The 144,179-nt window shown below is 42.0% G+C and overlaps 3 protein-coding genes and 2 long non-coding RNA genes across 10 annotated transcripts; 2 read left to right on the forward strand and 3 right to left on the reverse strand.

Moving 5' to 3' along the window:
* The first annotated feature begins 28,118 nt into the window (after positions 1-28,118).
* Positions 28,119-75,030, forward strand: LOC306668360 (TRPM8 channel-associated factor 1). Of its 4 annotated transcripts, none has more exons than XM_079151637.1 (9): positions 28,119-28,262; positions 54,805-55,438; positions 65,983-66,977; positions 67,246-67,343; positions 68,418-68,631; positions 68,928-69,167; positions 69,974-70,311; positions 71,645-71,895; positions 74,651-75,030. In XM_079151637.1, the coding sequence occupies exons 2-9, from the start codon at positions 54,819-54,821 to the stop codon at positions 74,658-74,660; spliced, it is 2,766 nt and encodes a 921-aa protein (XP_079007763.1). In that variant the 5' UTR covers positions 28,119-28,262; positions 54,805-54,818; the 3' UTR covers positions 74,661-75,030. The 4 variants fall into 4 exon arrangements, with proteins under 4 accessions (XP_079007763.1, XP_079007765.1, XP_079007762.1 ...); XM_079151639.1 differs by lacking the exon at positions 28,119-28,262 and adding an exon at positions 48,567-48,728 and having other exon boundaries at positions 71,645-71,921; XM_079151636.1 differs by lacking the exon at positions 28,119-28,262 and adding an exon at positions 48,568-48,728.
* Positions 61,718-65,963, reverse strand: LOC306668364. The gene is made up of 2 exons (XR_013765855.1): positions 64,011-65,963; positions 61,718-63,911 (listed from the first exon to the last, which is right to left on the reverse strand). It is a non-coding gene; the product is annotated as an uncharacterized lncRNA (long non-coding RNA).
* Positions 75,031-75,070: 40 nt separating the features above from the next.
* On the reverse strand, positions 75,071-78,293 carry LOC306668363. Its single transcript, XR_013765854.1, has 2 exons — positions 75,990-78,293; positions 75,071-75,950 (listed from the first exon to the last, which is right to left on the reverse strand). It is a non-coding gene; the product is annotated as an uncharacterized lncRNA (long non-coding RNA).
* Positions 78,294-89,748: 11,455 nt separating this feature from the next.
* On the reverse strand, positions 89,749-91,450 carry LOC306668362 (uncharacterized protein; the record flags this gene model as incomplete). Its single annotated transcript, XM_079151643.1, has 2 exons — positions 89,749-91,076; positions 91,219-91,450. The coding sequence occupies 2 exons, from the start codon at positions 91,448-91,450 to the stop codon at positions 90,370-90,372; spliced, it is 939 nt and encodes a 312-aa protein (XP_079007769.1). The 3' UTR covers positions 89,749-90,369.
* TCAF2 (TRPM8 channel associated factor 2) lies at positions 91,298-115,177 on the forward strand. Of its 3 annotated transcripts, none has more exons than XM_079151640.1 (8): positions 91,298-91,726; positions 93,379-94,015; positions 104,288-105,279; positions 105,532-105,629; positions 106,619-106,832; positions 107,167-107,406; positions 108,218-108,555; positions 111,029-115,177. In XM_079151640.1, exons 2-8 carry the CDS (start codon positions 93,393-93,395, stop codon positions 111,281-111,283), a joined length of 2,760 nt encoding a protein of 919 aa, XP_079007766.1. In that variant the 5' UTR covers positions 91,298-91,726; positions 93,379-93,392; the 3' UTR covers positions 111,284-115,177. The 3 variants fall into 3 exon arrangements, with proteins under 3 accessions (XP_079007766.1, XP_079007767.1, XP_079007768.1); XM_079151641.1 differs by having other exon boundaries at positions 93,382-94,015; XM_079151642.1 differs by lacking the exons at positions 91,298-91,726; positions 93,379-94,015 and adding exons at positions 94,023-95,208; positions 95,321-95,483.
* The last annotated feature ends 29,002 nt before the right edge of the window (positions 115,178-144,179 follow it).

The following is a 144,179-nucleotide window of genomic DNA, read 5'->3' on the forward strand; positions in this document are numbered from 1 at the left end:
AGTTCTCCTAACTGAAGACTAGCCTACCGCCCTGCCCAAATGCAAATTGAAACTAGTGGAATTGCCCACCAGGGACATCCTGTCACAGCCCGTGACCCGTCAGTAGTCCCACCTGATAATATAACAAGGGCAACATCCCAAATAACTAGAGAACCCACAATAAGTTATTCCTACACAGGATCATCACAAGTTGGTCCGTTCAGTATCACAGTTTACTGTTTACTGTTTAGTTTCGTATCACAGACTAAACTAAATAATGAGGGTCCACTCCTGCCAAAGAACATTGGTAAAGCCCAGAGAGGTGACGACCCCTCAAATTCACAGATATTAATGAAAGGATAAAAGAATTACAAATCATCAAGGAATTGTGGAACATCCAAAATAAACTATTAAAATTCTAATAATAGGCCCTAAGGAAATAAAGATCTATAAAAGAGTTCACAAAAAGTTCAGCATAATCCTCTTAAAGAAGGCAGTGATTTCAATCCCAGTATTTGCCCCATGTCCTCCCCTCCACTCCCCTCCCTCTCTTCCTTCCTCTCTCTCCCCTTAGGTTCCACAGATGAAAGAAAACATCTGACCCTTGACTTTCTGAGTCTGGCCTATTTAACCTAACATGATGTTTTTAAGTACCATCCATGTATCAGTAAATGCCTTTGTTTTATTATTTTATTCTTCCTTATGACTGAGTGAAACACTCTCTCTCTCTCTCTTTCTATATATATATATATATATAAATCACAGTTTCTTTATTCATTCATTTGTTGACAGGCACCTAGACTGGTTCCTTAACTTGGCTATTGTGGATTGCACTGCTATGAACATTGATATTCATGTATCACTAAAGTATGCTGATTTTAGTTTTTTTGGATAAATACTGAGGAGTGGGAGAATTGGCTCACATGGTGGTTCCATTCCTAGCCCTTGGAGAAATTCCATACTGCTTCCTAAAGTGGTTGTACCAATTTGCAGTCCCACCGACAATACATGTACCTTTTTCTCCATATCTTTACCAGCAAGTACTCTTGTTAATATTTTTGATGATTGCCATTCTGACTAGAGCCAGATAAAATCTCAGTGTCATTTAGATTTTCATTTCCCTGATTGCTAAAGGTGTTGGACATTTTTAACATATATTTGTTGGTCATTTGTATTTTGTTTTTGAGAAATGTCTGTTTAGATCTTTAGTCACATACATATATATATATATATATACATACATACATACATAAAATTATACTGCACTAACTAAAATAATAATAGATTAGCTGAGTAGAACAATCATATCAATGGGAGGAAGGGATGAAAAATGAAGGTTCTGTTGCATTTCTATTTTCATTTGATCCTAGGAATTTTTCAATTTTCCATTATATGATCAACAGTGTGTTGTCCAGTCTCCAAGTGCTTGTATAATGTCTATAGCTTCTCTTGCTGTTGTAGTTTCAACCTTTTGTTATATGATAAGATAAAAGAAATTATTTCAATATTTTTGAATTTATTAAGAGGTACTTTATGGCCTAATATGTTATATGTTTTGAAAAAAAAATTCATGTGCAAATGGAAAGAATGTATTCTGCAGCTGTTGGATGAATTAATCTGTAGGTGTCTGTTAAGTACATTTGACATATATAGTATCTCAGCTCTGGTGTTTCTTTGTTGATTTTTTTTGTCTGAATGATCCACTGGTGAGAAAGGATATTGAAGTCACCCGCTATTATTGTTTCAGAGCTCATTTCTTTATGTCTAGTAGAGCTTGTGTAGTAAGATTGGGTACCCCTACGTTTGAGTGTGGTTTTAGTCAGCTTTTCAAAACTGTGACCAAAAGACCTGACAAGAACAATCAGAGGAGGAACAGTTTATCTGGGGGTTTGTGGTTTCAGAGTTCTCAGTCCATAGATGGCTGACTCCACTGATCTGGCCCTCGATGGAACAGAGCCATCTGACAGAAGAGTGTGGTGGAGAAGAGCAGCTCTGGAAATCATGCCAGGAAGCAGAGGGAGAGAAACTCCATATGCCAAGTACAAAGCAGACCCAGAAGGCCTGCCCCCAACAGCCCACTTCCTCCAGCCACACCCCATCTACCTACAGTTAACACCCAGTTAATCCCTATCAGGAGGCGAGTGCACTGATGAGCTTAAAGTTCTCATTACCCAATCATTGTACCCCTAAACTTTCTTGCATTGTCTCACACATGAACTTTTGGGGGATACCTCATATCTACATGGTAACATTATAAATTTATCATTGTTCTGTCTTCTTGGTGAATTGTTTCCAAAGATCTGTAGGTAGTGACCTTCTCTATCACTTCTAAATACTTGTGGCTTTCAGTCTATTTTGTGGATATAAGTGTAGTTACTCCCGATTGCTTCAGGGTTTTGTTCTCTTAGCATATCATTTGCCATCCTTTTGCTTTCAGTCTACGCACATCTTTGCAGGTAAGAAGTTTTTTTGCAGGCAGCATATTGCTGGATCTTGTTTTTTAAATCAATTTGCCAATATGCATTTTTAATTGGATGATTAAGACCATTTACTTTCAGGGTTATCCCTGAAAGGTACAGAATCTTTCTTGTCTTTTTCTTGATTTTCCCTCGGGTGGTTTTGAATATTCGTATCTTCCCGTCTTATTCATCTTGGATGGTTTATGGTTTAATACTGTTAATGTTTGATTCTTTACTATTTCTCACTTATATGTCACTTTTCTAGTGAGATTCATTCTTTCCCATGATCTTGTGATGGTGTTAATATTTTCCTCTTCTGACTGTAGGATTCCCTAAAGCATCTTCTGTAAAGTTTGTCTAGAGATAATGGGTTCCTTAAATTTTTGCTTATTTTAGAAGTTCTTTATTTCTTCTTGGATCCTGAAGGATACTATTGCTCAGTATAATAATCTGCTGGCAGTTATTTCCTTTTGGGACTTGAAATACATCATTCCATGCCTTCCTGGATTTTAGAGGTTTTACTGAGAAATCTGCTGTTGTTTCGATAAATTTGCTTTTAAATATTTCTTGATGCTTCTCTCTTGTAGCTTTTAATATTCTTTGTTTTATACTTTATGGAATTTTACTAGACATCATGGAGAAGTTCTTTTTTGGTTATGTCTATTTGAGGTTGTAAACGCCTCCTGTAACTGGATGTACATATCTTTCAAACCAAGATGTGGAAAATTTTCTGAAATTACTTCATGGAACAAATTTTCTATTCTTTAAGCCTATAATTCTTCTCCCTCCAGTATGTCAATTACTTGAATGTCTGATCTTTAGTGGTGTCCCAAAGATCTTGTATGTTCTCTTTTCTCTTGATTTTTTTTTCCTCCGTTGCTATCTGAATGCACCTTTTAGTAGAGTTGTCTTCAAGCTCTGATAGTCTTTTTCTGCTTAATCTAGTCTAGTCTGTTGTTGAGGTTTTCTACTGAGTTTTTATCTGACTTATTAAGATTTTGTTTCCAAGATTTTAATTTGTTCTTTTTCAAAATCTCTATCTCTCTTTCTCTCTCAGTGCTTTTTTAAAATATCCTACATTGTCTTAATTCATTAAGTTGTTGATTTGTATTATCTTAGATTTTATTGAGTTTTTTAGGCATTTTTTGAATTCTTTTTCCAGCATGTACACTTTGATATATTTGGCGTTTATTACTAGAAAGTTATGAACTTCGGGAGGTGTCCCATTGCCATATATTTTGTATTTCTTATGTGTATATGTTGAGATTTGCATGTTTGTTGTGATGGGTAGTTTTTCTACTTTTAGGTGAGAACCTTCTTAATAAGCACCCTTCTCTTTATGTGTGTCCTGGGAAATTAATTTATTGGGTAGTGCTGTTTAATTATAATTGCACTTTGTAGTATAGTGCCTTGTGACTTCTTTGGCTATAGTTTGTGAGTTTTGACACGATGTGTGCCATGCTGGAACATGGGGGATCTGCTTTCTTTGTAGGTCTCCAACAGGGGGTCCCTCTGGTATCCTAGGCAGGCGTGGTGTAGCAGTAGATTACGTGGAGTACAGCTTCTATGATTGCTCCTATGTTGGGAATGGAAGAACCCATGAGATGTTAGAGTCTCCTTGGGCTCTGCTGACACAGGCCCTCTTACTTGGAAGCAATGCTGCTACTGGTTGTTCTAATAGCACTAATGGGCCTGGATCATTTTCCTGCTTAGGCACTGGTACGGCTCCACTGACTTCATGGGGCCAGGATCTACATTCCCGGTCTGTGGTACTCACCTCCAGTCTTGTCAGCAGTGTGTGATCTGGTTGACCATGGGAACCACTGATGCTGAGGCCCTTCACAGATGTGGTGCCCACAACATTGCACTGTTTTTCTCTACTCTTGCTATAGGAGTCAGAGCTCAGGAGCAGGACACGGGTTTGGGATTTTTGTCTGTCCCTCCCTTATTCTTTAAGTTGAAATGTCTGCCCAGGGTGAGTGGCACCAGGTCACAGAAGGTGCAATGTACAATCCTCTCAGTCGGACTGGGAGTATAACTTAGAAACCAAGCACCCACCCACCATACTTGAAGTGCTGGACTCAATCCCCAGCATCACAAAGAAAAATGAGGAAAAAAAAGTAAGTGAAAACCAGACAAATACAACAACAGCAGTACTATCAACAAACCAAAAGACAGGAAATGAATAATATAGAATACAATAAAAAGTTAAAGAATAATAGAAAATTAAAGAAAAAAAAGCAGAAAAAAAGTTTCAAAAGGGAGAAGAGGAACAAAAGAAAAGAAAAAAGTTAGAGACAGAAAAAAAATTTGTATATTAAACATAAAAGAGAGACAAAAACAAGCACAGAACAGAAAAGAAAAACCTATTACAAAAACATAAAAATCCCCACTTGAATGAGAGAGAAAGAGTGGAAACTCGCAGCCTATGCTGATCAGAGCTTCTCTCCAGGCTTTCTTAGGTTGTGCATCCCCTGAACAGAGCAAAAGCTGGAGGTTATTCACCTCTGCCTCTATTGGTGGTGCTCTGCAGGTGACTAGCAGGAGTGACTGGTGACCGGAGTCCATCGGCACACCCCTCAGCTGCCTTGCACGCTGGAACAAGCTAAGGCAGAATGCAGAGATCCCCAGAAGCAAATTCTCTCCAGAGCTAGTTGGGTTGCACACTCCAAGAGCGGAGTAAATAAGATGCCAATGTTGCTGCATGTCAAGGAGCTAGCACAGAGCATGACACTCCCCAAAGCAGCTCTCCAGAGCTGTGCACTCAGATGGCGGAGGTAACACTAGCTTGATGTCATGTTCCCACACACCCCTGAGGATGGACAGAGGCTATGGAGTCCCAAAGATCTGTGCTGAGAGATGACTCTCTCTCCTTCTCCTCTACCACCACCAAGAGAGGACAACTGCTCCCTCTATCACGTTGGCATGCTATTGGTGCTGGGGCAGTCTGCTTTACTCCCTATTCCAATATCCAACACCTCTGGTTCCTCCAAGTCTCTGTCTGCTGTTAAACTCAAATGTTCTCCATGGTCCCCCACCTCAGTGAGCAGCTACGTACCAGTTTGAAGTCTATATATCATGGAGATGTAAGTGAGTGCATGCTACCTCTAATTTTCTTATCTTGAGAAGCAAACTAACCTCCCTTTTGCTGAAAGGACAAAAACAGGAAAACGTTGGCACACTAAGTATATTAAATGCATATTAAAGGATCTGAAGGGAGATGGAGGATGCAATACAATAATGGTAGGGACCTCAGTACCCCATGTTAAACCAGGGATAGATCATCCCAGACAGGATATAAGGAAGCATTGAACTTTACAATGCTTTAGTCCAGACCAAACAGGACATAGACAGAATATAGGACATAGACAGAACATTCCATCTAACAGCCCAGGGAATGCGTTCTTCTCAAGCACACACAACATTCTGTATTATAATATACAAGTCAGGAAATATGATAGGTAAAATGATGTGCAGTGATGATAATCATTGTTCAAAGTTTAAAAGGACTGCTCTCTCTATATGTGTCTGCTACCCAAACCTGATGAAATACATAAATAAAAGACAAAAAAATTTAAGTAGCAGATATAGTAACAGCAAAACTTGTCTTACGGTAAGAGGGGGAATCAGGAAATCTGATATGAATCCTGTTATTGTGAGTTACCAGATATGTGATTTGGGTTAGAGAGTTAATCTTTTATACACAAAATTAGATGATACTGCATAACTCGCTGGAATATTTAAGGCCAAATATAGATAACTTGGAAGGTACTGGAGCATTTGTAGCAGGACTGTAGTGGTGTTAGCTGTAACACACCCTCTGCCCTGGAGGGAGAGAAAGTACCAAGTATGCTTTCCCATTATATCACCCCCAAAGCCCAGACATGAAGAAGTGGCAGGAAAACCTTTAAGGATTGGAAGTCCACGGGAGCTTGTGCGAGCTGCAGCCCCTGGGAACGTTGGATCTTGTTGAGAATTTTGGTCTCTTCTATCTTTGGGGGCAGAGGGATGAAAGTGCTAACTTTATCTTGCATATTTTTATTTTTCTATCACTCTGTTTACTTATTCTTCTTGCTCTGTTTATTTTACTAAGACTGTAGATTTTACACAGAGTCTCATAAAAAAATAGAGTAGGAAAATGGTGGCTTCGACTTTCTAGCAGAAAATAATAAAAATCCAATCTGCTAACCTTCGTTGAATACACAGCTGATCTGCATCCAAAGCAAGCATTTCACTTTCCATTAATCTGGCAAACATCTATGAAGTGTCATCCTCGCTAGAAGCTGGAATTTCAATGTGAATATTGCACTTTTCTGTGCTTTAAAAACAAGTGAAGGAAAAGGAGCGGGAGAGATCATTATCACATCTGTAGATCCTTGGCTGCCTGAAGAAGCAAGACCATGACTCATTGTGTTCCTCTCGCATGCCCTGAATATTATTACTGCTTGTAGCCCTGTCTCATTAGAAACGGTTGACAGTGTCACATCTCCAAAACAGCACCAGGGGCAAAGCCCAACAGCTCTTGCTTTGAATCCACATCTCTTCTGCTTCCTGAGCTCTGGAGCAAGCTACCTAGTATCTGTGAGCTTCATATTCTTTCATCTGTAAAATACAAATAATATTGGCTGACTAAAGGGTTTGCTGGTGAAATCAAACGTATTGAAGATCTAAAGCTCCTACTTTAATAACTGATCCAGGCCAGTGCTGATCCTCTATAGTGATGGTACTTGGTTGACCTTTAATCTCATGTTCTTGATCACTTTCAGGATCTTATTTTTTCATTGATTGCCTCCTCTCTATCATTCTCTCTACTTCTGTTCCCTTATTATAAAAATAGAGAGAGATTTATTTTGGAGAGAGAAATCTTTCATATACTAATACCATTCTAATTCTCTCATTCTCTCACATCTGGAGGTCATGACTGATGTACACCTGCTGGGTTTATTTTCTCATAACATTCATCCTGACGGATGTGGAATCTGCTTTCCACCTTCTTTGACCTACAGAAATTGCAGTCATTGTTTTTTTCAAAGAAACAGACAGAAATTCATTTAGGAGAACAGCTATATATTCAAGAAAAAATGCAGGCCATTTCAAGAGTGCAAAGCTTTGTGGTAAAGCAAGGAGTACATCTTCAAGGGAGAAGTGGGCCATCTCTGGAAGGAGAGGCTGCTCAGAAACTAAGTGACTCTTAAGGGTTAGTGAAAATCCTGTCCAGACACTTTTATTCACTACCTTTATTATTTACCCATCTTTTTGCCAATTATCAATTCTATGATACTTTTCTAGCCTTTCTCCAAACCACTTTCTTCCATATTTATGAATAATTATCTCCTGTTCTATTATCATAAGCATGTTCTTAGGTTAGAACTTGCACTCTTCTTTTTATAATTTTCCCTGAAGGACTAACCTCTGAGAAGTATCACTCTACATGCTCATTCTCCATTCTGCATGCACCATCACCATTCTGCATGATTCCTCTATAAAGACGGAGATGCTTCCTCCTATGGCTTAGCAATGTCAGCACATTGACTCAACTCATCCCTCTACAACCTGTGTTCCCAACTGACTTCTGCATTTTTAGCAATGGAACTAAAATTTCCCCACCCTCCCAGGTGTCATGTTTAATTTTTCCTCTGTCACCCTCCACAGAATATGTCATCTTCCTTCGCACCTCTCCCTTGGCCTTCATCCGTGCTAGTGAGATTCCAGCGCGTGCCTCATCACCTCCTGACGGGATGAAGTGCAACAATCCCTGATGAATCTCACTGATTTGGCCTGAGCCCACTTCAAAATACCCTATGCTCTACCCTAGACTGATTATCCTAAAATACAATCATACCACTTTCATGGTCAAACTTACCTTGTGATGTCTAATTGCTGCAAAATTAAGTACGGCCTGAGCAGGGGTGTCCAAATTCCTGTTCAAAGGTCCTGTTAGGAATGTGGTTTGTCCTCTCAGGGCTTATTGCTGGAAGTTTGGTCATTAATATGGCAGTATTAAGTAATGGAACCTTAAAGACATGGGACCTAGTGAAAGGTCACGAGGTCATGGGGACACTGCACTCAGAAGTGACTAATGCTGTCTCACAGGGCCAGTCAACTCTCAAGAGAGTGGGTTGTCACAAAGTCAGGCCACACTCTCAGCACCTTCTGCATACAGCCAGTTCCCCTTCTTCTCATCCACCATGTTGTGATGCAGCCAGGGGGTCCTCCCCACGAGCCCCCAAAAAGGGGCCTCTCTTTCTCTCTCTCTCTCTCTCTCTCTCTCTCTCTCTCTCTCTCTCTCTCTCTCTCTTTTTTTCTCCCCTCTGAGGGACAGGGGATTTGAACCCAGGTCCTTGCACATGCTAGGCAAGCGCTCTCCAACACGAGCTATTTCTTCAGCTCTGGGGTCTCTCAATTTGGAACTTTTACTCACCCAAACTTTGAGCTAAATAAACCTCTTTAAACATAAAATGCCCAGTACTGTGTTAAAGCAACAGAAAACAGATTAATAAAAATCATCCTACCTTTTATTTTATTTTATTTTTATTTTTAATTATTTATTTTATATTTTACAAATTGTATTTTGATTCATTATGCACAAAATATACCATTTATCATGTGTGTGTTTCAGAGCAAAACATCTTATTGGAATGTACTGCTTATACTTAAATACCTTCTATCAGTATATCAGCTAATTATCTTAATCCATCAAAGAGTGCATTTATCATTGCTTTGATTTTTAAAATAACTTCAATTTTAGATCATAAATATTCCTGTTTTCAACTTTATCACGTCCACTTTCTAGACTCATGGTAAATAAAAATAGAGGCAGTATCTGCATTTGAAAAGGCAAATGAAGGAGGAAATGTGTTGCTCAGAGATTTTGAACACACTTGCCATAAATAACATCTCCACATTAGCTTGGACTCGGCCTTCAGATAAATAGAGCCAAGGTCATGGTCTGTCTTCAGGGTACAGAATGAAACAAATCCTTGACAAAGTGCTGCATAGCCAAAAAGTTGGTATCAAAAATCTAAAGCTCAGTGCTCTCATCTCTAATGGTTTCATGGGATCCAAAATTATCGACATCAGTGAAAGACAACATCAAAAGACAGACTTTTGAAGACATTTGTTACATTTTTCTCTGTACAAATGAGCTTTCAAAACCTATTAGCATAGAGCTGGGAACTCAGCTCATGTTCAAAAGCTGGTTTGGAACAACAAACACAGGTATGAGTCACTCTGGTTTAGACCTTCTGCCTGTTCAAGCCTGTCACTGTATTCTTTCCTCAGATCCATCATAACTCCACTGTTTTATCTTTTTACAGGTACCTACTGATTTTCTTCCTTTAATAGCTAATAAAACCTTCCGCATATTCTTTGGGTCATATTATCATTATGCTGACTATTTCAGTCAGTTTTTCATCATTGTCACCAAAATACTTGACAATAACAACTTACAGGAGAAAAGCATCATTTCTGACTCATGTGGACATGAGCCCGTGGTCAGCTGGCTCCAAGGTAGAAGCATCATGGTGGAAGGGCAAGGTGGAGGGAGACTATTCAGCTCACAGAGGCCAAGAAACAGAGAGGAAGCACATTGTGCAAGGAAAGGGCCACAACGGTGATGTGGTCCCCAAGGGCATGTCCCCAGTGCCTACTTCATTCACCATGCCCCATAGGTCCATAGAGTCTATCTCCTCCCACTGGTCCCTTCAAATTATTGACCCATCAGTGGATGAGGTGAGTCCTTATGATCCAATACTTCCCCAAAGCCCCACCTCTGGATACTGTTGCACTGGGGACCAAATCTTGGGCATATGAGCTTTTGGGGACATTCCAGATCCAAACCATGAACGCTGAACAAACTTCAAGCCACATTTACCAATGTATGCTGTGAGTTTTTTTTTTTGTCTGTTCAAAGAATGTGATCTGTTCAGAATACAAGACCAAAAAAATGACATAACTCCCTTTAGACCAGAGCATCAGGAAGCAAAGTCTTCCTCACACCTGAGTCTTATGAATTGAGTGCACAGAGGGCAATAATGTGACCATAGTAAATAGAACACAATATATGACATTACAAGAAAGAGACATTGAAATATTCCATTGCAAATTATTTCATTACAACTTTTAAAAATTTTTTTTAGTTGTTGATGAACCTTTATTTTAATTATTTATTTGTGGTGCTGACAATTGAACCCAGTGCCTCACACATACTAGGCAAGTGCTCTACCCTGAGCCACAACCCTGGCCCCTCCATTACAACTTAATAACAGAGCATTAATGCTTTTTAATGCTTGGAATTCTGATATTATTTATTTAGCCCTTTTATGTTGAGATTGTCTTCTTTGTTGATTTTTTCAGAGTAATCATTCCAGGTGGTATTTTTAAGATAAAAATTACCTGACCTTATCAGGACCCTTTATATGTGCTGATACAGAGCAGAATACTGAGACCTACAAATATAAGAGGGAGGGAGAAAGACACTGAGACTATAGGGACAGTGAGATCAGAGCAATGACAGCAAAGCCCAAGGCCCCATTGTTAAAATATCACTTTTGTCCCCCCCTGATTAAAAGCACCTGCATGTGCCTTCTCCCATGATCCAGTCATCCATAGCTACAGCCAACAGAGCCACAATGCCTTCTTTCTAGGACAAAAAAGTTTTCCCAACACAAAACTTTTCATACAGCTAATTTAAAAGTTCAATTTGATTCAGTTATGATTTTTAACTTTTTAAAAAAAAAAATCTATCCATTTAGGCTTGAATCTATTTGATCTTCCCTATGGGACTTATGAACATTGTCAGTTGAGACAAGTGGAAGTCCAAGTCATACATAAGGAAGCAGAGCCCAGGAAAGCAAATGTTTCTTTCATGCCAACCAAAACAACTGGAAAGAGAAGGGACAAATCCATGTCTGCTGTTGAAGTGTGTTGAAGCTTCAGTGCTCTCTCTGAGTAACCAGTAGAAGGGGCACGCAGGGACTTTTGAGCGTGCAGAACATGGGAACAGCTCTACCAAACAGCCTGGGCCACGGCTGTTCAGGGAGTGGCAGGCTCAACAGCAGACGTGCTGTTTTCAAGTGCGCCTAGAACATTCACCCAAACAGAATATATTCTACACCATAAAACAAATCTTGACAAGTTTAAAACATACAAAGTATGTTCTTTGACAATAAGAAAATTGAAGTACAAATTAGTAACAGAACGTTATACATAAAACATCCAAATGTTGGAAAAGTGAGTAACCTGCTTCTACATAATGCATAAGTCACAGAGGAAATTTGAAGAGACATTTAAAAATGTGCTGAATTGAGTGGAAAGGAAAATAAATATGTCTGCATTATGAGAAAACAGGAAAATGGTCCTTAGAGGGAAGTTCAGAGCACTATATTAGCCTATATTAGAAAAGAAGATAGGTTCCCAAATCAGTAATTTTTGCTTCTAACAGAGGTATAAGACAAAGAGCAAATTAAACCCAAACAAGCAGGAGGAAGGAAGAACAATTTAACCAAATACTTTCCCAACAGAAGAACAGGGAACATTTGCAAACTGGTTTTAGGAGGCACATATTACTCCGACATGAAAAGCTAAGATTACATTGTGAAAAGAAAAACTTTAAACCAAAATCCTGAGTGAACACAGATACAAAATTCTTAACAAAATCATTGAATTAAATTATGGGGTTATATTTAAAAAATGGAGTTTATCTGGGGAATGTGAAGCTAAATGAACATTTGAAGATTAATCAATTTAATTCACCATATAGACAGATTTTAAAAATCATGAGTGGCTCAATAGATGCATAGAAAGTACTTTATATTATTCAACATGCATTATAATAAATTTTGTCATTCGGTAATTTATCAGGGAGAACTTTGTCAACCTGACAGGTATCATCTGTAAGAGGGGTTTCAGCTATTATACCTACTGTTGAGTGCTTTTCCCTGACTAGGCCACATTTAGGTCAATGTGTTAGTCCAAACCTGCACAATTTAAGAAGGATGCTAACACTATTCAGACCCCATAGAAGATGGCCTGGATAGTAAGACATTTGGGAATCATATGAACGAGCAAAGGTAAAAAGAGCATTGTGTCTGATTATCTGAACCTCTGTGCAACTGTGACTTTGACAAAGTGTTACCCTTATGTATAGCCATGATTTCTGAACACTAAGCCTTCAGCAGTACTGATTCCGTCAAGCACAAAATCCTTCCCTTCTAAATCTCTTTAAGGGTGATAAGTCTACATGTAAACCAATGGAACAGAAAAGAGAGCCCAATAATATACCCAGGTATACACAGTCCATGGACCTTTGACAAAGACACCAAGAATATACAATGGAGAAAGGATAGTTCCCACAATAAATGATATTGAAAAAACTGGATCTCACATGCAACGAAAATGAAATTTGACACTTATCTTACACTGCACATTGAGAATCAGCATTATGTGCACATTATATATTCACCTTCAATGAGTCTTACTCAGCTTCATGTTCATGCAACAACACAAGTAAATCCGGAAGATGTTATGCTAAGAAAAGGAGGCCAGACCCAGAAAACACTGCACGACCTCTCCTACATGGGGCATCTTCAAAAACAGTCAGACTCATGGTAAAAGTGCAGAATGTTGATTACCAAGGGGGAGCTAGTGGTCACAAGGCACAGACTTTCAATTCTAAGATGAATAAATTCTGCAGACCTTTATAGCATGGTGACTCTAGTTAACAATAAGATATTGTGTACTTGAAATTTGCTAAGAGTGGATCTCAATTATTCTCATCACCAAATAAAAGGAAGCTAAGTGAGATAGTAGATATGTAAATTTGCCTGATTATGATAATTATTTCACAATGTGTACATATATCAAAACATCATAAGTCAAGTGTGGTGGCACACTCCTGTAATTCCAGCAGGCCTGGAGGCTGAGGTAGGAGGCTCGCTAGTTCAAAGCCAGCCTCAGCAACTTAGCAAGGCCCTAAGCAAATTAGCAAGACTCTGTCACAAAATGAAAAATAAAGGACTGGAGGTGTGGCTCAGTGGTGAAGTGCCACTGAATTCAACCCCTGATACCAAAAAAAAAAAAAAAAAAAAAAAAAAAAAAATTAAGTTTTACATCTCAACTATGTAGTATTTCATTTATTGGCAAAACTGCAAAATAGCTGGGAGAAAAAGAAGGGAGGGAGGGAGGGAAGAAGGAAGAAAGACTAGTCACTAGAGGGTCCTTGTTGAAATTGTGTGATGTACCTATGAAGATTCATTACTAGTCTGTCTCTTTTGTAAATTGAATTTTATAGTAGGAGTGTTCTTTGAAGTTTTATCAAGAGCTAATCATTTTAATGTAAAAAATGAGACAGTTTTACATATTTATATAATAATGACATTAAGTGGATTCCAAGGGCCAAAGTTGAGAAACTGCTGTAATCTGTGACTGACACATGGTTGGGTTTCTTCCAGAACCAGAAATACAGTTGCTAAAGGGTAAATTTGAGAAGAGCATTTTTCACTGTTACACATGTCTTTTCAAAATTCATTCCAATGAATCATATTATGATTAGAAATCTACTCAAGTTCTTACTTACCTTCATATGATAGAGAAAATAGATAAGTCTAGATATGTTTAATTTATAAACTCATGACTGCTCATAGATGTTCTAAGTAGACACTTTAATGTCAGTATTTCAATCCATAGCAACTAATATCATAAAAGCCCATGGAGAATAAAAGAAAGTCAAGTCAACCATTGAAGACCTAGTGTCCCCAAAGGGCTTGAATTATAGACAAACTTAAAAAATGTCTTTATTACTATTAAATAATAAGTCAGATCTTTATTCTCAAATATTTTTCAATATCCAACTTTTCAAAACAAGTTTCTTCTTACTGATTTTATGGGTTAGAATACGAACTTCACTTGCCTTAATCAATAACTCTGTCCATTCCTATAGGTCCAGAATGTCTTCCATAGACACCTACAAATTAGGAATGCCCAAGGTGGCCCACAAGAATTTAACTTATTGGCACTGACTGAGAAAATTCCATACTGACGAAAAATACAAAAGAAGAATCGAAATTTAACACATCGACTACCAGGCACGTTAGCATTCATTTCTACATGACTAATGCCAGCTCTCAACATTTCTACTTCCTTGGGATTCAGATTTTCAAAACCCTTTAGGCGAAGACCAAACAAACCAAGGAGCTGTTGGGGGCAAAGGGATCATGGGATGGTGGTGGGGGAAAGTCATGAACAGCGACCACATGACCAGCGGCAGAAATGAGGACAGCGCATCTTAAGGTGTTTTCCTCCTCCAGGTGTCATGCGTATATCTGTATTTTTGACTGATTTTTCTTTCATCTCCTTTCTCTTTTTTGTTTGGGTCTGCTTATGAGGGTGTGAGGTGTGAGGTCCAGATTCATCCGCGTGTTTCAGGACATCTAGGCAGGATGTTGACATTCCAGAGGAGGAATAGCATCCAGTCTTGGAGAAGTGATGGATGGGTCTCTGAGACGCTGAGAGAAAACAGCTAGTGTTACCCACTTGTTCGTTTTAGAGGAGAGATATTTAAACAGAAGTACTTAACCTGGCAAAAGGTAAATATGTAGATTTGGAGTACAAAAAGGGGTGAAATGAGATGCCATCTGGGATGATTTTCTTTTCTGCCCAGCTCCTGCACGTCCATTAATGTTTGAGGCATCTGTTCGTAGGAGATCCTGAAACGTTCTTAGTCCCCCTTGCCGCAGGGGCACAGGTTGGGGCCCCAGTCTCTGTCACTCAGGTGCTTTCCTGACAGAATTTGACGCGAAGGCTCATGAGGCAGATGGGGAGCGGGGCCCAGAATTCAGTTTGGCAGGGCTGCCACTAGGGGCAGTAGCAAGCTCAGTTTCCAGAATCGGCGTTTTAACTTCTAGGAAGATCTAGGGCACTCAGCACCACCATCTTGCACTACGCCATCTGGGCCCAGAGAGACTACATTGAGGTGTTCATGGCATCATTGTGCAGAATGAACATTTTTCAACACCTGTCAACTCCACGCCTGATTTTCAGATATCATGTGGGCTACTCAGAACCCCCCTGTGTAAATTAGCCAAAGTGTGCAACCGTTGCTTACAACTGTGAATACTGGATGGTAGTGATGATTCGTGGAAACTTGGAAAATAACAGGAGTGGTAGAATAAGCTTTTCCTCTTTTCCCTTTTGCGTTTAACTTCATAACAGAAGGAAGGAAAAATCATCTGATTTTTTTTTTTTTTCCATTGAAAAGCTTAGACAGAGCTATACCAACAAGGAGAATACTGTCAAAGATTGATTGCAGAAATTAACCCTTGAAATTTCCAGGCATCAGTCTCAGCTCCTCTGCAGCTGTGTACTGGTTTGCACCAGATTTGCCCTGCAAAAGAATGACTCATTACAGATAAACAAGGCAAGGACTTCCAGGCTGTCAGCAATTGCCTCTCTGGACAGTTTTCAAAACCAGCCCTCTGTCTTTGTCAATCAATTTTCCTACTCTAAGCACTCGGTACTAATTTAAAATGATGTATTCAGGGTGCTTTCCTAGCTACCTTCATTCTCTGGGAACATCCTGGATACATCCCCCCCACCCACCTCAATTCCCTCTATCTTCTTGCCTCACCTCCTGGAACCCAAACAGAAGCTTAGATTAGTGGAGGCATGTTGTCCCTGAAAACGTTAAAGCAGCCATTTAGTTCTTTTCAGTCCTAAAGGCCTTTGGGTTTTCTTCCTGTTGCTATTTTAGAAAAATGAGATGCAATTCCTTTCCTTTCATCATACATGTTTTCTTCTGACATGATGGAAAAGCTCCTTGGCATTTAATAACAATACTTCTCAAAAGTGTTTGTAACCAATGACTTTTGAAGATTCTTTGTGGGTATCACTTCTATGAGATCTACCTAAAAGTTTGGATCTTTCAGTAACCACACATTTTAATCTAATATTCAGATAGAATTTTAAAATAAGCAAATTCAACTTTATTTTCTTAGTTTATCCCTAAACAGAAATTCATGAAAGTGCCTGTATGTGTATACATAAGCATGTATCTTATATTAATGATCTACCACAGTTACAGCCATAATATGTAAACTGTATGTCCACATGATGGGCGTCAGGGATGTTCTTCCTGAAATATGTACCTGTGATTTTCTGTCTAAAACATGAGCAGTAGTCAGTTTGATGTATTTGAGATGGAACTCTGGGGAGTGAAGAAGTAAAGAAGGACTAATTCCTGGTAAAGGGTAGTGTGCCTGTTTAAGGTAAAAGACTTTACTAAACTGCCACTACCAGACCAGCCCGGATAGGAAAATTAAATCAGAAATTGTAAAATGTTTAGTTTCTAATGACCAAACAGGAATGGACATAATGCCTGTCTGCAAATGGACTGTTGGGTGCAGGCATTATGTCCATTAATATTGTGTCTTTCTGTCTCTTCCCAACACAATGCAAGCACATAAGGAAAAAAAAAATTGAGCTTGTTTTATACACGGATCTATCCCTAGCCCCCAGAAAGTGCTTGACCTCCTTAAGTGCACAATAAGTGTTCAAGAAGGAATGAAGAAATATTTTTTTCTCTTATTCTCCCCAATGTCTTGGAAATGAGACCTGTTGCATATCAGAAAACTTTCTTCACTAGTGTATCTCATCTGAACTCTGTTTGATAGACATGTTTGCATCCATATTCCACATTTCATACACGTCAAAAAATGAGGGCCTGCAATTTCTGAACTGGAAAAAAAATTAAAAAAAAAACCTTCAAATCTTTTCATCCACGTATTGAGGGACTTGGTGATAAAGAACACATTAAACTCAATAAGGAAAATTAAGGTCAAACCGCAGGTCCATTCGTAAGTAAACTCATGAGAACACATTTTAAATGTGCACATGCTGGACACAGCCAAGTGGCAGCTGCAACACCTTCTTGCATCTTGAGTCACAAAAGAAGAGGGCTACCTTGTGGCACCTTTGAAAGATGAATCAGACTGAAATCTAAACTAAATATTGAACAAATAATTCATTTGTTGCTCACAAATGATTATTTTTTAACTTTTTAACCTAATGTGATTCACCAGCTTGAGGATTAATGTTAGCTCTGTATTTTCTGTCACTGCACATTGCTTTTTAAAACTGGGCTGATTTGCATACAATAGGATGTATAGCTTTGGGTGCTGAGTGCTGAGCATTTGACAAGGTATCAACCCACAGTATCTCCACCTGGACCAGACAGAAAACATTTCCAGTCTCAGAGGCTCCCTTGGTGACCCAGGCTCATTTCCAATTACTAAATTCCCACGGAGTCAGACACTTTCTGGGTTTTATCACAGTAGATGTCTTCCTAGTCTTATAATTTATAGAAGTGGAAAATGGGATGTGCATATTCTCTCAGATATCCTGTTTTTAGTGAAAAAGGGGAATACAAGGTTTCGAAGAACGATTAATGTTGTTTTATTGGTAATTTGTTCTTCTTCATTGCCAGAGTATTTTATTTTAGAAACATACCATGTAATATTTGTCTTTTTCATGTAGATGGCTATGTACATAAAGCAGTTATGAACATTTTTGTTTGAGTCTTTCAGTAAGCATGTGCTTTCTTTATAATTAGCACTTCAAGTATCCCCTCTAAAAAAGTCTTTCACTCCAAATCTTAGAGATATCCTCCCACGTTTTCTTACAGCAATGTCATAACTTTAGCTTTACATTTAGATCTATGATCAAATAACAATTATTTATTGGGTATGATATGATAAACTATTCGTTCAAAGAAATTTGCTTTCCCATTAAATTGCTTTGAAAACTGTAGAATATTTATTGTTCAAATTAATATACAAATGTCTATACATCTTAGAAGCACTACCTTTTCTTCATTATAGTAACTTTATGGAAAGTCTAAAAAGAAAATACAAATCCTCCTTATTTGTGACTCCTTTTGACTATTAAAACTATCAAGTGACTTTTGACTATTAAAACTCTTGTAAACTACATGAGGCCAGAAAAGAACTACTTAAAGTATTAAAGGGAACAAAACCCAATACAGTCATCCCTTGGCATCTGCAGGGATTAGTTCCAACATCTACCAAAATCTACAGATGCTTGAGTCCCTCGAATAAAATGGCATAGTAATTTCATATAACCTATGCACATCCTCTTGTGCCCTTTAAGTCATCTCTAGATCACTTATAATACCTAATAAAATATGAATGTTATAGTTATTAAAACAGCGTTTAGGGGGAAAATCTGTATAGTAGAGATGCATTTTTTTCTAATTTTTTTCCTGTTTTTTTTATTGGTGTATTATAATTATACATAATAGTGGGATTCATGATACCATATTTATTCATGCACATAACATAATTTTGCCAGTCTCATTCCCCAGTACTTCCACTTTTCCTTCCCTCTTCCCTCCACCTGATCCTCTTGTTCTCCTCACTGGTCTCCCTTCTATGAGCATTTTTAATCAGTAGATCATACATACATACATACGTATGTATACATGTGCACGCACACACGTGTGACTCATTGTGGTATGATCATACATAAACATAGTGCAGTTTGGTGGATTTCATCCCCAGTACTTCCTCATGCCCCCCTCTCCTCCCTCACTCTCAAGCTCTCAATCCCCTTTTTCTGCTCTGTTGGTATCCATTCTATTTTCATGTAAATCCCTTTTTTATTCTCTCTCTCTTTCTCTCCCTCCCTCTCTCTCTTCTCTCTCCCCCTCTCCCTCTCCATCTCCCTCTCTCTCTCCCTCTCTCTCTCTTTTCCACATAAGCGAGAAAACATTTAGTCTTTGACTTTCTGAGTCTCAGTGTTACAGTTTGGATGTGAGATGTCCCCTAAAAGCTCACATGTGAGATCATATAAGAACATTCAGAGGTGAAATGATTGGGCTATGAGAGTCAATTAATTTTAACTGAATTAATCCCCTGATGGGATTCACTGAGTGGTAACTGCAGGCAGGTAGGGTCTGGGTGGAGGAGGTGGGCATCCAGGGTGTGACTTTGGGGTATTTTGTATCTGGCAAGTGAGTCTCTCTCTGCTTTCTGTTCATCATATGAGCTGCTTCCCTCCAGCACACTCTTCTGCCCTGATGTTCTGTCTTACCTTGAGCCCCAAGGGATGGAGCCAGCTGTCTACGGACTGAGACCTCTGAAGCCATGAGTCTTCAAATAAACTTTTCCTCCTCTGAAATTGTTCCCGTCAGGTCTTTTAGTCACAGCAATGAAAAGAAAACTGACTAAAACATTGACTTATTTCACTTAACATGATGTTCTCCAATTCCATCCATTTGCCCAAAAATTAAGTCGTTTTATTCTTCTTTATGGTTGAATAAAATTCCATTGTGTACATATAACACATTTTCTTTATCTATTGGTCTGTCGATGGACACCTAGGCTGGTACTATAACTTGGCTATTTTAAAATGCACTGCTATAAACATTGGTATGCAATCACCACTATAGTATGCTGATGTTAGTTCTTTTGGATAAACACCAAGAAGTAGGATCTCTGTATGGTATCACATGGCTTTTCCATTCCTAGTCTTTTGAGAAATCTCTGTACAGCTTTCTAAAGTGCTTGTACTAATTTGCAATTCCACAATGATATCTAATATACCTTTTCCCCTGCATTCTTTCCAGAATTTATTTGTATTCTTGACAATTGCCATTCTGACGGGAGTGAGATGAGATCTCAGTATAGGTTTGATTTGCATTTTCCTGATTACTAAGGATGTTGAACATTTTTTCATATATTTATTGGCCATTTGTATTTATTCTTTTCAGAAATGTCTGTTTACATTATTTGTCCATTTATTGATTGTGTTGTATGATTTTCTTTTGTAAAGCATTTGGGGTTTTTCATATATATTAGATATTAAACCCCTGTCAAAAGAGCAGCTAGCAAATATTTTTCTTCATTTTTGTAGGCTCTCTCTTCATACTCTTTGTTTCTTTTGCCATACAAAAGCTTTTTAATTTGAAACCACCCCACTTTTTGATTCTTGGTTTTATTTCTAGAGCTTTAGGGGCTTATTAAGGAAACTGACACCTGTGCCAATATGTTGGAATGTTGACCTTATGTTTTCTTCTGGCAGTTGCAGTGTTTTGGGTCAAATTCTTAGTTTCCAAATATTTCTAATCTGCATAATTTGAAGTCTATGGTCATGGAAGCCTGTGCATGTAAGGAATGACTGTACTACAAAAGGCCAGAAGCTGTGCCTGTTTCTGTCAATCAGTCCAGAAAGAAGCTCATAATTCATGAGCCACTGGATACAGTACTTGGAGCATCTTGCTTCAGTCGTGGTGAATAATCAGCCCTAGACTACATGCTTCTTTGGTCTTGCCTAACACATCTGAAAAGCACGACCGCAAAGAATCAAACTAATTCTAAATACTTCAACCGCATCCCAGAACAACTGCTCATGACTATGTAGAGGAATACAAAAATATCCAGCACTCAAAACAACAAAATTCACAATGACAATACAGAGGAACAGGAAAATAAAACCAACTTTAAAAAGAAATAAAGAAAAAAAAAAAGAAATAAAGGGAAGGCAAATAAATAGAATGGAACACATGCAATACTATAACGGGCTCTGTTTTAACCCACGGAGAAGGTTTTTAAAGCATCACTTTGCTAAGATTGTGTCTTGATCATCCACCAAAAAATAGTATGGAGAAATTAATGCTTAAAAAGCCCACATGTGATACTTTTGCTATGTTATTAAAAAGGTCATGAACTTGCACACATCCTTTGTTCATTTTGTAGCCTTGAATGAACAACTCAGTTTCTGTAAACCTTATTATATTCATTTATAAAATGCAGATAAGGTTCTCCCTCATCAGATCATGTGAGGAAAAACAACTCTGCATGTTAAACTCTTAGCCCAGTCAGTGCCTAAATCTACCAGTCAAGAAAGAGTACCAATTTTTCAAGATTTATTTTGATCTGTAGCACTCACCACCTAATACTTATATTATTCATTTTTAAATAGTTTATTTTCCATCTCTTCTCAACAGAGCAGGGACTTTTGTTTGCTCAGTGATAAATTCCTATTTCCCAGAACAGTACCTGTTCCTTATTGTACAAAATTATGTTTTCAGGGGGTTGAGGGATAAACAGTTCTGAAACTTTTCCTTTTTCCTTTTTTTATTTTCTTTCTGAGATGGTCTGGCTATGTTGCCCAGGCTGACCACCCTCCTGCCTCAGTCTCCTGAGTAGCTGGGGTGGCATGCATGCACCACTGTCCTTGGGCACAGTTCTGTGTCTTGGTTGTGGTGATTACGCAAGTCTACACACATAATAAAATGATCTAACACTGTGTATGCGTATGTACAAGTGAGTGCAAAAAAACTGACAAAACCTGAATAAGGTCAAGGGATTCTACCCATGTCTGTTTCCTATTTGTGATGTTGAACTATAATTAAGCAAAATAAAGCCACTGGGGAAAAGTAGACGAAGGGTACACAGAACACCCCTATACGTTTTTTATTCTTCCTGTGAATCTATAATTATTCCAAAATAAAGGTCTTAAAAATTATTCAATTAATTAATAAGGTACTATTTGCATCTGTTTTTAAAAATAGAAATTTAAAAGGGGAATAAATATTTGATAACGTGAAGAGTAGTTTCTTTGACTCTTGTAATGGGAGATTGATTTGGATCTTTCCCCCTTTCTGTTTAAATTTTTAATAGAAAAACAATTCAACATTAGGCCATAATTAGGCCTTTATTTTTCCTTCATCTGTGCATCCAGATTCCCACCACAGGAAGAGATCTTCAAATAATCCTCGACATTTAAAAGCATCAACTCTCCTTCTACCCCAGACCCCTAAATGAAGCCCCTACTTTGCTGAGGTGAAAGATGTCCACAGAGCACAGTGAAGCACATAGACTATCAGGAAGCAGCCCCTCTAGAAAGCCTTTCTGAACCGCTTGGCTGGCTTCTGCCTTTGTGATAGTCTGTCTGCTGCCTTGCTTAGCATTTGAAGCTCCTTGAATCAGATTTGGCTTGTTTTTTAGCTACTTTGCCTAAAGGAAATATTTTCTCCTCGTTCCAACCATCAGGAACAGTGAGATGCTCGGTGGGCATGTCCCAGCCTGGGCTCCTAATGCTATTGCCAAACCCAGGCCTATGACTAATTCTTTCCATTCTTAGAAGGCAGCTCGGCTTTTAAAATCATATGTGTGCATTGTAATGCAAAACAACCTCCTTCCTTGTCCTTCGTACTTCTCTACTTGATAGCCACTTGATGATAATTTTCAACAGCCAGTTGAGACTAGCAACTTCAAAGGATGTGTCTCTAACAGTGTTTGGCAAGAAGGCTGTGTCAGAAGTAAGGCCTGAAAAAGAATTTGGGTTGGGGGAAAGCACGTTTTACCGACACCTAAAGATTTTGAAACATTTTTAAAATTTCTCTTCACGGGTGTATGAATTTCCTAAGCAAAGAAGCACCACAGACCGGATCTATAAACCTCATTGAATCAGGAGCAGTTCTACTGTAACCTCTTGCCCCTTCTCACCTCCTCCAGTGAGTTTCAGGAACGAAGCAGGTGTAGTTTACAGGTGGCAGGATGAGGGGCGGAGGGACAGTGCCTTGGGTGGGATGCATGTAGTTACATCACCGAGAATGTGTGGATTGCCGGGAGATAGATGGGTACCTTCCAGGCTGGTGCCAGAGTGGTTAGCAGTTTTCTTGATTCATTTGTGTGTGTGTGTGTGTGTGTGTGTGTGTGTGTGTGTGTGTGTGTGTGTTTTCATCTCAAAATTTCACAATCCAGCCCTGTTTCTTTCCTTTTGCTGTGCTGTCTCCCCTCATGGAAGTGCAGATTCCAAGAAGAAAGAGGGTTACTCAGCATCATACTGGAGGTAATGACAGCACTCTCCCTTCTATGGTGTTCCTTCCATCACATAAGCCCTACAGCTGAGCACGCTTTGCCATAGTTCCCACGCTGGGGGAACAAGAGGCCTTAGCCCCCCACCCAGCATTTACTCTTGGCTCCAATACCTGGGTGCAGACTCAACAACTGATGGCCAAGGGCTCTGTCCTGTCTTGCAGGTCTGTTCTTCCCATCCCACCTTCTCCTGACCTCTGGAACTTCAACCCCTCCTTCTTTTAGTTTGGAACAATGAAATTGCATTTCTTTATTTGATTTTCCAAAAGCCCACTATTTCAACAAATAATTGTACAAATAATTGTATGAGTGTTAGGATTTCACTGGTTAAACTTCCACACAGTTTGGTACAAGTCTAAAGAAATAAACTTCCTAAATGTGAGCCATGGGAAACCAGCGGTGCATTGTTTCTACATGTAACTCTGGGGAAAATGATGCTGCACATCAAAAAATGTTCCAATAATCAAACCAACAAGAGTAATATGACACAAATAGGCCAAGCTAGTGGCATTGGTGTTACCATGGCCACTAAAAAAAGTGTGTTCATTGCCTCTAAATTAAAATAGCCTTGGAGAGCTGTATATAAGAGAGAGAATGAGAATTTTTTTTTCCTAAAGAAACACCTTCAGGTCAACTGCTGGGCACACATCACCTTAATCAAGCACTGAGCATGAATATCAACGGTAATGTGATAAAGTGAGGTCTGACCCCAGAGGGGTGGCTGAGGCCCAGGCAAAAGCTTCTTTGATGGAGTTTTCTGTTAACAGCAGGACAGATTCTCAGTGTCAGAATTAAACTGGCTTAATAAAAACAAAGCATTTTTGTTTTATGAATGTGACATTTTCAACTGAGAATGTTGTATATGACATAACATAAAGATGTTTTCAAGTTCACCTATAATAGAGGTCACAAAGCAACAGCTCAGGGGCTAAGTTTGGTCCCTGGAGGTGTGTTTAGGGTATCTGGATAATGGTCTAATCTTCTTAATTTTAAATGTCTAAGAAATCAGACTTTGCATAAGGATCCAGACTCCAACTTTTCTTGAATGATCTGAAAATGGAACAAGAAAACATCATTACCCTATGTACATGTATGATCACACAAACATGTGACTCTACTTTGTGTATGACCAGAGAGATGAAAAGTTGTACCCCATACGTATACAGTGAATCAAAAAATAATTTTAAGAAATGGAACAAGGGCCTGCATCCACATGGACGATGGTCTCGGGCTCCCTTCAGAAGAGTCTGTGTGTGTCAGACTCTACATGACCTCCTAACATCACACTGCCTACGCCCCTCATTCACAGTACTCTGACCTTTGTAGCACTGGATTCATGATCATGTCCTAAGAGTTCCATATTCCCTTGGGTGGACAAAGGGGAATTCCTGTGGTGTGGCAACTTGAATTGGAAAAATAAATGCAGAGTCACAAGCACACCTGATGAACCTTTGGAAACTCCCCGAAAATCAAGTTAAGGGATGGGGCATCATGTGGCTCTTGAGCCATTAACATAAAGGTACTCCTCAATAGGGGCTCACTAGCTTCAATTCTAGGTGGCACAAGAAAAGCAGGTGCCTAGCTGGAGCTCACCAAACATTGTGAATTTCAAGACTGTCTCCTGTTGGCAAACTCTGAAGGTCCTTCCTCTCTCACCTCACTATCTCAGCTCCTTTAGAAACCTATTCAGAAGTTCATGGTTTTACTAAGACATGACTTCTTCAGGATGCTTGGCAGGAGAAGCTACATAATTTGTGAGCCTGGTGCCAAATGACCACAGCTGGTGGCCACACACCTATGAAGTTGCTCTCTGCATTGACAAAGTCACTGAAGCAAGGAATGATAAGACTTAGCCACCTGAGAAGTGGGGAGAGGATGCCAAATGAGCAGCACTGAAAAATTCAGATACATGGCTGAAAAAACTGTCTTGCCATATTTTGGAGAGTGGGTCCTAGTTTATATTTCCGACACTATAGACAAGACTGCGAACTACCAGTTGCATACAACTGAAAAGAGATTTGCAGGCCACATAGGCCAAGGCCACACAGGCCAAGTCAACAAGGGCAGGTTCTATTCAGTACCAACTCTCTCTTCTCACCCGTCCTAGCTTCCAATCTAGCCAAGAGGAAGGCATCTGACCGACCTCTGAGTCTCCCTCTCTCCCTCCCCGCCCCTTCCGCCTTCATGGAGTGGTAGCATTCGAAGAAGTGCATCTATCTCAGGGCACCGAACCCAGAGCTCCCCATCCCAATCTAACAGGCAGTGACTGGGATCAGAGGGGCAACTGCAGCTCCTGTACCTCTCTTACTCTTTACCTCCTGGTGCCTGGGTCCTCTCATTCTCCCATGAGTCCAATTTCCCTCACAACTACTCTGCCAGCCTCTCCAGCGGGGCAGTGTGGAAGCTTGCCTCTCAGAGGTTTTTAGAAGTGAACGAGCTGGCTGCCCACACAAAAGGGGTTTCTGACTCCCCTGGTGAGAGGCTCGGTCGGTGACTGGAGTGTGTGTGCAGCTGAACAGGGTGTTGCAGGGGCCTGCGAAGGCAGAAGGTGTTTGGGGACTGTGGGCTGCTTCCAAAGGACCAGAGTTCCTTGCAGCTGAGCTCTCTCTTCCTCCTTCTCTGCCAAGACAGCTGCATTTCTCTCTTGCCTTACCCCTCCTCCTCTCAGATGCTGACAGCCAGCAGGACACATGCCTGAGTGTTCCCCTCCCTTCCCAGACACTCACACACAGAGCCCACCATTTTTAGCTGGTGTTGTTTTTGCTATGCAGTTGGTCACAGAGTTTGAGAACTGAAACATCTCTTCCGATCCGCTGTATCAAGAAAGGACCAGGGAAATGCAGGCAGTAGAAAGGGTTGGCACAGGTTGAGATGCAACATGACCTTGAAATTCAGGTGCCAGTGCTCTTTCAAAACAAAATCCTTGCCACCATTAGACAGTTCTCGGGCATCTCCAGTGTATGTGTGTGTGTGTGTGTGTGTGTGTGTGTGTGTGTGTGTGTGTGTGTGTGTGTCGCCGCCCCCCGCCCAACCCCCTCCGCTCCTCTGACGTCACCCACATGCTCCCTTCATATTGGCTCTGCGCCTGGGAGCAAAGGAGGGGAGAGGGGAGGCCGTGCCAGACTCCAAGCGTAGTCGTGACAGCCCCGGAGAGTTAGGGGCGCCCTTTCTCACACATTATCGTTTGTATTAACAATCCTGAAAAGCGGTGGACTTCTCCGGGGCTAGTAAGTGGCGGTAAGGGGATAAGGCAAGTTTTCTGTTGATAGGGTGTTCTATCCACTATGCTTTTTAAATTATCTGGGGGACAAAGATGAAAAACACAGAAGAGAGAAGATGAACTGAATGACCCAAGGGAAATGAGCATTAAAAGGGAAGCAGGGATCCAAGCCAGAACGGGATGAATTCCCACCCTCAGGAGGGAGAGGAAGGGTTCGCTGTTGCTGGGGAGAGGGCCAGCAGCTGAGGTGAAGGGACCCCCAAGGCAGGCTCGCTTTGTAGACCGAAGTCACTGGCAGTTGTGTAGTGCAAAGACTCATGGAAAGGGTCCCAAAGGATCCATGCATCTCTGTGGTCACAGTGGACAATCACGTCGTTGGCCACCGGTCAGGTACTGCTTTAAGGGCTTTACCTGCATTAACTTATTTAATTCCCATCATGATCCTATGGGGTAGAGATGGTCACCAGTCCCACTGTCACAGATGAGGACAGAGCGAGAAATCAATCCACCCTCTGTGGTAGACACAAAAATGGCCCTGAAAAGGATCAGGTACTAACGCCCAAAACTTGGGAATGTGCAATGTACCTGGCAAGGGAGAGTTGAGTTCACAGATAGAATTAAGATGCCTAAGTGACTGACTGTGGGATGGGAGATTATCCTGGATCATCTGGAGAGGCTCAGTATAATCACAAGGTTCCTGCTAAGTAACAGAGGGCATCTGAGACCCAGAAGAGGTGTGATCATGGAAGCCAAAGTCCAAGGGATGAGACTTGCCAGAGAATTGAAGGCAGGCAGGCTCTTGGAAAATGGAGTGGTTGCAAAAAATGAACTCTTCTCCAGAGCCTCCTAAAAGGAATATAGCTCTGCCCATACCTCAGTAATAACCCGGGGAGACCTGTGCCCCATTTCTGACTTACTGCACTATAGGATAATAAATTTATGTTGTATTAAAGTCACTGAGCGTGTGATAATTTACTGTTGTAGCCACAGAAACGTGTCTTCTCCCCAGCTTGTAAGTAGAGGAGGGGAAGCTTGGAGTCCGGGGTTTCGTTTTTGTTTCCTTTTTATCTGTTGCACCTTATTAACGCCTGACTACTTTGCTAAACATATAAAATAAGGACTGTGCTATTTTAGAACAAACCAGTGGTTGTGAACAGGGAGTCAATAGCTAACTTCTTCACGCTTAGCCCTACCCCTTATGTAAGCATTCGGGGAATATTTTCTTATATGAACGGAGTCGTACTCTTCATTTTACTGCAACTTGAAATTTTAAACTAAAAATCTCTAGCATCCATATATTTAAATCGTAGTAAAAATAGTTGCATATTATTTTATATAAAGATTATCACGGGTTTTCGGTTCATAAATAGTCTTAGTTCTCCCAGGGCAGGCGCCTGGGTCTCCAATCCCCACTTTGGGGCCGCATCTTGGGGTAGAAACTGACACAAAGCGGGTCCTCGATAGGGTCTGGGGGTGGGGTTGGGGTGGGCAGCAGGCCTAGCTCCGCCCATCCCGGTGGAGACCAATCAGCTCCCGAGGACTCCCCCCTCCTCCCTCCGCCTTTCAAGCCTGCGGCATTCCACGTCCCGCTGCTCGCGTCCACCCTTCTCAACCGAGGAGCTCCTTCCCTTTCCGAACAACCGCTGCCGCCTCCCTGCTGGTCCTTTCTGCCCGAACCCGCTCTGCAGGGACTAAATAGCGGGGCAAAGGGTGAGTGGGGGCAGCGTGGGGTGTGGACCAGGCGAGGCGTGCGGTGATGAAGGCCACAGCCCGAGGGCGGTGCACCCTTTCGGGGAGCGGGATTGAGGCGGAGAGGTGTGCATTGGTGTGGGGGCTCCGTGCGTGCCCCAGGGTGGCAGGGATGTCCCACAGAGGGTTCCTTTCTTCCTTTCTGTGCCTACTCGGATTTTTCTCAGAGCTCAAGACCTGTTTCATGCTCGCCCCATTGTTATTCCCTTCTGCTTGCCAGGAGGCGGAGGACCCCCTATTTTCGAGTTATTTGGTTTGTGATCCGCCAGGAGCGATGGAGATTTGTTCAAAGGGCCCTTGGAAGTGATGCTGCCTCGCGCGCGGGAGACTCGATCTTGAATTCGTTTGGGTTAGCTTGTCTCTGCTTAACCCCCAAGGTTAAAGTCCTTTTCTCCCCAGTGCTGCAGGGGCCCCCGGGCTCTGGGTGTGTTTGTGTTGGGGGAGGGAGGTGAGGGGTGGGTGGTGGCCAGCGTGGGTGTAGGGACTGCGGAAAATGTTAGTCTGGAATGCATTTGGCCTGAAGCAGCAAGTGCTGGATCCTACAGTTCCTAGAAAAACAGCCCCCAGCTGACCACTGAGTTGGCCCGACCTGCAAAGGAGGGAGAAGGCCTTAAGCACAGTATAGGGGGAAATCGTTGCCAGCTGGATAATCATGGAAACTTTCCTGGAAGAAGTAGAACTCTAACTAGACATAAAGAACAGAATGTCTCTGCCTAGCTGACCAGCCCACCATCTGTCCCTCCTTTCATCCTCCAAACTCTTTATTTGTACATTAATTGCTTTTCAATGGTTTGCTTTCGTTTTTTTCTTAGCTTTGCCTTATAAAATATGTTTGGGCAAAAAGAATACACCACATCTAAAAGCGGTCTGAAAGGTAATAAATGAATCCTGACAATCTTCTAGGCCAAGAGATAGGTCAACGCAGTACCTTAGATGCCATATTGGGGGGTTGGGGGAGCTGTCCCCTCCCCCTTCCTTCCCTAAGACATGGCATCTGTCGTGATTTTCGTTTTAACCATTCCCTTACATTCTTTATAGTTCTGCCACATTTGCGTGTGGGTACCAGAAGCATATACATGTTGGTTTCCCCCACGTTTAGCAGTCATATTAAGGAATATTATCCTGTACATATTCTGAAGTCTGTAAGACTCACCCTTATTGATGCTTCTTTCATTTCCATTGTTTATGGTTTAATGTGCTCTAGTTTGTCCATTCTCCTGCTGGTGGACATTTGGGTTGTTTCTAGTTTGGGAGGTGTGTTAGCTGTCTGTAACTAGGTGGCAAATTACCGCAACACCAAGCAGTTTAAAGCCAAAAACCTCAAACCAAACCAAACAAACCCTATTATCTCCCTGTTATCTCATGAACTGCGTGGGCTGGAAATCCAGGGTGACTGAGTTGGGAGTCTCTGACTCAAGGTCTCTCACTGGCTGCAGTCAAGGATTCAAGGTGTCGGCTGGGGCCACAGCCCTGTCAAGGATAGGAATGGGCCTGGGGACCTCCTTCCAGCTGACTCACTGGCCTGCAGCAAGGCTTTTGGCCTGACTGACTCTAGCTGTACACATCAGTTCTTTGTCACATGGGCTTCTGTGTAAAGGCTAGCCACTTTGCCGTAAGTAAAGGGGGCTTCCAGAGAGAAGGACAAAAAAAAAAAAAAAAAGATTCTTTTTGTCATTTAACCTCAAAAACAGCATACATAATTTTTGCCATTTTCTATCCATGAGACCTAAATCACTAGATCCAGCCCACACTCAAAGGGAGGGGATTTGCAAGGGCTGGAAACCTGGAGGTGGGACTGCCAGGGCCATTTCTAAAAGTGCCTATTACAGGGTATACTAACAAATAACATGTCTTCTAACATCCGGGTACATGTTGCAGGAGCTTCTCTAGAGTACACACCTCAGAGGGGAATGGCTGGATTACTACATTTGTGTACATTCAACCTCATCAGGTCATTTCCAAGCTGTTTCGAAAGTGCTGAACCAGTTCACACTCCCTTGAGCTGCTCCACATGCTTGTCTTAACTTGGTCTTGTCAAATTTCATGTTCACCCAATCTGACAGGGAGGGAATAGCGTTCCACCCTGATTTCAGCTGGCATTTCCCCAGAACTAATGAGACTGGCTATCTTTTTATATGTTGATCAGGTATTGTGCTTTCTGTCAGTGAAATTCCAGTTCCTGTCCTGGATTCCTTTTCATATTGGGATGTGTGTCTTTTTCTTGGAGTGCTTTCATTATATAATCTGCACACTAATCAATCCTCTGTCGCTATCTATGCTGCAAATGCCTGCTTTCAGTTTGCCTGTGAGGTTTTATTTCTTTCTCTCTATCTCTTGTCTCTCTCAATGAAAATGTTTTGAATTTTTATTTCAAGATACCAGTACTCTCTTTGATAATTTGTTTTGTTGGAAAATGCTGCTTCTTCAAGATGATAAATTAGTTTTACTATATTTACTTCTAATGGTTTCCAATGGCTTTTATTTGTATTGCAGTCAGTAATTAGTCTTAATGCACATGGAAACTGATTTTTATGGTTTTTATTTTGTATGGATAATCAATTGTCCCAGCACTGATGTTCCCCATTAATCAAGTTTTCCATATATGCATGGATTTGTTTTAAGTTCTTTACTCTTATTATCTAACTCTGGAACAATACTAAATAATTTTTAAATACTATAGTGTTACAATGAGTCCTGAAATCTTTTAGGAAAAGCTCTCCCATCTGTTTATTCTCCTTCTTTAACAGTGTTTTAACTATCCTTGGACCTTTGACCTACCATATAAATATTTAAATAAACATCATCTTCTCCAAAACAAAAAAGCAAGCAAACAAGCAAGGCTGTTGAAATTTTGATTGATACCACATTAACTCCAACTTGGTCTTGTTTTGTGCTGCTGTGTTTGAATACCTGAGACTGGGTAACTTATAAGGAATAGAAATTTTTGGTTTAGTTCTAGAGAATGAGAGGTCTAAGATCCAGGGATCTGCATTTGGCAAGAGCTTTATTGTCTCATCATCCCATAGTGGAAGGGAAAAGTAAGGGTGACAGAGTAAAAGGTCTCCGAACACCTTCTTTTATGATAAACCAACTCTCACAATAATGGCATTAATTCATTCATTACAGTTTCATGGCCCAGTTACCTTTCATTAGGTCCTGATTCTCAACACTTCAGCATTGGTAATTAAATTTCCAACACATGATTTTGGGGTAATGTATTCAAACATCCTGGTACATGAGGCTGTTTATTTAGGTTATCTTTAATATTTTGTGCTATTGTTCCTTGTATTTCTTTTGCTTATTTTTTGTTAAATTTATTTCTAAGTACATTGTATCTTTTACTGCTATCATAAATTTTTTTAAATTGTTTTCAGTTAAATTCTGTAGCTTATTATTGTTGGCATATACAAATCCAGTTGCCTTCTATATGCTACTATTTGTCAATTGAATTTGATAGAATGAATTCACCTAAATTTACCCGTAGATTCTTTCAGATTGGCTAATTAGTCAATCATATCATCTGAAAATAATGACAATTTTATTTCTACCTTTCTAATTGTTATATCTTTAATTTCTTTTCCTTGTCTTATTGCATTGGCTAGGACTTCCAGAATAATGTTGAATAAAAGAAGGAAAGGACATCTTGTTTGTCTTTAAAATAATAAAGAGAAACATTTTACTATGTCAACTTTAAACATTTCATTGTTTTGTAAATAATTCTTTCCCACAATAAGGAAGTTTATTCTTTTGATGAGCACTTATTTATAAGTGGATGATTTGTCAAATGCTTCTTCTGTAGCTATTGAAATTATCATATAATTCTTTCTTTTAAATATATTAATGTAGTAAAGCATAAAGTTTAGGTTATAATATTAAATTCATTTTGTAATTCTAAAATAAAGACTGAGAAAGATATCAATTCTATTTGTATATATATAGGAAATATATCATATATATATACATATGTATATAAACTTTATGTGTAGAGATAGCTATAAAGACAAATATTATATATTTGCATCTACTAATGTGAATTGATATTGGTTTACAGTTATCCCTTTCTACACTATCCTTGTCTGGTTTTGGTATTATCATAAAATAATATGGATTTTTTTCTTTTTGTTACTTTATGGAAGAATTTGTGTAAGATTAGAATTATCTGGTCCTTGAATACTTCTTTGAATCATCAGCAAACTGTACCGGATTTGGAATTTAGAACTTGCTGGTTTAATTTCTAGTTTAATTATTTAGGTTTTCTTATAGAGTCAGTTTTCATAAATTATACATGTGCATGTATTCAAACTACATGAATATATGTATTCAAAATTAATGCAATAAATTGTTCATATCTTTTCATCTATTGTTACAAACCCTTTCATTACTAATATTTGTATATTTGCTTTCTCTTTTGTTTTGATTTTTGCTGGAATGTGAACTATTTTGTTAGCTCTTCACACTCACAAACACACACACACACTAAGAAACACACTCCCTTTCTATCTTTATGCCTTTTTACTCACTAGTTTTTACTTATATTATTACTTCCTCCTGCTTTCTTTGTATTTTTCTGTTTATTTATTTAATTTTTTAAAATTTTATTTAGTTGTACATGACAGTAGAATGCATTTATACATTTTGATAGGTCATACATAGATAGAGTGTAATGGCTCATTTTCTGATTATACATATTGCAGGATGACATTGGTCATGCATCACATGTACATGAGGTAATAATGTCTGTTTCATCGATGTCTTAAATTCTATGCTTAGCTCATTAATTCAGAGCTTTTCTTGTTTTTTTTTTTTTTTTTTTTTTTTTTGTAGTGCTGGGGATAGCTTTTCTTCTTATATAAGCTTTTAAATCTGTTTGTCATTGCATTTTTAGCTATATCTCACAAATTTTAATTTTTTTAAACCAAAATTGAACTGAGGAGTGCTCAACCACTGAGCACTCCTTTTTTAAATTTTGAAATAGAGTCTTGCTAAGTTGCTCAGGGCCTTACTAAATTGTTGAGGCTGACTGAGGCTGACTTTGAATTTGCAGTCCTCCTGCCTCAGCCTCCCCAGTTGCTGGGATCACAGGCAAGCATACCACATCCAGCTTGATATATTTTTGATTTTGAAATTGTGTTTATAATTAGTATTGTAGTGTCTTGTTTGAGTCATGAATTTATTAGAAATGTGTATTTTAATTTGTGTATTTTAAATTGTCACGAGATTTCTTGTATTCAGAGAATTATGATACCAATTCCTTCAAATTTATTGAAGCTGACCTTTTTGCTTGGTTTTCTTCATTTACTTGAAAAGAATGTGTATTCTCCAGTTATGTCATGTTCAATGTGTACCTTTAGAATAAGTGTGTTAGTTATGAACCTAATCTTACATATCCTCACCAAAATTTTATCTGCTTGAATTGTCAATTATAGAAATCATTGTTTTTCAAATATGATGATGAATTTGGCAATTTCTTATTATAGATCTATATCTTTTTATTTTTTATATTGATGTTATTTTATTAATGAATTGTGGTATGTTTAATATGTTACCAAAATGTAAGGATCCTACATTAGGAGTACCTAGTAATACTTTTTGTTTTATAATCTTAATTTATAATTATACAAACATAAAACCAGGTCTTGATTGTCATATCATTTTTCTGTCTTTCATTCTTTGACATTAAATCATTTCAAATCTTTGCTTTAAATATATATGTAGTAATTTAATTTTAAATTAAATTTGTAAACAAATTTGTAACAAATATTTAGTATTCATCTGATAGTTTATAACTTACTGAACAATTTGGTTCATTTATATTTATTGTAATTAATGATACAACTCTATTTCTCACGTTATTCTTTGCTTTTCATTTTCCTTTCCATTTTTGTCTAATTCTTCTCCCCCTTTTCTTTTTCCTTTTTTGTTTCCCCATCCTTTTCTTATTATTATTTAAAAATTAGAGGTTCTAAATTTAGTGTTATAGACGTGTCCTAGTTTTATTACACATTTGACACATTTATAACATTCTTAGCTTTAACATGTTTAGCTAGATTCAATTTAGCATTTTAAGTTAAATAGCACTGGTTGTCAGTACATCTCACATGTTTACTATTATTATTATTGAATAAAATCAGTATTCAGATTATCAATAGACTTGTTTAGAGAATTTGCTTTTAATAAAATATTTAGGTACACCTTACATAAAGTTCACTATGTGCACATGTGGTGAGGTCAGGATATCAAATGTTTTCAGGACCTCAGAAGACTCCTTTCCCTATCCCAGTCAGTTTTCATTCTCAAAGATAATTCATTGTTCAGAACTCATCAAATATCGGTCTCATCTTGACCTTCACAAATTTGTATCATACGAAAGTATTCTCTGTGCTCGATTTGATCCATGTAACATCAGGTCTTTGAGAATCATCCATTCAGTAGCATATAACATTACTTTATTCTTTTTCTTTACTCAGTAGTAATATTGCCTAAGTACGTCATAAAAATTTGTCCATTCCTTTGTTGGTGAACATTATTTTTTTCCTTTTTTTTGTTTTGGTTATTTAAAAGAAAGCAGATTCGAATATATGTTTTAGTAGGTAAAAACACTCATTTCTTCCCTTTCTATTGAACATACATCTGACCAACCTGAATAGATCATTGCAGCTTTGCAAAACGATTATCACAGTTTACCCTCCCATCAGAAATATATGTTAGTTCTAACAGCTCTAGATCTTTGCTACATTCCATGTTGTCATCACAACTGCTTTTAGCCATACAGAGTGTCTCTAGGTATCTTGTGGTGTTACTGTGTGTGGCTCTGATGACTAATTACATTAAGCATCTTCTCGTTTTGTATTGGCCATTTGAATATCATCTTTTCTGAAAAAGATGCTTGTTCATTCTTCTTGTCCATTTGAGGTAGGCTTTTTCTAATTCATTTTGTGAGGCCATTTAATTATATTCTGGATATGCATATGCATTCTCTGTTGTATTAGGAGTTGTACATATCCTCTTCTGATCTGTGGCTTGCCTTTTCACTTGAAAATGATGTCTTCTAATAAAAAGAACTTTTTAAATGTACTTCATTTTAATAATATCTAATTTTTATAGTCAAAACACTTATAGATAGCAATTGAGTTCTATTTAGCAAAATTTTTCCTCCCCCTTCATCACAAAAAATTACCCTATGCTTAACTCTTTCATGGTTTTCATTTAGACTTACAATTCATCTCATATTATTGTGTGTGTGCATGTGTGTGTTTGTGTGTGTGTGTGTGTGTGTGTGTGTGTGTAGGGTATGTGATGAGATGTGGGTCAGGGTTCATTTTTTCCATGTAGATGTGTACTCAGTAAAGAATTATGTGTTGGGCTGGGGCTGTAGCTCAGTGGTAGAGTGCTTACCTAGCTTGTGTGAGGCACTAGGTTTGATCCTCAGCACCACATACAAATAAATACAAGAAATAAAGACATCGTGTCCATCTACAACTAAAAATATTTTTTAAAAAAAGAACTATGCATTGAAAAGACATCTGGACACCATTGATTATGTTACTTTCTTGTAAAACAGGCAGCTGAGCACATGTGAGTATGTTTTGGACTCTGTTCTTTTTATATATCATTGAATTTGAATTTTTATTTGCTGATATGTTGATTAGCATTTTTGAATCTATGTTATTGAGTGGCATTAGACTCCTGTATTTTGTTCTTGAAATGCAGTTACCAGATTTGGTATCAAAGTTATGCCAAGAATTTTTTCTCAAATTATTTTTAATAGTAGTACATTTTTCTAAGTGTTCGGGAAAACTTACCACAGAAACCCTTCTATATCTAAAGTTCTTTGGGGGAAATTTTTTTAAATTTTTGATATAATTACCTGAATGGATGAAATTATATTTTCTATTTCTTCTTATGTCATTCTAGATAAATTATGATTTGAAGTCATTTGAAAATTTACCTAGATTCTGTCAGATTTATGATTATTCATATGGCTTTGTTATTTCTTATTTATATTTTTACTATTGTTTTAGTTGTCAGTGACCTTTTTAATTTATTTGTTTGTTTGTTTGTTTGTTTATCTATTTATATGTGGTGCTGAGAATTGCGCCCAGGGCCTGAGGCATGCCAGGCAAGCACTGTACCACTGAGCCACAACCCCAGCCCTCACTTTGTTGTTTTATTGTGATTTTTGGACTTTAATAGTGTGACCTTTTTTTTTTTTTTTCTGATCATCTTAATGTATTTTCTTACCCCTTCACTCCTTATTGATCAATCTTACTTTGGCTAATTAAAATCAACTTTTAGCATTTTGTCAATTTCTCCACCTTTTTTAAATTTGGTTCCTGCCCGTGTTTATTATACCCTACCATCTACCTCCTTTCGCTTTTATTTGTTTTTTTTTTTCTAATACCTTAAGATACAAGTGTAGATATTTTACTCTCAGCCTTTCCTCTTTCACTAATATATGCATTTAAAGGTATAATTTCTCTCTAGCAATTTATTTTGCTGCCTTCCACAAATTTTGGTACATTGCATTTTAATGATTATCGAGTTAAAAACATTTCCTAATTTCCATTATGATTTCTTCTCTAAGGGTTGTATTCTTTAATTTCAAAGCATGGGAATTTTCTAATTAATTTATTATTACTGATTTCAACTTTAATCCCCATTATTATCAGAGAATATAACCATACATAATATATTCTGTATGCTGAGTTTTTGAGACTGCTTTATGCCGATATAAAGGGTTTCATTTTTCTGAAAATGTTTTAACATGCACTTAAAATCGTGTATATTCTTACTTGTTGGGAATATATTTGCACCATATGAGTTAATAAGGTCAAATTTGTTATTTATGATATTCAATTCATGTCTCTCCATAATGATTTTTATGCACTTGTTTTATCTGATTACAAAAAAGATGCACTTAAATCTTCACCTATTGATTTGGGGCCAGTGACAAGGCCATAGGTGAAGGCACAGAGCACGTGGCAGAGAGAACTGCTTCCCCCACAACCAGGACAGGAAAGGGTCCCACCATCCTCTGCAAGGGCACAGCCCAGTGACCACAAGACCTCCCACTGGGCCCCACCTCTTAGTGACCATAGCCTCCTAACAGCCCATTCTGAGGAATGAGCATTTAACAAATGCACCATTCAGTGACATCTAAGATCCAGACTGAAGGAACTTACAGTCTCTGTGCACTCACATTTAAAAGATCTCTCTTTTAAATAAACTTGGTCTTCTAATTGGGTTTTTCAATCATTTACTTTTGTTTTAATTCCTAAGTATTTTATTCTCTTTGATATTATCATAAATGGGCGTGTTTCATAATTTCTTTTTCAGCTTGGCCATTGTTAGTGTATAGAAATTCAATTGATTTTGGGTGCTGGCTTTATAAACAGCTATTTTCTTAAATCTATTACCTATCGCTAACGCTATCTTTTGTATGTAAAAACCATAGGGTTTGGACTGGGGCTGTAACTTAGTGGTAGACCGTTTGCCTCCCACATGCAGAGCACTAGATTCCATCCTCAGTACCACATAAAAATAAATAGATGAAGATATTGTGTCCATCTACAACTAAAAAATACTTTTAAAAAATCCATAGTGTTTTCTACATACTAAGGTCACATCTGCAAACAGATAATTTTAGTATTTCACTTTCAGTTCAAGCACCTTGTGTGTTTCTTCATTGCCAAATTGCTCTGGCTAGAATTTCCAGTACTGTGTTGAATAGAGATGACAAAAGCAGACATCTTTTCCTTGTTCCTAATCTTGGGGGGAAAGTTTTCAACTTTGCACCACTGTGTATAGTGTTACCTGTGGTTTTGTAGTACCTTCACTTTAATATGTTGAGTTACTTTGCTTCTATTCCTAGTCCATTGAGTGTTTTTATTATAAAAGAATTGATTTTTGTCAAATACTTTGTCCACACCAATTGAGATATGAAATTGAAATAAACTTAATAAGCTGAATTAGTAACCAAAAATCTCCCGGTAAAGAAAGGTCCTGGACTTGAGGCTTCATGGATGAATTCTAACAAACATTATGGAATAACCAACACCAATCTTTCTCAAGCTTTTCTAAAATAATTGAAGAGGAGGGAACTCTTCCTAACTCTTCTATAAGAGCAGTGTTATTGTGATATCAAAGCCTACTATAAGAAAAGAAGACTCTAGACTAATTTATCTTCTGAACATTGACTCAAAAATCTTCAACAAAATACTAGTAAACTGAACTCAACTGCATGTTAAAAGAATCATACACCATGATCAAATGGAATTTATTCCTGGAATGCAAGGATGGTTCACTATATGAAAGCTGATTGATTGATGTAATAAATCAAATTAAATAGTAAAGGGGAAAAAAAGACCATTTATTTACTTTTCAAAAGAGTATTGATTAGTTTTTTGGGTCAAGTCGCCATAACCGAAGTGCCATAGACTGGGTGTCTTAAACAATGGACCTTCATTTCTTGCAGTTCTGGAGGGTGGGAGTTCTAAAATACAGATGCCAGCAATCTTGTGTGGTGAGGTCTAGCTTTCTGGCTCATAGACAACCCCCTTCTCACTGTGTCTTCACATGGCCATGAGAAGGAGCTTTAGTCTTTAGGAGCTTTCTCTTCTTATGAGGACACTGCTGCAATCATGGGTGCTCCATAGTCATGATCTCATCTTAATGTAACCATCTCACAAAGGTTTCTACCTAGTACCCTTCTCTCAGGGGTTAGGGTTTCAACATAGGAATTTTGGAAGGATGCAAATATGCAGTCCATAACAATTGGGCTAAAGTCTTCCAAGTTGTACATTGTTTTCTCCTTGTTCCATCTGTTATTTTCTTTTTCTTGCTTTCTTTTGAATCAAACACTTTTTATATTTTCCCTCCTATATTATTGTTGAATTATTAAATTTTCATTATTTTTAATAATTACTATACATATTCAAATCTGTCTTGTTGACTCTTTACAACCTTAATTATTACTTTTACCTATTCTAAAACAATTCAAAACATTAAAATGTTTTATCTCTATTAACCCTCATCTCATATGTTTTATATCCCACAAGACATTATCTTGATTGACTTAAACAGTCAATATTCACTTACATTTGCACATTTATTCACTCTTTCCAGTATTCTCTATTTCTTTCTAGAGCACTGTGCCCTATGTGGAGTAATTTTCCTGAATCCTGAAAAATGTCTTCCTTTAGTTCTTACACTGTATTTGCTAGTCACAAGTTCCCTCAGTTTTGTGTATCTTAATTTGTTTTTACTTCGTCTTTATTTTTCAGTGATATTTTGTTGTGCATAGATTTCTTGGTTGAAAGTTTTTGTTTTTAAAATCCATCATGTTCTTGCTTTCATCAATCCCTGTGAAAAGTCAGCTGTGTTTTGTTTCTTTGAATGGAGAACATCTTTTATCTTTGAATATTATTCAGGTCTTCTCCATAAATTCAGTTTTCAGCAATTTGACTGTGAGGTGCTTGAGCATAGATTTCTTCATATTGGTTCTGTTTGAAGAATGTTTTCTCAGTGTGTGGTTTTCATCCCTTTTTGGCAATGTTCAGTCATTCATTGTTAACATATTTCTTCTGTTTCATTTCCACTTTGCCTTTAGGATTCTGATTATGCATTGTCATAATGTCATTTCTCATAACTATGTTCACTCTACTTTTTATTATCTTCTAGCCATCATATTTTCTTCCCTCTTGTGTTATTTTCATACACTTTTTAATGATCTGTCATGTCTGAAATTTTTTTCTTTGAGCTCCAGTTGGTTTGGTCATCTTGAACCAATAAGAGTCACACTTTCTGTTTGACTTCAGTTACTCTGTAGTATGACTATTTTACCTGTGAACAGGGAACCAGAGCTCCAAGCCTCAGTTCTTGTGTCTTGATGAAAGAAAATTTAAAGTCAGATGTGAAAATCCAAGCAAGAGAATTTTATTGTACCTGAAAGTAAGGCTTAAGCTCGGAACATGAGCTGAGGTGGGAGGTTGTCTCCCAGCAGAAAATAACAAAGAAAACATGATGCTACTTACAAATCTATTATTGTGTGATGTTTGCCAGGAAAACTGGGGTACACCCTCTTCAGTCTTCACCAATCAGATGTTTAACTCCGCCTTCACATCATGTAGGGGAGTTTTTGACCTTAGTTTGTCCTTTCTGGAACTTTCATGATGAACATCGCATTGGAGGGAGAGGCATCATCTACAAGGCAATTCTAGGTTAATCTGGGTGCTGGGGGTCAATGATGGGGCAAACTTTATCTTAGTACACCTGTGCTAGAAAAGAAGTTTCCCTTAAGCACACTGAGAAACATAAGGCCATAAATCCTAACTATACAACGATTCCAGTAGACCCTCTCAGGAGTTATCCCCATTGATCTTTCCTTCTTGGCATAGTTCTTAATTGGTTCTCTTTGTTTCTACCTGTTTATTCTTAGGGTTAGTACACCTGCTGTTTTCCTGCAAGTTATTTAATTATTCATTAAATGCAATTTAAATAAACCCCATGACCCTGCTATGTTATTGGTTTGCATTTCCACTGCCCATTACTATGATTCAAAATAAAGAGAATATCAAAAGGCAAAAACCACAGAGAATGTGGAGCTCATGTCCTTTATTTTCTGTCCCTCTAGGATTGTATCTCCTCAAGTCCTCTTCCAAAGACTTCAGCTGTTTACTTATCAGAGTCTTCAGTTGCTTTCTATATTTTTACTAGCTATTATTATGAAATATATCTTATTCTAATTAGGACCCCATTCTTGTGGTTGGTCATGATGGTGGGATTCACTTAGTTATTTTCATATGTGTACATAGAAAAATTATGTTAGATTTATTCTATTGTCTTTCCTATTCCTATCCCCCTCCCTTCCTTTCATTTCCCTTTGTCTAATCTACTGAACTTCTCTTTTTTCCTTCCCCTTGTGGTTTAGCTTCCACATATCATTGAAAATATTCAAACGCCTTTGGTTTTGGGGGATTGGCTTGTTTCACTTAGCACAATAGTCTCCAGATTCATTTATTTACAGGCAAATGTCATAAAGTCATTCTTCTTTATGGCTGAGTATATTCCATTGTGTATATATGCCACAATTTCTTTATTCACTCATCTGTTGATGGGCATTTAAGTTGGTTCCATAGTTCAGCTATTGTGAATTGTGCTGCTCTAAACATTGATGTGGCTGTTTCACTGTAGTATTATGATTTTAAATCCTTGGAATACATGCTGAGGAGTGGCATAACTGGATCAAATGGTGGTTCCACTCCTATTTTTCTGAGGAATCTCCATACTGCTTTCCAGAAGGGTTGTGCCAATTTGCAGTCCTACCAATAAGGTACAGGCATTCCCTTTTCCCCACAGCCTTGCCAACATTTATTGTTACTTGGATTCTTGATATTTGCACTCTGACTGAAGTGAGATGGAATCTCAGTGTAGTTTTAATTTGCATTCCACTAGTTGCTAGAGATGTTGAACTTTTTTTTATACTTTGTTGATCATTTGTATTTCTTCTTTTGAGAAGGGTCTGTGCAGTCCCTTTGCCCATTTGTTGATTGGGTTATTTGGTTTTTCTGGGTGTTTTGTTTTGTTTTGTTTCTGTGTGTGTGTTAAGCTTTCTGAGTTATTTGTATATCCTGGAAATTAACTCCCTATCAGGTGCAGTTGGCAAAGATTTTCTTCCATTCTGTAGGCCCTCTCTTCACACTAATGATTGTTTTGTATGCTGTAAGGAAGCTTTTTACTTTGATGCCATCTCATGTATTGATGTTTTATTTCTTTTGCTTTTAGAGTCTTGTTCAGGAAGTCAGTTCCTGTGCCCAAGTGTTGGGCCTACCTTTCCTTCTAGTAGGTGCACGGTTTCTGGTCTAATTCCTAGGTCTTTGATCCACTAAGAATTGAGTTTTGTGCAGAGTGATAGTAGTTAACTTTCATTCTATTACATATGGATTTCTAATTTTCCCAGCTCTGTTCGTTGAAGAGGCCATGTTTTCTCCAATGTTCGTTTTTGGTGCCTTTGTCTAGTATGTGGTAATTGCATTTATGTGGGTTTGTGTGAATGTCTTCTGTTCCATTGATTTTCTTGCCTACTTGTTTCCTTTTTCTTAATGTGCATCCTTTATCTGGGAGTGGTGCACACCTGTAATCCCAGCTACTCTGGAGGCTGAGACAGAACTGTAAATTCCAGACTAGCCTGGGCAATTTAGCAAGACCCTTTTTCAACATAAAAATAAAAAAGGCTGGGTATGTAACTCAGTGGTAGAATATCTCTGGGTTCAATCCCCAGTACCCACCCCTCGAAAAAAAATTCTTTAGAATTTTTTTCAATGTGGGTCTTTTGATAATTCTCACTATTTGTCAGCTTGGAAAATGACATTTCTTAAGAGAGTAATTGAATATCATTTGCAGGACATAGAATTCTATATTGTTTCTTTCCTCACTGTATATTGAAAATATTTTCTTGCAGTCTTTTTTTTTTTTTTTTTTTTCATTCTCAGAAACAGGAGTTTAAAGTCAGTTATTTATGTAATCTGTTCTCTTTCCCCTTGGAATACTTCTATTTCTTTTTTCCCCTTTAATATCCTCTGTCCCTCAGTTTGCTGTGATAAACCTAAATGAGTATTTTTCTTTGTATTATTCTTGTTTGAATTCATTCCTGTGTCAGAGGACTGGAGTCTTTTAGCATCTCTGGAAAATATGTAACAATTATTTTTTCCGATAGTAACTCACGTGTAACTTTTCTATTATATCCATTTGGAGATCACATCTAGTGTGTGTCAGATCTTATTACTGTGCACTCCATATCTTCTATCCTTATTCACATTTTCCATCTTTTTTTTAATAGATTTTGCCTGAATTGTGAATAATTTCCTCTGTCATAGATCCAGTTCAACAATTTTTCTTCAGTTTTATTTAATCTTCTATTTAATCTCTTAAGTGAATTTTTATTTTTAACTATTCTCTTTCAGCTATTATATTTTTCATTTCTAGATCTGTTTGCTGAATTTTTAACATAGTATGGTTATTTTATATTTTATGTCTATTAATTCTAATTCTGCCAGAGTCTGATCTCCCTGTGTGTTATGGTTGTCATTCATGGTACATGGTTATGTGATTTTTGTGCTCTTTTTGTGTGGAAATTTTTTTTCTATACAAATTCTTTGTAAATGCATTGAAGTTAAGTTTTCCAGAAAAGATCTGCATTTGCTTCTACCAACCAGAAACACTACCATAACGGGACCACTTCAAATTATATTGTTTGTGTGGTGCTTTTCAACCAATAGAAGCATCACGAACTCAGATTGCAAATCTACGTGGGTAACCAAGTTGCGATTAGTTACTGATTCTCAGGGATTTTACCCGCTTCACTTTCCAGCAGAGTTAAAACGGGCAGGTTGCATTGATTTCTTCTGTGTTGGGCAATTGTTTTTCTTATTTACGGTTACCCTGCAGGAGTACCCCTGTGGGGTCTGAGCTTTGTGCAGGGGTGATCTTTTAAATTAAACCCTTCATGCGGCATTGGTTTCAATATCAGAGACTGGAAACCTCATGGAGTCACTCCCCATACATTCTTGGGGTTATGCAGAAGCATCATGATGAAAACCAGCTCTTGTGCTTGCTTCGGGGTTTCCTGGTTTTAATTTGTTTTTGGCTTTGCAAATTCCTTGTTTATCATCTCATTATGCATTTATAATATTTTCTATAGGCTGCTTCATCAGTAGTTTGATTCAGGGTATCTAATCAGCTAAATTGCTAGAACTTAAATACTATTTGACATATTATTAACTTATTACATTTGCATGGAAACAGATATCAGCATATCATAAATGTATAGCTTTGTGAAATTTTACAAATTTTTGCAAATTGGACTAAGGTTTAAATTCATTGAGAAAACACCAACAATAACCAAAAAACTCCCCTTGGACCAGTTACTAGTTTGCCCAAGGGCAAATATTATTGTGAGTTTTAATTTCAAAGGTTAGTTTTATCTGTTTTTTTAGAATTTAGGTAAATATCATCCTTCAGTATATAATCTTCTGTTTCCGGTTTCTTTCCCTCTCTAGCATGTTGGTGAGATTCATGCATCTTGTATATAATGGAATTTGTTCGTTCTTATTGCTGTATAGTATTTCATATAAATATATCAGAATTTATTTAAACATTCTACTGCTGATTCTACCCAGATGATAGAGATTAGGGTAGAGGAACCAAGAACAGCAATATTTAGGTGGCTTCCGGTTGTATGCTGTTTGGATTTTGCTGTTTTGAAGATTCTAGTACATATCCTTTAACTAATATTTCCATTGAGTGGAGACCTAAGAGTGGTATCACTAAATAGACTTTAATTTCAAAATATACTTGTAACATTTTAAAAAGGCAAAATGTCTAAGGAAAAACAATTACAGAACCATTCCTCAATGTAACAAGTTGAACTAATTCTTTTAAAGCACTAGATAATGTTTCATACTGTGAATTTTTAATGAATTGGTCATGCACATGTTGCTGAGTACTTACAGAACTTAACATCTCAAAAGCTATTTCAATGCTTTCAGGATTTCATGGCAGACTACCTTAAGTCTACTCAGAGCAGAAAACTAGAAGAAAACCAAACTCAAGGAGAATATAGAAATCAAAAAGGATATGGGGCTTATAGATTGAGCTAATTATAGCTCAATCATTCGATCAGAGAGAGTAGGTAGACCCAGCTCACATCTTGAGGAAAGCATTAAGAGATATAGAAAGAAAAGAGCATAAAGGAGAGGAGAAATTTTGCAACACAGGAAACTGGTGATTCGATCAGGTTTTGTGCCGAGCTGTTGAGAAATGTTCCTAGGGACTTATTTTCTCCCCCACATTTGCCGTTCTTGTCCATTTGTCCAGTGGGCATTATAGAGCACCTGCTTAGGATCCAGTGAAATGGGGAATTGAAAGAATAAAGCAGAGTGCAGGGCCCATGCATCCTCTAGCTTGGGGAATTGTAATGAAACCCTTAAGCACTACAGGATGTGTTCTCTCCCCTTTACCCCTGAATCCACCCCTCTCCTGGAAGGTACAGTATGGGAGCTGCTTTGCAGCAAGGGAACAGATCTTCATCACAGTCCCCTCCTACAGCCAGTGTGGTCTGGAGACACCTTCTCCTTAGGTGCTTAGCAAATAGGGACAAGGGCAAACAGAGGGATGGAGAGCTGGGGAATGCCAAGGGGCCACACAGGTGTCCTCCAGGCTTTGGGGACCAGCCACAAAAAGGCACAGTTGGCTTTCCCCAGGTCATATTCTTGAGCTCGCCAAGCTAGATTCAGATGAGCTCAAGACAGGACCTAGTCAGGCATAAAGCCAAGCCCTAGCTCCAAGGTCAAATGTGGAATCCCACCCTTGGTTGAAATGGGTCAGAACTAGTACCTAAGTCCAGGAAACTCCCACATAGGGAGAAATCATATTCAGAGAGAAGCCGAACAACTATTTAAGGACTTTTATCTAGTTTTTTAGTTGATTATTTACTTTATTACAAAATAATACATGTAACTGTTGAAATGCTAATGAGGTGTGTGATGAAAAAATATTTTGAACTAAATCATCTAAAAGGAATACTTATAGAAATACTTATAAATAATCCATTTATTATCTGAAGTAACTGATTCTAATACATTGATATATAATTTAAAATATTAGAATTAATATAATCTAGCATTAGAATCTATAATTTCCATATTTATACAAGTATATAAAGTGATTTTTAAAAATGTACAAAAATGCATACTCTTACTGTAACATTAAATTGTTACTTAATATATAAATATATAACATTTTATATATAATATAGAAACATAATGGGGAAGAGCACACACCTAACATGCATATATATATATAATATATACATATATACACACATACATATATAAGTGCATATGTATGTATAACACATGTATATATATATGAATATATACATGTATATAGTATTACATTATATACATGTAATTACATATATATATAATTAACCTTTCCTTGGAAATAGTTGTGTATTATTTTACATACAGGTCTGTTTTCACCGGTTTTTGTTTTTTGTTGTTTGGGATTTTTGGTAACAAATTTCCCCGCTGCCCTCCTAGGGCGGCGCCAGAGTCTCCGCAGGGGGTTTGGGGTCGCATCTTGCGCGGAGACACAAAGCAGGACCCTCTTGTCCAGAGGTTGCGGGCCAAGTCCCGCCCCCAGCGGGCGGCTGCCAATCAGCTCCCGGACGGCCCCCTCCTCGCCCCTTCTGCACTGCAGCCCACCTCCCCGCGACTGGCCTCCCACCAGTCTCTCCACCAGTCTCTCCACCAACTAATTTCCAAATCCCCAGGCCGGCTGCCCCGGCTGCTTGACCCATCCCCAACGGAGGACGCCGTCCCTCCTCTCAAATAGCCGGGCGTGGAAACGGACGCACGGGCAACAGTGAGTCTTGTCCCAAGGTGGATTCTGGAATGGGAGCAGGCCGGAGCGCACCCGCCGAATCAGGGCTGGCTCTGCACGCAGGCCACCGGGCCCGGGTGGGAGCGAGGCTCCCTGCCGAGTCCACCCGCGGAGCTGTGAGGGTGGGCGGGCTCTAGGCCAGGGACCCTGGGGCCCAGGAGGCAGATGTCTTCCAAAGAGGGTTCTTGAGTTCCTCCTCTTTTCTACCACTCTGGCGCTTATTTATTCCCTGCTGGGTTTCTTTCCTCCTGGAACCTAACCTCTAAGAGACTAACACATCTGTCCCCTTTTTAGACATCTTTTTCATTGTAAAACTACATTCAGAAAATAATATATAAGATGCCAGCCTTTTGTCACCTTTGCTTCAGCACATCACCCACCCCTCCCTTCCTAAAATAAGCAATTAAAACCCTTTTTCTGCGCCAGGGCTTTGGCGCCCATCCTCAGAGGTAAGTTAGCTTGTATCTTTCCAGTGTACATTTTTGTCCTTTGTTATTTTATGTAGTATCTGCACCGTTAATCTCAATTTAGTATCTCTTTCGTGAAACTCGTTGCGAAGTTTTAACCTGCTCCACTATTAGTCCTGACATTTAGGATCCAGAAGGGACTTGGCATGTCCACAGCCCTTCTCATTTAGCTGAGAAACCTGAAGTCTGGAGAAGCCTGAAGCCAAGGTGGTCTTTACTGGGCAGGATCCTGAATCCAGGTTGCCACTCCTTTCAGACCCTCTACCCAGACCCTGCCACTGAACCCAGCTACCCACATGGCGGCTAACTGATATCCTCAGGACTCCTTTAGAGAAGGGGCTTTGAAGAGAAATAGGGAAAGGAAGTATGAACCAAACCAGTTAGGATAAAAAGCTATGCATCTCCTACAACATGAAATATTGAATCTTAGGATGGCCTGGATATTTTATTTTATTTAACAGGCATCATATAGCCTTGCTGTAGGCCAGGCCTTGGTCTATGAACAAATAGCCTACTGAATTTAAGCCCTAAATCAAATCTGTAATACAGTATTAGTTTACCCCCATTTTACAGAGAATCAAACTGAGGCACAATGGAATTAGGTAAATTGTTCAGTCATGCAGCTGGTAACCCTGATTTTTGAATCCAGTCCATCTTGTGACAGTCTAGGTTTCTAACCATTATACTACCCCACATTCCACTTGCGAGAGCTGACACCTATCACAGGGTAAGTCACCGCACAAAGTTGGGACAAACAATTCAAAGAGGAAAGAGCAACTGTCCACTGATTTATCAGAGAGGAAAGACCTGTATATTAATACGTCTTAGCCACCCATTGTTTGACAAACGATAGGTATTTTGATGGGTTACAAAAGTAACGCATGTAACAATACAATCGATGCAGTTATAGAAAGAGTTGCCTCTCCTATTTCTCAGGTTAACCGTTATTAACAGGTAGACCTGCATCCTTCCCCACCATAATACGAATATATACATGGCTTCCTTTTTACCCTCATAAAAACGTAAACGTGTTTAACAGTTTGTAGGAGTTGTATTTTTCCTTGTCCGATATTGACGGTGCATCCCCAACACTAGAGATTTAAGCTCGTCATAAGAATTGTAGACCACAGAACGTAGGCCCCGTAATTTGTCCAGCCTTTTCCTGATAAATAGACATAAACTAGAGAAGTTTATGTCTTTAATAAAAACCTTCCTCGCTCCTAGGAGGGAACCGCTAGGCGTCCCTCATCTGCCGCAGTGCCGAGTCGCCAGGCCCGGCGACACAAAGAAGCGCTGTCCCCTGCCAAGCACCGCCCCCTGGGGCTCCCCCTCCAGCCCGGGAGGAAGTGGGGAGGAGGAGACTCGTCGGGAGCCTCTCCTCCCTCCCGCCCCGCTCTCGTCCTGGCTCGGGCTCCCGGCTCCCGGATCGGTCGCGCGGTCGGTGCTCCGCAGGGAAGCCCCCTCCCCGCCAGGCCCTGCCCCCTCCCAGCCGCTCGGGTGGAAATTGCAGGGTGACCTGGTGAGTGGGCCCATCGGACAGCCTCGCGGGCCGGGGAAGGGGCTAGGTCGGTGGCCTCCGCCCGGCTGATGGAGGCGGCCGCGGCCGCAGGACCAGGGGCGGTCGCGCGGGGGCCTGGCTGTGCCCGGCCGGGACGGAGCCCCGGGCGCCGTGGGTCTCTTTCCCTAGGCGGCTCTCGCTGCTCTCGGGCTCTGCACCCGTGCCGCAGTGCCCCTCTCCGGGGTCTGACACTGCTGTTCGTGTGTGCCCGCTTTGTGCGGGCGACTTCCAGACGGCCTGGCACCTAGGGCGGCGCTACCGGACGAGGATCCGGAGCCCGGGGCGGAGGCAGGGCTTGCTCAGGACCTCACAGGTGGCTGGTGCCCAGCATCCCTTCTGCCCTACTGCCCTTTGACCTTTGCAAACGGGGTCTCTGGGGCCGAGATCCTGCCCCCACTTGCAATGTCCTCTGGAGACTGGTGTGCGGGAGGGTGGGGCGGAGGACTGGGCGGTGGAGCGCGTCCCCCTCCTGCGCAGGCCTCGGCGCCCAGCCTGGAGGATTCTCTGCCCACCCACCAAAGAGGTTTTCGGCCGCTCCCCTCCTCCCGCTGGCCGCCCCCCGCCCCCGCCCCAGTCCCCCTCTGCTCCACTTCTGACGTCACATGCTCTGTGCAGCCTGGCTCTGGGCCTGGAGCTAAGGAGGGGAGAGGGGAGCCGGCAGTGGACTCCAAGCCTAGTACTGACAGTCTCCGGGAGATCGGAGGACCTTTCGCACACATTGTTCATTTGAAAGAAATCGTGTGAGGCAAGCAGACCAGGACCTAGGAGAAGACAGCACCTGCAGAGAGACAGATTGAGACCCGCGAGAGAGGAGGGCGAGAGCGCAGGAGCGCGCATGCGAGGCGCGGGGAGGGAGGAGAGAGAGAAAGGGGGCTTCTCACTGGGGGCAAGGGCTCCTCGATTATGTCGCTCTCCTGAAGTCCCCCAGTGGAAGCGAGCAAATCTGAGTGAGAGAAAAACAGAGCCCCAGGGGGACTCAGGAATTGAAGAAGACTGTGATAAGGGAAATGGAAAAAGCAAAGTTTTGAACCTTTAGGACTATGGTAATGGGGGAGGATTGACGGGGGGAGGCCCACTAGAGAAGTTTCCAAGATATTAGCAAAAGTCTGGGGGCTTTTGTGTGTTTTGCTTTTTATTTATTTATTTTATTTTTTTATTTTTACAGACAGCATTTTGATTGTACACAAATGGGGCACAACTTTTCGTTTCTGTGGTTGTACACGATGTAGATTCACACCGTTCGTGTAATCATACATGTACACAGGGTAATGATGCTGTCTCAGTCCACCATCTTTCCCATCCCCGCTCCCTCCCCCTCTCATTTCCCTCTACCTAATGTAAAGCTCCTCCATTTTACTATAGCATGGTAAGTATATGCAAATTTACCTAATTTTTTAAATTTTTAATTATTTTTGAATTTCTCTATCCCTCCATGAGCATTAGCATATTGTTTTATATGCATGAATTAAACAAAATTTTACGTTAAAATTAAATAAGATTTAGTGCAGATTGTCTAGAATGGAATGCCAAATAAATGGTTGGATAGCTCTGATTCTGGTTAAGTAGAAGTTCATGGACATTGAAAAAATATAAGGCTTATGAGGATTAAGAAACAAAGGCTCATGGAAGAAAATGGTATGAAGAAGAGAAAACATAAAGGATCGAATGTGTGTGCTATTAATGAGTTTTGAAGTTCAAGCTGTTTGCTGAAGAAGTGGTCCAGTGATTGTCCTCACCTTCAAATCCATCGTTCAGTCACCCATCCACAGAACACCTATTCATTCTCCTGGAGAATTCAAAGAACAAAGTGTATTTTATGACCTCAGACCCTTACTGTAAATCTCAGGATCTGAAATCAGCTGTAGAAAAGGGTGTGACCCCATCTCCCCTTCCATACGTCTCTCACAGGAAGACCCTGCTTGCATCCCGTGGGGTACTTTATGGTAGGAGTAGAAGCTCTGCTCTCGCCCTGAGTTACAGGTTTGCCTGGGTACGTTTTGCTTTGGAGGCGACTTCAGTGGTAGCAAGCTAGAAGAGGCCAAAATGGACCCAGAGGAGAGAAAGCAGAAGCTCGGTCATTCCCTTAGGGAATTCACCAAGTGTGGAGAACAAAAAGGAATTCAGGCTCAAAGACAGAGTATTTGGTTCAAAAACCGAATGTTTTATTCACTGATACCTGGTTAAAGTAAGAACAGAACTGGCTGCAGAGTTCAAAGAACCCTCTGAGAAAAGGAAACCAGAGATATGGGTGAGCAGATGGACAACCAGACAGGAGGTGAAAGAAGACTTTTAGGGCCAGCGAGACAGGGTCAGTTGATCAATCTACCCAATCTTTTACATACTTAGTCATTTAATATATGTTTACTTGCTTGGTTGTTCTTATATTACCTCAGTGTACTTTTTAATTGTAATAATAATATGTACAGCGTTTCAAAGAGTCCAAGTTTGTGTAAAGATGAAAAAACGATTCACTTCTTCCTCGTCAAGGTTAGCATGTTGAAATGTGACCTCCATAAATTTTCTCTGACACTTAACAAATGCTCCTATATTTCTGGTTCTTCATTTTTCTGCCTACATTTGTGGTTTGTGTGGCAGTAGCATCCTTGTAGATTTATCTTCAATGCTCTCAGTTTCTGTAAAACTTTCTGGAAGAGGAATCTCCAGAAAGAACAGGTTCACCTTTGAATACAAGTTGCCATTGTCAGTTGCTTTCAAGACTGCAGATGTTCGTGGAAATTGCTCAGATAGTGATAGTGTCCCCAAAGCCCTTCCACCGTTACACAGCCCTTGTCATCTTCTCCTCCTCTCTCTCCTAGTTCTTTTGTTTATTTTTTTGAAAATCTCATGATCATATGCATTATATTTGTCATTGCCTGGTTAGCAACATTGAGCATTTCTTCTTAGAATTGCTCATTTAAATTTTCTCCCCGATGCACACGTTCACTTAGAAGGGTAGTGTTGCTGTAGATAGAAAGATGTAGAATGGGAAGGGAAAAGGATAGAGAATGGAAAGAGAATCTGAAATGGAAGCAGGCCCTGTCCAGGGGCGCCAGACAGGCTGGAAGCTGCAGGGAGCAGGGAACAGCAGATAAAGCTGGAAAACTTAAGGAGCTGCCAGTCACAGCAGCCTCCCAGACCAGGAGGAGGGAGTCAGATTTTCTCCTGTGGACACCAACAAAAGTCTGGGTTTTTTTTTTTTTGTTTTGTTTTGTTTTGTTTTGTTTTGTTTTATTTAGGTCAATGATATGATTAGAGATGTTTTAAATAAAAGTAGGAAAAGATCCTAGTGAAGTAGAAACTGAATTGGTTTCACCCAGACATGAATTGATGAAGCCTGAACTGGGCTAGTGGTGGCATGATTGGAAAGGCTGGTGATAGGATTGTGTCGAGTTGGATATGAGGACAGGAAGAAGGGACATTCTGTGACTCTGTGGTTTACTCTCCTGGTCATTTGTGGACCCAAGAAGGGCAGAGAAGGGGAAAACCTCTTATTAACCCTGTGTTGGCTGGTCATATTTTCCCTGTAGTTCTCTGAGATAGGAAGGTAGTTGATGCTTATGTTTAAGGGCTAGCAGCATCAACCTTACGCATTGTACTTTAGAAGAGCCATTTTTGAGAGGAAATAACAGTGTAAGACTTCTTTAGTGTTAGAGACCAGTGATAAATGACTGTTGTGTGCATTTGGTCTGGATCTTGAACTTACGAGGCACCTTGAGATGAAGGCATTTTTATTCACGGCTGTGGAAGGCACATGCCCAGGCCAAGGACTTGTCAAGGGCCCATCAAGATGCTTGAGAAATGAACATAAGAATCATTGCACTAATGTTAGCATTAGTCTTAATACTAACTGAAAAATAGGAAAACTATAAAGTCAGAATCAATAAATACTCAATTCATTGTTCATAAAAACTAACATTAGATTTATTTTTTTCACTTTGCAAAAATCCCCTATTGTGATTCATATACTTAAATGATTTACTCGTAACCAAATAGTCCAAGTATATACGTAAATTTGTAAGTTCTTATACATTTATGGGAAAGGGTGTTTAACCTGTGTCTTTCCTTTAATCCTCGGGGAAACGTCATGTGACCGACGGGGTAATTCCTACATAACAGATACAGAACTATGTCTGAGAGGCGGTGCTGGAGTCTCGTAGTCAGCAATCCTGAAGCATAGATCCAGACAGCCTTCACTCCTGAGCTTGTCATTGTTTTGCATATGACCTCGAGGGCTGGTGTTATGGTTTAAATGTGTCCTTCTTGTCTTCTTAATTGCCAGTGCAGCTGTGCTGAGAGGCAGGGCCTTCAGAGGTGATTAGGTCATGCGGCTCTGTCCTCAGGAGTCGATCAATGCCATTATCAAGGTGGTGGATTATCAAGTCACAGGAGTGGGTCCCTGATAAAACCATGAGCTCAATCCCCTCCCTCACTCTTTCACATGCGTTCTCTGCCCTTCCGCCTTCCAACATGGGATGACACAGCATAAAGGCCCTTTCCAGGTGTGGGCCCCTCAGTCTTGCACCTCCCAACCTCTATAATTCTAAGAAATACATCTTTGTTCTTCATAAATTTTCAGCCTCAGGTATTCTGTTATAGTAGCACCAGGAAGTATAGTAGACCAAGAAGGGGGCATATTCTCTGCCTAAGAAACATAAAAAGAGAAGTAGGGGCCAAAGATGATGGTAATAATAATAATTAAAATTTAAAAAAAAACTTAAGAACTCACATATACCAAGAGGAAATAAGGAAAGGAGAAAAAGTAAGTGGTCTCAGGGCTTGAAGATTAAAAAAAAAAAAAAAAAAAAAGAGGCTGTTTGGGCCACATTTAAGGTAGTGAGTTCCTCATGAATAGGAAGAGCAGCTACATGCCCTGCCATGGAGTGTTCATTGGGGACAAGAAGCCCCAGGTGTCCTGATTATGAGACGTCTGGTTCTGGAGGACAGTTTCAGTCCAGTGCATGCAGCAGAGGTCAGACTTTGGATCATCCTAGAGGTAGAGCTCATGGTGAAGAAGCGGAGGACACTGAGTTCACATCCACAGACATACTTCTATCCCTCAGCTGTGTCCCAGTACAAGTTAAAACCGGCCATCGTTTCAGAACGTGTTGTTCCTGGCTGCTTGGGACTTCCACCGAAGCCACAAAGGGCTTCTGCTTCCCTCTGATGCAGCCTAAGACTTTGCCCAAAGAACAACTTTCTCTAAGAGCCCAGAAGGTTCATACTTCAGTTGTAACATCACTGAGCTGAGAGTAATAAAATCAGGGTGGGGGCCAAGAAAGCGGAAGGGGCATCCAGGGACAGCATGTGGCACCAGAGTAGAGTCCCCAGAGACTGCCATATCAGATGACCACAAATAACCTGGCTTAAAGTAACAGGACTTTATTCTCTCACACTTACAAGTTCAGAATGCAGGGGACAGCCTGTGGGTTCCTTCTGGAGGCCCAGAGGCAGAACCTATCATGCCGTTCTTTTAGCGTCTGGGTTTTGTGGGCTTGGTATTCCTTGTCTTTATGGACACGTCACTGTACCCTCTGCCTCCGTCTTCTCATACCATCTTCCCCTGTTAGTCTGCATCAGTCTGTGTCCAAGTTGCCTCTTTGTATAATATCAGTCATTGGACAAGGCCCACCCAAATCCAGTATGACGTCATCTCAGTGTGATTCCATCTGCAGAAAGCCTTTTTCCAGATAAGTCACATCCGTGGGTACTAAGGACTAGGACCTCAAAATACCGCGTTGAGGAACACAATTCCACCTTCATCCCCTACCTCCCACTCTCTCTGTTGTTCCCTTCTGTGGTGGAAAAGCCTCAGACTCTCCAACTCTGATTCTTAAGGCTCTAAAGAGGACAGGGTGCAGTGGGGTCCCCTGGACGGCAGACACTAAGAGCTCGAGTCGTTAGGTGGTATCGGACTCCTCCTCCTCCTCGTTGGGAGAGTTGCCCCAGGTAGCAGAAGAGTGAGCGCTCTGCTTGTGCTGTTTGTTTTGCTTGTTTGCCCATTCTTCACCAAGCTGAGCCTTTGCTTTCTTCTCTACAGAATCCCATAGCACCATGGCGACTCCCTCTGCTGCCTTTGAGGCCCTTATGAATGGAGTCACAAGCTGGGATCTCCCAGAAGATGCCATCCCGTGTGAACTGCTGCTCATTGGAGAGGCCTCGTTTCCCGTGATGGTGAATGACATGGGCCAGGTCCTCATTGCTGCCTCCTCTTACGGTCGAGGCCGCCTGGTGGTTCTATCCCACGAGGACTACTTGGTGGAAGCCCAGCTCACTCCCTTTCTCCTCAATGCTGTGGGGTGGCTTTGTTCCTCCCCTGGGGCTCCCATTGGTGTGCACCCATCCCTGGCACCTTTGGTCAAAATCCTCGAGGGCTCTGGAGTAGAGGCAAAAATTGAGCCAGAGGTGAATGACTCCCTGGGAGTTTACTGCATCGATGCCTACAACGAAACCATGACTGAGAAGCTGGTCCAGTTTATGAAACGAGGAGGGGGCTTGCTCATCGGAGGCCAAGCCTGGGATTGGGCCAACCAGGGCGATGATGAAAGGGTCCTGTTCACATTCCCTGGAAACCTGGTGACCAGCGTGGCCGGTGTGTACTTCACCGACAACAAAGGGGACACAAGTTTCTTTAAAGTCTCCAAGAAGATGCCCAAGATCCCCGTCTTAGTTAGGTGAGTACCTTACCCCTGTACGGAGTTAGCCTCAGTTTAAGAAGCAGACGTGGTTCCTATCTTCAGGTTGCTTCCAGCCCAACAGAAGAAAATGTGTTACTTAGATGTGGATCCACCACATCTCCACGTCCACCACCAACAACTCAGTTTTTTAAATACTCCTTCTCATGGGAGGGACAAGGTCCTCAATGCTTCTACTTTCCCAGACCAGACCCCTTAGATGTTTGATGGGAGAAAACCTGTATTGGCCATTATATCCCCCAGTGTCCAGCTTAGTAAATTTATGGAGGTCTCCAGGGACTGGCAAGCTTAACCCAGGAAGGCTCATGAGAGAAGGCGTACATCAGAAGGATGGAAATAGGAAGTGGGGATTCAGAAGTTAAGACAGCAAAAAATGATGGTACCATATGCTAAGTATTGAATTTAGGAGAGGAATTTTACCTCTGGGGGCACAGGACCAGGTAATTGCAGGTGAGGGTGCAGAGGCAGCTTTACTGGAAGTTCTTGAGAACACTGCCTGGCCTGTTTTGCTCACAGATGGTACTAAACATCTTACAGATTCGTTGGTGCTGACACACATTTGTTGGATGTAAAATTAGGTGAATGAACGAGAATGATCAAAAGCTGGGGTCATCCCAGGTGTAGACAAAATACACTGGGCAACACCTATAGTCTACTAAAATTCTCAGCATCCTCAGAACAAAGCACATGGATATTTTTTACAATAGTTTTTTTAACTTCCAGTTAACAAGGAAATTTTAGAGTTTTAAAAATCAAGCATCTTCTTGAAATTGTCTCAAAGATGAACATAAGTATGATTCCCTAAGTAATTTGAAAACAATATCTAAGCAGGTATTAATGAGTCTATTTAGAATCTGCACACCCTTGGAGGGCATTGCTGGTTAGAAGTTAGATATATAGAGAACAAATTAGTAAAACCAAAAGTTGTTAGTTGAAAACAATCAGTAAAAGTGATTAAACTCTAGATCGTCTTAACATGACAAAAAGATAAAACAAATTATGAATTTCAGGAATGGAGAGTAGAACATTAATAAAGCTTGTGCAGACATTAAAAGGATAATAAGGGTTTACTACAACTTTATGCCAATAAATTTGACAACTAAGATGAAATGGACAGATTTCCCGACAGACACAAATTACCAAAATTGGCACAAGAGAAAACATAAAATACACAAGTTGAATTGTAAATATCCCACACTAAGTGTAGTGTGGCATCCTAGACTGGATTCTAGAAGGCATTAGTGGAAAAACAGGTGAAATTTATACAAACTCTGGAGTTTAGTTAGAGTATTTGACCAGCTTTAGCTTCTTCATTTTAACAGCATACCATGATCACAAAATAGGAACATTAGGGAAAAAAAAAAAAAAAAAAAAACTGTGTCAAAGGTATATAGAAGCACTCCCATACAATATTTGCAATTTTTCAGTTTTTTTAAATTTCAAAAGAAAAATTTTATTTAAAATGAGAAACAAAATGAAGAAAACTTCAGGCCCTGATAGCTTTACAAGTTATTTTATCAAATATTCAAGAAACAAATAATAGCAATCCTACATACAATTCTTCCAAAAAAAAATAGAAGAGGAAGAAAATTTTCCAAACTTGATTTATAAACTAGCATTTCAATGATACTGAAACCAGAGTAAAAATTTTTAAGAAAAAGAAAACCACTTTAGAACAATATCTCCCTTGAACATGGATGTGAGTTCTTAGTAATACCATAGATAGAATATAACAGTATATGAAAAGGATAATACATCATAACCAAGTCTCTATACTGCACATACATGGCTGGTTTAATATTCAAACATAAAATTAATTTACCATATGAATAGGAAAAATGAGAAAAAACATTTCAATAGATGTATCAAAAGTTGACAAAATTTAATATAGAATCATAACAAAATTTCAACAAACTAGAAAAAATGTCACTTCAGTCTGTTAAGAAGCATCTAGGTAAAGGCATTCTTAATGGTGAAATACTACATTCTTTCCCCCTAGAAATGGAAAAAGGCAAGGAAAAATACCTGCTCTTAACCCTAATATTCAGCATTGCACTAAAAGTAGTAGCCAGTGCAATAAGGCAAGAAAAAAGAAGGTATAGAGATTGGACAATAAGAAATAAGTGTGTGTGTGTATGTGTGTGTGTGTGTGTGTGTGTGTTTTGTTTGTTTTATTTCACACTGCAATAGTTCCCCCTTATCTATGGGGCTTACATACCAAGATCCCTAGTGGATTCCTAAAACCAGATAATTCTGAATTGTACTTATACTATGCTTTTTCCTATACATACCTTTAATTTATAGGCACAGTAAGAGAATAACAATTAATAATAAAATAAGGCAATTATTTACAATACATAGTAAAAAATTAATGTGAATGATGACTCTCTCACATTATCTTATTGTAATGTATTCATCTTTCTTCTTGTGATGACGTGGGATAACACAATGCCTATGCGATGAGATGAAGTGCAGTGAGTGACAAAGGCACTGGTACATAGTAAAACCATGTAAGTGTCATTTGAACACAAGCATAGAGGTACAGCAGTCGTCAATCTGATAGCCAAGATGGCTACTAAGAGACCAATGGTGGGTATAGCAGAAATACACTAGACAAAGATGATTCATAACCCACCAAGGAGCAGGATGGTCTGAGATTTTATTGTGCTATTCCAAATGGTGCACAACTTAACTGGAGTTTTCCATTTAATATTTCTGGACTGCAGTTAACTCCAGAGTAACTGGAACTGCCAAAAGTGAAACCATGGACGGGGTGGAGGGTACTGTAGATTTCCTAGAATGCAGAGTGAAGAGAAGGGGAAAATTTCTCTTGTGCTGTTAGAGAACAAATTCCAGCAGTGCCACATGCCTGTAATCCCAGCAATTCAGGGGCCTCAGGCAGGAAGATGGCAAGTTTGAGACCAGCCTGAGCAACTTAGACCCTGATCAAAATGAAAAAATTAAAAATGACTGGGGGTGTAACTCAGTGTTAGTGACCCTGGGTTCTCTTTACAGTACTGCCAAAGCGGGGGGGGAGGGGGGGGAATAATAATTTAAAAGAGATGCAAAGCAAAAACTATTTTAGGCATTTGCTTTGTAAATGAAGAAAAAAAGATGATCTACACTACCTAATTTCAAAACGTCTATCAAGTTGAAGTAATCAAAACACTGTGGTATTGGCATAAGAATAAGAAACAGGCTAGATGGTTCAGAGATAAACTCTCAAATTTATGATCATTTTTTTTTTTGATGAAGTAACCAAGGTAATTCAATGAGGAAAGGATAGTCTTTTTCAACATATTGTTCTGAAAAAACTGGATAGTGTTATGAGTGACAAAATGAATTCTGACTATTCATTACCTCCTCTCCATACAAAACAAATACTTAGAAATAGATCTAGACCTGAATGCAAAAACAAAAATTCAAAAACTTCCTAAATGAGAGCATAAAAGAAAGTATCTGCCACGGTAGGGTAGGGAAAGGTTGACCACATACATAAGACACAAAAAGTACATGGCCACAAAAGGAATATGTCTGACAGTGGACCTGCATGCACTGTACATGGAGAACTCTTACATCCTGGTATTAATAAGACAGCCAGTTAAAGAAAAAGGAAAAATACATTAACTTCCTTCACAAAAGCTGCTGGATGGGAAGCCAAAGCCTGTGGAATGCTTCTCAACAACATCAGTCATTAGGAAAACGTAAATTAAAATCACAGAGAAATATGACATTAAAAAATATAGCTAAAATTAAAAACTCACTCTATCGAGTCTTGACAAGAATGTGGAGCAACTGACATTTTTATATATTGCCAGTGGGGACATAAAATGACACAGTGACTTTGGAAAATGACTTAATAGGGTCTACAAAGTTACTGTGCATTTAGCATGCAACTCAGCCATCTCATCCCTGAATCCATGAGACAAAAATACGTTCACACAAAAACTTGTACGTCAACATCATGGCGGCAAGACCCAAATGGGAGGCTACCTAAATTTCCATCAGCAAAATGTGGAACATCCACATAAGAACAAGATACGCAGCAGTAAAGGGGTGACTGATTTGTAGACTCAACAATCTGGATGATTCTCAAAAACTGTTCTCGGAGAAAGAAGCTGAGCTCAAAAGAGTACATATTTATGATCACATGTACGTAAAAGCCCGGTCTAATCCATACGTATAGAAAGCACTTCAGCCTGGCTTGAGCTTCATAAGGCAAGTGGTAGACTTTTGAGGTGATGGAAATTTGTGTGTGCGTGTGTGTGTTCAAAGTTGTGTTTAAATATTGAGGAACATTCAGATCATCTGTATTTCTTGGCTTTTGTGAAAAAATGACCAATGCAGTGAGCTGTAGACTGCAGCTCTCTACAAGTTGCTGATTCCGTTTCCTTTTGGCATATGCCCAGCAGAGGGATTGCTGGGTCCTGTACTAGTTCCATTTTTAAATCTTCAAGGAGCCCCCAAGTACCAATTTGCATTCCCACCAACAGCATTCACAAATTGCTCTTAGTCCATACGGGACAACACTTACTATCTCTTGACTTTTGGGTGACAGCCCCTCTAGCAAGTGCAAGGTAACATCTCATTGTGGTTTTGATTTCCGTTTCCTTGATGATCAGTGATGTTGAGCATCTTTGCAGAAATGTGTTGACTGTTTGTTTTTTTGATATTTACATATATCTGACGAAAAATGCCCGTTCAGGTGCTTTGCCCATGTTTCAGTGGGTTTATTTTCCTTTTGCTACTGCATTGTGTGGCTTCATAGACGTGCTGGACATTAACCCCCTTGCAGATATGTGGTCTGCACATGTTTTCTGCACATTCACGGGTGACTCTTCACTTTGTTGATTGTTTCTTTGACTGTGTGGAAACATGTTAATTGAATGTACCGTCATTTGTTTGTTTTTGGCTTTTACTGCCTGAGCTTTTGGTGTAATATCTAAAAAGTCATTGCTAAGGCCAGCACCAAGCAGCTTTCCCCCTGTGTTTTGTTTTAGGAATTTAAGTTTCAGGCTAGGTCTGTTTCGAGTTGATTTTTGTGTGTTCTATGTACAGTTCTTCCTTCCTTTTTTCTTCCTTTCTCTTTCTTTGTTGGTTGGTTGGTTGGTGGTCGTTGGTTGTTTGAGATGGGGTCTCACTGTGTTGCCTAGACTGGTCTCAAATCCCTGGGCTTAAGTGATCCTTCCACTGAAGCCTTCAGAGTAGCTACACGTACCGTGGTGTCCAGCTGCTTTTTTCTATTAATATATCGTCGTCGTCGTTCTCAACAGCACACTGAGGTTTTCCTCATTTTTTACAATCGTGACATTGTATTGAACTCAGTGAAAATACCGTAGTTCATTCAGCCAGTCTCTCAAAAGTGGGCATTTACGTTGTCTTCAACATTTTACTGTTATAAATATATTGAAATTAGTAACTCTGCATATGTTGTCGTACTCTGTAGGAACTGGACTTTTGGAATCGTTATTTTAGTGGTAGAATAAACATATGCATACTTCTGTTAGAAATTTCCAGTCTTCTTCCATCAAGTTGGTGCCGTTTGGAATCCCCAGCCATGGGAGGGCATGCCTGTACCTCCCCAGATGCCCAGAAGCACTGTTGTCTGGCTTGGTGTCTTTCGCTAATTTTGATGGCCAGGAAAGAGTATTCCAGTATAGTTTTAATTTGAATTATTCTTTTTTTTTGGGGGGGGGGGTGCTGGGGATCGAACCCAGGGCCTTGTGCTTACAAGGCAAGCACTCTACCCACTGAGCTATCTCCCCAGCCCCGAAATTTAATTTTTTTTTTTTTTTTTAACGGAGCTGGGGATTGAACCCAGAACCTTGTGCTTACAAAGCAGGCACTCTACCAACTGAGCCATATCCCCAGCCCAACTGAGCCATATCCCCAGCCCTCTTTTTTTAAAATATATTTTTAAGTTGTAGATGGACACAATGCCTTCATTTTATTTATTTATTTATTTTTAATGTGGTGCTGAGGATCGAACCCAGGGCCTTCCATGGGCTAGGCAAGCACTCAATCACTGAGCTACAATATAATGATAATTTTATCAAATATTTTTCTGAAGGTTTAGAGGCCATTTATTGTTTGTTATTTGTGAACTGCTTTGTTCCTGTGTTTTGGTCGTTTTTCTTGTTGGGTTCTTGGTATCCTCTCCAATTTATGACTTTTTTGCATACTAAGAATATTATCCCTGTATTTATGGTTTGTTTACATTTGATTTTTTGAATGTACGTCATATTTTTGCCAAAAATGTTTATCTACAACTACTTGATTTCATCAGTCTTTTAATGATTACATCTGATTTTGAGTCATGGTTGGCAAGCTTCCCTCACATCCATATTATTTTTAAAATTATCTGTTTTCTTCTAGTACTTGTATGGCTTTATTTTTAAAATTCACATCTCACTCTGATGCATTTGGAGTTTTATCCTGTGTATTGTGTGAAGTGTGGGTTCAGTTTATCTCTTTCCGATTGCCTGACCAATTGTCCCAACACATTTATAAAAATATTAATCTTTTATCCAATAATGTAAGACACACCTTTATTATATACTAATATACATATTTACCTTGTGACTTTTGATTTTTAAATAAACATTTTTCTACCTGATTCGAGATCAACTAATTTAATTTTATCCTTCTAGATAAGAACTTCTATTTGTCCCACTCTCCTATTCATGTCTGGTTTTGGTGAAAACATCTGGCATTTGGTTTCAACTGGTATTTTTTACTACTTTTACTTGACTTTTAAAAAATTTGCTCTGTTTTTAACATCTATCTCTACTAACTTACCATGGTTGTTCAGTGCCGTAGGACTTGATCATCAATTTAAAAAAAAAAAAAAATTTTTGTTATTTTTTCTTTCTTTTTCCTTCCCCTGGCCCCCTCCGCACCCCTCAATTCCCTCTATGCAATCCAATGTTCCTCCATTCTTCCCTTACCCCTCCCAACCCCATTATGTATCATCATCCACTTATCAGAGAAAACATCCGGCCTTTGATTTGGGGGGATTGACTTATTTCACTTAGCATGATATTCTCCAACTCCATCCAGTTACCTGCAAATGCCATAATTTTAACCTTCTTAATAGCTGAATAATATTCCATTGTGTATATATATCACAGTTTCTTTATCCATTCATCAATTGAAGGACATCTAGGTTGGTTCCACAATCTAGCTATTGTGAATTGAGCTGCTATAACATTGATGTGGCTGCGTCACTGTAATAGTGACTGCGTCACTGCTCGTTTTAAGTCCTTTGGGTATAAACTGAGGAGTGGGATAGCTGGGTCAAATGGTGAGTCCATTCCAAGTTGTCTAAGGAATCTCCATAAGCAGTTTTTAGCATTAGTTATGAATCATACTTCATTCTTGCCCACTGCAGCTTTTTGTAGCCAATTTATTCCTCTGTTGTACTCATTTCTGTCTTTCTGGACTTACAACTTAACCTCGAGTCATGTTTTTGGTAGTTTCCTGTGTGGTAATTTTAGTATCCTCATGTGTTCAGAAGTCTTATGTAGCTGAAATCTTTATTCCTTTGTAGGCCATTTGTCTTCACTCTTTGGGACCCATTAGGATTTTCTCTTCACATTTGGGGTCCGTAAGTTTCCTGTAACTCGCTGGATGCTGTGCTTCCCTTTGCTTCTCCTGCTTTGCGTTCTGACAGTGACTTTGTGCTCCAGATTCCAGTCTGTTTGCAATCTAAGGAGGTGTTCCTCATTTTATGCTCTCTTGTTTCTCTCTGTTCTTTCACTTTGGAACTCCGGCTAGCTAGATGTTGGATCTTCTGATCTGGACCTCCTGCCTGTTAACTCTTTTCTGATAATCAACTTTTTTTTTTTTTTAACATAACTGTACAGTACATTTTGAAACACTGTACATACATAGAATAAGTATAACTCGTTCCTGTTAGGATCCCATTATTGTAGTTGTACATGATGTAGATTTAACAATGGTCACATATTTATATATGAAGATAGGAAAGTTATGTCTGATTCATTCCACTTCTTTCCTATTACAAGCCCCCCTCCCTTCCCTTCATTCCCCTTTGTCTAGTCCAATGAACTTCTAATCTTCCCATCCCTTTTGGTGAATTAGCATCCACATATCAGAGAGAACATTCTGCCTTTGGTTTTTGGGGATTGGCTTATTTCACTTAGCATGATATTCTCCATTTCCATACATTTACCAGCAAATTCCATAATTCCATTCTTTATGGCTGAGTAGTATTCCATTGTGTATATATGCCACATTTTCTTTCTGATAATCATCTTTTTGACCTAGAGAGCTGCTCTCCAAAGACACACTTTGCTCAACTTTCCACTGTACTTATTCTCAGTAGTAACCAGGCCAAGACTTACTTTTCTTCCCCTGTGTTCAAACTGAGATTATCGATTTGGCAATTCACTTTTATCATAATTAATAACTTTTTATACCAGTCTGTCACCTTTTTTTTGGGGGGGTGGGGGGTGCTGGGGATCGAACCCAGGGCCTTGTGCTAACAAGGCAAGCACTTTACCGACTGAGCTATCTCCCCAGCCCTCACTTTTTTAATAACATTTTTTTCTTAAAATTTACTACTGATAGACCACACATCTTTAGAGCTTCCCTTTTCTGGATCACTGCTATTTCCGTGGAAGTTGATTTTCTCTGTCTTTAGTTTGGTGCTTCTCTTTCATGCTTTCAGTTATCAATGAGTGCTCAGAGATTATTTCCTATTTAAATTCTGAATAGAAAGTGAAATTCTAGACTGATCATTGTTGCTTTCTGCAGTGCATTTCTCAGCACACATGATAGTCTTGGTCCTCTCATTTTCAAGATCTTCTCTTGCACACACATGCAGCTCCAGATCCTTCTGTTCCCCAGGATCTCTAAGCCATCACTTCCATTCACTTCATATTCTCTATCAATACCCCACTGTCCTAGTTTGCAGTATGAATTTTTATTTTAATAGCTTTTGTTTCATTTCAGAAGAGGGTGAGAAAGAGAAAAACCCAACTGAAACTTTTTTAAAGTATGGAATTATTAGTTAACATCTCCTATATATAAGCATGACTATTGGGATTGAACTCAGGTAGTGACCTTATCTAGATGAACTTCTAGAGACTTGGGGTCTGAATGTCAGCTTTGCATCTTACCTTTCTCATCTTGTCAGGATAGCTGGTGGAGCAATTCTGATGCTGATACGTTAATTTAGACCACAGTATCCCACCTTTTCACTGACTGCATTTATTAAAAAAATGAATTGCATGAAATTTATAAATAGAAGTCCTCATAAGATTAAAACATTTTTCACTTAATTTTGCATGCATATTTAAAGTACTAAAATTTTAAAAACATTTTTTTTAATAATTATCAAATTAGGGATAGACTGTCTAGGTGATGCTTGAGAAAAATACATGTCTCCAAACCAGAATATTCTACTTGGCCTAGCTAATGACTTCTACTGTCTTTAGGCAGGTGATCATGGGAAGCAAGACTGGAAGCATAAGGATATTTGGTCAGCCTGGAATCATAGAAAGAATAACTAGTTGATGATTTTAGTGGTTAGTGCTTCTGGGAGAGGGAGCCTCACCTTTAAATCGTGAGGTGATGCTTTATCTTCTGGAAAGGATCTGCTGTGGGGACCACGGTTTTCCCGTCAGTTACTTAGAGTTCTGCCAGACGCAGAGCGTACAGCATCAACAGTGTGAATATGTTGTCTACTGTCCTCCATTTTTTTGGTGTTTCCTCAAAGCTGCCTTCTGACCACACGATTGGCATAGCCTTACCTAAGAAAATGGCAGAACCAACTCTGGAATCTTAAGCTTACAGAGGTCACCCTACCCCAATAATCCCACTAGGTGTCCCGTGCTCCATCTCCCAATTATGGGTGCCCTGAGCTCCTATAAGGATGGGTTACCCATTGAAAGTAAACCATAGTGCTAAGCAAAACCCCACAGCATGTGTGACAGCCACTGAGCAGGCAGTGATGGGCTGGGGTTCCAGATGTAGGCAGGCAAGTCCTGTTGGGTCAGGTAACAGTGGCTCACAAGAGTTAAGGCCAGTCAACTGTCCTGCTCCACTATTTGACAGAGTAATGATTCTTCACTAGTGCCACTAGTTTGGCTTTCTGGGGAAAATTAGTTGCATAAAATTTATAAAGAAGACTCCTTATAAGAATAGAACCATGATTTGCCATTAGTTTTTATATGACATATAAAGTGCTGAAATAAACATGAACTTCAGTCTAGAATATTTAAGGTCTAGTATTGAGTAAGCAACACAGGACTTCCTTTGCAATGTTCCTACGGAGAAATTGTGCTCTAAAAATGTGCAGAGCAGAATTCATGCCGAGTCTTTCTGTCCGTCTAACACATCTCCACACCCGGGGAGGTCAGCTGTGCCCACTCTGTTCTCCTGACTCTCCTGCAAGATGTGAACAGGCAACAGGTCTCTAGCCCTGCTGCTGCTCAGGTGCTGCCCAGAGGCCTTGTGCAGAGCCTTCCTCTAATCCAGAGTGCCTGTGTCCTTTGCAGTTGTGAAGATGACCTCTCCGAGGACAGAGACGAACTCCTGCATGGGATTTCAGAGCTGGACATCAGCAACTCGGATTGCTTCCCCTCCCAGCTGCTAGTGCACGGGGCCTTAGCCTTTCCCCTGGGGTTAGATTCCTACCACGGCTGTGTGATCGCAGCTGCCCGCTATGGCCGGGGTCGGGTGGTGGTCACTGGTCATAAGGTGTTGTTCACGGTGGGGAAACTGGGCCCCTTTCTGCTCAATGCGGTCCGCTGGCTGGATGGGGGCCGCAGGGGCAAGATCGTGGTGCAGACGGAGCTGAGAACGCTGAGCGGCCTGCTCGCGGTGGGGGGCATAGACACCAGCATTGAACCCAATCTGACCAGCGATGCAAGCGTCTATTGCTTCGAGCCCGTGAGTGAAGTGGGGATCAAGGAGCTGCAGGAGTTTGTAGCAGAGGGCGGGGGTCTGTTCGTCGGAGCCCAGGCCTGGTGGTGGGCCTTCAAGAACCCAGGAGTGTCCCCTTTGGCCCGATTCCCGGGAAACCTCCTCCTCAACCCCTTTGGCATCAGCATCACAAGCCAAAGCCTCAACCCAGGGCCCTTCCGTACCCCGAAAGCGGGAATAAGGACCTATCACTTCCGCTCCACCCTGGCTGAGTTCCAGGTTATAATGGGCAGAAAGAGAGGGAATGTGGAGAAGGGCTGGCTGGCAAAGCTGGGCCCGGATGGTGCAGCCTTCCTCCAGATCCCCGCCGAAGAGATCCCTGCCTACATGTCCGTGCACCGGCTGCTGAGGAAGCTGCTCAGTCGCTACCGGCTCCCCGTAGCCACCCGGGAGAACCCCGTTATCAATGACTGCTGCAGGGGGGCCATGCTCTCCCTGGCCACGGGTCTGGCCCACTCTGGAAGCGACCTCTCTCTGCTGGTCCCAGAAATCGAAGACATGTACAGCAGCCCCTACCTGCGCCCGTCTGAGTCGCCCATCACCGTGGAGGTCAACTGCACCAATCCAGGTATGAAGGGCGCTTGGGAGCTCGGTGCCTTGGAACGGGATCTGCATGTGACTGCAGCACCTGATTTTGGGGGTCTGACCTCTGCAGCCGACTGTCTCTATCCTCTGACATTTACTTTGGGGCTGAGGCCTGGGCGGCCGTTTGGAAGAGATCAGTCAGGGTAGCGCAGGACGGAAAAGGTGTGCAGAGCTTCTGACATGTCTGTGGAGTGCCAGGTTGGGTGGAGTCACGGAGGAGGGATAAAGACGCCCTTCTGCACTTTTGGCAGGCACCCGATACTGCTGGATGAGCACCGGGCTCTACATACCTGGAAGGCAAATCATAGAAGTCTCGTTGCCGGAATCTGCTGCCTCCGCCGATCTGAAGGTGAGGCCACGCCCTGCTCACCCCATAACAGTGACCAAGTCTCTTGCCTTCCCTGCAGGCATTATATTTGGTCCTCATAAAACCCTACCCGCATACAGGGCACGTATTTATGCCCACATTATAAAGATAAGCCAACTGCATTGCAGACGATATATAGACTGAAACATAGCTCAGGACTCAAAACTAGTCAACTTCTGGCTCTGAAGCATTGCCCTTGTGACTTATGTCAGAGAGGAGGAATGAGAGGCATCAAATGGAAGTTAATCTGCCTCTCCACAGGGATTGACTAAATCTCAGTGCACTTTCTGTGTCCCTGTGTTTCTCCATTGTAGCACAAGCTCTCGGACCCTAGGTTCTTCCCCGAGACACCAAAGATGGTTCCTTGATTGCTCGGGCCAACACTCTGCTTTTCCACTTCCATATGCAGATACCTCTTTTGTGAAATTAATTTGTCCTCCTGCTCTATCTCCCCTGATGGTCAGTGGATAGTGGAGCCTGGTCTGCCCCTCTCTATCCTGCAACTTGTGTTGCATAAACCAGGGGAAATAATTCCATGATTACCAAGGGCTGGAGTCATTTCCCCTTCCCAGGAAGGGAGTCCTTGGAGAGAGGGGTGGGATTGAACCAACCCTGCACTGCATCAGCTGGATCCCAGAGCTCATACCAGGCCACTTTCCGACCTGAAAAAGATAGGGTCCCTTCACTGTCTCGCCAGTGCCAGGACCACCACTACAGAATCTGCAGCCTAGGACCCTCTTACACAGACACCAGGGGACCATCTGTGGAGTCAGTGCTCCTTGGAATTTACCTTACTGGTCACACCTGCTGCTCCTTACATGAGTGCTCTGCACGACTCACTTTCCAGCTGTTGGGATCCCTTGCAAGAATAATTCACCCATAATTAGTCCATGTGACCTGAGGAGTGCTGCAATTTCATGGGTCCATCGGACACAACTCATCCATGGTCCATGGGGTCGTGGCCCAGTGACCCTGCCTGAGCCCCCACCTCCTGGACTCTCCTTCCACCTCACACGCCCTGTCGTGACTCTGTTGGGGGGAATTTCTCTGCTCCAGATACAAATTGGCTGCCACACGGATGACCTGACCAGGGCCAGCAAGCTGTTCCGAGGCCCCTTGGTCATCAACCGGTGCTGCTTGGACAAACCCACGAAGTCAATCACCTGCCTCTGGGGGGGTCTCCTCTATATCATCGTGCCTCAGAGCAGCAAACTGGGTTCTGTGCCCATCACCGTTAAGGGGGCCGTGCATGCCCCCTACTACAAGCTGGGTGAGTGGAAGCTGTGGGGTGCATCCTGAGGGAAGGGGAGGAGCTGGGGTGAGGAAGGGCTTGGGTGCTGTCTGGTGGAGAGGAGAGACACAGCCTTGGGGAAGAAGGCAGCCTCCTTAGATCCCGCGATGAGGCCAGGAGATAAAGCTCATGCCACATTCATGGGGACCTGATGGGAAACAGAAGATGGATGTGGTTGCTCATGACCTTGGCATTCCCCTCCTGGGGTCTGAGTTGTATGTCTTAACTTAAGGTATTGGGAAAGCATGTTCCAAGCCCCCCTGACTCTCTTCTAGGGGAGACTACCCAAGAGGAGTGGAAGAGGCGTATCCAGGAGAATCCAGGTCCCTGGGGAGAGCTGGCCACCGACAACATCATCCTGACGGTGCCCACTGCAAACCTGCGTGCTCTGGAGAACCCTGAGCCACTGCTCCGCCTCTGGGATGAGGTGATGCAGGCGGTGGCACGACTGGGAGCTGAGCCCTTCCCCTTGCGTCTGCCTCAGAGAATCGTCGCTGACGTGCAGATCTCAGTTGGTGGGTGCACTGAGCAAGCCAACCCCAAGCGCCTTTCTTTCCACAGCAGGCAGCCAGGAGGGTCCAAATGCTTTGTTAGCAAGACGCGTGCTCCTTGCTATTTAAATAGATAGGGAAAAGGTTATGTAAGAAATAAATAGCCATGTCTGTCAGCATGTCAAGAGATGTCGTCAAAGCTATCAAGGGATGCTACCTAATCCTTCACAGGTGTCCACATGGAGACATCAGTGAGTGGGTGGAGACAGCAGACTGCCTTGACCTAGCTCAGAGTCACTGAGAAGACACTGAATGAAGAGCCCCGAAAATGGATGGGGGGATGTCTAGACCTCAACGAACCCTAGAAACTTTTCTAGACCCTCATTTTCCTGAGTTGCATAAATAACCAGTGTGAAGTAGTGTCCAGGTGGGCAGCCCCGTATCCAACAATGAGAGGAGGAACCACTTGCAGAAAGTTCTGAATTTTGAGAAAAACATATAAATAATGGCACAAGTTCACATGAATAAAAAACCCTCATAAAAACAGAGAACTGCATCAGGGGCATGAATGGCTCTCCGCAACCTGCAGCCCCTCCCGTGGCCCTGCTGCTTGCAAGTCAGAGTGTGTTGAGAGCATTCGAGAGCTTCCTTAGGAAGCAGGGCGGGAGAAGGAACGCCCCGAGGGTCTGGGCGTGGATCCCCCCCCCCCCAAGCCTTCGGGTGCAGGAAGTCGCCTGGGCTACTGAGGGTTATTGGGGAGAAATGGTTTAGAGAAGTGTCCCGAGCTGGGCGGGAGGACCCTGACCTCCCTCTCCCTCCGGTGTCCCCAGGCTGGATGCACGCCGGGTACCCCATCATGTGCCACCTGGAGTCCGTGCAGGAGCTTATCAACGAGAAGCTCATCAGAACCAAGGGCCTGTGGGGCCCGGTGCACGAGCTGGGCCGCAACCAGCAGCGGCAGGAGTGGGAGTTCCCGCCGCACACCACCGAGGCCACCTGCAACCTCTGGTGTGTTTACGTGCACGAGACCGTCCTGGGCATTCCGCGGGGCCGCGCCAACATTGCCCTGTGGCCCCCAGTTCGGGAGAAGCGAGTCCGGATCTACCTGGGCAAGGGGCCCAATGTGAAAAACTGGAACGCGTGGACTGCGCTGGAGACCTACTTACAGGTACCCGGCAGGGCGTGGCGAGGGGAGGGAGCCGTACGGTGGGGACCGACAGGGCCAAGGGCCACATGATCCTCTAGCCACCCGGGAGACCCCACTGCTGTCTGCCGCCCACACTTGGCCGTGGGAGACTCGGACAAGGCCAAGTGTGAAGCCCTGTGGGATGAGGCCTCTCAGGTCCTCACTTTGCAGGACCCTGGAGTGGTCTTAGTAGCCTCAGCTGCACCCCAGGGAGGTGAGAAATCTTAAAACCCGTGGGGGCGACACAGTGCTATAAAATATACTCTCTCGGGCCCTAAAGCCAGACATACCTGCAATTGAAGCCAAGCTTCCCACCAAAGAGTTAGCACCAAACCCCCGTGACATGCACCACCCCTGGCCAGGACCTGTCTTCCCTCATCTGAGCACACCCCAAGACCGGGCTGTGCCTCAGACTCCACCTCACGGAGGCAATCCAAGCCTCCTGGCGGCCCTGGGCTTTGCCTCTGGATTTCTGCGGGAAGCCCCGGTTCCCTGCCCTCAGCGCCTAGGTCAGTTTCTGGCTCGGGCGCAGAGGCCAGGCTCGCTCTATTCTGGTTCTTCCACCTGCTCAAGTTCCTCTCTGCTCGTCCTCACTGCCAGGGGAATGGTGTGAAATCCTCGGGGAAGCTCTGTTTTCACCCTGTTGTTAGGGGCCCAGCAAACGTTCCTGGTTAGGGACCGCCCAACGCCTCTGTACCCAAAACTCTGAAGTCCTGGCCAGCATGGCCTCCAGGCAAGGGCCTTGGGGCGGCTGCCTGTTTCTAAGACTGTGACCTATTAGTGCTGGTTAACCAGACTATCCGTGGTCTTCTGCTTCTACCCGAGTCATTCCCCTGCCCCCAAAAGCCGTTTCAGTAGCCTTGTGAGCTGACAGACCTGTGATCAACGAGGGCTGCAGCATAGGGGTGAGTTTCCCACCTGCTGGAGTTTGACTTGCTAACTATGAAAGTTAACGAGGATGGGGCCGCCTCAGTCGGTTTTAAGGTCCCATGTAGCATCCCATCATTACTTCCGTGATCTTGTGAGTTAGATGAATAATGATATTGGTAGAAGATACCAATTTTAATTATTGCAGTGATCACCTCAGCTGTGACCCACCGTCGGCTTTGTGGCAAGCACAAGCCCCAAGGGCCTTCTTATGGCCAGAAAGTGGGAGAACAGCTGTGAGACCTGCGTGCAGAACAGGAGCTCAGGCCAGGGGTGGGAACGGAGCTTCTGCTCAGGGAGGTGAACACAGTAGGCTCACTGGTGGTATTTGCTGGGCCCTCTTGTTGTAGGTAAGACGTCTCACCTGGTTCTGTCTTTCTCTTTCTAGCTCCAGGAAGCCTTTGGCTGGGAGCCATTCATCCGTCTCTTCACAGAGTACAGAAACCAGACCAACTTGCCCACAGACAACGTCGACAAAATGAATCTGTGGGTCAAGATGTTCTCCCACCAAGTGCAGAAGAACCTGGCTCCGTTCTTTGAGGCCTGGGCCTGGCCCATCCAGAAGGAAGTGGCTACCAGCCTGGCCTATCTGCCTGAATGGAAGGAAAATATTATGAAATTATACCTCCTCACACAGATGTAAGGAGTGCCCATCGAGGTGGCAGGTAGAGAGGTTTGGGGAGGTAGGCAGAGGTGGGGATTCAGTCCTCACCTCTGTCTGCCAGGGTCTGGCCTTGTCCTCTTAGCTCACTGCCTGTGTCTTACTACTGACTTCTGTCTCTAGGAAGTGGGTTAAGAACACAGCAAACAGTGAAGTCAGCATCTCTCGGGAACAAGGCCTCTGCCCATGATCCCGCTCCTCGGCCCTCAGGCGTCAGGTTCCCTTCTGACTGGGATCAGCCCAGTCCTAAGAGCTTGGGCACCAGTTTCTAGACCTGCCCTTGGTATATGGCCATGGCCCATAGATGGTGATGCTTACTTTGACATCCTGAGGACTCTCTCTGGGCTTTTATTTTTGACTAGTTGTTCTAAAAGCCTGGTGATAGAAGGTTAGTGCACCAATCTACCACGACAGCTAGACAGCGCTCAGATGACTCGTGTGTTTTGTGTCTTGCATAGTTTTCAAAGCACTTTAAAAGCAGTCTGGTACAGCAGGAAGAGCCCAGAACTAGGGTTTGCTCTTGGGAAAGTCATTTGATGCTGCACTCTGATTTTCTTGTGTATGAAATGGGGATAAAAATCCCTGTCTTGCAGGGTTGTCATCAAGACTCAGAGTGATAATTTTGAAGCTTCATAATCTCTATAATGCATGCCATTTAAGGGATCGGTGTGCAGAATAATGAGTTCACTGCTTCCCACTTTCTTCCCATAGCTTAGTGGTTAGGATCATCATTTCAATTAGTAAACTCCTTGGGTCCAAATCCTGGATCTTCCATCTGTTGGTCCTGGCAAGTTCCTGCACTTCTCTGTGACTCAGTTTTCTCATCATAAAAATGGGATCCATTTCACAGAATTATTGCAAGGATTCAACTTTCACCTAGCTCTAAAAGTCATTAGAACAGTACCTGGCAGCTAGTAGGTTTAAAGAGCACATCAGCTGCCATTGTTATTATCTGATTATCTCAGAATTATTTTAGAAGTAGACTTCAGTGTAGATGGAGTTTATAGATACAGTCATAATTTTAAACAGATGCATAAAATATAAAAATTATATGTATTAATGATATGTCCTGCATAGTTTCAGAATATGTATTTATTGTGCATTTAAATGAGGTTAAACATATCTGTTGCCTCAAATGTCTTATCATTCCTTCATGGTGAAAACATCCAAAATCCTTTCCTCTGGCTTTTTAAGGTATTCGGTATATAATTATTACCTATCCTATCTCATTCCATGTTTTATACACCGGCGTCTGAAAGGATTGTGGTACATTGTTTTGGGAACCCAGGGAAGGATTCTGAATTCACAGTGGGGGCCTTTCAAAACTACTTACAGTTTGGTCTCTTTACTCAGTTCTATTTTTCAGGAATAGAAAGGAATCAAAGGAATAAAAAAAAAAAGAATCCATTTCCATTTTTGATTAAATCAAGAGTGAATATCTCAAAAGAAAAGCAAAGCAAAACAATTTCATGATGGTGTCTGTCCTTAGCCAACAAATAGTAGACATAAGCTTCCTGGTGGAGTTCATGTGCCCCAGTGACACAGACTCCAGTCACTCTCGAGTTACCCACCACACATGCCTACAGAACTTCACTTGGGAACAAGATAACTAGATCGAGCTCATCCAACTTATTTAAATATCATATGCTCATCGTCTCCTGTTTTCTTCTAATTTGTCCAGAACTCTTCATTTCTTTATAGCTTTTCAGTCTCCAAGGCCTGTGTGCACATCCAGTCAGTTTTCCTTTAGCTCAAGTTTATTTTCTTGTACCCTAATTGGTAAATGAGTGACTGTGTAGAAAATAAGATTTGAAATGCACACTGTTTTCCTCTGGATTTCAGCATCATTCCACTTCTCCCTCCTAGAATTACTTCCCCTTATTCCACAAATATCTACTGCCCAGGTCCTTTAAACATAGATGCTGAATATTCATTCTACATTTAAAATAACTGTTGTCAATTGTGGGGTGTTGAGTGTGGCAGGTCCTGTACTAATTCTTTTCTATAGATTTGTTTCACTTAATCTTCACCATAATTTTATGAAATGGAAAGTATTCTCACTCCCATCTTATGAATGAAAGGACTGAATTTCACAGAGATTCAGTAAATTCTCTAAAGCTCTATTGCTAACAAGTAGATCTGGGATTTGAACCCAGGCATTCTGATTACAGAATGGGGGTTTAAAACTACAGTGCTGAATGGCCAGATAAGTGGGTAAATTAAGAAACCAACCAGCCAGAAGAGGAAGCTTTCTGTCCCTGCTTGCTAGCGCTTTGGCTCTTTATCAGACGGAAGTTCCTTTGTTGAACCCCAATGCCAGCACAAAGGAAGGACTTAAGGTACCCTCCCGAGGTGCTTCCCAGGCAGTGCTGGGGTGAGTGCCGTGGACCAAGCAAGTCTTTCAGCTTCCAGATTTTTAAAGTTCCAGTCCTTGCCCCCAGGGTCCCACGAGAGCAGTCTCTAGTTCATTGGATTGGGAATGGTGGGCTATTTTGATAAAGTACCTGACTCCCGGAGTCCCACATACTGCCTATTCTCAGAGAGGAAATTAGATGCTCCATCTTTTAGGATGAAATTGTATCTGTCCTCGCCCTTTTTAATTTAGCCGTAAAGCCCGGGGATCTTTTAAAAATACAAAGTTATCCATGTTACTCCCCTGTCTGAAGCCTCCAGTGGGACTCCAGCTTAAGATGATGGACTGAACATGTCAGTTTACCTCCCCTCCCTCCCCAGGCCCCACTGAAATTGAAGCCAAGAGACAGGAAGAGAATCGGCACATCTCGGCAAAGACAAAGGCAATTTGGTGATACATGAAGATGATCTCAACACCTTTCTGGAAGAGGAGAAATGGAAGCAGCTTGGTCAGAGTGAAGGTACCTTTCAGACAGAATAGAAGCTGATCTGAGCAACATGACCCCAAAGAGACTCAGCATCAAAGAAGTCCATCAACTAAAGAACCGTACCTGTTGTGTAGTAGCCCCATCCTCCCTGCCCCCTGTGCGCAGAGCACGGCAGCCTGCTATTGGTGCCAGTTAAAGATTCCGCGTTGTTCTTGTTGTTGTCATTGTTGTTTGTATAAAGAAATTGAATAAACTGCCTGAGGAGAGGTAAGAGTTGGTGCTCCAAATAAAATTACCCTTTTTGTGGAAAGAAGTGCCCCCCCCCCAGCCTATCAGCTAATTCTCTTCCGAGAGTCGAGACCCCTACTCAAGAGCCCAGGGCTTCCATGCAGAGAAGAGGTTTGCAGAGCTGTCCACGTGACAGCAGAGGAGACCCACGCAGTGCCCATCAGAGTCAGTAGTTAACGCTGATTGTCAAATGTGAGCTTTGAGCTAGGAATTCCCAGACATAGAGAGCAGGAGGCCAGAGCAGGGAGGAAGCGTAAGAAGAATAACCACAGAGAATTAGGGGTGTTGAACACGCCATGGACTCTGGAGGAAACAAAGGCAGGGCGGAAAGAATAACTGAAAATTCTAACAATCCCTTCAGAGAGATTTGAGGTGTACTAGTAAACTGGTAATGGAATACTAGGAAGAAATGCTCTGAGGATAGCAAGAGCCCTCAGAAGACAAAATCGGACTCAAAAGTACTCGGTGGACAGGCTGGAACGTGAGGTTGAGAGTCTCCCCAGATGTAGAGTAAAAAGGAGAAAATATGAAGGAAGGAAGCAGACCGAGACAATCAATAGTAACTACTAGGCAGTCCCAGAAAGGAGAATGTAGAAATAAAAAGAAAGAACAGGTTGAGGAACCCCAGTGCTACCTATACCTAGACAACCTTCTGAAATCTTGGAATATTAAGAAACATGTCCAAGGAGAAAAAAAATTTAGTTCAACTAAAAAAAAAGGATGAGAAATAGCAGATCTTTCATCAGCAACCCTGAATGTAAGAGGTCAAGGGAGTAATGTCTTCACAGAGCTTCTGGAAAACTTTGGTTTTGAGAATTCCAAAGAAGGCAGGCTGTCAAGAGTAACATCAAAACAGAAGACATGTTCTGGCATGTAAGTTTTCAAAGTCTACCTTCTTTACCCCTCTTGAGGAAGTACCTTGAGGAAGTACCTTGAGGAAGTACCTTGAGGAAGTTTCTGGCCAGAAAAATGATGAAACCCAGAAAAAAGAATGAAATAGGATCCAGAGAATGAAATGGACCTCACCCAAGATGTCCCACTCTAGAGTGATGGTCATCTGGAAGGACATCTCTCTAGAGGGATGGTTGTCCAGCAGACCCTTTTTAGAGGAGAGTACAGTGTCTTGGGCTCTAGAAAGGGTGTGCATTCAGAGCCATAGATCGTATCGTTAAGAAGCTCGAATGTTTGAGAAGCAACACAGTCTTAGTCGACAAAAGAGAAAGATGAATAAAAAAAAATGACAAAAAATTCAGGTCCACTCATGAAGCAAAATAAAATGGGGCATGATTTTGGTAACTCGGAGTGTAAGAAGACTGGGGTTGACATTGGCAGTCGGTATGTTTCCTTTCCAGTGATCCATGAGGTTGAGGATGTGGGCGAAAGGACAGCCTGGCTTCTCCTTGGCTCTCAGTAAAAAGTATTTTTGAACCCAAATCATGTAGATGCCATTCATTGTTCTTTGGTGTTCTGATCAACTAATTGGCAAAGTAAAAAAGGGTTAAGTTTTTTATTCAGAACTAAAGTTAAATATAATGCTGACAAGTTGAGGAAAAAGAAACCAGAAGGAGGTCGAGAATTAGCTGAGGTCAGAGAAGTAGAAGGATGTTTAGGGCTTAGACATGTTCAGAGTGGGGATGAAAAGATAAGGTATTCAGTTAATAGAAGAAGTAGACAATTAGTGCATTGATCACAGCTACAAATTACACCAACCGAAGTATTAAAAACAACATTATCTATCAAATATTTGGAGAAGGGTGGGCCAAGGAATAGTACAGATAGTGTAAGCTAAATCCTTATCTTTTGTAACAGGGAATTATCAAAGATTGTCTAAAGTTAAAAAGTCAAGAAATTATTGTTCAAACATATTATTTAAAGTAGAAAGTTAGTTACCAGAAGATCCAAAAATATTGTTAGAAGCCTCTAGGGAACTGGACTAGGGTTTAAAGGGGTGGGGTGGGAAACCGTGATTTTCATTGTAAGTCCTTCTGTACTATTTAATTTTTTACCTTGTGCATGTATTACTTTGAAATATTTTTAATAAACTCAAATAAAAATCCTTCAGTGACTTCACATTGGCTTAAGATACAGTCGATCAAACCAAACTCCTAAGCGGGCTTGAAAGGCCCTCAAGTATGTGGATCCACCCTGTGCCTTCAGGCTGTCACCACATGTCCCGGTTACTCTGCACCTCTCGCCACACAGATATATGTGACAGTTCAAGCACACTCCATCTTCCCTTGTTTCTACAGGTGGTTCACAAAAAACAAGCCTTCTGCTGGTCTCAGCATGTCTGGTGATCATGCTTGCTGTCCAGCAGGTTTGCGATATGTATTGAATGAAAGAATGCTCCGGAGGGCATGGATGAGGATTGCTAACTAGTGTTCTTTTCAAGGCCTGTGATGTCTGCCCCTATTCTGGGAAATGCTTCAAGAAGAACCACACAGCACTGGATGCTTTTCTGCATGCCTCTTCATTTGACAGCTTTCACAAATTTTAGTCCTACATGAGCCCATCTGGTGGTGTCAAAGGATTTCTGTCCATCGGTCAACCCCTTTCTATGCCCTTCACCACTTTTCCCGAACATCATCATCTGTTTCAGCAATTTTCCTCCTGGACTTGGGGGAATCAGGCTACCAAGTATCTTGTGCCCTACTGTCCCTACTGCTTTAGTAGCTATTCTATCTGAAAATAAATAATTGCAAAGAGCCCTTTTCTTACCTGAGTTAGCATCTCTTCTTTATATTCTGCGTATCAGAATTTGGAACACAGATTTACCCTCACAACTAAGAGTCATTCCCAGATTGTTATTATCACAGAAATAACCAAAATTTTTTAATGTCTTCCACCTCACCAGTAAATCTGCATTCCTGTGACAGAAAACTGAAATATATCGTTGTCTTATCTTCCCCTGTTGTCTAACTCCGAGTCAACTGGAGGTCTTTATGGGCCTCAAAGTCGATCTTCAACAAGGGCATTTGTGAGAAACCTTCCTCTCCATTCTCCAAAGGATCAACCTCTAATATACTTAGTGGAGAAACCCATTATCCCACCCAAGATCACAACATCACCCACATGTTCCCAACAGGTCACAGGTAATAAGAGATGGCCCTAGATGTAGACTATTCTTGCTGACAAAGGTCACATACCCTCTCCAGTCTTTCAAGACTACATCCTTCCTATATTCTCTACTCCTTGCAAAACCTTTGGATTCCTATTGGCTTCCATTTTGAAAAGGGTTTCTTTCTTTGGTCTCCACATCATCAGGATCAATCTTCCAAGTATGATAGGGAATGGCTCATGATTGATCCTCAACTTCCCAGAGAGATTTCTTCCAACCACAGATATATACAAATAAAACCCATATCTAAATTGAGAGAACTACAGAGATGCTGCTTATGCCTTTGGGTTCTTGCACAGTTCAGTGCTGTATAGGAGAAGCATTTCTTTGACAAGAGAGCTTGCGCAGTTTGAGTAACTATCAGTATCCTGTATCAGGTTGGGTCACTGGTTTAACTGCTCATTCAATATAGAAATATATCGAATAAATGGATGGGTAAGTAAATAAGACAAAAACGAAAAAGCCATGTTTTGACCAGCAATGATAGCGTCAGGAACTAAGGTTAATATTAACACAAATGTGTGTACCTGAGGGCTATTAAAAATCTAAACCTATTCACAGAAACTTAAATATATATATTATATTATTATATATCATATATGATATTATTATTATGTATTATTTAAGAAATATGGACATGTAGGCACTAAAAATCTCTACAAGAACTACCTAAATTTTGATGTAATATTCATTTTCACAAACTGCCCCAATTTTTTATGATTGTTTGAAGTCTGAGATTGTGCCCAAAGGGTGGGAGGGAAGAGAATGAAATGATCAAAGACACGATACACAAATAATCTATCATGGGGTCCAGAGGAGGCCCCACCACAAGGAAAGAAGACCCCTCCCCTTCCTGAATGGAGCCTGTGGATCTGGCCCCAGAGCACACAGCAGGCTGAGCCCACGCCTGGGCCTGCTGTCTGTGGGGTGTGTGCTTTCAACAGGAGCCAAGAACCTGGAGCGAGGGCCTATAACTTCCTTCACTCTTCAATAAGGTAAATAGAGGTTTGAGTGGCAATTCCAGCTCTTTTTTTAAACAGAGAGTTTCTCCTTTTATTCAGCTGTCCTTGTAGCCCAAGCGACAAAGAATCATAAAAGAAATAATGATAAGCCTTAATTAAGGCCTTTATCATTTATTCACAAGACACATGACATAAAGAGATTGTGTTTATGGGTTGCTCTCAATACCTGGAACATACCTAAATCCTGGGTCCTCCTGGAAACCACAATAAACAATAAAAATACAAGCAGCTAATTCACATCTATAGTGTTAGAATGACCTTTGGCATAAAGCCTATTGGATCCTCAGTACTGGGGTCGGGGGCTTTTACTGTGTGGGGAGAATACTCTCAGGTATTGCAGACCCACCATCCAGAACCTGCAGAAACACCGAGAGTTGGACAAGTTGGATCTACTACTCATTTCAGGCAGGAAAAATGTACCCATGGGAATGTGGGCATCTCAGTCAAGGGTGCTAAACAGAACCTACTATAGTTTGCTTTGGTTATGTAATTTGGGGGAGGGTCTCAGGAAGCAAGGCTTTGTTCTGGATTGGATACTGTCAAGAAGCAGGGACAATTTTATGGTTGAGATCTCAATACATCTTATCCACAAGGAAGGCTAATCAAAGTGACCACGATTTTATAATTTGTGTGTTTGTGCTAGGGATCGAACCCAGGTCCTTGCACATGCTAGCAATTGCTTGCAACTAATTTATTTTTTTTAAAGTAGCAGGTACTGGCTTTAGAAAAGAGAGGAATATGTTTGTGAACTGCACAGTGAACTTGCACTTTATGTCTCACTTTATGATCTCAGAGTGACTACTCTGATGTTGATGTTCTATGAAATTATTTTTTTTAATTTTTACAGACTGCATTTTGATTCATTGTACACAGATGGGTTACAACTTTTCGTTTCTATGGTTGTGCGGGAGGTAGATTCACACCATTCATGTAATCGTATGTACACGGGGTAACGATGTCTGTCTCATTCCACCATTTTTCATACCCCTGCTCCCTCCTCCCTCTCATTTCCCTCTACTTAATCTAAAGTTTCTCCATTCTTCTCTTACTCCCCTGAAATTGTTTATGTACAACAGGAGAACATGGCCTACCTGTGAATGCCAAACAAATTCTTGTGTGTTAGGCACTGCTTCTTCTATTTCTCCTTACAAAAGATTGGAGGAAGAGCCTTGCCTCCTCTTAGAGTGATTCACATCTTCTTTTCTGATGGAGCACAAGGGACACACTGAAAAACCACACATACATCCAAAGACCTGCAGCGGGTACTCTGGGGAAGGATGTCCATTTGGCAGAAGACTTGGGGTAAACTGAAATGAAATTGAGACTCTAAGTCAACCCTTACACTTATTAGAGACATCCCCATTCCTTAAACACAGATTCCTTCAGCCATTCCAGCGAGGAACAGGAAGCAGTTAGTAGGGCAGCTATGACCGAGGAGGGAAAGCTACATCTTTACTATTCATGTGAGTTCACTTGCTAACTGCTGTAGATAGACCACACAGAAGGAATTGAAATCTAAAATGAAAATGAAAGATTCCTTTCCATTGGAGTACAATGTTTTGGTTAAAGGAGTAGCAGAAAACATTTTCATGTGGTGCTAAACCTACCCCATTAAATTCATAATCTCTATGTAATGGGAAATTAATCTTGTAAAGGTCTATAGCCTCACCAAGACTCATATCTTTTAGCAAAAACTAGATGGAGCCACTAAAGAAATTGTATTCCCAAGTCAAATTAAAATGCTTCTTGTCTTATCTGCCCTCTTTTAGGAAACATGTACAGAAATGTTTCTTAAACGTTCATAAAGTCATTATACATCTTTGGTTTCTGTAACACGCATATCCCACATTGGAACATCCTCTTAATCTAGCAACTAGGACACCTATAAGTCTGCTTGATACATATTTATTTCACACCCACTACAAGCTACTCACCGTGTAAGATCTAGAAATTCAAGGTAAACAAAGGTCTTGTCCTTATGGTGCTTCCATTCCAATTTGAATATAAAAATGCACAAGTAGGATTGGTAAGAGTTGTGAAGAAAAATTAGGTGAGGATGGGGAAGAGTGTGTTTGGGGTAAAGGGCTGCAGACAGGGCACATCTGCTGATTTATGTCATGAGATCCTGGAAGGCCTCTCTGGTAAGCCGACATTCGAGCGCCTTCTTGACCATCCAAGTAAAGGTGTAATGTATAAAGCCACATGCCTCTTCTGTTAGAGGAATTTCCGGCCTCTCATCACCTGTCAATCTGCACTCTGCCCGCCTCTTCCGTTATAGGAATTTCCGGCTTACGCTGCCGCCATTTTTCTGCTTCCCACATAACGTCTTAACATGCTAGATAGCTATTGGTTCATCAGTCAGCTTGCAAGTATTCTCCTCCACTACTGGTTCCTTCCAGCCCACGAGATTCCAATATCTGGGAGAAGCCACACGCCATTTTTATCTTTTTTCCCTTCTTTTCGCCCTGAGCAGACGTGTTAATCGTCTGCATAAATAAAGTCTCTTGCGTGAGACCTCCTGTCTGCGGAGCATTTTTTCTGGGAGCTATTGGCGAGCGGCAACTGAGACAAGTGAGCGAGCGGCAGTTCAGCGGGAGCGCGCAGCGGCGGCTAGAATCGCCACCGCGGATCCCAAGCTGAGCTGCATTTTTCCCCTTACAAAAGGGAGATACAAATGTATGGGGCATGGTGAAGAAATGCCAATGCAGACATTTATGAGTTTCCTCCCTCCAGAACAAGCTACTTTCCCAGATGTACCTCTTGATCACAGATTTCTGGCTTGACCTTATGACAGAAATTGGTTATGTTTTGAGTAGTAAGTGTTCTGCAGCAGCGCTGGGGTCAAAGGTTTGGCCCCTGGGATGGCACTGTTGACAGGTGGTGGGGGCTGGTAGGAGGAAACTAGGTCACAAAGGGTGACCAAAGAGATATTGGAGCCCCAGAGGCTGGACCCTCCTCTCTCTTTCCCTTGCCCTCTCTCCCCCTCTTTGCTTCCTGGCCCATGTGGAACTTTGCTCCACAATAAGTTCCCCACCATTATGTTTTGACTCCCTGAGGCCCAAAAACAATGGAGCCGGCTGACCTTGGACTAAGACCTCTGACACTGTGAGCCAAAATAAATATTTCCTCCTTTTAAACTGATTGTCTCCAATGTTTTTTCTCAGTGACGGAGCTAACACACTGACCTAGTGGCAAGTCACAACTCCTGAGGACTGAAACTTCAAACTTCAAGTCATATTTCACAGTAAACTTTGCACCCTCTCCCCTCCAAAATTTCTCTAGGACTAAGGAGCAAGAGGGGCTCATTTTAATGTTGCTGTGTCCTCTACCAAGGGATGGAACAAAAACATGACTCTATACTTTTACATATAAACTTCTGGTTCCTTGTCAATGGCCTGATGGATCCAGTAATGATACCGCCGTTTACCGGTGACGAGTTCTGCTCCTTCTCATGTTGAAGATTGAACACTAGAGAAGCATGCCAAGGCAAGCATGTTAAGCAGGTTTTATTTAAAGCTAATAATACAGACTTCTCCTGGCAGGAAGAAGGGGGCCATGGCTGATGTTCTAAAGTCCCAAGAAGTGAGCACACCCTACATCTTTTATAGGTTAAGGTCTTTTTTGTTCTCTGTTCTCTCCCCCTTATCTCTCCTTCCTGCCTACGTGACTAGGCCTGGTTTTGCATTAAGTGAGAAGCCAGGGGCAGGGGGAGGGCCAAGGTGATTCAGGCAGGCAAGGGCCCAGGGGGCATTAATTAGCAGCTCCTGGCTTGCAGTCCTTGATAAAGGCAGGTAAATTTGGTAATCAATGAGACCAGAGATCCTTGACATTCCATTCTTCTAGGAACAATCTCCAACTTCCAGAGGCAGATGGCTTCATGGCTTCATTTCCTCCATTTGACCCCATCCCCTATTTCTACACTAACTACCTGTCCTTAATTCTGGCTTCAGTAACAAGTAGAGTTTGGAACCAAATTCATAAGGAGAAAACTTATCTGGAAACAACTGGATTAAATTTGCACAGCAATAAAAGTTTTAGTCTTACATATTAAGTCCACTGGGACAGATACTTAGAGTACCGGGAAACTACGACTAAGTTATTCTATTTCTCATTCCATATCCACCTCTCAGCCCACTGACCTGAATCATACTCATTTGTCCTCAGTTAAAATTAGAGACACTTTGGGTCACGAGTCTCAAAGTATAAGTGAAAACCTTGAGAAGTAACTGCCTTGATGTCACAGGAACTTTGGAATACATCAATCATTGTTTATATTTGCAGAAAGAAAATCAAAGTAACAATAGGTGCTGGTTCTATAGGTCTAGGAACTCTGACTTACTCTTCCCTTGAAGGAGTTTTCTTATGGGATTTGACCATCTCAAACCCCCAATTCCCACACCTTATCCTCTCTGGCATCTTGATATCTGCACCCCATGTGGGATTGTGCATGAGGACATACACATCACACTGGCGAAGGTGCATTTTGGATCTTTTGTACTGAAAGAATGGACATTTTTTTAAGCTGTTTTATCTCAACTCCCTAAGGTCTCCCTCCCAGTAATGGGAACAAAGCCCCTAAAGCTGTTCCAAGAAACAGCCCCAAACAGAGAGTAAAAGAGTAAATTGAGCCAGATAGCTAGATAGTGCTCAAACAGTAGGATTACCAGAAACTATTGACCAGAATCTACGCCCTGTTGTAAAACATTGTGAAACATGTTGTATGTTATCAGCAAACCCAGACCCCCTTTGAAATTTCCCGGCAGCTTTGTTCCCCCTTTTTTTTCTTTTTTTCCTTTTTCTCCCTTTCATGTGCGACCCCTCCCGATGTGTGGTTTTCTGCCTTTATAAACTTGTAAGATTTTCTGCTAGGGACTCAACTCCTGCACTCCTGCGTGAGTCACGAGTTGGGCCCCAGCGCACTGGAATAAACACCTCTTGCGGTTTGCATCAAGTGACGCCTCCTGTGGTTGATTGGGGTTGCCGTCAATCCGAGGGATAGAGTTGGGGTCTCCTTTTTGGGGGTCCTACAGTACAATTTGGGTCTGACATTTCAGAGCCTGAGAAGGAACCTCCATGCTCGGTGTTGTGTTGACTTAGTTTTCCTGGCTGCCGAACAGTTGAAAGCTTCAGAATAAAACCAGTCTGACCTGAGTGGGAGAAAGAATTTGGAAATATCAGATCTACCTCTTGGAATATGTCTGACTTCCACATATGTGTTTTATACAACTGTGATACATCATAACCAATCGTGGGCCCGGGTTAATTTCACAAGCACACCGAAGGAAAATATGAAAGTCTTGGTGGCTCCGAATTAGGGTTAACCACCTGCTAAGAGAAGGAACAAACTCCAATTTCTTTGCTTTCAATGAAGTAGCAGACAGGAACTTGCCTTTGGAGATAGACTGTGCTATAATTTCAATAAAAGTATCATGGATGTACTAAAGAACAAAACATGTAATGGTGAGTGTTTCATGAGTACTCTCAAGTTAATAACTCTGCTCTCTACTTCCACTACAACACAATTTTAATAAATTCACTTGAACGTTTTAATGTTAGGAGTTATAATTATAAAAGTACTTGTGTTATTCTGAGTCCTCCAAGAGGCAGACACCCAGAGAGGATCAGATGTGCAAGAGATTTATTAAGGGAAATGCCTGTGCAGGAACATTGAGGAGGAGCCAAGGGAGGCTGGGCCTGCAGCACAGGCTTAATCCTTGGAAGAGACAGGACAAGCGAACAGCCTACAAGTCAGTGCAGTTCTCAGAAGGTCCCTTCAAGGTCACTGGGGAGTTCTTGAGCCAAATGACCCATTAGAAAAGTCCCAGGTCTCCAGGGATTGGGTCTGCCTTATGATCCCCGTCACTCTAAATCACTGGAGAAACCCCTGGGCAGCACGGCCTTGGCGCCAAGGATTCCAGAACACACCAACTGGGGCCGTCTGGCACTTCCACACCCTGCAGTTGGAAACCTGAGATCAGCCGTTTCATGGCTACCATGGCACTTATTCTCACAACAGCTGAAGACACCTGCTCTGGATCATCCTGAAGAGTGGCTTAGTAAACTTTCCCAGTGACCCAGAACAGTGAATGTACAAAGGTGGATTCATCCATCTCCATTCCTAAATTAGAGTGTGTCTAATCCTTTCCAGATTCTTCAGGCTATCAAAGGTAAGAATATTCAGGACTACATTAAGTTGAACTCATGACTAAAAATAATTGAAGAGGGAGGCCAAAGACTATTAATTCTAGCCCACAATTAGAAAGCACATGCATGAAGTAACCCTTGCATTTGGTTTAGTGATAAATGGGAATTACTGCAGGGATTGGCTTTTATTTGACAAAAATAGACCAATGTGCACCTAGTGACAATAGCAATTCTGATTTTTACCTCTTGTGTATGCTGTGCAATTAAGTATGATGTTGTTTATATTTATTTATTTTATGTAACCTAGAAAGAGCCAGTTCTTGTGGTTTGGGTGTGAGGTGTTCCCTAAAAAGCTCATGTTAGATGATTCAAGAATGTCCAGAGGTGAAACAATCCAACTGTGAGAACTGTAACCTCATCCATGGATTTATCCACTTGGATAGATTACTGGGTGGTGACTGTAGGCAGGTGGGTCATGGCTGGAGGACGGGATTGTGCTTCATCACTGACTCTTTGTGATCACTGACTCTGCCTCACCTAAGGTCCAGAACAACAAAGTCAACTGACAATGTACTGAGACATCCAAAGCTATGAGCCCCAAGTAAAGTTATCCTTCTCTAAGTTGTTCTTGTCAGTTATTTTGATCAGAGACAAGGTGACTAACACACAGGCAGTACAAATGGCATCGACTAGACTGCTCGACTCAAGCTCTCCAGTATCTACCCCAGGAACTGGAAATGGCTTCATTTCTCCCTCAATCTCTTGAGGAAGACATAGATCATTTGAACAAAATTGGGACTTGGTGAGATAGGACAATAGGGGTGAGGTAGGGAATAGATGTGGCAGGGACAACCACAGAGTTCGCTACGAGGTGTTTCTTAAATACTTCCAGACAGTAGAAGACAATCCAAACTCTGATATGACAGCCAAAGTCCCTGAAAACCTAGCTCAAATGTTTCCTAGAGTGAGGATTCTTCAAGTTCCTATTAACAGATATGAGCAAATTTCAGTGATAAAGAACATTTTGTCCTTTTCAAAGGAAGCTTTTCAGTCTTGTCTCCAGGCTTTGAAATAAGATGTGGCCCCATCTTGTGATGCCCTCCCCGACACTGAATCTGTGGCCGGCTTTGATGCTTAGATAAATAGATCCGATATTATAGTTGTTTTCAAGTCAGCTCTCCTCTCCAGGTTATGGACTTATGGACTTATCTTTAGAGTTCTCTAGATTTATCAACCGTAGTACCATTTCTGTCTGCCAGAGTGCCTCAAAGACTGTGTGTCCATGAGAACATGTTGCCTTCTGTTGAATAGATGGTTTTCTCCTAGGTAAAAGGAAGGGTCTTGGGTTCGGCACCTTCACATGAGCTAAGCCTCTTAAGCCAGAGCCAAGCCAGTCACCATTTTGCATCTCCTAATTTGTAGTGGACCTTTACTCTGCTCCTCTGTTGCTGTGGTTCTGTTCCTCAGGCATCTTGGGCCCCCAAATGACAGTGCCTCGGTGATGTCAGGCCTGCTTCTGCACTCTGACCCTGCAAAAGCACCTTTTTTCTAAGGTGAAAGGTGAGCATGGGCCTTTCTTCTTTTAGAGCAATGTTAAAATACCCTCAAGAGTCTTAAGAACACACATGGCACGTGACCACCCGGAGTGGGCTTGACCTAGGTAGAGACTGGTTAGAAGTTAAGAGCTCCACACACAAGACAGGCTGAGCTCAGCTCCCGACATGGAGCATTCCTGAGCCACTGCTTCTCTCCCACCTCAGTTCCCGAGGTTCAGTTCTCTCCTGGCATGAAGCCTAAGAACTCAATTTCTTCACTTCACATTAGGTTCCTGCTCCAGAACATTCTGAAATTTGGACAGGTCTTTCCCGTATTGTCTGTTGTGTAAGTTTCTCCTTGCTCATTCTTTCTGAAAGTTGAATACATTTGGTTCTTTGACAAACAGATTTCCAGTAATGCACCAAACAGTTATTTACTCACTGATTTGACCAAAATCTTTGGGGTACTCACTATATTTACATATTTATTAAGAAACTAAAGCCCACTACATGCCAGAAATCAAAATAGGCAATGAGGACTCGACCCAGAGTGGGAAATGCCAGCAGACTCCACACTCCCAGCTCTACAGCTTGTTGAGAGAAAGCTTGTCGATCAGACGATCATACAGATTGCTCTACGACGGCAAGAGCATGAGAACTAAAAAGCAGAGGTACTTAGTGTGGGCAGGAGATGGCTCTGGTGTACTCTGGAGGCAGGGACAAGTGTCTTCCACGGAAGTGATGACTGAGCTCGAAAGAAAGAACAGATTTCTAGAAGGAAGTTCACTTCGATGGGAGTGAACGTGATACAGTCCATACACTTATAGACAATCCATAGGGGTTGGAGTCCTGGGAGACAAGAGGTACCACAGTATCACCAAGGACTGGAGGCCTGAGCAGGAGCCATCGCGTGGAGGACGTGTTCCCAGGTCAGGATGCCAAGAGGCATGGTTTTATGCGTGTAGCCAACATGATCAGCACTGAATCTTGGAACAAACACCAACTGCAGTGTCCAGAGTATATTAAAATGACAGGAAGGGGCACAGGAGTTCAGATAGTGGCTCGTTTTAGTAGGAGAGATGCCGGTGGTTTGGCAGGGTGCAGAGGTGTGCAGATGGGGAGAAGGGGTGAGGGGCTTTGCAGAAGTAGTTAGCTGAACTTCATGATTGTAGTTTCATGCTAAGAACTGACTGGGGAATGGACAGCCAGCCAGAGAGAGGACGGGACACGGGACTGCCCACGGGTGTGGACTGACTACACTAGAGTCTTCAGTGTGATGCTTCTTGAAAAAAATTTGGTTCTTTAACTGTGGTATTATTGACGTCTAAAAGGTAATCGGGAAACATTTTCAGACATTTTTATGACTCTTCAATAACCAAAATTGTACATGATCATTTATTCCCAGAAACATATTTGTGTTTGATTTCACTCTTTCTTTTTATGACAACAATAGTATAATTAAGAACTACACAAGATGAAAAGAAAAAAGGCTCACCTAGATTCTCAAACATCCCCGAATCACTTACCAGAGATAACCATGGTTACCGAGTACTTCTGGATGCCTTCAAGCTGTCTCCATGTAACATGCACCCACAAACACACACACACTCACACACATACACACACGCACTCACACACATACACATGCACACACATACACACACGCTCACACACACTCACACACATACACATACACACACTCACACACATTCACACACAAACACACACACATACACACACATATTTGAGTATAAGATCTTTATGTTCAAAAGATATTATGCACACCAACATATTGTAAACATTATACTTATAAACATTTCCATATTAATACTTAGAGGCCTACTTAATTTTTAAGTTACAATGGGTTCCAATGCATGGTATACCTTAATTTAACCCTTAACTTGTTGATAGATTGAATTTAGTAATTTTGAGTTGTTTTTCTATTTCAAATAATTTTGCATTGAACATTTTTTGATCCATAATTCTATGTAGAATAAATTTCTAAAAGTAAGATTTGTGGGTCAGAGAGAAAATAGAAGACCATACAGATGGCTACATAGAGCTATGTAGGTAGATTTGCATTTGATAAACACCCCAGTTTATCTTCTGTAAAGCTTAAGTTATTTTTAAAAGTCCTGTCCATTTACTGATTTGTTTTTAGGGTAAAAATATATTTGGGTGTCTCACTTTCAGAATAAGGCCATATTTTCCTTTTATTTACTGCCACAGTGAATTAGTAAATAGTGCCTTAAAAAAAAAAAAATACCATTGATGATGACTCCTGGCAGGTATGGTGTCGCTGAAGGAAGTCGCTGCAGGGCTCCTGGCTGTGCCCAGGATTTATATTTTATCCCTGGTGAAAGGAGTTCTCTAGCTTCCCGGCTGTCGGTCCAGAGCTGCTTTCCTCTGCCACAATCTCCTGCCATGATATTTTGCCTCACCTTGGGCCAGAGCAATGGACTCAGCCAACCAGGACTGACCCTCCAAGACAATGAGCCAAAATTAACTTTTCCCAATTGTTCTTGTCCAGTATATTGCTCATGGCCACACAAAGCGGACTAAAACAGGTGAATGCAGGAAGGCATGGCCTGTGTATGTACAGATGCAAGAAAGAGCGTTTAGCCAAAGCATATTGTTAGTACAGAAACCCCATCAGAAGGACATAAAAATTGAAAATACAAAAAAGACAGATAAATGAGCAGTAAGATCCTGAAAAGAGAGCTATAAATTTACATAGAGAAGGGACTAGAGATCCTGGTGAAGATACTAGTTTTGACATGCTGCGGGGAACGAAGAGACTATGATTGAGGACTCTGTGGGGATATTTGTGGGGAGATACTGTTTTTAATTTTTTTTTTTTTTTTTTTTTTTTTTGTACCAGGGATTGAACCCAGGGGCGCTAGTGGGATTGAACCCACTAGCCGCATCCCCAGCCCTTTTAATGTATTTTATTTAGAGACAGGGTCTCCCTGAGTGGCTTAGGGCCTTGCTAAGTGGCCAAGGCTGGCTTTAAACTCGTGATCTCCCGAGCTGCTGGGATTATAGGCGTGTGCCACCGCCCCGGCTTTTAATAAGGGAGACAGCCAAGTTCTTATTTTAAGAACAAAACAAAACTTTATAAACAGCACAGAAGTCCCAAAGGGGAGCTAGAGAAAACGAGGTGCAAAGTCTGTTGTCCATAATCATTATCGATTCATACCTTCCTCCCTGTAAAGTTCGCCCTCCACCTCTAAAAACAAAATCAAACAAAGCACAGTAAAAACAAAAAGTGCACCCGCTATGCACAGTTGTGAGAAAGCAGATTCGCAAATCTCCCAGTACCCTTCCTTCTTTACTTTCACCTTCCGACCCCTCGTAAGTAGAAATTCAAGCAGCAGACACTCCACGGCTTCAGTGTATTTCTCCAACCACAGTTGTGTCTGTTTTGGTGACGTCACAGTCTTGTTTCCTTCCTAGCAACAGTATCACTGAGCAAGATTTCTGCGTAAACTTGCAGACCAAAACCTCAGTTCTGGTTCCCGGGGGTCGAGTTTCCTGGGTTGCACTGTGGGAGGCGGACCACCAGAGGGCAGTGCTCGCCACAGGCGCCTCGGGTGGGGAGGACATAGCTCTCCCGCGCAGCACCCCAGGTTCCGGGAAGGGAGTCGGGATCCACTCTGGCCCCAACGGATGCGCGGCAGGGGGTTACTGTTGTTGGAGGAATGTTCGCCCTGAATATGGTTGACTGGAGACTTGAAGTTTGCTTTTCGCACAGAGGGCGACTGCAAATTTGCACCGATCCATCTCCTGCGAAGGCGGGGGGGGTGGGGGGGCTCCTCTTGCAGGCGCTTCCCAACCCCCGGCCCCGGCCCAGGTGAGGTTCAGCGTGGGCAGGGAGAGCAACCGCACAGCGGAGGTTCGACTTCGGTGCGGTGATGATCTGGCTTCGAAAACTACCCCAACTTAAATGAGAGCCCCTTACGGCACCGCTCGGCTCCTGGACCGTCGGCCGGTCACAGGATAAACCCGCCTCTGGACAGCCCACCCCTGGACAGCCCGCCTCTGGATAGCTGATGTGTGGACAGCCCGCCTCTGGATGACCCCGCCTCTGTACAGCCCCGCCTTTGGATGAACCCGCCTCCTGACAGCTCCGCCTCTGGACAGCCCCGCCCCTGGAACAGCCCCGCCTCTGGACAGTCCCGCCTCTGGATAGCTGATGTGTGGACAGCCCGCCTCTGGATGACCCCGCCTCCTGACAGCTACGCCTCTGGACAGCCCCGCCCCTGGAACAGCCTCGCCTCTGGACAGCCCGCCTCTGGATAGCTGATGTGTGGACAGCCCGCCTCTGGATGAACCCGCCTCCTGACAGCCCCGCCTCTGGACAGCCCCGCCTCTGGATGACCTATGGCTGATCTATGGACAGATCTATGGACAGATCTGCCTCTGGACAGCCCGCCCCTGGGACAGCCTACACTGCCAAAGGCTGACCACCAGAGGGCCCCAACTCTGGGTAGCTCACCCCGGAACCGCTCCACCTCTGGACCGCCCTCCCCAGCACAGCCCGCCCGTAGGATAGACCCGCCTCTGGACACCCTGTCTTTGGACATCGCCCCAGCACAGCCCGCCCTCCAGGACAGCCCAGCCTCTGGGTAAACCAGCCCTGTGCAGCCTACCTCTGGGCAACACCCTCCCGGGACAAGCAGGCGGGCTCAGGGAGCAGACCCGCCCCAGAACAGCTGCGCCTTTGGACAGCCCCTCTCTGCGAAAGCCCCATCTCTGAATAGCTGGACCCTGGAATAGCCCTGGCCCAGGACAGCCACGCCTTTGGAAAGCCCGGCTGCGCCTCGGCAGCGACAGTCCTTCGGGTCCCGGGCCGCCGAAGTGTAAGTATTATCAGTCCAACTGCCTCTTAGGGTGGAGGCGGGTGGCCGAGCACCTGGGGGACTCGAGGGCGTGCGACCCAGGTGCCAGGAGGATGCCGGATACTATTTCCAGTGGTTGGATGACTCTTCGCTTAGGTCCACGTTTTTCATTTCGTTTCGTTGACCTGGTGCCATTTGCCAGTTGTCTCAGAACATATTTCTGTCCTCTCTTTGAACTTAAGAACCACAAAGCTGTGCGTGTTACGTATCAAGCGCGGCGCGGGGTACGCACATGCTCGCGCGTTTAGTCGTAGAGTCGCGGGGTTGGCGTTCTGGGGCAGATTAGTCATCTGGGTTTTTTTGTTTATTTGTTTCTTTCCTGTCAAACTACGGAGAAATGAAAGACTGCTTGCCTTCTCAGAGGTAGTTAGCAGGATCTTGAACTCCGGATACTTGATCTCTCTCGGCAGCCCTTTTCCACTCTAAACCCTAGGTTGAGATGAGCCAAAGCCCTCACTCTCCTGGAAGCTGTACTATTGAAAGAGGAGGCAGATGGGAAGCGGCACGGGGGAGAACTAGACAGGAAATGCAGGGCACGCTCAGGGATGCCAAACCTGAGAATTCCTGAAAGTGACGGAAGAAAAAAAGTCTAGTAAACAATGGAGTGCCAGACCTGGAGGCCTCAAAAACCAGGGTGACTCACAGCAAATCTCACCTCGCGGGCAGTGGACGCCACCTTGGGAGTTCCAGTTAGACTTCTCAAGGACGAATATGGTAGATCCGAATGCCGCCTGGGGCCAGAGAAACACCAAGGACTCCCAGAGCACCAACTGCATTGCCCGTGTCACTTGGGGAAGCTAGAAAGGGCAGAAGCCGGCCGAGCAATGCGTTTACTCAGTGTTCACTGTATACCATGTGTTCTCATCTTTAGAAACGGTCCTCCAAGGGTCGTTACTCTCTTTTTACAGATGGGAAAACTGAGGCTCAAGTAATGTATCACAAGGAGCTGCTCTAAAGAGGGCAGTGTATCGAGTTCAGTTTTAGGCATATCAAATCTTAAAGACCTCCAGAAATTACAGAATACCATTTGGGCAGATATGATACATTCACGGGCATTTCCAACTCACGTAGTCAAAGCTCTCAGAACAAATTCTGTTTCTGGCAAGTCATGTGACCCTCCTGTCCAAAGAAATCAAACGTTAAGTCAACCCATGCACGTCACCTTAACCCTTGCCTTGACCTGAGGGGCGTGGGAAGGAGCTGGATCCGGTCCTGCCTCGATTCTCCAGCCACCCTGGTGCCTCTCTCGCTGTATTGCTGCTCCCCTGCCACATTTTGGGTTCTCACTTCAATACCACCTTCTCATGGAGGTCTTTCCTCTCATCCAATCTGAAATAGTCCTCCAGTCGCTCCATATCCCACCGCCATGCTTTGTGTTCATGCGAGTGATTACTGATTGCTGCATCCTATGCCTCTATTTACCTCCCTGTTTCTTCATTGCCCTACTTGGGGTCCTCTTCTGTTTTGTTCCTGGATTTACCCCTGGTGGGAGAACAGTGGCTGGCCCACAGTGGGGAACCTGGTAGAGTTTTGCAGGTGAATGCATTTAGTCCTTTGCCTCCCTCCTCCCTCCATCTGTTATGACCAACCTGAGACTTTGCTTTTCTCTGCAGCAGCTGGTGGAACCATGGCAACAACTCCTGATGCTGCTTTTGAGGTCCTCATGAATGGAGTGACAAGCTGGGATGTCCCCGAAGGCCCCATCCCCAGTGAGCTCCTTCTTATTGGAGAGGCTGCCTTCCCAGTGATGGTGAATGACAAGGGCCAGGTTCTCATCGCTGCCTCCTTTTATGGCCAAGGCCGTCTCGTGGTCATGTCCCACGAGGGCTACCTGTTGCATGCGGGCTTGGCTCCATTTCTTCTCAATGCAGTGGGCTGGCTCCGTTCCTCCCCTGGGGCTCCCGTTGGAGTGCACCCATCCCTGGCATCACTAGTAAGCCTCCTGCAGGACTCTGGGGTTGAGGCCCAGATTGAGCCAGAACCTAGAGAGCCCCTGGGGGTTTACTGCACCAGTGCCTACAATAACACCCTGCCTGCCAGGCTGGTCCCGTTTGTGAAACGTGGAGGGGGCTTGCTGATCGGGGGCCAGGCCTGGTATTGGGCCAGTCAGCATGGCCGTGACAAGGTGCTCTCCAGCTTCCCGGGGAACCAGGTGACAAGCATGGCTGGAGTGTACTTCACTGACATCTATGGGGACAGAAGCCAGTTCAAGGTCTCCAGGAAGGTGCCCAAGATCCCCCTGCACGTCAGGTGAGTGTGCCTTCCCTAGTTAAGGAGTGTAACTCTTGTTAAACAATTGGGTTGATCCCCTCACCTTCGATGAGCTTCCATTTCAAGACAAGTGGTTTTCCACACAGGTTTGGAACCACCCCAAATCAAAAACAGGATAGTCAAAATGCACCAAAACACAAGAGGGGTGGGTCGTCATTACCAATTCCCCCGTGACCAAAGCAGAAACCCACTTAATAGAAGGCTTGTCTTAGAGTCCATCTCCCTGTGCAGCGCCTGAACACAGGGAGTGCTTATCAACTTCCCTTCAGCCGAAGAAAGAAGTTTGGTTTGCTTGAGTACTTACCGTGGGTGGGGCCCGTTCTTTACAGCAGAGGCCTAGCAGAGATCAAGAGTCAAACCACGCTGTCATGAAGCTTTATTCCAGTGAAGAATTAGACAATTAGGGAACCAATTAGAAGATTCTCTATCAGGTGTTGATAAGAACCACAAGGGAAAATAAAGCAGGGCACAGAGATAGCCTGCTGTGACAAGGAGCAGGTAGAGGCTCTTGTATTTAGGGTCCACGGGGAAGGCATATCAATCAGGCTGAGCCAGGATTTGATGGTGCTTCAAACAGAAGGAATTGACTATAGAGAACTGATCACACAGGGGACAAAAAAATTGAAATCCACACTGGGTCATCATAACATGAGGAAGAGCAGGACACACAGAGGAGGTGGTGGTGTTACTGGAGCCCAGGAGCTGTGACCGCCTGGCTGGCACTGGAGCCATGCTGCACCTGGCCAGCAGGGCTGGGTCCATGGATGCGAGGTCAGCAGGAGCTGGAGACTTGGAGCAGACGCAGTGGTTTTCAGCGGTTTGGCCTGGAGAGGACATGCACCTTGGGTTCTTCTTCCTTCCTGCTTTCAGCCAACAGTCTGTCAGTCTTGAGCTGAATCCACAGGATCCAGTGGGCATGGAAATCCAGGATATGTGTGCCAGCAAGCAAATGGCCACCTTGAAGGGCTTCTCTGGAAGGTAACATGTGGAAAGACAAGTGAAGGAGGTAAAGGCCTGAGCCATGTGCACATCTGTCAGAAGAGGAGTCCAGGCAGAATAAGAAGCAAGGGTGAAAACCTCAACCAAAGCCAGTTCAGTGTGTTCCAGGAAGATCCAGGCAGCCAGAAAGATTAGAGCTAAGTGAATAAAGCCTGGATCAATGGGAGATGAAGGTATCTAAGAACTGATTGTCCACCGCTGGAACCCTAGATGTTCATCATGAGATGGAGAGACAGTTTGGAATTTGCATAGAGGATTGACATGATGTGACTTTTATTTCCAAAGGAACCCTCTGCTTGATGGTGAACAGACTATAAGAAGCCAAGGTTGAAGCAGGAGACCAATCAAGGGGCCCCTGAAATAGACCCTGTGAGAGGTGGTAGTGCCCTGACTAGGGTGTAGCAATTAAGCTACCAGGAAGTGGTTCAATGTCGGGTACCCTTCAAAGGTAAGCAACACGCGTCTCAGCTAGTGGGCTGAATAAGGAGCAAGAGAGTTAAAAGAGCAGTTAAAATGTCTGGTCAGAGTGACTTACGGGCAAGTATTTCCAAATGGGACATAATGAGAAGGCAGATTAGAGGAGCTCGGATGTTTAATTTTGGATGTTTTGGGTTCAAGATTTAGTGACTGTGTTTTTCCACGTTTAGCAAAGTCTCCCTACAGAGAATTAACTGTGAAGGAGTATTTTTCTCATGTCACATCAAGTCCATGTAGGTAGTCCAGGCCTGTGGCAGTGCCTCTAGGATGTCCCTGGTCCATTCTCTCTCTGTCTCCACCCCTGCTCCCCACTCCTGTCATGGAGTGTTGCTCTTATCCTTATGGCTACAAGGTGGCCAGTGCTCCCTCAGGCACTGGAATTACATCCAAGCAATAAGCTGGCATGGGTGCACCTGCTGGGCCTGTCTTCTTTGGAAAATCATATTTTCTGGTAGCCCTGACCATTAGACTTCCATTTATATTGTAGTGGCCAGAATTACATCATATGGCCAACCTTAGCTACTAGGGAAACTGAGGGCCTGAATGTTTTTAAATGGGCCTGAGTATCTTTGAAACAATCAAGATCCTGTATTAATACTGATTGAGGAACTCGCAGTGTCCTGGAGCCTCAGCCCCAAGCCGTGGCGCACTGGGAATTTCCTTCCTTCTGGATGGGTGGGGGTTGGGAAGTGATGTGATTACCAGGGACATTGGGGTGGATTCGATTTGCTCCAGCTTGTTTTTGATTCTGACATGAAGAGACAGATTAAATCAGATCAGCATAATTCCTCTTAATTGCTCCAAGGGACTCCCCTTTTCAACAAACTAAACCTGTTTGTCTTCATCTACAACTACATTTCCTATCTCTGCCACTGAATCTGAGACATGTTTTGTGAATTTTTTAAGTTTTTAGTTATGGTAAACTTCAAACATAAGCAAAAGTTGAGAATAGTGCTCTGAAACCCACTACCCAACCCCAATATTAGTCTTCTCAAGGTCAATGTCATTTCCTCTGCAGCTCCGCCCCTCCCCACCTCAGGTTATCTTGAGGCAAACAGCAGCCGTATCACACCGTCTGTATTTCACTATGTATCTGTAAAGAAATGAACTCTGGAAAACAAAACCGTAAGGCACCATTAGGACACCTGAAAGAACAGTTCCTGAATGTCACCACTCACTTCCATGAGTCTCTTTTATTATTTCAAAATTTGTTGGCATTTGTATTAAAATAAAGCCCAAGTACTTTTTTTTTTTTTTTTTTGCAGTACTGGGTATTGAACTCAGGGCCTTGTGCTTGCGAGGCAAGCACTCTACCAGCTGAGCTATCTCCCCAGCCCTTGATTTCTTGATAGAACTTTTATGTCTCTTATAGAACTATGATTTTCCTTTCCAACTTTTGGGGTGTTTTTGTTTTTAAGACACCAGGTACTCTGTCCTGAACAGTTTCCTTCAGTCTGAATTTTACTGATAGCGTCTCTGTGGTGGTATTTGATGTGCCCACTTTCCTTCTCCATTCCTGGAAATTAGAAGTGAGCTCTAATTGACAAGGCCTGTGGCGAGTCCCCTGTTTTTGTAAATAAAGGGTTTTGTTGTTGTTGTTTAACAGAGCCATGTCCATTCATTCCCCAAATTATCTGTGACCAAGTTGGGTCATTGTAGCAGAGAATTCATGGCCCGAAAACCTTAAATATTTATCTGACCCTTTAAGAAGTCCCCCAGCTCCTGATCTAGAGGTTGGGCCCATGTTTTGGCCTGACCACTCTGTAGGTGGCAGGTGTACTTCCATTGGGTGGAACATAATTTCTGTCTTTTCTTCCTCTCTGTTAGGTTAGCAGGAGTTAGCGACCATTGCTTAGTCCTAGATCTATTAATTCATTAGTGATTATAAAGTGGTGAATTTAATCTTCTCATATTCCCTTTATGTGATAGTTAGAATAGTTCTATAAAACAAACTAATTCATCAGTGATTTGCTTACCCTGAGGTATAGTTTACATAGGAAATGTAAGACAACTGCCTAATTATTATTCTTTCTCATTGTGAAACCAGTTCTCAAAATATCAGATTGATTCCCTTATTTTTTCCAAAGGTCACCAATGTTTTAACTTGTTTCTTACCATGTCGAAATGGTGTTGGAAACACACTTTGTTATCTTTATTGATCTAAAATTGTCCTATGTCTGGTCACAGTGAGCAATTCAGATAAACTCCTAAATGGCTCTGACCTAGTCTTCATAAACTTCCTTGCTTTTTGATATAATAGGAGGTCCTAGTCTTTTCTTATGCATTTCTCTGTCTATGCCCAGGATCAGCCATTTCCCAAAGATCTTTTAGTGAAAAATGGTATTTAGAAACCACAATCTTGGTGTTAGGGATGTTCATTGCTACTTAGTCGATCATTGTTTCTAGGAAATTTTTTTTGTTTGTTTTTTAAGATACATCATGAGCTGATACTTCTCATTCTAATTCAGGGCTAAAGGATTTTTATTACTTCAACAATCTTTTGTCTGTTTCTCCTTTTTTTCTCCACAATGAAAAATCTTAGTTCTATAATACCAACATGAGGACTCATTTGCTTCATTCCACAATGTACATACAACAGTTAGAAAATTTAAATAACAATAAGTAGCCATATGATTACTGAAATAGGTAAAGATTATTTTCAGTGCTTTTTGCTTATGCTGTATTTTATTAGGTATATATAAAGTCAAGTTACCATTCTTTACAGTCCTTAGAACAGTTCCTCTCTTTGTGGTTATATCACTAGGTGGTTATAAATGTCAATTCATTTGTTTATTTTGCTTTGTGAAATTGCCTTTGTAATTTGTTTTATAAATATGCAAAACAGTTATGGATTCAAAATGAAATCTTATTTTTCTGTCCCTGTCCCCTTCATATAATTCCCTTCTTCCTGTTCTCCCCTGTTTTATGGATTAATACTTTATTATTTGTTTATATATAAGCAAACGTATACACTCATATTAATAGACTTCTCTTTTTTGGATAAGGCAGTAGCATGCTCTGTACCTTTTTCTCCACCTTACTTTTTGAATTCAACATTATCACATGCATGTGGCTCCATAAAAGTATATAGAAATTCACTCATTACTTTGTTATACTATACTATATAGACATAATATAGTTTCTTCATAAATTCCTTATTGATAGACATTCGCGTTTCTACTACTTTTTTATTTTTCCACTATTTTTGCTATTACAAATATACTGCAATGAATACTTTGGTGCATAAATCTTCATGTTTTTGCCACATCACTGGAAATGGGACTTCTGAGTGACAGGGGAAGATCATGTGTAATCTTGCTGAGCATTGCCAAGTCCCCCTTGTTGCAGGCTGGGTTCCTAAGAAGCAGATTCAGAGATAGAGATTAGGATTCGGAAATGTTATTATGGAGTATTCTCAGTAGGGAGGTGGAGGGGAAAGGAGGTCATGAGGCAAATATTTAATAACACATATTGATATTTTCACTTTTAAGTGAAGCACTAGAAGAAACACAAGCGCCTGTAATAGATTCTTAAATAATGTATGGTATATCCTCCAGTTATAGCACATCTTTGATTACATAATATTTTGTTCAAATACCTCTTAAAAGGAAAATATCCATGATACAGTAGACACCATTAAGATATGAATCTCTGTTAAAATGATGCCCAATTCAATAAAACAATATATATAGGTGGCAATGCAAAATGCTAGAAGAAAATATAGTAAAATATTGACAATGTGCTGCTGGTAATAAGTTGATAATGATTATTTCAAACATTTCTGTCCTCTCCAAATTTTATATCTTGAGAAGCAGCCATTTTTTACATTACCACTTTGCCTTCCTTAAACTTTCAAACTCTAGAAAAGTGCTCTCTGGGGAGTTGCATTAATATATCTTTCTTGACCCAATATCATTTATGTTGTTTTCATTGTGCAATGAAAAGAGTAAAGAAATCGATTTTCACAACAATTCAACTTTTCCCTCTTTCCCCTGCCTGGCATCCATTCTTTCATTCATCTAAAACACATGAATGTCTGTTAAATTCCACACACTGTTCTAGGCACTAGGAGATTTTTTAGGGCTGTACTCCTATGACTGACAGAAGAGCAGTGACTGAGTGGGTAAATGTTCCACATCGCTGGATTTTGTTATCAGTAAATTTTTCATCAAAAAAACAGTATGACATTAAAGTAATTGAATATTGTAGGTTCCATAACGTTTTACCTTTCTAAATCGTCGCTCTTCATGTACCATTTTCTCTAGTTATGATTGCATACCTGTACTTTATATTCTGTTTTAAAAACATTTTTGTTCTTACAAATAATCTTTTTAATAAGATCTTTTAGTTGTAAGTTACATAAGTTTATGTAACTGTCTTCTTTTTGTTGAATATTTAGGTATTTTCTAATTTATGCTATTTGGAGGGAAGGAGGCTATAATTGATAGATCAACCCTATATGTCTTTAAAGTATTTTAGAATTCTCCCTGTTACAGTTTGGATATGTGGTGTCTCACAAAATCTCCTGTGTTCTTGCAGGAAAGTTCAGGGTTGAAAAGATTAGAGTTTGAGAGCTGTAACCTAATGAATGGATTAATCCATGGGATGGACTAATAGTTTGAATGGACTAACTGGGTGATAATTCTAGGTAGGGAGGGTGTGGCTGTAGAAAGTAGGTCACTGGGGGTGTGCCTTTGGGGTTGATATTTCCCTGGCGCCTTTCTATCTCCCTCTACTTCCTGGCTGCCATGAGCTGAGTAGCTTATCTCCACCTCACCCTTCCACCAAGATGTTCTGCCCTCCTCTCAGACTCAGCAATGAAGTGAGCCTTCCATTGACTGAACATTGGAAACTATGAACCAGAGTAAACTTTGCCTCCTTTAAATGCTTCTTGTCAGATATTTTGGTCACATCAGCAAAATGCCAGCTATCACACTCCCTTGATGCAGAAAACACCACATGTAACATTAGATTTCCTGTTTAATAAGCTATCAAGATATTTGGACTCTAGTTCTTCAGAAGAAAGAAAGAAAGACCACTCATAGCTCAATATAAAGGAAACTGGTTCGCAAATTCCTCTTGCTATTTTGGATCTTCTCTCAACCTTTTAAAGCCAATTTATCCTGCTTATTTGGTTTTAATTCAAATACCCTCCTCAGAGGAATCTCTACCAATGGCCCTATTAAAACTAGGACAGTCCTTCCAGTTTAACTTGAGCACATTTCTCTGTTTGTTCCCTAGAAATCCATTCTCACAAGCTGTACATACTTTACCTGTTCACTTGCTAATGCCTATCTAGCCCACCAAAAGAAAGCACTCCAGGTATGCATAGAACTTGCCAGTTGTATTTATTGCTTTATCCTCGCAGCTGGGTGTGTGAAGCAATAGAGATGAACACATATTTGCGAATAAGCTAGTGAAGATATAGATGAATGATTATAAGAGAAAGGGTGGTCTGCTGTCCTCAGGTTAGCCCTGCAGAGAACTCGGCGTTGTGCCACGTGATGCCAGAGGGCTCAGTTTCAGCAGGAACAGAAGCTAACCAACAGAGCAGGGGCTGTGAACTCTAAACTCCCAATCTGTCCCTGATGCATATTTCTGCCCCATAAGGAAGTCTCTGTGGAGGCTTTTAGTGAATTTTTCTGCCATTATTCTTGGTCATAGGCCTCTGGACTGACCCAACAGGTTCTTTAACTTCAAATCCCTCCTGAAAGACACTGAATTCCTGAAGGGAGTTTTCTCTGCACACTCAAGCTTTGTCCAACAAGGGCAGGGGCCAACCAGAGATTCTCTCCCATCTTATCCTCAAGGGCAAGGCCTGTTTGCATAACCGAGGCAAACACTGGAGTGAGTTGACTTTGATATTAGCAGGCAGAATCTGGCTACTTGGACACCAAGACAAGAGTCTGGGGGGAAAGTTAACCTCAGATCAACAGCTCCTTATGCTTATCTGTGGTATCATCTTCAAGGATATTGGAAGCATCTTGGAAGCTGCTAGTATAAAAGTAACTGTGCATGAACCTCTTGAAGACTGTATTCTCTCCCTCACCACGTCCTTCTTCAGTGGGGAGGTCTTTGTCCAAGGGCTTCCAGGCTCAGGGAAGCACAGTTCTGTTCTCCACGTGATCCATAAACAGACAGCGCCCAGGTACAGATTGCGTGAAATGAGGCAAGATCCTGGCCTCACCTCTCCACCGAGTCGAATGAAATGAATGAAAATAGTGTATCAATAGCAAAACAGACAGTTTTGATGATGGTGCCGTCCCTGGCTAAGCCCTGGCCGAGGCCTGCATGGCTTCCTAGGGCTGCGGTAGGTACTAGGGGCGAATGTGTCATCTCATAGGTTCTGGAAACTGGAAACCCAAGGCCCAGGCTTCACCAGGGTGGGTCCCTTCTGAGAGCCACGAGGAAGAATGTATCCCGGGCCTGCCTCCCAGCATCTGATGTGCTGCTGGCAATCTTTACATGGCTTGCCTTGTGGGAGCACCACCTTGTCTCTGCCTCATCTTCACACGGAGTTTTCCTTATGTGCCTGTCTGTGCCCAGGTCTCCCTCTTTTAAAGGACACTAGTTATAGTGTATTAGGGGCCCTCCCTATTTCACTGTGAAAGGTGTGGGCAGTGTCAGGATTCCAATAACAAATGAATTTGGAGAGGAGAGCACAAGTCAATCCATAGCAATAGTATTAAGGTCACTGTTTATCATCTGTAAAGTCCCTAATCATCAGATAAATTTTATTCTTTTTTTTTTTTTTTTTGTGGTGCTGGGGATTGAACCCAGGGCCTTGTGCTTGTGAGGCAAGCACTCTACCAACTGAGCTATCTCCCCAGCCTATCTGATAAATATTCTTTATGTGTTTATGTATGTTAAATAATCACTAAAGCCAGGCACTGTGGTACACACCTGCAATCCCAGCAGCTTGGGAGACTGAGGCAGGAAGATCGAGAGTTCAAAGTCACCCATAGCACCAGTGAGGCACTAAGCAACTCAGTGATACCTTGTCTGTAAATAAAATACAAAATAGGGCTAGGGATGTGACTCAGTGGTTGAGTGCCCTGGAGTTTAATCCCCAGTACCAAAAAAGAATAAAAAGAAAAAAATCACTAACATTTTAAAGATTTACTATGTATAGGCACTTTCTTAGCCAAATTACATATGTTCATTTAATACTCCCAGAAATAAATAAGCCAATGGTGAGTTTGAAAGAACTTTTCATGGAGTTATATGACTGTTCTTCCAAGAGAGGATGCAGGATCACACCCTGACCAATCAAAATCCAGAGTCCAAGTGGGGACCCTCTGAGTGGATCATGGAGTTTAGATGTGTTTACAAGCCCAAGTGTGTGAACCTCCAGGTGAAGAATCCTCCATGTTGGGAGTGTTCTACCATTTGCTAAGATTTGCAGGGGTGTCAGGAGATGCCAAAGAACTCTTAGAATGGAATGTTTTATTAGCAAGTCTTGTAGCTTAGTGTCATTACCCCCAAAATTAGATTTGTGTCTCTTCAGAGGAAAAAAAAAAAAGCCATAAGCAAAACTGGTAACTATTGCCTTACAATATCTGCCATGTTTAAAAATGGAATGACAAAGTAAGTTGTAACTTACTTACATTTTCATGCTGAAAGGAAATTAAGGAGGAACTATCCATACAAGAGAGGTAATTTTTTTCACTGATGTTTTGCTTCTTAAATAAATAATCTATTTCCTTTTAAAAAGAACATATGAGTTTTATTATAAAATAAATATACTAATTTTTTTATAATTGAGGCCATAAAGTTTTATAAATGTCATTAAATGACCTATAACCCCACTGGCCAAGATAACCACTGAAGATGTTTGATAACTATCATTTAGATACTGTTTATATGTCTGGTCTTATGGTTTTCAGTATTTTTTTTCAAAATTACACTTATTTAGAGAATAGCATCTTGGAATCTAGTTTTTACTTCCCATTAAGCCTTTCCTAATATTATCTAAAATATTTTAATTATGCAGTTTGCTCTGTATGGTTAACCATAATTTATTGAACCAATCTCCTATTGTTTGACTTTTAGTATATATACAAATTAATTTTTTAAAAAAACCTCTTGAAATATAAAACTTCTTTTGAATTCATCACATTTTAACGACTTCTCAGTAAGAAGTAATACATACTCCAGTGAGATTTAAATAGAATCTTTTAAAAGGATGTTTGTATAAATCGAACACCTGAGAGGTGTTCCTGGCTCCAAGTTAGCCCCATGGAGAGAGCAATTTGATGTGTTGTATAGCTTTCCTTTGCAGAAAATTAGCTCTAGGAAATTCATAAACAGGACTGTCTTCTCTAAACAGCCAAGTTTTCTAAACTTTTCCATATGTCTAATAATTTTAAAAGATATAAAATTCAAGCCAGAATATTCAATGCTTAGCTAACCGAATTGGAAGAATTTCTGGAAGTGTTCATTTGGAGAATGTGGATCTTAAGATATGCAAATAGGGCCACCAACTCCCACTCCTGTGTTTCATCAAGTCTATGACACCAACGATCAGAAGCAGCAGCATTTTATGTATCACTAAGAACAAACACTGCCAATTAAGCAATGATATGCCATCAGTTGTAACAAGTGAAAGAATATGTCTTAGACGTGATAAAGCAAATTGTGTTACATGCTAAAATCCTAAATGTTATTGGCAAGAATGAAAAACGGAACGAACCATGTGCTCTTTCTGTGTTCAGCAAGCTCTTGTCCGTGGTTCATTAACAGACTGTGTCCCTCTGTCTCCTGTGTCTCTCCCAGGTGTGGAGAACAGCTTAGGCAGGACCAGCAGCAGCTTCTGGAAGGACTCTCTGAGCTGGACATCCAGACAGGGGGAGTCCCCTCTCAGTTGCTGGTGCACGGGGCCCTGGCCTTCCCTCTGGGGCTGGATGCCTCCCTCAACTGCTTCCTGGCAGCCGCCCACTATGGCCGTGGCCGGGTGGTCCTGGCTGCCCACGAGGGCATGCTCTGTGCTCCCAAGATGGAGCTCTTTCTGCTCAATGCTGTGCGCTGGCTGGCCGGAGACCAGAAGGGCAAAATTGGGGTGAACACGAGTCTAAAAGAGCTGCATCCCCTACTGCTGAAGCATGGCCTGCAGTGCAAGCTAGAGTCCCATCTGACTGGTGACGTATGTGTCTACTGCTGCAAGGCTTACAGTGACAAAGAGGCCAAGGAGCTACAGGAGTTTGTGGCCGAGGGTGGGGGGCTGCTGATTGGAGGCCAGGCCTGGTGGTGGGCCTCCCAGAACCCAGGCCGCTCCGCCTTGGCTGCTTTCCCTGGTAATGTCATCCTCAACCACTTTGGCCTCAGCATCCTGCCGCGAACTCTCAGCCCAGGCTGTTTCCCTGTCCCTACGCCTGAGATGAGGAGCTACCACTTCCGAAAGGCCATGTCTGAGTTCCAGACTGTGTTGAACCACGGTGGTGGGAACTTAGAAAAGAGCAGTCTGGCAAAGCTGGGAGCAGATGGTGCCGCCTTCCTACAGATTCCTGCACAGGGCGTTCCTGCTTATGTCTCCTTGCACCGGCTCCTGAGGAAGATGCTGCGACGGTCGGGCCTCCCAGCTGTGAGCAGGCAAAATCCAGTTGCCAGTGACTCCTGTGCAGCCACCATGCTCTGTCTGGCCACAGAGTTGGCACACTCTGGGACTGACTGCTCCCAGTTGGCTCAGGGCCTTGGCACACGGACCTGCCCCTCCAGTGTGCAGGCTTCTGAAGACCCCGTCACAGTGGAGATCAGTGGAACCAATCCAGGTATGACATGAACAGAGTTCCCAGAGCATCCTAGACCAGGGGGCAGGTGGGCTGGGCTTCCTTCCTTCACAGGAAAGCTGGCTCCATGCTTTATCAGGTACTTGCAAGAAGATAGAGGTTGGGGTTTTGCTTAAGGTTTCAGAGGGGTGAGTCTGGCTGGGAGAAGCCAGACCTGTGGTAGGGCTGGGAGGGTCCCGGAGGAGATGGAGTTCTGTAGGAACCAATGACTCAGTCTTCTCTTTGACCTGTCAGGCGATGGGGATTCCTGGGTGAGCACTGGGCTCTACCTCCTGGAAGGACAAAATGCAGAAATCTCCCTGTCTGAAGCTGCAGCCTCTGCCGGCCTGAAGGTAGGGCCAGTCCCCAATATCAACACCTCCCCAAACTGCCTCATCCTCACCCTCTGTCTTGATCAGCTCCCGGAACTGCACAGGGAAGGATTATCCTGCCCATCTTAGATTTCACAGCTGAAGTAGCCACACTTCAGGGAGCCTAAATGAGGGACTGAGGTCTCTGCTCCTAATTTCAAGTCTGGAGCTCATGCCTAAGCCTCTGACTTCCACATGTGGTGATTTTCCCAAGTGATGGAACGTGGAGGAGGAGGGGCACCTGTACCACAGTGGCACTCACCCGTTTCCCAGGAGCACAGGCCTCTCTCAGTTCCACCTCTTTACCATGACACCCAAAGAATCTGCTTGATCCCTCATCCACAATAACAGGCCCCACATTCCAAGTCTAAATGCTTCTGCCTCCCGGATTGAGGGCCACTTCCCACCACAGTGAGGATCTCTTTTGTTAACATCCTCTCTGGAGCTCACTCACATCAATCCTAACAAAAGCAAACAAGGACTCCAGACAAAACAAGGAGAGTTCTGAATGAGAGGGGGAGAAACGATCCTTTTGCACTCCACCCGACCCCAGACCTGATTTTGCTACCTCCAACTGAGCCTCCTGTCTGCTCCCAAGGGGCTGACTGGGATCCCATGGTTCATTGCCAGCATCAGAATCTCCATTCTGCTTAGGCCTGGTGTGACGTCCAGGACCCTGCCTGATAAGAGGCCACTGGAGCCCTGCTCAGTTAGCCTTGGGGCTATGCCTGGCGTCTCAACAACTCAGATCTGATGGAGATCCTCCGTGGAACCTAAACTATTATTACCTGTGCCTTTTAGTCCATATGACTTTAGAGTGCTACCGTTTCATAGGTTTCCATGCATCAATCATGGAAAAGGGAAGTTGGAGTTTTGTGCTGACAGCCTCCGTCCACACAGCCCCATGCACAACCCCACACCCACATCAGGAACCCTAGCTCCCCTAACACATGGTGGAATTGCCTGTCCAGGTACAGATTGGCTGCCACACTGATGACCTGACCAAGGCCAGCAAGCTCTCTCGAGCCCCTGTGGTGACTCACCAGTGCTGTATGGACAAGACCCAACGATCAGTCTCCTGCCTCTGGGGTGGCCTTCTCTATGTCATCGTGCCCAAAGGCAGTCGACTTGGCCCTGTGTCTGTCACCATCAAGAGGGCTGTGCCTGCCCCGTACTATAAGCTGGGTAAGTGGACTGGAAATTTAGGGAAGAAGGATGGCTGCAGGTACCATGGTGACTATGGACTGGTTGCTGGAAGGGCGGAGGGAGAAAGGTCAGTGGAGAAAAAAAGGAAGAACTATTAGAGATAAACATGGAGATTGGAGATATGGACCACCTGTGTGTTCACGGGCAGTAACTGAGAAAGGGTCTGGAAGCTTGTCCTTCACCTTCCAGGCTGTTGACCTGCGTGATAATAGTTCAATATCTGGGTATTTTTCCCCTGGAGTTCAAGTTGTATTTTTTCAGCTCAAAGGAAGTTGGGGTGGAGAGTGGCAGGTCCCGTGTCATGCATTCCCAGGTAAGACCTCTCTGGAGGAGTGGAGGAGCTGTGTCCAGGAGAACCTGGCTCCCTGGGGAGAGCTGGCCACAGACAACATCATCCTGACCGTGCCCACTGCAAACCTCCGGTCCCTGGAGGACCCCGCGCCTCTGCTTCGCCTCTGGGATGAGATGCTGCAGGCTGTGTCCCGGCTGGCCGCCCAGCCTTTCCCTTTCCGCAGACCTGAGAGGATTGTTGCTGACGTGCAGATCTCAGCTGGTGGGTGCCTGGGAGAATGTACCTGGTCATCTGTTGTCATTTAACTTGTTATTTTGTCTATAATCCCCAAGATGTGTAAAGCATAATTTGATTAGTAAAATAAAAGGGAAGAAGACATAAAAGACGGAGACCATGATGAGGATGAAAAGTGTTGACCTTAAAAGGTACATTTGACATCTGTCAGGTGAGATTTCACAAGTTGGTCGAGCAACCTCAGAAAATCGGGGCTAGGAGTTCAAGATGGCAGCGAGGGTCATTTCTAGGAGAGGACGCACTGTGAACTGCTTCTTTCAGACCTAAGAGGGAGTTGAAATGAAGAGGGGAAATAAATGAGTGAAGAGGTTTGTATTATGTACTGAAAGGTTTAGAGCAAAGAAGACCAGGAAGAGAAATCAGGAACTCCCGTTCCTTCTTAGGGAGAATTCCTTTGGATCTCAATATTTTTACCTTTAAAAAAGGATAAAATTATTTCTGTCATAGAGTACAAATCTGGACAATGGTGAGTTACACGGGGGAAGAAAAGCCATCACTGACTCAGCCTCCAGGATCTGAGATCCAGGTGCAGGACGGAATGTCAGAGACTTTCACAAGAAAAGAAGCACTGAATCCCCACAAGGACGATTATGTACAGTGTGTCCCCTTAGGGCCAGAGCAAGGAGAAGGGCCAAGCTGCAGGTGGAAGAGCTGGGCAGGGGAGACGGTGCTTTAGTGAAGTATCTCCTTCCCAATCTGCACTGAAAGTTCCCCAGTCTGCAGAGGCAAAGAGAGCAGGCTCACCTCCATGCTCTGCCTCTTTCTTCTGTGTCCCCAGGCTGGATGCACTCGGGGTACCCCATCATGTGCCACCTGGAGTCGGTGAAGGAGCTCATCAATGAGACGGCCATGAGAAGCTCCGGCCTGTGGGGCCCCATCCATGAGCTGGGCCACAACCAGCAGCGGCATGGGTGGGAGTTCCCGCCCCACACCACCGAGGCCACCTGCAACCTCTGGTCCGTCTATGTGCATGAGATGGTCCTGGGGATCCCCAGGGCTCGGGCCCACCCTGCTTTGAGCCCTGCCGAACGAGAGAAGAGAATCAAGGCACATCTGGCAAAGGGAGCCCCGCTGTGTGACTGGAATGTGTGGACAGCCCTGGAAACATACCTGCAGGTACGGAGCTGCCAGACCCCTCAGTCCTACAGCATCCAGGCTCTCAGGAGCTCTCCAGGTCCTCCGTGACCCCACCCGCCTGGGATCATCCCCTCCTGTGGGTGGTGCTCTTCTCGGGCTGTCCACCTGTGTGATGTGGAGGGAGTGACCGTGATGTCGCAGTAGTGCAGGAGAGAATGAAAAGTGTCACGACGGCGTCAGCAGCCTGCTCATCTCCAGTACACAGCACACGGGTTAAGAGCAGAAGCTCTGGGCTAGACGTTCCTGAGACTGGTCACGGCTGTCCTGTCCGCGGTCCCCAGTAGGTGTCCCATCATGGTCGTTGCTCTGTCGTGCTGGTTCTCCTCACCTCCGTTGTGTGGGTTAAGTGAGCGCTGCATCCCTTTATAAGAGCAGGGGCCTGTGACAGGTCACCTGCATCACCAGGAGGCCTTGGAGGAGACAGACCTGCTAACAAGGCTCTCAGACTCCTGTCGCCCCCGTGGGACCAAAAACATTTTAAGAATAAATAACCAGCCAAGCCAGTAGAACAGCAGAGTCATTGAGCAGGTCCCCGACCCCCTCCCCACATCCTGCTTTCTGCACTGATGTTTTCAAGCGGTCAGAGCTGTTGCTCACCTCAGCTCTCTCGTGAGGAGGACCACGGCCCCACAGACAGGTGCTGCCTGGCCCGCTCACCAGGCACACACTAAGTGAAGGGATTAAGCAGCCTGTCCGGTAGCACCGGCTTCAGCGATGGACCTAGAACTTCAACTAGGAGTTAATGACAAGACCCAGGCTTTTGTCCTGCCTTACCCTCTCTTTGACTTTGATTCTCCTTTCACTCATTTTCTGAAGAGTGAACGTGAGCAGTCCCGCTGCCTCCCTCTCTGCTTTTCCGTAGAGCCCGCTGAGGCCACAGGACAACTGGCTTTCAGGGTAGGCTGCCACTGGATGTGAGGTGAAACCCTAACTGTGCTCTGCCCACCTACCACCCGCTGTGGAGCGCTGCCCCTCAGTTCACAAAAGCACTGGACGGCCTGCTTACCTCAGAGCCTGAGGCCGGGTGTCAGGACAGGCCGGCACTTCTCTTCCCCCTGCTGGAGGGCTCCCGGTCACTCCCTCTGCTCAGGTCCCCATTGTGTCCCCCTCAGTCTAGCTCAGTAGCCGCCTCCTCAGTTGTTCCTGTATCCTGCCTCAGTCCCCAGCAATCCCTCTTCCACACTGCTCCCCAAGCAAGGTTAATAGTCCGTCATGAAGTGTTCCTTTACGTACAGGATAAAGCTAAGCCACTTGGTGGGGCGTAGGGGCCCTTCCCTGAGGGACATTTCCAACACCTGTAGCTGCACCTCCTAATTTCCTCACCTCCGGTCTCTCTTCCAGTGCACCAAGCCGCTTATGGTGGCAAGCAGGGCTCACTGTGTCAGGCCTCTGTGCCTCCCCTGTTTTCCTCCCTGTGGCTGGAAGGGGCTTGAACATCTTGCCTGGTGCCTGTCAAGCACCTGTCAGAACCCATCTGTGTTGTCCCCTTCCCCTGCCCACTCCCTCCTGGCAAGCAAAGGGATTTGCCCACGTACCCGTCTATCTCTCCCCCCCATCTGTGTCCTCCAGTGGGACATGAGCGCTCCACCACTTTGGCCTATCGCAGTGTCGGGCACGTCCTAGATGCCTCGTGAATGTTCTTTGTTTAATCATGTGGAGTGTGTTGATGCATTAATTAATAAGCTCCAGGCAGCAGGACTGTCAGGCCCGCGCTGCAAGAACAGGTGACCAGTAATGAGGCCACGGTAGTGAGACTCCGAAGGGGCCCACCTGAGGGTCATCTGACCACTCCAGACTCAGAGAATTCTAATTCATCCCGTTGGGGGGCCACTCGGAAACGCCCAGATCCCTGCTAATTCCAAATTCCTCTTCTTCACCCCTCTGTCAAGCAGAAGTCACTCTCATTTGTAGCCCCTGGCAAAAAGCCCAATTATTTCCTGTCCCCAAGGCAGGGTTCCACACAGTAATATGGTACCTGCCAGTAATCACAGTCCTGAGGCAGCTATTTAAAAAAAAATAAGGATTATCACCACATCTGGAATGTGTTGGAGGTCACCTGATTTGGGATCCCAGTAGGCCAACTGTGTAGGATGTGATGGTCCCTCATCTCAGTCTGGATCCAATCTGTCCTGATTGTCCTGATACTAAGACCTGGGAATATTAAATTTTTAATTAAAAATAATGGTTGTAACTGTAGCTTAGTGAATGTCGACTTCTTTACAGATATTAAGTTTCCCCGGACCCCTCTACTAGGTTGATGGCGTATAGTTTCTTGGCCAAGAGCTGGAATGAGACCCCAAGGCTGCATTTATGTGTGGGGGCAGGGTGGGGAGGGAAATAATAGGAGCGAAGCTAACGATGAAATGGTCAGAAGAGAGATGTTCCTGTCAGCACCTGACCTGCCGCTCCGTGGTGAACTTGACCCCCACTCTGCCCTTCTCTCTCTTTCCAGCTGCAGGAGGCCTTTGGGTGGGAGCCTTTCATAGGGCTCTTTGCTGAGTACCAGACCTTCTCTGGCCTCCCCAAAGACAACGCTAGCAAGATGAATCTATGGGTGAAGAAGTTCTCTGAAAAAGTGCAGAAGAATCTGGCTCCTTTCTTTGAGGCCTGGGGCTGGCCTGTCCAGAGGGAAGTGGCTGAGAGTCTGGCCTGCCTGCCTTGTTGGCAGGAAAACCCCATGAGAGTATACAGTGGCACCTGCGGGTAAAGGGCATCAGCAGCCAGGAGGGAGATGAGGAACGATCATACCACCATGTGCCCGGATCTCTCAGTGCCTTGACTGGTGTCCTTCTTCCCAGCCTGCCTTCCGGGTGGCGGTCAAGGCCACGAAACAAAACTGAACCAACTTTCTCAGGAACGTGACATGTGTTTTTTTTTTTTATTTTTAATTGTTTGGTTGGTTTTTCCTCATACCTCCACACTCAGGGGCAGACTCACTTAACCATCACGCAGCTCCAGCAGAGGTTCTAGACCGTGGGTTACCATGAGAACTTGGTATGGCTCCCTCAAACCTGCTGTCCCTAGGTAGGGGACTTCTTTCTTCTTTGGGAAATTTTCTGATAGCAACAGAGACAGGCTGGTGTCGTGGCAGGAGCCCTGAGCCCCTTGGTTCTATGCATGGACACCCGCCCTCTCTGTGTTTCTGCGTTCTCCTCCATGGCTTGGGGGTAAGAATGCCCTCCTGTGGGCTCTGGTTGGATAGTGGTGGCCAAGTCTGTGCACAAACACATCCTGCAAATGTGAGGGTGGCCTTAGGTTTCTCCTGATCCCTCAGAGGTCTGTCAGTTCAGGTTAGTGTGGGTATTCTGAGCACGGAATCTCACATTGGTGTCGACCCCCTGAGGTTAGCATTCAGCCCTTGCAGAAGGACATTTAGAGAATATCAAAGCTGCTCCCGGACGTGGTCTCAGTAAGGATTATTTTTGTTATCTGAACCCAGCCTACACTTTTTCTCCCACCTCCGCAAGGATTCTCAGGCAAAACTAAACCAAAAAAAAAAAAAAAAAATGGTATACACTCCAATAAATGTTAGAGGTATTGGTGTTCGGTCTTTTGAGTTAGTTCCACCTTCTGATGCTTTTTAACTTCTACCAAACACCAGTGTCACCTTAGCAGTCCCAGCCACGTTCCTATTTGTTCTTAGACTAAAGCAGGCATCTAAGTCCTCTGATTACCCTGGAATGGAGGCACTATGTTGGTGGTGAGGCCCACAGACATGATGGGCTTCCCTCTAGAACAAGATGCCTGGGGACAGCAGAACAAATCCTCAGTTAACCCCCAACCCAGCTCCTCTGAGCCTTCTCTTGATCTTGATCTGACCTATCCTGACTCTTTGGTTAGGGAGGCTTCTAATTGGAGATTTGCCTCCAGGATTAATGGGTGTATGCCTAGCCATTTTTTTTCAACCATGTCTTTGATGTTTTGTAGATCATTTCATCAGCTCCACAGAGAAGAGAGGAGAACTAACCCAGAGAAAGTCTCCTCTGAATTCCCCCAGCTCATCCTTCTCAGGTGGAGGATAACTTCCTTGCATATCACTGGTGTCCTTTGCCCAGTGCTTTGCATATGAAATGTGCACAGAAAATACTTGTTCATTGAAAAAATAGTAGTGACCCCTGACACATAAAGACCAGTGTTATGTTGGATTTGAGGTGTCCCCCAAAAGCTCATGTGTGAGATAAAGCAAGAAGAAATGATTGGGTTATGAGTGCCTTAACCCAATCAGTGAATGAATCCCCTGGGCATTAACTGAGTGGTAATTGCAGGTGGGTAGGGTGTGGCTGGAGGAGGTAGGCCTTGCAGGTATGGCTCTGGGGTATATATTTTTGTATGTGGCAAGTGGAGCCTCTCTCTGCTTTCTGATCATCGTGTGCACCACTTCCCTCTGCCGCCATGATGTTCTGCCTCCCTTGAGCCCCAAGGAATGGAACCAGCTGTCCATGAACTGGGACCTCTGAAACCATGAGCCTCCAATTTAACTTTTCCTCCTCTGAAGTTGTTCTGATCAGGTCTTTTAGTCACAGCAGCAAAATAGCTGACTAAAACAACCAGTGAATATGTCCTGGGCATTCTTTGAAGTACTTTTGATGAATTATCACACATACTCTTCCAGCAGACCCCTGAGGTAGGTGCTGTCCTCATCCCCATTTCATAGATCAGAAAACTGATGCTTAGGGATGTTAAATCACCTCCCAGAAGGCCCAAAGCTAGTAAGCAGAAGAGGCAGGGCTTGTCTGAAGTCCATAGAAGTGAAAAATTGTGGAATTTATCCTCCATGAATGATTTACAATTTGAACAGAAATTTACCTGGAAAATAGATGAAAAGGAGGTTCAACAAAGTTCTGATCACATTCACTATTGAATTTTGATTAAATATCAAATCTAACCTGATTTTCTGCTTGCCTCAGCATGTGGTTAGTCTTCTTTCAGGTAATCTTAACTTTGGGTAGAGCAGGGTTTGGACCCAGGCAATTCAAATCCAGAACTAGTGTTCTGGGAGGGAAGTTAGGGAGGATGAATGGACGGATAATGCTGGGTTCATAGGTTTCTCAAGTGACAAAGACAAAGTCAACTTGTGCACCCCCCTCTGTCTTAGAGCCCTGTGGTTCCTTCTTTCTTACAGACAGGAGGCTTTGCCTCTGTTTTTAAGTTCAAAGTTAATTCTTACTGTAACACCAAAGAGATTATTCTTGAATCCACAAAAATTAATTTGCTGCTTATGGTAGGGATAATCCCTGATTCCTGAGATGCTTATTTCTAGATTTCTATAGTTCCAAATCTAGAAAAATTCAGAGAAGAAAAATACTTATGAACAATTGGATAGACACTGAATCTAGCTTGTGTAATTTGGGGCTTATTATGGTTTTCTTAAACCAGGTATTTTCGCCCAGTCACCATGGGTACAGAACTTTGGTTTGGTTTGGTTTTCTCTCTCATAAGTCACTTCATTACTTTGGTAAAAGCCCCATCAGTTTTCCATTGGGATCACCAACCTCAACACAAAGAGTCCACATGGTTTGGAAGGGGTCAACTGACACTGGCAGCAGGAGTGGGGACAGAATCCAGGTCTAGCTGACATTGTCATCTGTATCTTCTGACCTGGATCAGTTCAAGTGATGGAAGAGTGGTCCATGTCAGGCAATGAAGTGCTTGCAGTGGATTTTTACTGGAAATACTAGGAAGTCCACATTTCTGACTGTGCTGGGGAATCAGAAGAAAGTGTACTGAGATTGCCAGATGTCACTAATTATTACAAGCCAGGTGAAGGCTCACTCGAGGGATCATTACTTGACTTTGAATATGTTTGAAAATTTTATAATAAGGTTGTAATGGTGTAAGCATATTATTTGAAGTTATAGAAGTAAAGAAAATGTAGAAAGAAAAATTTGGAAATAATCTCTTAGGAAGAGTTGTACCAGAAGAGTGGCAAATGGAGAGGACAGGGAGAAGCGTTAGGGCAGATTGCTATTGTTTTTCTTGTAAGCTCTTCATTAATATTTTATTATTATTTTTACTTCTACCATAGACAACCTTGACATTTTAAAAAAATGAGCTTAAACTATTTCAACCATTTCACATTTTCACAGTTCACATTTTCAACCCAGCATACGTGCTGATGTGGTCTTCCATGACCTGATGCTGCACATTTTCCCATATTATGTGTGTCTTCCGGCTCTCTCCTTTCCTCTCCTCTCCTGGTCATGGTGTGTACCCTCCTTTGATGCTTCACCCTTCTTCCACAGAGACTGCTCTCTTGCTCTGGGTCATTCTTTACTCCCTCCCGGCCTTCCCTCCAAAATAAGGTAGAGAGTTTCTGGACTTCCTCTCTGGTAGAACATCAGTCAACTAAACACATATTAATTTTTAGAATTATATTTTCAGATATAAGGAATCACAATATATCATTTATGTTTATCATAGGAAATTGAAATACCTTCATTTTTTTGTTACGTATTCAATGATCTTTAAGCGGACTTTAAACATGAATGTTCTGCGATGTTTTTGAAATCTCAATCCTTTCGACACATTTTATATGTTAATGTCAGCAAAAAAAAAAGTACTGTTTAATGTTTCATTTAATAAATAAAATCCTGTGCTATGACATGTGTCCTTTGGGCCATACACAAAGAAGACAGTATTCAATATCTTTAGCAATCAGGGAGATGTAAATCAAATCTACACTGAGATTTCAGCCCACTCCAGTTAGAGTGGCAATCATCAAGAATGCAAATAACAATAAATGTTGGCAAGGATGTGGAGGGAAAGGTACATTACATTACATTGTTGGTGGGACTGCAAATTAGTACAACCACTCTGGAAAGTAGAATGGAGATTCCTCTAAAGACTAGAAACACCATACGCCCCATTTGCCCCACTCTTGTGCAATAAAATTAAAATCAGCATACACTAGTGATAAATGCATACCAATATTTATAACAGCAAATTCACAATAACCAAGCTATGGAACAAAATAAGAAGTCCATCAACAGTCGAATGGATTTTTTAAATGTGGCGTATATACAAAATGGATTTTTATTCGACCACAAAGAAGAACGAATTGTGTTATTTGCTGGTACGTGGATTAAACTGGAGAATTTCACGCTAAATGAAATAAGCCAAACCTAGAAAGTCAGGGTCAAGTGTTTTGTCTCATATGAGGAAGCTAGAGAAAGAGAGTTGGGGAGCCAAGGGAGATATTTTGCCTCTTCACGAAAGCGTATTTTTCCCCTTCATAAAAATAGAAGGTAAACCTGTAAAATCTACCAAATTATGCTATGTCCATGTATGACTATACCACAATGACTCCTGCTTATGTATAATTATTATGTAGTCATTGGAGGAATAATAATAATAATAATAATAATAATGGGAGATCAGAGGAGGAGAAGGGGGGTAAGGGAAGTAGTGGAAAGTGAGACTGATCAAATTATATGCATGTACGCATATGACATAATGAATCCCACTATCATGTAAAATTATAATGCACCAATTTTAAAAGAAGAAAAATTCGCGCTGAACTAGAGGGACACTAGGGGGCGCCAAGCAGCTTTCCCTAAGGGACCCAAAGGCCCTGTGAGCTAGCAGTCCCTGTGCGGAAAGGGCTCTGTTAATTCGGATTGGTGTGTCTGAATTCTTAAAGTTTTATTTTTGTCTTGCTGCTCTTGGCCGAGCGGCCATTCCATTTGGCCATGCCCTTGTGGTCCATGCTCCCTCACAGCCCGTGATTCCCCTCACACCCCAGCCATTGTGTGATCACGTGGGCAAGTTCGCTTTCCCACTGCAGAGAGACCTCATAGGAGCGGAGATTGTGTCTGATCCGCAGCTGCCGGCCCCGCCCCAAGCACGGACCTGTCTCGCGTTAGTCTCGCTGGCTAGTTCTTGCACTAACACATTCCTAACAAGACTGCATAGTAACGGGAAAAGACCAGAAAAGGAATACTGACTGCTGTACCTATTCACTGTCCTCGATTATTATCCTTATTTGGGATACTTTTCCATAAAACTTCAGTGGGATGATAACCATCCTCTGTATCTTCTGAATATAGGCTGCATTGTGGGGGTGATTTTTCCATTGATTCTTGTTTCCCCTTTTATCAGGACCCTATTTTCCAGAGTTTCTTCTGTGTTTTTGAGAAATAATTGATTGTTTTTCTAAATTTTCAGGCCCTAATTTTCTTTTTGGTTTCATCTGTCCTGTATTTGTGTCAATCCCTCTCTACTAATTAACATTTCTAGCCAACGTGATCTCTGAAGTAGATACTTTATTTTGAATGAAAATTTTCCTTGTTCTGCCATATTGTTACGTTCTGGAACAGATATTTATCCCACCGTAAGAATCATGCCAATGTTTTCTCTCATGTAAAAGTTGAATGAAATCTGCTGGGGAAAGAAAAGGGGGAGGGGGCTGAGTGGAGGTTAAGAAAGGGTGATCAGGAGGTTGGATATGATCAAAGTTCATTTTGAGGATGCATGAAATTCTCACAATGAAACCCACTATTTTGTATAATTAATATACATGAATAATCATAATTTAAAAAGCAATAGGAGGGAATGAGGACAAGCCCAGCTGGACTGGAGCATGTATTGGGAAATCACACCACGAACACCAGCTACCGTGATGCTGTGGAGAGCCTTGGACGCTGATGCGAATACACCATAATTGCTCACATCCGTACTTTCTTTTTTTTTTCTGTATATTAACTTAATTTTTTAAAGTAGAGTGTATTTTGACATGTATAACATGGAGTATAACTTATTCTAGATGGGACCCCATTCTTGTGGCTGTTCATGGTGTGGAATTTCCCTGGTTGTGCACTCACATACTACACAGGAAAGTTGTGTCCGAGTCATCCTTTCATATCAGTACTTTCATAGTTAAAAAAAAATAAAAGTCAGTCCTTTTATAGTTACAAAGAAAATCATGCCAAATTAAGAACAAAAACATCCAATCCTTTTATGTGTCTCCCCAACTGTACAGCCAGACGGCTGAGATGCCTATTAATAGCAACTTCACCAAGGTACCTTGGCTCTGATCTGTCTCCTTTTCTGTAGAGGAGAACAAAAAGATGTTGTTAGCCTAAATTCAAATTTTATCTGCTCATTGAACTCAGATTCCTTTGATGAGTAGTTTTTTGTTGTTGTTTTGTTTTGTTTTGTTTGGCCCTTTGGATTTTCTCAACCAGGAGCTTGTAAGTAGAAACCTAAGCTACTTCTCTGACATGCTAATTCTTCTGCAAGCAAAAGTCCCAGAAGATGTCTCAGCATTAGCAGCCAGTGCAACGACAAGCAGTCAGTCCAAGCTGAGGCGTGGCTGGGATTTCCAAGGAAGGGCAGCTACTTTTCATGATGCCATTTGCTGACAAGCCTCTCAGGAAACCCCCATTCTCAGAATGCTCTTCTCTCTCACTTGTCCCTGTTCACGGTCTTTGGCACCATGTCTGGCTTCCATTTTGAAAAGCCCTGTTGTACAAGTACTTCCTGGTTCTATAGGAAGATAGCTTGGTTTCCATAGGAGAACTCCGTTTTGCACACACAACCCTTCGAACTGATTTGCTTTTTGTTTGGGAAAGCCATGAAAACGTTTTCATAAAAAATTAAAACGTCACTTCTATAACCTTTTAAAGATGATGAAAAGAGAGCATGTAATTTTGAATGTTAAGTGGAGAGTGGAAATCTGGGATTGTAAAAAAAGATGTAGAATTGAAATTATAAGCTATCTCTCAAGCCAGAGATCCAAGGAACAAAATGGAGTGAGACATCCAACAGGCAGAGAATTTTAAAAATGTCCTCACCCTGGAGAGTAATGAAGAGGCCACCCTGAGGGAACAGCTGCCCGGTGACCACTTGGACTGTCACACTACTCATATCCAGGGGACAGTAATCCACATCAGCCCAGAGGAGCTGTTCCATGAGCCATTTCCATCCTAGAAGTCAAAAGGACCCCTATTTTCTGATTTTCCAACAAACTTATGAACACTGGTTGAATTTATTGTCCTTTCACCAAGAATAACCCATCCTTTCTAGTGAGGGTTTCAGGTTAAAGGGAGATTAGACAATGACAGAAAAAAACTACTACCTGTTGTTCCCAGTCTCTTAAGACCCCCGAGACACTAGCTCTCTGTTACTGAAATAACAAAACTTAGATGGAGATGGAAATTCATCCAACACAATTGGCCTCTCTAAGGGAAACAAAGCCATGCAAGCACATCCAAAATAATTAAAAATGAGGTGTCCACGCTTAGAAATGGTATTCAAGCAAACCAGAGCTTTCCTGGACTGGTGGAGACTGGAATCTAAGGTGCTGTGTACTTCGACCACATAAAGACGACCTTACTCTCTTTTTACCATTACCATGCAGGCTGCCCTACATTCCTTGTATAAAATCTTGAATAACTCATAATTTAAATAGGTTGAAATTTATGGACATTGAGAATCATTAAGAATTGACTTACTTGTTATAGATGGGAGGAGTTGGTGAACTATCAAAACAGGATTGTTATAACAAAAAAGAAATAAAGAATACTATGCAACTGTATCGTCCCATCAACCGCAAGCACCTAGTGATCTATCTCCCAGAGTGCATTTGCTCCCGAGGCTGCTACTGCCGGTCAGGCGAACATCAATGAGCTATTTGCAAGAAGAGTTCGAAGTGCTTTTTCTTTATTTGTGCTCACAACAGTCCTACGTGGTAAGCACTATTACTGTCCTCACTTTTCAGAGAAGAGAACAGAGCTATGGAGCTGGTAAGTAGCGGAGCTGCGTTCCAGCTCTGGAAGTTGGTGCCTGCGCTCTTGGCCTGGCCTGCTCTGTGGTGTCTCTGTCATGACCTGCAGCTCTACTTGCTCAGAACTCTGTATGGCTCCTGGATGAGAGTGGCCAGGTTCAACCTGCTAAAACCAAACAGATTACTTGTAGTTACCCAAAAAACAGTTAAATGAATGATACAGGTCATCATCCAAGGCTCACATACCTTGGGTTACATCACTGATTTCCAATACCAAGACCCTGTCCCACCTGCAACAGAGGACGTCAATGACCCCATGTTTCAAAACAAGAGCGTGGAGGCATCCTGGAGGAAGCTGGCCTAAAACTCAGGGCTTTTGTCTTTCTTAAGGATCTCCCAACTCCCTTCACCAGGTCTGAGGGCACTGGGCCAGGAAACACACAACTGCTTACAGGTTCTTAGATCCAGTATCCCGCAAACCTCTATTCCTAGAAAACTGGATGAAATTTAAGAGAAAGAAGACACCCTAGGGAAGCAATAATGGTTACTTTTAAGAACAGAAGAGATTGCCTATATTTCCTTCCCTGGATACAACCTAGCCACTCACATATCTGAAGAATGGGTCATAATTCCAAAAAATATTAGAGCATTAGTGGCGGATCACACTAAATAGACACTAAAGGCTAGAAAATACTGTTAAAATGGAATGACCAACACTGCTAAAAGGAACAGGGTGATTTCCCTCTTGAATGAACCTAGACCATGTGGGGTCTGTGTCAGCAATGTTCTGTGCCTCTCCCTGTGGCCAGTGAGAAAACCCTGCAGCTCCTGCCCATCGACCACAACATGGAGATTGTTCCCATCCTGGCAAACCCAGTCTCTAGTTCTAGTTTAGTCAAAAGGAAACATCTACCTTGTCCTTCCCTTGAAGCGACTGTTCAATATGCTCTTCGATTTTGTTCTCCATAAAAATCTGCGGAATCAATTTGCTTTTGGTGGGAGGTAAACTTCCGGCTACTCTTTAGTTCTTACTATGTGTTGAGATGGATTTAGACATGAAGCTTATGCCAGAGTTTCGCCTTCGCCATTGACTTATATGAAGTTTTAATTAGCCTCTTGTTCAGTTTATGACTTCTATAAAGGAAATTACTATTCCAAGTATAAAGACCAAGAACCTTCCAGAGCTGACAGCTTTCAGGCACAGAGAACTAGATTGCAGAGAAATATCCCCCCAAAGCAAATGCCTTTCTCGCTTACACCTCCTGTCCTAGAGGAAGAGGACTAGTGGACTCTTCACTAATCCTTCTTCAGTCTAATCCTCCGACATGCATAGATTAGTGACCTCCCACCTGAGAAAACAAGGAGCCCAGAAAGTCTCCAGGACATGGTACAGCCTGCCTTCTCCTTTGATTCATACCACACAGAAAAGGACACTTGACCTCCTGAACCTCCTCTTGGGCTGAATCATGTGCCTCCAGCTCTTGTTTAAAAGAACAAAAAATTAAAAAATTAAAAAATTTTTAATAAAGAAGAAAACAACTCTAGTCACAGAAGGACATTGAGAGTTATTAGTCTCTTTTTCATTACTCTATCAAAATACTGGAGGCAGCTACTCTAGAATGGAAAGAGGTTAACTGACTCACAGTTATGGAGATGCAAGAGCAGTAGTTGAATTTTATTTCTGCCTAATATTCCATTTTATGAATAAAATACCCATAATCTATTTTTCTGCTGATAACATATTTGATTGTTTTAATCTGGGGACTATTTGTTACTTAAACCCTCTTTGATGTGTCTCCTAGTGTATATGTACAAGCGTTTCCCTGGTGTACCTCAGAAATGGAATTCCTGTGATGCTTCAACTGTGATAGATAACAAAGTTGTAGCTAAGTGCAAATTAAATTGTACTACTTTGAATATATGCTTTTCTATCGCTCTAAGTTTTCATGGACACAATGTTATTACCTTCTTTTTGCCAAGTTTGTGGCAGGATAAGGGTTTATTACTATGATTATTTCTTTTCCTAATTATTAATGCCATTGAGCAGCTTTGCAAATATGAATTAGACATCCGATGTTGTGTTTTTGAAGTGCCCATGCAATCCTCTTGAGCATTTTCCTGTTGCATTTTCTGTATGCAATGATATTTTGGCTATGTAGTGTACAACTGACCAGCTACGTGTGCTGCCAATGGCTTCTCCCATTCTGTGGGCTGCCCCTGCTCTCTTCTTAGGGTGTCTTTTCATGAAAGTAATTTCTTAATTATAATGTAGTCAAAGTTATCCATCTTTTCTTTATAATCAATGCTTTTTGTATCATGAGTAAAAAAATTTTATCTGAATTTTATTCAGATATTTTTCTACATTATCTTCCAAGAGTTCTATAATTTTTCTTTCAAGCTCAGACCTTTCCATGAATCTTGTGTCGTGTGAACTAAGAATGTAATTTCAGTGTTCGAAGATGAGGATTCCTAACTGCAGTAGTGTTCCTGGAGAAGTTCACTCTCACTCATCCTCAGGGTCAAGTGTCTCCCACACGTGGGTCTTTTTGGAGTTTAAGCTTCTTTACTGATTTGTTTCCCTGATTCATTTATTGCATCTATAAATAAATCTTGTCATTGGTTCTACTTTTATTTTTCTTCAAAGATACACAATTATTCTTGGCCCTTTGGCTTTCAGTTAAAATTTTTAAATCTCCTTATGGTATTCCACTAAAGGAACAAGGACATGTAATAGCAAAATTGTTGGAATTTTGATTCTAAGTGATTTTTTAAATTATTTTTATTTGGCTTTCAATTTTTTACAGACTGCATATTTTTGCAGAGGGATGTAGAATGTGGCTGTTAATGGGATAAGAAAAGAATATACAGAAGTTCTACATAATAGAAAGGGTGAGAGTGTAATCAAAAGAAATTGGATGTTAGCATGCAAAAAAGGGAGAAAGAGACTCTGTTCCAGGTAAATGAAAGGAAAAGAGAGCAAGAAAAGTAAAGAAATAAAAACTTAAATTTGTTCAATAAGGAGAAAAAGAAAATCTACAGTATAACAGTCATATAGTAATGAAACCTATTTGTGTTCAGTAGCCTGATGCATGAGAGGTACCTGACAATGAGCTTCAAGCCTCCAGCAGGCATCTCAGGATGGGATTTGCCCCACCCAAAGATCGGAGCTACGGCTTCCAGGATTATCCAAGATGGCTGCTCTGGCTTCCAAATGTATTGGCAAATGGGGAGCTGCAGCTCGGGGGTGGACGTGGTCAGCTGGAGGTCCTGGAGGCGGGGCACGGTTGGTCAGGCAGGTGTCCTGGAGGTCAGGTGTGTTTGGTGTGGTTGTGGGATCCTGGAGGCTGGGTGCAGTCCGTCTGGGGTCCCGGTGATAGGGCGCAGGCAGTTGGTCTGGGGGTCTTGGCGGCAGGGAGCAGTCAGTCGATGTGAGGGCCCCAGAGGCAGGGAGTGATCGGTCGGGCTGAGGGATCCTGGAGACGGGCTCAGTCAGTCCGGCCAGGGGTTCTACGAGGCCTGGTTGTTGTCTCAAAATGGCGGCAGCCACGTGTACTCAAACCTGCAGGTACTGTAACAGTGACCTTCCAGGCCACAGCAGGCAGCTGGTGCTCCACTGGTGGTCAGCGATCAGTTTGCTGACTGTTGTCAGACGATCGGGAGGTGAACCTCGTGCGTTGGGTGATGGATAGGTGTAAGGCAGGTGATGAACAGGCAAGAGGCAGGCAAATGGTGGATGATAGGCGCCTGACAGTGAGCAATCTGCACTAAAAAAAGGTGTCGATATGCTGGCAGACTGCAGGTGATCACAGCAGACAAATGGGGTAAACAGCAGGAGATCGATAAGCAGCAAAAACTGTCTCACCAAGAAACAGATATCCTCTGCTTGAAACTGGAGTTACGGAGCGAAAAGGAATGCAGCCTCCCTCTAGTCCGCCATCTTGGATCTCCTCCAGACTGCATTTTGATTCATTGTACACAAATGGGGTACATAATTTTGTTTCTATGGTTGTACACAATGCAGATTCATACAATTCGTGTAATCATACGTGTACATAGGGCAAAAATGTTTGTCTCATTCCACCATTTTTCATACCCTGCTCCCTCTCATTTTCTTCTACATATTCTAAAGTTCCCCAATTATTCTCTCATTCCCCATCCCCAGCCCCATTATATATCATCCTCCATTTATCAGGGAAAACATTCAGCCTTTGGTTTTTTGGAATTGGCTTATTTCACTTAGCATGATATTCTTCAATTCCATCCATTCATTTGCAAATGCCATAATATTATTCTTCTTTATGGCTGAATAGTATTCTATTGTATATATATATACCACAGTTTCTTTATCCATTCATCTGTTGAAGAGCATTTAGGTTGGTTCCACAATCTAGCTATTGTGAACTGAGCTGCTATAAACATTGATGTGGCTGTGTTAGTGTAGTTTGCTGATTTTAGGTCCTTTGGGTATAAACTGAGGAGTGGGATAACTGGGTCAAAAGGTGGGTCCATTCCAAGTTTTCTTAGGATTCCCCATACTGCTTTCCAGAGTGGCTGCACCAATTTGCAACTCCACCAGCAATGTAAAAGTGTGCCTTTTCCCCCATATCCATGCCAACATCTATTATTGTTTGTGTTCTTGATGAAAGCCATTCTAATTGGAGTAAGATGAAATCTTAGAGTTGTTTTAATTTGCATTTCTCTAATTACTAGAGATGTTGAACACTTTTTCATTTATTTATTCATTGCCTGTGTGTCTTCTTCTGTAAAGTGTCTGTCCAGGTCCTTGGCCCATTTATTGATTGGGTTCTTTGTATTTTTGTTGTTAAGTTTTGTAAATACTTTATAAATTTTGAAGATAAGTGCTCTATCTGAGGTGCATGTGGAAAAGATATTCTCCCACTCTGTAGGCTCTCTCTTCACATTCTTGATTGTGTCCTTTGCTGAGAAAAAGCTTTTTAGTTTGAGTCCATCCCATTTATTGATTCTTGCTTTGATTTCTTGTGCTTTGGGAGACTTATTGAGGAAGTTTGATCCTAAACCAACATGATGAAGATTCGGACCTACTTTTTCTTCTATTAGGTGCAGGGTCTCTGGTCTAATTCCTATGTATTTGATCCATTTTGAGTTGAGTTTTGTGCAGGGTGAGAGGTAGAGGTTTAATTCATTTTACTACATATGGATTTCCAGTTTTGCCAGCACCATTTGTTGAACAGGCTATCTTTTCTCTATTGTATGTTTTTGGCTCCTTTGTCTAGTATGAGGTGACTGTATTTATGTGGTTTTGTCTCTGTGTCTTCTATTCTGTACCATTGGTCTGCCTGTCTATTTTGGTGCCAATACCATGCTGTTTTTGATTTTTTAAAACTTATATAAATCAATTTATGAGGAATTTTCTTTTAAAAATTAGTTTTCACCTTATACCTCCACATTTATTTTGTCACTTTAGTAATTCTCTTTATGCATATGTAATGTTTTCCAGAAAAATATAAGACATTTTCTAGATTTCTAATTTTATTCTTAAGTCATTCATACCTTTAATGCAATTTTTCCATTATTATGAATTAAAATTTTATCACAACTGCTATATTACTCCTATAGAGGAATAGAGTTGATTTTATATATTAATTTTTAATTCCAGTGATATTGGTAAACCTTATTACTATTTCTCATAAGAGTTGCTTCATATTTTTCATGTACACACTCATATCACCTATAAATATTAAAAGCTCTTTAAAATTCATTTCCAGTCCTTTCAACATATATTCGTTTGTTGATTTGTTGATTTACTTATTTTGGCCTTACTGTTCTACACTGGCTGGGAACTTTGGTAGTAGTAGTATCATTTTCCTTCCTGTCATTACTTCTTTCTGGGATTTTTTGTTTGTTTGGGGGTTCTGTTGACCTGGAGTCTCTCCATCCATCCTTCACTTTCAGTCTGTGTCTGTCCCTAGAGGTGAGGTGAGGTGAGGTTCTAGCAAGCAACGCATACCTGGGTCTTGTTTTCTTATCCACTCAGTCACTCTGTGTCTTTTGATTAGAGAATTTAGTCCATTTACTTTTAAGATGATTATTGATGAGTAAGTTCTTACTACAGCTATTTGGTAACTCTTCTAGTTTTATCATTGCTCCTTTCTTTCTCCCTCCCTGATAATCTGACTTTGTATTCAGATTATTTACTCTAATACTAGATTTTGATTCCTTATTATTTTTGTTTGTCTGTTATAGATTTCTGCATTGTGGTTAGCATGAGGCTTCCAAAAAATCTTGATTATAACAAGTTATTTTGAAATGATAGCAATTTAGCAAGATTATAAAGATAATAAAAGAAACATGGACTGGAGATAGCTCAGTTGTTAGAAAACTTGCCTCTCATGCACAAGGCCCCGGGTTTAATCCCTAGCACCTCAGGAAAAAAAAAAAAAAAAAAAAAGAAAGAAAGAAAATATCTGTATGGTTTGTATATGAGATGTCCCCTAAAAGCCTCTATAGTGATGCAGGAATATTCAGAGGTGAAGTGAGGGCTGTAACCTGATCAGTCCATTCTAGTACGAATGGACTGATGGTAACTTGTAGGAAGGGGACATGGCTGCCCCATGGGTCACTGGGGGCATGTCCTAGAAGGGTTCCTCTTCCCTGTGAACCCTTCCCTGTTCTCTCTGCTTCCCAGCTGCCATGAGCTGAGAAGCTTTCCTCCTCTACACCCTTCTGCCATGATGCTCTGCCTCACCTCAGGTCCAGAGCAGTGGAGCTGGCCAAATGTGGACTGAACCTGAAGCCGGGAGCTCAGTGAAGCTTTCCTTCTCTAAGTTTGTCTTCAGGTATTTTGAACACAGCAATGAAAAGCTAACAAATGAAACACACTAATTAAAAAATTTCCACTTGCACTTCATTCCTTGTGGAGCGCAGGCATCTGGATCAGAGACTTTGTCTAGTGGCTGTGGTGCACTTGCCAACACTGGGAACTTCCTGTGCAAAAAGTATGGGTCAAGATTTCCCAGTCACTACGGTTGCACCCTGTCCATGAAGGTTCTGTGCAAAGCACAGAAACTGTGTCAGTCCTAGTTAGATCTCAGACACCAGCTCCCAGGGATAGAGGATTCTGTGCATAGGAAGATAACTACAATGTTTCACCAGTGCTGCAACCTAAAAGCCTGCTGGCTTAGTAGTTACTTTGGATAATTGGCTTCCAGGGTGCTACAGGAAGCTTCTAGCATTGCAACAGTGGAATGGCTACAAATTTATTTCTAATCCTGTAAATGTCTAGTGCACAAACAATGCCTCCATAGTCTTTAACTTCCTGATTGCAAGACCCTGAATAATAAAGGTGCTGAGCCAGCTCTGAGTCACTGCTTCTCTACCCAAGATCAGTGTCCCACTTGGTCCTGCTTTTCTCTCTAAATATTCCTGTGGTCCTTCTTAATCTCCCATCACCCCTCAATGGTTTTGTGAATTAACAGCCATGCAGGTCCTGGCGAGCACTCCATTCCCCTATAAATTTTGAATTTTTGATGTTCCTTTTCACATCTTTCTATATTGCCTCTCTTAATATATCAATGTATTTATTATTATTATTGACTATTTTAGTTTTCATAATACAGAATTCAAACTGTTTCCATAAAATGTTTACAATACTGCAGAACATTCTGAATTTGCCTGTATGGCTACTCTTACTAGTGGGTTTTGCGTACTTACTCCTTAATGTCTCTCCTGTTGAAAGAACTTCCTTTAACATTTCTTGAAGGACTGCTCTGGTGGAGATACATTTTATCAGCTTTTGTTTCTCATGAAAAGTCTTATGGCTCCTCCATTTCTAAAGGGTAGCTTTTCTGAGCGCAGTGTTCTCAGTTCATGGTGTTTTGTGTGTTTTCTCCTCCAGTACTGTGAAAATCTTGTGTGACTCTCTTCTGTAAGGTTTCCACTGAGAAGTCTGTTGTCAGGTGAATTGGGACATGCTTGTGTTTTTTCTTTTCTCTTGCAGCCTTTAGAATCTTCTCTTTCTCTTTACCCTTTGAGAACTTGATTATATACTAAGTCCTGGGATAGACTTGGTTGAGTTGACTCTCACTGGTGATCTTTGACCTTCTCATTGTGTCCTTTGCTATGTGTTGGTATGTTTTCTGTTATTATCTCTTTAAATAAATTCTCTACACCTTTAGTACCCTCCAGTTGATTTTTTTGCCTCTTGAACATCAATATCACGAATATTCAGCTTTTAATGCTGTCTCAAAGTTCTGGTAAGTTTCTTCATTCCTCTTCATTGTTTTCTTTTTTTCTTCTCTGAATGTATATTTTCAAATAACTTGTCTTTGATCACACTAATTCTCCCCCCCCCCCCCAAGTCGGTATTAACTCTATCAATGTTGTGCTAGTGTGTTTGGGAAAGAACGAGGTAAGCAGTCCTGTGGCCATCAATACCTCAATGGGGAATGTCACATCCTGAGCCCACAGCCCACCAAGACCAATGCAGCACTGGGTAAGACCAATGCCCACAACCCAAGGGCTGATTACTAATCAAATGGACTCAAGGTCCAAGACTACTGCAGCCAGCCACAGGCGATGCTGTCCAGAATAACAGTCAGAGAGAGTGGGGCCACTAGCTTCCACCTGGTACTATGCCATTCCAGAGTCTCTGTCCAGGGTCACCGAACCAAAGCTGGGGCCAGGGGATCTGCTCAGCACTAGATTTCACCAGCCCAACACTGAGTCCCAAGGCAAAGTCCGGTGCTTACTATTCTGTCCTATCCTGAGGATGCAGCCTTGTTCCACGTCATGATGCCCAAGGTTGGGTAGTGTGGTAAATACAGTCCCCGGCCCACTGAGGCTGATGCTAATCTGTGTCACACCTGATTCTCACAGCTGTAGGTAAGTACCTGCCCAGTCTCAGGGGTGCCCTTGGGCTCATGCCATAGCCAGTGGTGATGTAGGCTGAAGCACAACTTTGTCCCGCCAGGACACAGGTCTCCACTAAGTGCTGGCTCCATCTGCAGGCATCTGCCCGAGGTATCTGTGCAGACCAACATTGCAGGGGCTGGTGGAGGCAGCCCCTTGGTGACACTAAGCTGGGTCACACCTGAGTCTCAGAGCTGCAGAGACCTTTGCAGAATGAGGAGTGGAGTACCAAGACCCACTCCAAGGCTGACGGCGGTGCTGGCCTACACACACGTCTGTCCCTTCGGGGCACAGGTCTCTGCCTGGTGCTGCAGGGGCAGGTGTAGAGCTCCTTCTGTCTGCCTCGTTCTAGGTCCTTGGGTTTCTGCTTGCTGCTGGGTCTCACTGCGTTGGGCTATGCGCTGAGTTCCAAAGCAAGTTTCCGTGCTAGCTTTCATGCCCTGCTTCCCCATGGGTCGAGTCCTGCCTCCACCTCTGCTGCCCGAGACAGGGGCCGGGCTGGGCAGTGGAACCACTCCCTTGGCTGCCTGTCCAACAGAGTTCCAGGAGCTCCACCTGGGGCACCGGTCTGAAGGTAGGGGTTGTGGAACTTGGAGCAGCACCTAGTTTCACAGTGGCTTCTGTTGGGTTTTAAGGCTAAATCTTGGACTTAATCCACTCTCCCTCCCCCCAAGCAGGATGCATCTCTCTCCATGCTGAGCGTACTTGCAGTAGGGGTGAGAGGTGACAGGGGCAACTGTTTCCTTCCTGCATTTTTCAATGTGTCTTTTCTTGTTATTCTACTTACAGCTCTTCATGCACCAGAATACCTGCACAAGAATTAAGGAGCACTGTGGTCTCTCCCCTGGCTCCCTTAGCTCTTGTGATAGTAGTGGTGCAGGAACTGTTGTTCAACTTGCTGTGCCCATAGAGAGACAATCTCTGCAGGACCTGACTCAGCCACCACTTTGCTCCTCCTGGCTGGGACCTTGGATGCAATGATGAATCGAAGTTGGTAGTTGTGCCTCCTATCAGTGACTTAGAATCTTAATAATGAGTCTGACGAAAGACAAAGAAAGGCACTCATGCATTGCTGGTGGGAATGCAAATTGGTGCAACCACTCTGTGGTTGCAGTGTGGAAATTCCTCAAAAAACTTGGAATGGAACCACCATTTGATCCAGTTATCCCACTCTTTGGTATATACACAAAAGACTTAAAATCAGGATACTACAGTGATGCGGCTACATCAATGTTTATAGCAGCTTAATTCACAATAGCTAAGCTATGGAACCAACCTAGATGCCCTTCACAGATGAATGGGTAAAGAAAATGTTGTATGTATACATAATGGAATATTACTCAGCCTTAAAGAAGAATGAAATTATGGCATTTACCTGTAAATGGATGGAACTAGAGACTATCATGCTAAGTGAAATGAGCCAACCCCCCAAAAATCAAAGTCTGAATGTTTTCTCTGATATGCAAATGCTAACACAAAATAAGGGAGGTAGGGGAAATAGGAGTTCATTGAATTAGACCAAGGGGAATGAAGGAAAGAGAGAGGGATAGGAATAGAAAAGACTGCAGAATGAATCAGACATAAATTTCCTATGTTCATATATGAATACATGACCAGTGAAACTCCACATCATGTACAACTGCAAAAATGGGATTCTAATTGGAATAAGTTATATTCCATCTATGTAAAATATGTCAAAATACACTCTATGGTCATGTATATCTAAAAAGAACAGATTTTTTAAAAGATAAAGAAAGGGAGGAAGAGAGTGAAATACAGGAAATGACCTGACAGAGACTAGAAATCAAAGTTCATGTTCCTGTTTATCAAAAATAACAGAATCTTTATTGAGACAGGGAGGAGGAGATAAAACTGGAAAGAACTCCACCAGGCAAAACCCACAGGCCTTTGGTCTCAGACCGAAGATGTATTTTACCTGTGGTGAAGTTGTGAAGGTTTCTTAAGGGCGTCCGTGTGAGAATCAGAGATTCTAGACTGGTTTGGTCCAAACATAAAGATTTGTGATCCTGAATGACCTTGGTGGCAATAGGAACGAGAGCTGATGTAACAGAGACTTGATAAAGCTCGATGCTTCAGAGTTTGAAGAGAGAGGAACAGGCAAGCGTGATGCTAAGGCCCTGACGTCTGCTGTCATTCTGAGAAACCAGGGGGAATGTAAAAACACGGGAGTTTGCTCTTGATAGTCTCTGAACAAACCCTTGACGTGTTAATTCCATCAATCTTCACATCGAAATCCTCAGAGGTTGACATTATCTTCCCTACAGAGACAGGAAAGTAAGCTTAAGTGTTTGATCTAAGAGTAACTTATGAGAAGGTAGAGATGAACTCGATTCCCACCAAAACAGTTTGAGCTGATAACCATGAGGCTCCAGGTGCTAGTGAAGATCAAGGGTCTAGGTCCACTAGAGAGGTCCAGGCTAGGACAGACGAAGGGAGCATCACAGCTGCGACTACGATTGTGACTCCTGAGCTACGGCCTGGGGCTGGAATAGAGGAGAGCCAGGAGAAGCAGAGCCATGGAGGACATCGGGGTTGACAGAGGTAGGAAGGGACAGGAAGTGATGTCGACGTGATGAAATAAATCAAGAGTGTGACACTCCTTGGAAAGCATGTGTTCATGAGTTCTGGAGCCTGGGAGATCAGCAGAGAGGGAAAACGACCCTCTAGGGACCAGGGGAACTCTGCTTTTATCCACCTAGTTTTTGTTCTTCTCAGTCTTTGCTCTCCTCCGCAGCAGCTGATTGCACCATGGCAACGACTCCTGATGCCGCTTTCCAGGCCCTCCTGAAGCGTGGCAAGCTTCTCACTGGCGGCCACCTTCCCTGTGGTGATGAATGACAGGGCCAGAGTCTCACCGCTACCTCCTCCTGTTTGGAGACCCCCTGTGGCCATATCTCCTGAGGATACCTGTTGCATGTGGGCGGGCTCCATTTCTTCTCAGTGCAGTGGACTGGCTCCGTTCCTCCCCAGGGACTCCCATTGGAGTGCACCCATCCCTGGCATCACTAGTAAGCCTCCTGCAGGATCTGGGGTTGAGGCCCAGAGTGAGCCCGAAACCAGAGAGCCCTTGGGGCACTACGACTGTCTATGATTCAAATCCCAAGAACTGATAAGTCAGTGCTTCCTCATTTAATTCAACTGTGTTTAAAAACATTCCTCATCTTTAACACAGATGAACAGTACTGGATGGAGTGTTTCTGGCATAGTTTACTTAAATATGGAAATTTGGATTACAGCTAATGTTTGCTGTCACTTAAAGTTTCACAATGAATACTTATATATCATTGCCTACAGTTTTTTTGGAATGCAGTCTAAGAAGGTGAATAGCTAGTTTCAAAGCTTTTGTCTTTGAAATGTTGATGGATACTGACAAATTGCCATTTTTTATTCATTTTTATTTAAACAAATAGGATACATCTTGTTTCTCTGTTTATACATGAAGTAGAGGCATACCGTTTTTGTGATCATAATTTTACCTAGGGTAATAGTTTTTGATTCATTCTGTTATTCCCCCCCCACCCCTCTTATCCCTCTTTACAGTCCCTCCTGCCTCCATTCTTGCCCCCTTACCACCCCCCATTATGTGTCATCATCCGCTTATCAGCAAGATCATTTGTCCTTTGGTTTTTTGAGATTGGCTTATCTCACTTAGCATGATATTCTCCAATTTCATCCATTTACCTGCAAATGCTATAATTTTATAATTTTTTATGGCTGAGTAATATTCCATTGTGTATATATACCACAGTTTCTTTATCCATTCATCCATTGAAGGACATCTAGGTTGGTTCCACAATCTGGCTATACTGAATTGAGTAGCTATGAACATTGATGTGACTGTATCTCTGTAGTACACTGATTTTAAGTCCTTTGGGTACAGGCTGAGGAGTGGGATAACTGGGTCAAATGGTGGTTCCATTCCAAGTTTTCTAAGGAATCTCCACACTGCTTTCCAGAGCGGCTGCACTAATTTGCAGACCCACCAGCAATGTATATGTGTACCTTTTCCCTCACATTCTCACCAACACCTATTGTTGCTAGTATTCTTCATAACTGCCATTCTAATTGGGGTGAGATGGAATCTTAGGGTAGTTTTGATTTGCATTTCTCTTATTACTAGAGATGTTGAACATTTTGTCATATATCTGTTAATTGCTTGTAGATCTTCTTCTGTGAAGTGTCTGTTCATTTTCTTAGCCCATTTGTTGATTGAGTTATTTGTATTCTTGGTGTAGTTTTTTGAGTTCTTTATATATTCTGGAAATTAGCGCTCTATCTGAAGTATGCATGGCAAAGATTTTCTCCCACTCTGTAGGCTCTCTCTTCACATTGCTGATAGTTTCCTTTGCTGAGGGAAAGCTTTTTAGTTTGAATCTATCCCAGTTATTGATTCTTGCTTTTATTTTTTGTGCTATGGGAGTCCTGTTAAGGAAGTCTGATCCAAAGCCAACACGTTGAAGATTTGGGCCTACTTTTTCTTCTATAAGATGCAGGGTCTCTGATCTGATTTCAAGGTCCTTGATCCATTTTGAGTTGAGTTTTGTGCAGGGTGAGAGATAGGGGTTTAGTTTCATTCTGTTGCATATGGATTTCCACTTTTCCCAGCACCATTTGTTGAAGAGCTATCTTTTCTCCATTGCATATTTTTGGCCCCTTTGTCTAGTATGAGAAAATTGTATTTATTTGGGTTTGTGTGCATGTCCTCTATTCTGTACCATTGATCTACCTTTCTATTTTGGTACCAATACCATGCCATTTTTGTTACATTGGTTTGTAGTAGAGTTGAAGATCTGGTATTGCGATACCCCCTGCTTCGCTCTTTCTGCTAAGGATTGCTTTAGCTATTCTGGGTTTCTTACTCTTCCAGATGAATTTCATGATTGCTTGCTCTATTTCTTTAAGGTACATCATTGGGATTTTAATTGGAATTGAATTGAATCTGTATAGCACTTTTGATAGTATGGCCATTTTGACAATATTAATTCTGCCTATCCAAGAACATGGGAGATCTTTCCATCTTCTAAGGTTTTCTTTAATTTCTTTCATTAGTGTTCTGTAGTTCTCATTGTAGAGGTCTTTCACCTCTTTTGTGAGATTGATTCCCAAGTATTTTATTATTTTCGAAGCTATTGTGAATGGGGTAGTTTTCCTAACTTCTCTTTCTGAAGATTCATCACTTATGTATAAGAATGCATTGGATTTATGAGCATTAATCTTATATCCTGCTACTTTACTGAATTCACTTATGAGTTCTAAGAGTTTTCTGGTGGAATTCCCTGGTTCCTCTAAATATATAATCATCTCATCACCAAATAGGGATAGTTTGAGTTCTTTTCCTATTCGTATCCCTTTAATTTCCTTGGTCTGTCTAATTGCTCTGGTTAGAGTTTCAAGGACGATGTTGAATAGAAGTGGTGAAAGAGGGCATCCCTGCCTTGTTCCAGTTTTTAGGGGGAATGCTTTCAGTTTTTCACCATTTAGAATGATATTAGCCATGGGCTTAGCATAAATGGCCTTTACAATGTTATGGAATGCTCCCACTATCCCTATTTTTTCTAGTGTTTTGAGCATGAAGGGGTGCTGTATTTTATCAAATGCTTTTTCTCCATCTATTGAAATAATCATGTGATTCTTGATTTTAAGTCTGTTGATATGGTGAATTACATTTATTGATTTCTGGATGTTGAACCAATCTTGCATCCCTGGGATAAAACCACTTGATCGTGGTGCACTATTTTTTAATATATTTTTGTATGGGATTTGCTAAGATTTTTTGAGAATTTTTGCATCAATGTTCATGAAGGATATTGGTCTGAAATTTTCTTTCCTTGATGTGTCTCTGTCTGGTTTAGGTATCAGGGTGATATTGGCTTCATAGAATGAGTTTGGGAGGGTTCCCTCCTCTTCTATTTCATGGAATACTTTGAGAAGTATTGGAATGAGCTCTTCTTTAAAGGTTTAGTAGAACTCGGCTGAGAACCCATCTGGTCCCGGACTTTTCTTTATTGATAGGCTTTTGATGACTTCTTCTATTTCATTACTTGAAATTGATCTATTTAAATTGTGTATATCCTCCTCGTTCAGTTTAGGTAATTCATATGTCTCTAAAAACTTGTTGATGTCTTCGAGGTTTTCTGTTCTGTTGGAGTATAGATTTTCAAAATAGCTTCTAATTATGTTTTGTATTTCACTTGTGTCTGTTGTGATATTTCCTTGTTCATTCCAAATTTTAGTAATTTGGGTTTTCTCACTTCTTCTCTTTGTTAGTGTGGCTAAGGGTTTATCAATTTTGTTTATTTTTTTCAAAGAACCAAGTATTTATTTTGTCAATTTTTTCTATTGTTTGTTTTGTTTCAATTTTGTTGATTTCAGCTCTGATTTTAACTATTTCCTGTCTTCTACTACTTTTGGTGTTGCTCTGTTCTTCTTTTTCTAGGGCTTTGAGCTGTAGTGTTAAGTCGTTTATTTGTTGATTTCTACTTCTTTTGTTGAATGCGCTCCATGAAATAAATTTTCCTCTAAGAACTGCTTTCTTAGTGTCCCAGAGATTTTGTTTCTTTGCTCTCATTTACCTCTAAGAATTTTTTAATTTCCTTCCTGATATCTTCTGTTATCCATTCATCATACAATAGCGTATTATTTAATCTCCAGGTGTTGGAGTAGTTTCTGTTTTTTATCTGTCATTTATTTCTAATTTCAATCTATTATGATCTGATAGAATACAAGGTATTATTTCTATCTTCTTGTATTTGCTATCAGTAGCTTTGTGGCATAATATATGGTCTATTTTAGAAAAGGATCCATGTGCTGCTGAGAAGAAAGTGTATTTGCTCCTTGTTGTATGGTATATTCTATAAATGTCCATTAAGTCTAAATTATTGATTGTGTTTTTCAGATCTATGGTTTCTTTGTTCAATTTTTGTTTGGACGATCTGTCCAGTGGTGAGAGAGGTGTGTTAAAATCGCCTAGTATTATTGTGTTGTAGTCTATTTGATTTCTGGCATTGAGAAGGATTTGTTTGACATATATGGATGAGCCACTGTTTGGGGCATAGATATTTATGATTGTTATGTCTTGCTGATTTATGCTTCCCTTAAGCAGTATGTAATGTCCTTCTTTATTCTTCTGACTAACTTTGGCTTGAAGTCCACATTATCTGATATGAGGATGGATACTCTGGCTTTTTTGCTGTGTCCATGTGCATGGTATGTTTTTTCCCATCCTTTCATCTTTAGTCTGTGTGTATCTCTTTCTATGAGATGAGTCTCTTGCAGGCAGCAAATTGTTGGATCTTTTTTTTTTTGATCCAATCTGCCAGTCTATGTCTTTTGATTGATGAGTTCAGGCCATTAACATGCAGTGTTATTATTGAGATATGATTTGTGTTCCTGGTCATTTGACTCTTTTTTTTTTTTTTTTTTTTTTTTTTTTGACATGACTTGGTTTCTCCTTTATTTGGCTGTTCCTTTAGGGTACTTCCTCGTTTTGCTGATTTACATCATTATTTTTCATCCATATTTTGCTGAGAATGTTCTGTAATGCTGGCTTTCTTTTTGTAAATTCTTTTAGCTTTTGTTTATCATGGAAGGATTTTATTTCATCGCCAAATTTGAAGGTAAGTTTTGCTGGGTATAAGATTCTTGGTTGGCATCCATTTTCTTTCAGGGCTTGAAAAATGTTGTTCCAGGCCCTTCTAGCTTTTAGGGTCTGGATTGAAAAATCTGCTGATATCTGTATTGGTTTCCTCCAAATGTAATTTGATTCTTTTCTCTCAAAGTCTTTAAAATTCCATTTTTATTTTGTATGTTAGATATTTTCATTATAATGTGACTTGGTGTGGACCTGTTGTAATTTTGTGTATTTGAGTCCTATAGTCCTCTTGTACTTGATTTTCCATTTCATTCTTCAGATTTGGAAATTTTTCTGATATTATTTCATTGAATAGATTATTTGTTCCTTTGGTTTATTTCTCTAAGTCTTCCTTAATCCCAATAATTCTTAAATTTAGCCTTTTTATGATGTCCCATAATTCTTGTAGATTCTGTTCATGATTTCTTACCATCTTCTCTGTTTGGTTGACTTTGTTTTTCAAGATTAAATATTTTGTCTTCAATATCTGAGGTTCTGTCTTCTAGGTGTTCTGTCCTATTGGTTATGCTTTCTATGGAGTTCTTAATTTGGTTTATTGTTTCCTTCATTTCAAGGATTTCTGTTTGTTTTTTTTCAATATCCCTAACTCTCTAATTTTTTTTTTTTAAGAGTTTTGTAGTTTTTTTTTTTTTTTTTTTTTTTTTTCTCATTTGAGTGGCCGGGGATTTGAACCACGGTCCTTGCACATGCTAGGCGAGCGCTCTCCAGAAGGAGCTATTTCTTCGGCTCCCCTAACTCTCTATTGAAATGATCTTTTGCTTCCTGTATTTACTCTTTTAACTGTCGATTGGTGCAATCATTCAATGCATGCATTTGATCTTTCATCTCATTGTTTGCTTCTCTGATCATTTTAGTTATGTACATTCTGAACTCCCTTTCTGACATTTCTTCTGCCATGCTGTCTTTGGATTTTATTGCTATACCATCTAGGTTTGTTTGGGACATTTTCTTCCCTTGTTTTCTCATGTTGCTCAGGTATCTACTCCTCTAGTAATGAAACTCTGGGATATTGCAGATTTCCTCTATTGACTAATATTGTCTCTGTAGATTTCCAGTAACTCACCTCTTAGCCTTCAGTAGTCTGAAGTCTTGGAGGAACTTGATAATGTGCTCCACAAGGAAGCCGCCCCTCTATGGGTGGTGGCCTTCAGGTGGGGTATATTCCCTGTCAGTGGGCAGAGGTGCCTCCACTTGTTGACTGATGGTCAGTCAAAGGGGGACCTGACTGCAGACTGGGGCATGTCTGATTTGGGCTGTGTCTCTGATTCTACTGCCGTGGTGGGAAAGCCTTGCCCAGCAGGGAAGACTTACCCAGTGGGGAAGTTTTCTTGGGCAGCTCTTCTCTGAGAAGTTCCCTTCGGTCCAGAACTACCACTTGGACTGGGAAGCCCTCCTCTGTGATGTTCCCAGGGGTCCTGACCTACCGCTTGGACTGGGGAGCCTGTCCCTGTGAGGGACTCCCTCTCTGAGCAGCCCTCCTCTGCTACGTTCCCTGGGGACTGGAGTCCCACTGGGCCACTCTACTCCACAAAGTTCCCTGCGTTTCGGGACTATGGTCCCATCCTGGAGGCTGACCAGTGGGAGAGACTCACCCAGTGGCTCTGAGTTGGTCCCGAGTCTCTCAATACCTCCTCTTCTTGGCTCCTGTAGCCTCCTGTAGGTCCTCTAGCCTCCTGTCAGTGTCTCAGGAAGGGAGCTGCCCTTCCAATGATGATGTGACACCCTCAGGAATAAATCAAAATGCCTGCACCAGCCTATAAAGCCTCTGGGTAGCTCCGCGATGCGGGTGGGCTGGCGAGTCTGCCGGCCTGCTCTGTGATGGCAACAGACCTTGGTGTGGTGGTCCGGCAGGTCGCTCAGTGATGTCACTGACCTAGGTGCAGGGGTCAGGTGGGGTCGCTCAGTGATGGTGTCTGTCTTTGGCCTGGTGGTTGGGCGGGTTGGCTGCCTGCCACCCAGCTCTGCAATACAAGCACGTTGGGTGCCTGCCGGGTACCCCGCAATGCAGGCGGCCTGACTCACCTCCCACCTCGCTCCACGACTGCGACCGACCAGTGAAGGCGCCGTCCTGGGTCCAAATTGCCATTTTTAAAAGGCTGTAGTAATTTGCAATCATAACAAAAATATATCCTCAAACTACTGCCAGGACTGGATGTTACTGAATTTGTACTTGATGTTATTGTCAGTGTGGAATGTAAAAAATGTTATTTTAATTTGTGTTTCTCTGATTACAAATAGAGAGAATATTTTTATGTATTTATGGTAGTTCATAGTTCTTTGAAACGTCTGTTGATGCCCTTTTCTACTTAGTTTTTGTCTTTTTCTTTTCTTTATTTTTGATCATTAAGTGCTTTCTCTATATTACAGATATTACTTTTTTGTCTATTTTACATGTTGCAAAGAAATCCTTGCATCATTTGTTCTTTACCTTTGTTTTGGTGTTACAAATATTTGTACATTTGCTGTGGTCAAGCCTGCCAGTCTTTTTCCTTCGTATCATCCTTTATTGTTAAGAAAATCTTTTTCCATTAAAAATTTGTTAAAATATTTTCTTACATTTTCTTCTATTGCTTTTATGTTGCATGTTTCACATTTATATCTTTTATATTATATCATATATATTATTGCTTAATATATGACAATTATGACCACATTTATTGAAGTCATTATTGTACTTATTGATCTTAAAGGTTACCTTCTCAAATAATTATCTTCCATATGTATGTGAATTTGTTTTTCAGTCCTCTCCTCTGGATGCTTGACCTATGGCTTAATTTTGCACCAATCATACAGGGTTTGTTACTGCAGCTTTGAAGTGAATTTTGATCTGTGGAAACAAATTCCCCTCCATATTTCTATATTATACCTAAACATTTTCAAAATTTCTCTAGGACTGAGAGTGTGGTTCAGTGGTAGAATGTTTACCTAGCACGTGTGAGGCCCTGAGTGTGGACCCCAGCACCACACACACACCAAAACATTTTCATGTGTGTGTTCTTAGATTAGATTATACAATCAATGTATTGAGTTACTTTAAAATACATTGGGATTTTGAGGATTATACTCAATTTAGAGATTATTTGGGGATAATTAGCATCTTGAAATAATCTATTCAGCTAAAAAAATGTATTTTCGGTTATTCAAATATTCCTTTATATTCTTTGTCAAGTTTTAAAGATTTTGCCAAAAAGTGTTTATCCAATACCTAGTCAGATTATTCTTGGAACTTTTATATTCTTATCATTATAAATTATAAAATTATCAGTATTTAATTATCTATGTCTCATTAATAGGCCAATCATTTAATCTGGTGTTCATCTTGAATTCAAACACCTGGCTGAACTCTTCCATTAGTCACCGTTGTCTGGACTTGTGGGCCCGGTCCCCAGGAAGGAGGCCTACGTGGCATTCTGTCGAAAGACGAGGCACCAAACAGGATCCTCGGGGACTCAGGCTCCACCCGTCCCCTGGAGCGAGGCCTACATGGCGTCAGCCACACAGGATGACTTGGGGACGAGGGCCCATCCTCGTCTCCTGTGTTCTGCGAACAGAATGTTCTTCTGTGGTCACACGGCTGTTTTTTACTTTCTGTTATCAACCCGTAATCTGCCAAATAGGCTGGTAACTGCTTACCCGAGGCCTGACCTTGAAGGTGTACAGCTAGCTTAACTGCAAGCATATAAAAGATGGTGTTATACGCGGTAAAGACAGAGCAGCTTCCTCTGTAACAAGTGCTCCCTCCCAGACCTTGGTGCACAGAGACTGAGTTCCTTTTCCACACTTTGCCCCCATGTTGCAGCTAAGACAGTGCAACATCAACTAATTCTCTCAAATTTTCCAGTAGATATGATTTTTCAGCAAATAGTATAGTATTTTTGCTCCTTCCATTATAATTTTTTTTTCATTATCTAGGTCATCCATTAAAATACAACAGGCATCAGTAACGGAGGGCATCCATACCTTTTTCATGAGTTAGTAGGAATCCTAATGTTTGGACATTATATATTCAAATGGATACATTTTATTCAGGTAAGCAAGTTCCTTTTTCACTTATGACTGACTTTGTTTTATATTTTAAAAATCAAGATGAATTTTGTCCAATGTTTTATGGACCAGTATAGAATTGAGAAAAGTGATTTCTTTAACTACTAATGACTGCAAAGCCTGAACACCGCGGCGTCAGAGCTCTTAACCACCGTGACACATAGAGTTCAGAAACCTCTCCCCACTCCAATTAATCAAGAGTTGAAATTACAGGAATTGTGCATAATCAGGATTAATGTTTTGTTAATTGCAACATCCCTTTCTCTAGATGCTATAACTTGATCTCTGTGGTTTCGTAGTGAAGCCAGGGAACAAAAGGCAGTCCGTGTAGGTAATGAATGATTGGGTTAGAAAGAGGGGGCTGATTCAGGAGGAAATAAAATGTTAATACCTTCAGGACACTCCCTCCTCCACCTGTTGCCAGGGTAACCTGCCTCCAGGGATTGTTCCTCCCCACAAGGAGCCGTTAATGAATGAATGCTTTCCTTTCCTGCCCAGGATCGCTCCACCTCTGGCCCACCTTTTGGCCACTGATCACATAAGCAGGATGAGGGGAGGAAAGAACTTGAGAAGAAAGGAAATCTAAAAAGTATAAAAGGGGCAGGACACCCCCACTTCCTCGGACACCCAGCTCTGGAGAAGCCTATCTCTGTTTTATCCTTTAAGTGAAACTTGATTTCTCTGCTTGCCTGGGCAACTCTCAGGTGTTCAGTCTTCAACATCTGGAGAAATGCAACTCATCCCTGATTGCTTCTCATCGCCAGTATCAACAGTAGAAGCAGCAATGTGTGTTCACTCATAGGAAACTTCAACCACAAAGCTTTTCTTTAGGGTTGACATCAGCCTGAAAAATAGTTGTGAAATCTCTGTATGGCGAGAGAAACCTATAGGTAGACTTGATGCCTAAATGAAAGGCTACTCATTAATTTGAGAAAGATGATAAAAACTATCAAAATGTTTCTTGATCTTGATCTAATGTTGAAAATGAATTAACTTACGGCAGTCATTATCGTGATATTTGATGAGATCAACTTGAAAAACTTTAAATATGAAGATGATTATTTTTCTAATTATGAAAATCTAGAAAAATGTAGGAAAGTAAATAAATGGGTTATGTTGCCAAAAGCTTGGTCCTTGTCCCTGAGGCCAATCCAATAAGGAAGATGTGGTTTTGAGAAAAAGATAAAAGATGGTTTACTGCTTTGCTAGCAAAGGAGAGCCACAGGAACTCCTGTCCCAAAGGCTGTGATTCTGCCCTTCAGCAAGAACACAGGGCTTTTATAGAGGTGATTCAGAGAAAACGAGATTAGGGAAGAGAGATCAGGAAGGAGAAGATCAGAGAGGAAAAGACTGGGAAGGAGAAGGTTAGGGAAAGAAGATCAGGGAGAAGAAAGCCGGGAAAAAGAAAAAAAAAATCCATGTAAGTTTCAAAGCCACAAGGGATATAGTCAAAGCATCAAGTGAACCCCTGTTACAATTCCCCACTGTCGATTTCTATGGAAAATGGACAACATCTCCAAGCTACTTTCTGCTGAAAGGGGGTAAAGTTGGGGGAAGTAACCCAAAGTCCTTATTCTCCATCAGGTGGGGCCTGGGCAGGTAAGGGCATTCAGCATCAGAGCAGTCCAGAGGTCCACAGTGGCAGGTGACTGGACAAGGCACACATAGGGCAGGGATCATGCTAGGACAACAAGAAACAAGACAGCAAAGCATTAGTTTTTTTGTAAACCAGTAGCACAAAAACAATTAGTATTTCAGCCCGTCTCTGACAACCAAGAGGACTGTAACTCATAATCTCATCAGTGAAAAACAGATCGAGTTCTTCAATGTAGGAGGTTAGGAAGATTTGTAGGTCTATGAAATCAGACTCAGATTAACTCGGGACAAATTGGCAACTCTTGTGATCATCATTATTAAGCACTCATATACAAGATTCTTTCTTTATAGCCTCCAGCTTTACTTACTTTTGGTAGGGCTGACACAAGTGTACATCGTAAGTTATGTTAAAAAAACAAACAAAAAAATAAAAAGCATTGTATTTCCTTCTAAATGTCCATGTGGGACTGTGCTCAGGCGATACCCTCCTACCAGGTGTTTAAGACCAAGTTGGTCAAAACTGACCTTGTTCCTATCTATTCTTAAGAGTCAGCCGAGAGTCCTCAGAGATCACTCTTGGGGACGTGTGCAAAGCCTCCTGACTCCTTTAGCTTTCCTCTACCACTGGTGCCACCTGACAGAGTGGGTCAGGGTCCGATTGACCTTATCGACCTTATTGACCTTGGGTCTTATTGACCTTGAAGCATCAGGGACATTTCCATCTCCACTGACCCTCCTCTTTGCAGAATGTGCAAAGAAAGGCTTCCTGTTCTCTTTCCTCCCGATCTCACTGATCAGCAGATCCGGGGACTCAGAGTTGCAGGGCCCAGAGAGAGGTCCCGTCATTCTCTGCATCCTGGCTGACCTGAGAGGGAAAGGCCCAAAACGGTGGCTGCTTTTGCCCTTCCACTTCCTTGACTTTGGTCTCCAGTTTTTGGTTTCAAACACCCAGCAAGCCAGTTTCGCCAGTCTTTAAGAGGGAGTAACAGGTTATAACTTCAATACCTATAATTTTACAGATACCCTTTTCATTTATTTAGAATTAGTATTAGTACTGGAAGTCAGCATTGCATGACAAAGTCATCCTGTGGGTGATGACTTATTATCTCAAATTAACCCAGGATTTTTGTTTGTTTGGTTTTCTTTTGTTGAAGCGTTACCTCGGCAAAACACTAACAGGCAACAGTTAAAGTTTACAAGGAAAATAAAAATGAAATTAACAGAGCAAAAACATATTCAGTTTGTATAATAACTATGAATAAAAAAAATGACTTTTATAAACTTGAACCTTTACTTAGGTATACACTATATTCCCTGTTTGAAGTCACAGTAATCCTTACAACAAAAATCAGTCTTTTGAATACAACTTTAAATAAGCTGAAGTCTAGTTATTTTGGAGCCATTTTAACATGAATTAAGATAGGAAACACAGCCTTGTCTCCAGTAAGGCGGGGATCTTTACAAATAACACAATATACCATTACATCTGAAACATGAATCAAAGAAAGGCTAAGAGAGATTTTAACTTTCTTTTGGTGGAAAAAGTGTCAGAATGTTTCCATGTATGACAGGGTCACCTTTAAACAGAGCAGGATTGCCTTTTTATCTTGCAAAAATGCGTTTCAATTCCAACTCCAGTGTAAAGAGTAACACAAAATTGTATATATACCTTATCAGCAACAGGTTACTTTATTATCAAACATCAAATGACGAATAAATATCAACCAAATTTGTCAATTTTATACAAATCTGAGGTGTTTGCTGTACATAATTTTAGTTTGGATAACACCAAGTTGACAAAATGTTCTCCTAAGCTTTACATTTAACTAAATTGAACTTTTTAAAGTATAATTTAGAATCAAGAATATATGCAATAATAATCGCATGTCTGCATGGATTAACGAAAATCAAAGGATAGCCTTAAATCTCTTATATATTTAGGAAATAGTGTTAACCATCAGAAATTGACTTACTCAAGGCAAACAGATATAAGGCAGGTCTTCAGATGACAGTGTGGCCCTTGTATGTCAGATGCAAGGTACAAAAGAAAGCACTTGTTGGTTATCTTGCCAGTAAACTTACATAAACTTTGATTTTATAGACTTTTACATAACACTCAGACAAGGTTTAGACAGATGGTTCTCAGATGCACACATATATCTAGTCAAATATATTTTGGGTGTCAGTTATATTGTTATAACCTAAATAACAGTTGTTTGTTTAACCGGTTACAAAGTAATCATTTAAGACTTTAAAACAGGTACAAACCCCAATTCCCTTAAGACTTAGCTTCCCCAAGAAATAAAACCTGACAAATACAAGAAAATTATCTGTAGATAAGTGATCAGTGTTTCACACTTTGCTTCATATCAGTACATTAAAGTTCAAATAACTATATCTGACTGTGCTAATTATAGGCAATTTAATTAAACTCAAACTTCTTGAGATTTACCATCTGCAAACCTTCTTCAACTTACTTAAACATTCACAATTTCTTTACATCCTTCCTTTTGCCAACTTTCATCTTGAACTTTAGTCCAAGAATATTACTTTGCCATACAAAATACTTTCTCATCCAGAAACATTTCTTTTACTTTCTAATTTTCCATACTAAAATATATTTCCATACCTATAACTTTCTTTTATCTTTTCTACTTTTGGACCCTTTCTTACATTCTG

The sequence above is a fragment of the Sciurus vulgaris genome, assembly GCF_902686455.1.
Source record: "Sciurus vulgaris genome assembly, chromosome: 8".
Lineage (NCBI taxonomy): Eukaryota > Metazoa > Chordata > Mammalia > Rodentia > Sciuridae > Sciurus > Sciurus vulgaris.

What these genes read in the sequence shown, in the direction of transcription:
- LOC306668360 (XM_079151637.1), top strand. Translation starts at nt 54,819, where the DNA reads ATGGCGACTCCCTCTGCTGCCTTTGAGGCCCTTATGAATGGAGTCACA. An exon ending in TGCCCCCTACTACAAGCTGG is followed by an intron (nt 68,632 to 68,927) that starts GTGAGTGGAAGC and finishes ACTCTCTTCTAG; the next exon opens with GGGAGACTACCCAAGAGGAG. An exon ending in CGCTGGAGACCTACTTACAG is followed by an intron (nt 70,312 to 71,644) that starts GTACCCGGCAGG and finishes TTCTCTTTCTAG; the next exon opens with CTCCAGGAAGCCTTTGGCTG.
- TCAF2 (XM_079151640.1), top strand. Translation starts at nt 93,393, where the DNA reads ATGGCAACAACTCCTGATGCTGCTTTTGAGGTCCTCATGAATGGAGTG. An exon ending in CAGCCTCTGCCGGCCTGAAG is followed by an intron (nt 105,630 to 106,618) that starts GTAGGGCCAGTC and finishes TTGCCTGTCCAG; the next exon opens with GTACAGATTGGCTGCCACAC. An exon ending in TGACGTGCAGATCTCAGCTG is followed by an intron (nt 107,407 to 108,217) that starts GTGGGTGCCTGG and finishes CTGTGTCCCCAG; the next exon opens with GCTGGATGCACTCGGGGTAC.